The following is a 144,179-nucleotide window of genomic DNA, read 5'->3' on the forward strand; positions in this document are numbered from 1 at the left end:
ATCATGATGTCACAATGTGATCTGATTATAATAGACCGATAACTGTTCATTTGGGTAAGGGGGTGGTCTCTAGACCATCCTATCAGCCAATCAGGGCTGTGTATGTACAGTACCAGTCAAAAGTTTGGACACACCTATTCATTCAAGGGTTTATCTTTATTTTTTACTATTTTCTACATTGTAGAATAATATTGAAGACATCAAAACTATAAAATAACACATATGGAATCATGTAGTAACCAAAAAAGTGATAAACAAATCAAAATATAATTTATATTTGAGATTCTTCAAGAGATTCTTTTGCCTTGATGACAACTTTGCACACTCTTGGCATTCTCTCAACCAGTTTCATGAGGTAGTCACCTTTACATGATTTAAATTAACAGGTGTGTCTTGTCAAAAGAAAATGTTATGTGTTTGAGGCAATAAGTTGTGTTGTGACAAGGTAGGGGTAGTATACAGAAGATAGCCCTATTTGGTAAAAGACCAAGTCCATGTTATGGCAAGAACAGCTCAAATAAGCAAAGAGAAACGACAGTACACCATTACTTTAAGACATGAAGGTCAGTCAATATAGTTTCAAGTGCCCAAAAACCATCAAGCGCTATGATGAAACTGGCTCTCATGAGGACCGCCACAGAAAGGAAGACCCAGAGTTACCTCTGCTGTAGAGGATCATTTCATTACAGTTAACTGCACCTCAGATTGCAGCCCAAATAAATGCTTCACAGAATTCAAGTAACAGACACATGTCAACATCAACTGTTCAAAGGAGACTGCGTGAATCAGGCCTTCATGGTCGAAGTCCTGGGGAAAAAACACTACTAAAGGACACCAATAATAAGAAGAGACTTGCTTGGGCCAAGAAACACGAGCAATGGACATTAGACCGGTGAAAATCTGTCCTTTGGTCTGATGAGTCCGAATTTTAGATTTTTGGTTCCAACCGCTGTGTCTTTGTGAGATGCACAGTAGGTGAACAAATTATCTCTGCATGTGTGGTTCCCACCATGAAGCATGGAGGAGGAGGTGTTATGTGTGAGGGTTCTTTGCTGGTGACACTGTCTGGGATTTATTTAGAATTCAAGGCACACTGAACCAGCATGGCTGCCAGCATTCTGCAGTGATATGCCATCCCATCTGGTTTGCACTTAGTGGGAATATAATTTGTTTTTCAACAGGACAATGACCCAAAACACACCTCCTGGCTGTGTAAGGGCTATTTGACCAATAAGGAGAGTGATGGTGCTGCATCAGATGATCTGGCCTCCACTCTCACCCGATCTCAACCCAATTGAGATGGTTAAGGATGAGTTGGAAGAAAAAGCAGCCAACAAGTGCTCAGCATATGTGGGAACTCCTTCAAGACCGTTGGAAAAGCGTTCCTCATAAAGTTGGTTGAGAGAATGCCAAGATTGTGCAAAGCTGTCGTCAAGGCAAAGAGTGGCCACTTTGAAGAATCTCAAATCTTAAATATATTTGGATTTGTTTAACACTTTTTTGGTTACTACATGATTCCAAATGTGTTATTTCACAGTTTTCATTTCTTCACTATTGTTCTACAGTGTAGAAAATATTAAAAATAAAGAAAAACCCTTTAATGAGTAGGTGTGTCCAAACTTTTGACTGGTACTGCAAATATATTCACATTTGTTTCCTAATGCTCACAAGGTCAGAATGAGCATTTCAAGGGCCAAAGGAGGCTCAGGGATATAAATGATTGTATAGTTATTCTCGTTAAATTAACACACAGTGATTTATTAGACATATAGTGATGATAAAAAAATGAAATTACAAAGACTGCATTAAGGTCAAATTTCACCCTGAAGTCAATGTCAATGATATAGAAAAAGAATGTGAATGAATGATAGTATTGACAGCTAACATGTAATTGACCTCAGACATTTAATCAGTAGGATATCACAAACCAGACTGTTAGCAAGAGGTGGAAGCAAGGTTGTTAGTGAAGGTGTATTGACCGTAATGAAACAGAGATAACTGCAGGAGCCAGAAGGCAATAAGCAATTTGTGTGCAAGTGTATTGTATTGGGGTAGTTACCTGTATTAGGAACGCATAATATCTAAGTGGCCACAAGGGGGCCCCTTCAGGCCATTCTAGAGGTCAAAGAGAATAATACATACCAAAGACACAATACATGAGTGAACCCTTCAGCCTACTTTTCCTCTACCTTTCCTCTGTCTTTCCTTAGCTGACAGTGAAAGAATGTGTCATGTGCCTTCCCATAATGATACAAAATGTAGGATTGTAGAGGTTAAATTCAAGGTTCAAATTCAGAATACATTCTTGAAACCGACCACTCCTCTTCCAGGTTTCTAATAAAACAGTCTTCTCACGATTTGTAGTCAGAATAACCTGCAGGCCTGGGTCTGTAAAAAAAAAAAAAAAAGTGTTATCAAAAAGCCATGCAACAACTGAGACTCAATACCGAGCAGCCCTTGGCCCAGACCGTGCCACAATGGCCTTGCTGTGTCTAATCATTTCTTCCCCGGTTGCCCTAGCTCCGCCGTCTCACAGTGCACCATTCACATCTCTGAAATGAAGTTAAACTGAGCCGGCCTCATGGAGAAAATGAGGGAGGGAGCGATGGAAAGAAGAAGGGCGGGGGGGGGGGGGGGGGGTAGGCTATCTGCCAACAAGGCTGGCTGCTAGGCAGTGAATTCACCAGTGACTATGCGTCTGTGACACGAGAACGCAGTGGCCGAAAGTGATAACATGATACCATTCCCTCTGTGTCACCTGCTTGTAGACTGTGGGGGCATTTAATTAATGACTGTGTTCTTGGTAAGTCCTTCCTCTATTCAAGTGACTGGACAAGCCACATTAACTTGATAGTCCACACAGACAGAGGAAGTGGGGGCAGCAGTCTCTCTCTTCTTCTCCTTCATCCCTCCATCCTCTGACCCCATTCAAACAAAGAGACATGTCTGAAACGAAGAACTGGGCTTATGGCTCTTAATTCTGTAGAATCATCTGTTTCGCATCTCTGTTTCTCCTGGGTTCGGGCTGACTGGGAGTCTTATCCTAATGGCAAATCAACTAACTTACGATTTGTAGCTTTTCTACCTAACTGACTTTGCACTGCTACAGCAGCACAAGCCTGAGGCAATGCCTAGAAGAGCATCAACTAAACATCATATGATCCTATAGCTATGGGGAGATCATATTATTAATATGATTAATTATCATCTTATTTCTAAACTTTCTTGCCTACTTAAAATATTAGAGGGATTCATTCTCAGCTAAGATCCTTATTATCTTTTAAATGTTTTCTAAATGTACAGTATCAGTGTACATTGTATAATAATGATGAAGACATCAAAACTATGAAATAATACATATGGAATCATGTAGTAAAAGTGTTTAAACAAATCAACATATATTTGAGATTTTAAATTGAGATGATTTGGGATGAGTTGGACTGCAGAGTGAAGGAAAAGCAGCCAACAAGTGCTCAGGATATGTGGGAACTTCTTCAAGACTGTTGAAAAAGCATTCCAGGTGAAGCTAGTTGAGAGAATACCAAGAGTGTGGAAAGCTGTCATCAAGGTAAAGGGTGGCTACTTTGAAGAATCTCAAATATAAAATATATTTAGATTTGGTTAACACTATTTTGGTTACTACATTTTATTTATTTATCTGTTATTTTACCAGGTAAATTGACTGAGAATACGTTCTCATTTGCAGCAACGACCTGGGGAATAGTTACAGGGGAGAGGAGGGGGATGAATGAGCCAATTGTAAACTGGGGATTATTAGGTGACTGTGATGGTTTGAGGGCCAGATTGGGAATTTAGCCAGGACACCGGGGTTAATACCCCTACTCTTACGATAAGTGCCATGGGATCTTTAATGAGCTCAGAGAGTCAGGACACCCGATTAACGTCCCAATCTAAAGACGGCACCCCTACACAGGGCAGTGTCCCCAATCACTGCCCTGGGGAATTGGGATATTTGTTTAGACCAGAGGAAAGAGTGCCTGCCATTGGCCCTCCAACACCACTTCCAGCAGCATCTGGTCTCCCATCCAGGAACTGACCCGGACCAACCCTGCATAGCTTCAAAGCAAGCCAGCAGTGGTATGCTGCTGGCAAACATGATTCCATATGTTTTATTTCATAGTTTTGATGTATTCACTATTATTCTACAATGTAGAAACTGGTAAAAAAATAAAGAAAAACCCTTGAATAAGTTGGTGTCCAAACATTTGATTGGTACTGTACATCAGTCGGGTTTTCTACCAGGTCATAGCACTATCTCTGCTGCTAGTTGTAAATTATGTGGTTAACTGTATGGATAAAAGGCAACATTGCGCTGCCTTCTTCATTGACCTGTCAAAGTATTTTGATAGTGTTGATCACTCACTGCTAACTCAATTGGCCTGGACCAGGCTGCATGTAACTACTTTAAAAATTACTTGACAGATAAAACTCAATGTGTATCTACTGGTGGTGTTAAATCAGGTTTCCTGGATATTACCAAATGTGTCCCGCAGGGGTCGATTCGTCCTTTACTTTTTTACATCAACAATATCGACTTGTCTGTGACAAATTGTATCTTGCAGTTGTATGCCGATAATACTGTTGTGTGCTAATGCCTCCAGGGTTGACCAGGCTCTATCTGAACTACAGTCTGCCTTAATTGTATTACAGAAAAACTTTATTGACCTGAAATGAGTATTGAATGCAAGTAAGACTAAGTATATGTTGTGCTCTAGAGCACATAAAAATAACTATTTTGTTACGTTACAGCCATATTCTACAATTTATCAAATAAAATATGTTCGTCATCATGTTCCTCATCTACATGTAATACTGCATAAGGACAAAGCGAAAACACGTTTTTAGAAATGTTTGCAAATGTATTACAAATAAAAAACCTAAATACCTTATTTACAAAAGGAATGGTACCAAAAACATTCTGCAGCATTGACAGTCCCCAAGAACACAGTGGCCTCCAGTTTGGAACCACCAAGACTCTTTCTAGAGCAGGCCACCCAGCCAAACTGAGCAATCGGGGGAGAAGGGCTTTAGTCAGGGAGGTGACCAAGAACCCGATGGTCACTCTGACAGAGCTCCAGAGTTCTTCTGTGGAGATGGGAGAACCTTCCAGAAGGACAACCATCTCTGCAGCACTCCACCAATCAGGCCTTTATGGTAGAGGGGCCAGAAGGAAGCCACTTCTCAGTGAAGGGTACATGACGGCCCACTTGGAGTTTCCCAAAAGGCACCTAAAGGACTCTCAGACAATGAGAAACAAGATTCTCTGGTCTGATGAAAACAAGATTGAACTCTTTGGCCTGAATGCCAAGCGTCACGTTTGGAGGAAACCTGGCACCATCCCTACGGTGAATCATGGTAGTGGCTGCATCATGGTGAGGGTATGTTATTCAGTGGCAGGGACTGGGAGACTGGTCAGGATCAAGGGAAAGATGAACGGGGGAAAGTGCAGAGAGATCTTTGATGAAAACCTGCTCCAGAGTGCTCAGGACCTCAGACTGGGGTGACGGTTCACCTTCCAACAGGACAACGACCCTAAGCACACAGCCAAGACAACGTAGGAGTGGCTTCGGGACAAGTCTCTGAATGTCCTTGGGTGGCCCAGAAAAATTCCGGACTTGAACTCGATCTAACATTTCTGGAGAGACTTGAGAATAGCTGTGCAGCGAGGCTTCCCATCCAACCTGACAGAGCTTCAGAGGATTTGCAGAGAAGAATGGGAGAAACTCCCCAAATACAGGTGTGCCAAGCTTGAAGCATCATACCCATGAAGACTTGAAGCTGTCATCGCTGCCAAAGGTGTTTCAACAAAGTACTGAGTAAAGGGTCTGAATTTCTATGTATTTATGTGATATTTAAGTTTTTTGTTTTTCATAAATTTGCAAACATTTCTAAAAACCTGTTTTTGCTATGTCATTATGGGATATTGTGTGTAGATTGATGAGTGAACCCCCCCCTCTCCATTTTAGAGTATGGCTGCAACGTAAGAAAATGTGGAAAAAGTCAAGAGGTCTGAATACTTTCCAAAAGCACTGTATACTTTGGATGGTGTCCAAATATCTGGACCTCTGGATAGATGAAAAGCTGTCTTTTATAAATCTTAGATGATGGGTTGGTTAAGAAGCTGAGACTAAAAATGGGCTTCTTCTTTAGAAATAGGTCCTGCCACTCGCTAAAAAGTAGATTATTCAGTCGAGGTTCCTATCGGTCCTAGCCTACGGCGACATCATCTATATGAACGGAGCTGCCACTTCATTAAAGCCGTTAAATGCAGTTTATCATAGCGCACTGTGCTTGATTACGGGCGACAATTTTAGTACTCATCACTGCATTCTCTACCAGAAAGTTGGTTGGCCCTCTTTGATGTCATTTAGGTTGATACATTGCTATGTTTTCATTTATAAAGCCCTTTTACAAAAAAAGTCCCACTGGACCTAACATCTTTACTAAACATACGTGTTACCACACCCGGTCTCAGGGATGGCTAACTCTGGAAAATCCTTTGGTCTCTCCTGAGTTAGATAAATCCACTTTTACTTTTCTTGCACCTTATTTGTGGGACAATCTTCAAAATGTTCTTAAGTGTGTTGTTTTGGTGCCTGTAGGGAAATTCAGAAAGCTAATTGACTTTATTACTGATGAGGTGTTTGTTTTTTATGACTGTGTTTTCGCTTTCTGCTTGCATTTCTGTATTTTCTGTAATGTATGTAATTTAGGGCTCATCTATAAAATAGACCTTAGTCTCAGTAGGACAACCTGATAAACTAAAGGTAAAATACAGTGGGGAGAACAAGTATTTCATACACTGCCGATTTTGCAGGTTTTCCTACTTACAAAGCATGTAGAGGTCTGTAATTTTTATCATAGGTACACTTCAACTGTGAGAGACGGAATCTAAAACAAAAATCCAGAATATCACATTGTATGATTTTTAAGTAATTAATTTGCATTTTATTGCATGACATAAGTATTTGATACATCAGAAGAGCAGAACTTAATATTTGGTACAGAAACCTTTGTTTGCAATTACAGAGATGATACGTTTCCTGTAGTTCTTGACCAGGTTAGCACACACTGCAAGCAGGGATTTTGGCCCACTCCTCCATACAGACCTTCTCCAGGTCCTTCAGGTTTCGGGGCTGTTGCTGGGCAATACGGACTTTCAGCTCCCTCCAAAGATGTTCTATTGGGTTCAGGTCTGGAGACTGGCTAGGCCACTCCAGGACCTTGAGATGCTTCTTACGGAGCATCTTTAGTATCTTTACTCTTTAGTTGCCCTGGCTGTGTGTTTCGGGTCGTTGTCATGCTGGAAGACCCAGCCACGACCCATCTTCAATGCTCTTACTGAGGGAAGGAGGTTGTTGGCCAAGATCTCCCGATACATGGCCCCATCCATCCTCCCCTCAATACGGTACAGTCGTCCTGTCCCCTTTGCAGAAAAGCATCCCCAAAGAATGATGTTTCCACCTCCATGCTTCACGGTTGGGATGGTGTTCTTGGGGTTGTACTCATCCGTCTTCTTCCTCCAAACACGGCGAGTGGAGTTTTGACCAAAAAGCTCTATTTTTGTCTCATCAGACCACATGACCTTCTCCCATTCCTCCTCTGGATCATCCAGATGGTCATTGGCAAACTTCAGACAGGCTTGGACATGCGCTGGCTTGAGCAGGGGGACCTTGCATACGCTGCAGGATTTTAATCCATGATGGCGTAGTGTGTTACTAATGGTTTTCTTTATGACTGTGGTCCCAGCTCTATTCAGGTCATTGACCAGGTCCTGCCGTGTAGTTCTGGGCTGATCCCTCACCTTCCTCATGATCATTGAGGCCCCACGTGGTGAGATCTTGCATGGAGCCCCAGACCGAGGGCGATTGACCGTCATCTTGAACTTCTTCCATTTTCTAATAATTGCGCCAACAGTTGTTGCCTTCTCACCAAGCTGCTTGCCTATTGTCCTGTAGCCCATCCCAGCCTTGTGCAGGTCTACAATTTTATCCCTGATGTCCTTATACAGCTCTCTGGTCTTGGCCGTCGTGGAGAGGTTGGAGTCTGTTTGATTGAGAGTGTGTACAGGTATCTTTTATACAGGTAACGAGTTCAAACAGGTGCAGTTAATACAGATAATGAGTGGAGAACAGGAGGGCTTCTTTTATTTTTTTAAATAAATAATTTGACCCCTTTTTCTCCCCAATTTCGTGGTATCCAATTGTTTTAGTAGCTACTATCTTGTCTCATCGCTACAACTCCCGTACGGGCTCGGGAGAGACGAAGGTTGAAAGTCATGCGTCCTCCGATACACAACCCAACCAAGCCGCACTGCTTCTTAACACAGCGCCATCCAACCCGGAAGCCAACCGCACCAATGTGTCGGAGGAAACACCGTGCACCTGGCAACCTTGGTTAGCGCGCACTGCGCCCGGCCAGCCACAGGAGTCGCTGGTGCTCGATGAGACAAGGATTTCCCTACCGGCCAAACCCTCCCTAACCCAGACGACGCTAGGCCAATTGTGCGTCGCCCCACGGACCTCCCGGTCACAGTCGGTTACAGGAGGGCTTCTTAAAGAAAAACTAACAGGTCTGTGAGAGCCGGAATTCTTACTGGTTGGTAGGTGATCAAATACTTATGTCATGCAATAAAATGCAAATAAATTACTTAAAAATCATACAATGTGATTTTCTGGATTTTTGTTTTAGATTCCGTCTCTCACAGTTGAAGTGTACCTATGATAAAAATGACATACCTCTACATGCTTTGTAAGTAGGAAAACCTGCAAAATCGGCAGTGTATCAAATACTTGTTCTCCCCACTGTATATAAAATATCAGTCTCACTCGTTTTATTGACTGAGCAGCTGAAAGCTGAGTTGATATTCAGTTGTATTCAAATGTGCTATAATTATTTGTGTACGCTGTCCTCCCCACTCTTGATCGAGGTTCACTGCAGTTGTTTGTTACTCTCACCAACACATACAGTACATCAGCTTGCTATGACAGATGATGTACAACGAGTTGCCATGGTAACCCCATGTCTGGATGATTGCAGATTTGGCCTTAGCTTGTTTCCTGCTGTGCTTGGCATTACATCAGCAGAAATGTGAAGAAATTGTGTTTTGGCCGAGTGTTTGTTTCCATGCCCTCTCTTGCCACCCACTCAAAGGGTTAATCGGGTTAGTGAACACTGTGATTGGAGGGCTGGGAGTATAGAGTGATGGGTTTCGTATTTCAGCAACTCTTATGCAAAGAGTTATCATGCGTTTATGTGAAATATTATACTGTGCCCGGCAGCAATGTTAAAGGGTAAGTGGAATTGCATGGTGATGTAATACTGAAAAAAACAGTGTCCCTCTCTGTGTGTGTGTGTGTGTGTGTGTGTGTGTGTGTGTGTGTGTGTGTGTGTGTGTGTGTGTGTGTGTGTGTGTGTGTGTGTGTGTGTGTGTGTGTGTGTGTGTGTGTGTACATCAGTATGTGCCAAAGGGTGCCATTCCAATTATGACTCACCAGGACACAGAATGACTCCAGTGTTTGTTTGGTTGGTCAGTGGCTGAGTAAGACATTTAGAGTTGAAAACGTCTTTCATTTCTCTCTACCTCAGCCCCTACGTTAATACTAATTCATGAGACATATGCAAGTCATGAAAATGCACACAATGTCGTATACAAACAGGATGCAGTTATTTTATTTTCCTGCCAATTAATGAAGGAAGTACTACTGTGTTTAAACAACATCTTCTGCCGATGCTTTAGATATTTGGAAATGTCTAATAGGACAACTGTGCCCTCTATTGGGTGAAATACACATTACAAGAGGAATATCCTCAATCAAATTTCATAATGAAATAATTATACTTGCTATGAATATTGCATTGATTAATGTCCTGCATCGATTACTGAATTATATATAAGCACATTTACATGTTTTATTATTCTCACTATGAATGTCCTCAGTCAGTGAAGGCTTTAAAGGCTACTTCAACATGTTTCGTGAATGTGGTACAGAAAAATGTGATGCTGATTGATAAAGGGACACATAAAGTAATATTCATATGATAAAGCATAGGGTGCAAAGAGTATTTAAATTCTTGCTGAGTCATCGCTTCCAAATGTTTCCCTTCATTGCTAGGTTGCTATCTTTCATAGTTTGGTTCGGTTTGTTGCACACACTGGCGCACAGAACTATTTGCACGTTCATGGGTCATCCATTTTTGTCAACCCAATATTACCCTGATACATGACCGACTAGCTGTAGGCCTATTCAGCCTAAAATGACCATTGCTTTTGTCTGCTGGCCAGACTACAGACGGCAAAGTTTGTGAACACAGATCTCAAAACAAGGTGCCGGGAGCTAAATAAAGCTGCTCTGATATGTCAAACAAAATGCCCTTTGAATGCAATGGTTTATGCCGTATTATTTTTGGCGTTCCTCATTCCGGTACATGTGTTTCTTTAAAAAAAATATGCAGCTCGGTTACTCGTGCATTTTTGAGTCAATCATTTTGGCACATGACGTCACGCTATTGAAAATGTCTTTTTTTTTGTCAATAGAATTACTCATTCGAATAATTTAATAGGACCTCTATGGTTTTGTTACTCATAACTCATAACTCAAAACTGCTTGCCTGCCTTACTGGCAACTGTTCAGACTATTTAGCAACAGAAAATAGATTGACATAGTATATTTAAAAAATAATATATATATATATACATTTGTATTAAAGCACATGTGTTTATTTTTTACATTAGAATTTGTAAGTCGCTCTGGATAAGAGCGTCTGCTAAATGACTTAAATGTAAATGTAAATGTTAACATGAGGAATAGATAGATATAGATAGTTAAGTTATAGGGTTCAACAATAGTTACTTGCAAACAAACCATATATATATTTTTTTAAAGCATAAAAGGAGCCAAGGAGGCCGAAATGCTAAAATATGAATGAAACTTTTTTTTGCCAGTATAAAGTGCAAAACAAAACGGGAACACTCATTTCGGTTTAGCACTTTATTTCACTCTTCACTGACACTTTTTGTATTCTTTAAGTATGTAACTGGCTGGTGTAACTGGGTCATGGTTACGGTTAAGGGGAAACTTGGACATAAATAGCTTGCGCTTCATTTTTGATAAATGAACAAGTGAATGAATGAATGAATACTTTATTGTCCCATAGGGAAATGTGTCTGGCAACAACACAGGCATTCACATTTCCCTATGGGACAATGACGTGTTCATTCATTCATTCGTTCATTCATTCGTTCATCCATTCATAATTAAGTGCAAGCTATTTATGTCCAAGCATCTCCTTAACCGTAACTCTTATTTAGTCTGTCAGCCAGTTCCGTACTAAAAAGAATACAAAGCCCTATAACAAATACGGCATCAAACAACTATGCTGCAGTAAAGTTAAGACAGTTTCCCATAAAGCATCAATCAACATAGTACCGTCAATAGATCCTCTTCTCAGGGCAGCATGCCAACTTCGAGATGTAGCCAGTAACAAGGCAGACACATGCAACAGGTTTCACTGACTCAAATAAGTCTTCATGTTGATGGACCAAGCAACGCACACGGGGTGAGAGGATTTACTTCAGAAATAGTCGGCATCCCAAAGAGCTCTGGTCAACAGTAGTGCACTATATGGGGAATATGATGCTATTTGGGATGCGCTCTGTCCGAAGGAGATGCTTAGCAGCTTTCCCAGAACCAGACAGTGAGGGAGTGTACCATTCCAGATGTTATGGCTGTTTTTCTCCCCAGCCGAACATAATTGTTCTGGGGATCCATGCCAATACTCTGTGGCTCATGAGGTAAAGAGTAAAAGCTTATTTGGACCTGGCACTAAATCAAAGAGGTTCCTTTTTTCCCCCTTTGGTAAGATAAACAAATGTTTTTGTCAGTGGGAAAAACATCCTCTTTAGTCTTTTAGTGGCTCAGACTGTATTTTTAAGCTCCAGAGAGGATTGTGTTCACCTGCCTCAGTGCCTCAGCATATTTAGCATAGCAAACATTATTTTGATATTGAAAAATGCATGCTAAACTTACGTTTGGGTTCCATCTGGCCCATTCTTAATGAAAAACAGTTAATCATTTGTCATCTGTGTAATAGCCTCAGGCTTAGTCCAGATTCCAATTTGTAATGTATGTAGTTCAGCCCACACTGTGACAGTGCCAGGGGTGCTATATAACATTCACAGAAACACACCCAATAAACAGAGGGTCTAGGAATAGAAATGTTCTTCTGATACCCTCCAACTGCATTCCCACTGAGCACAAACATCAATTCAACGTCTATTCCACATTGGTTCCATGTTTTGTCATTGAAATTACGTGGATACCACGTTGATTCAACCAGTGTGTGTCCAGTCAGTTCATTTCACAGCTCTATACATTTTCAGTAGGCCTTTTACTCAGCCTGTATGTAAATGTATTTTGGAGGGAGAATTTAGCCTGGCCTCCATTTATATAGCTTAAATATAATAGGACTGCACTTCAAAGCTACGAGTTCTCACTTGCCAATTTCTAATTGATAGCTTGAGAGCAGAGGCTTCTAACCTTGAATTTAGCAAGGCGGCGGCTGCGAACACACCCCGCCCTCCGCCTCTTGGTTGGTGCTATAGCAGATAATTCACGTGCATTCCCCAATTAGAGATGATTTGTAGGGGAATCCGGGCAGTGAGTTCCTTGTTGGCGGTTCTTGTCTTGGCAGGGGAGCTTGTTTTCAACCGCGTTGCTAGGGGACGCGGGGAACAGCAGACATACGTTAGGTTAAACCAGGGCAGTTGCTGCGGAAGCCCAGGCAGAGACATACCTGCACTGTCTGACGGAGTCTATCGGCTGGGAATGGGATGAAAGGTCAAAGGTCTGTCAGCGCTAGGAAGGTTTCAGTGCTCTAAACCTGCTCTAACCTAACAAACCGCTCCCAAACACCAAGGGGTCATGAATAAGGAACTGTCTGTCACACATTCACAGTGTGGTTCTACAGAGGTGCAGACATGCAATTTTATATTCAGTGAAAGGCAATGTAGTTTAAACAGGCAGGGGATAAATCATGAATTGGAGGTCACCTGTTTTTCATGTTTACTGCTGTTGAAATGAGCTTTGGCAATATTCAAGTACCAGCATACAGCCTCCAAAAACATGTCCTGATATGACCTAAAGGTTGAGCCAAATTAAGAGAGCCTTGTGTTACAGTCTGGTAGACCAGTGAAAGCATTGGAAACTCTGACGAGAGGAAATAGAACTCCACTTCAGAGTGGCAGTGAAATGAACTAACATGTTACTGTAATGCGGTTTGACTGAATATCCTGTCCGGCAGTAGTACACACATTGGAGTAGTCCACACACTGTGAGCCTTCAACACTGTGGGTAGAGATCAAGCTGAAGACACGGTATCTCTTTGGCTAAAAGAGAATGGACGTGCCCTGCCTGAGGTTATTCAATCAAACCGCAGACCTAAAGTTAGGTCGAGGTGAATAACAAGACAGCAAGAAAAAGAGAAACATTTAATCCTACGCCAAGAAAATGAAAAGACGCCATCTTTAAAAGAGTAGAATACTGAAAATCTTTAATGAAGGCTTTTAATATTATACATAGACAGGGTTTAGAGATCTTTAATTGAGAAAGGATCAAGTTCCCTTCCTTGTCATTATATTTAAATGTCTTGTATCAGTTACTGCTGGGCAGAAACTCCATGTACAGTACTTCCAGTTCAGTCCTTTTGTTATGATAGCTTGATTCCCTTTATCATTCTCCGTTGATTAAATACACTTTTCTTTTATAGCTCCGGGTTCCTCTGAGTAAAATATCTCCATTCCCCTTTTTCTCATCTAGGGCTTGAATTCAGTCTTTCGTTTACAGTTCATAGTCCTTGGGATATGATATCAGCATTTCCCCCTGGGCTTATTGGCCTGGAATCATTTTCTATTTCATAGCTCGGTCCTCTTTATCATTTCCATGAAATGAAATTTTCACCTTTGTATTTGTTTTATATTGCGCCATCCTCCAGTCCCTTTTGTCATCCAATGCCACCTTTAAAAATGTCAAAAACACCCAGTCCGAAAACTGGCTAAGATGTTATTAGTGTTACCAGTATTGACTGCTCTCTTACTTTTCCACATTGGCAACCCTCTTTCCTATAACTGCACTGTATTGTCATCACGAATATACAGTAACGGAATATACACAGTTTGGTATGCATAGCTATTAATAAAGTGCGAACAGCATTTAGTTACGAAAGCTGTATATTTTCCCCAGTCCAGTCATGGCTTTGATCCGTCTTTGGAGCAGCTGCTGTAAATCTTTAAAAACACGATCACTTCCTTTCTGATTGGTCGGTTCAGTTTTGTTACCTTTTACATGCATGACACACCACATCCATCTGTTTGCTCCTCGGAGTCACAAGCAGGACAAATACACAGAGCACATACACAGACTCTCCACTTGAATCTCTCTCAGCTGCTTGGTTGCTTGTAGTTATCAGCCTCCCCAGCAGGGGGCATTGTAGTTTCTGAGGCATACTTCCTACTTCTCAATCTCTTCAATCTCCGTCACAGAGACATCCTGGGGGATCTTCTCCTCGGAATTGCTGCGTCCAGACAGCTTGTCTGGGTGCTCCATGTCGTTGAAGCGTTCGGCCACACACTGAGCAGTCAGCCTGGCCTCGGGGTCGTGGTCCCAGCACTCGTCTATGGTGCCGCACACCACCTGGATGCCCTGATGGAGGTGCAGTGGAGCACAGAGACACACAGTCAGCAGTAGTAGACAGAAACTGGAGTAGGTAGAGAGAGAGAGATGTTGGCCCTAATCACAGATCTAAGATCAGATTATACTGTGAAAAAAATTGCTGAACCTGTATCCGTGATTGGGGCAACTTCGACTTAATCCTCGTTATTGTTAACAACAAAAAAAAGAAGAAGAAGAATGCGCAAGTAAATTATGCAATAATTATTCTGCGCTTGTGTGCATCATGCACCTGCAGTATGTGCGTGTGTGCGTGTGCGTATTTAGTCCTATGTGTGTGTAAGGGTGCGACAGTGAGTGCATAATGAAAGCAGGCCTTGTTACTTACTGGGTGGTTGATCCAGCTGTTGGGGATCTCTGGCCTCCCTCTGTCCCTGAGAACGCTGTCCTTCATACTCTCCACACACGGGTGCTCCCTCACCTTACCGAAGGGCGGCTCGTAGTCCTTCACCTCTGTGCACAAACACACACAGAGCTGTACATTTAAGGCAGGAGCCAGAGAGATACAGATGTCAAAATATACATATGATACAGGTTAATGGAGGTAGGTTCAGAAACATACACACACACACAGAGCCATGTAGTGTTTTGTTTATATTCAAATGTAGCTCTACCCTCACTATATGATTTTCCATGAACGTCGACAATAAGGTTTGTATACGCAAACAGAAACAGAGAGACGCAGACATCCAAAAGGTACATATGTCGTAGGTTTATAGGATGAGGGGCCAGGGAAAACCTGCCGGAGGAAAAACAGTCAATATTATTGCATTTGGGCTCGTTGAGAGTGTGCTTGAAACAACTCACCAACTCAGCGTTAGCTCAGTGTCAGCTATCTTATAACGCGGCATCCAAGATACTCGTCAAGCCCTATGCCGGAATAAAGCTTCATCGGGCAGAATATTAAAGAGTTGGCTTGGGATGATGCAGAGAACTATTTATCTTTAGATAGATCTGATCTGTCCATTGGGTAGAGCAACAAATCAAACTCAAGAGTACTATGAAGAGTGGAGCTCTTGTATAAAAAAAAAATAGTTTCAGAAAGTCCAAAAGGGGTAATTAAAGTAGCTTGACGGAAACTGTGTGAGAACCTCGAGCGCTGAAACGGAACTAAAAGTCATTTTCCAGGGAGATTTCCGACGATAATAAAAATGGTACCCGAGTAAGTCAATTATCCTCAATAGCGCCATATCGCAAAAACATTCCTGTACAATGACACGGAACAGGCGTGAGACAGAGCCAACTGAAAACAACACGGTTATTCAGGGGCCAATAAGCACTGTGGTATTAATAAATATTTCCACAATGAATACCTGTACTGTAACTATTGTTTCACTTTTGCATTAGTTTAGTAATGCCATCGTGAATAGAATGAAGACATGGAAATACAGTAGTATATGGATCCTAATGAAAACCTTTCCCATCGCTTAACACAATCCCACAATCAATTAAACCAATGATGAGTTGACCTGTTAAGAAACTGAAAGGCCCAGTGCAGACAAAAACGTGATTTTCCTGTGTTTGATATATATTTACACACTATGAGGTTGGAATAATACTGTGAAATTGTGAAAATTATGATAATGCCCTTTTAGTGTAAGAGCTGTTTGGAAAGACCTCCTGAAATGTCTGCCTGTTTTGGTCGGATAGAGCTCAGACCAGCTACTTTTGTTTCTTTTTGACCATTTTAATTGAAAACAATCACAGTAAGGTACTTAATTATTAACCAGAAATGATTTGATATTGAGATAAAAATTGCTGCATTGGCCCTTTAAAGCTGATGAGCTGTTTCCCTGTACAGTTCTGTAATACTGTTCAATTCTGAGTGAATTCTGTCTGACAGCTGAGAAACGGGCGGTCCCTGCCCAGAGGAGAGGCCTCGCAGGAAGTCCAGATGCACACAGACAGGAATTGGACGCTAGGTCACGGCTTGGGCCAACAGCTGACTCCACAGGCATGAGCATCCTGTTTTGACAAGAAGACTTCCCTCGTTTCAGTGTTTAAGAAAAATACACCCATCCATCCACCCGCCCACCCATCTGTCATTATTTAAGCGAGTAAAGGATCTGGGTACTGTAACGAGTGCACGAGTGGGAGCCAATTTCTAAAACAATTGTGCAATTTTGTTTATCGTCTTAATGCTAAAACTGGAGCTCCCAAAATATGCCATATGAATGAAGTCCACACCCTTTATTTATCTGGGTAGCCGGAGAGTAGAGCATTTCAGAAGTCTAATGCTTTTGTCACATCTCGATTAGACTACCGCAATGCTCTATTTTCCGGCTATCCGGATAAAGCAACTAAATACACTTCAGTTAGTGCTAAATACGGCTGCTGGAATCTTGACTAGAACCCAAAAAGTTGATTATATTACTCTCTACACTGGCTTCCTGTTAACGCTAGGGCTGATTTCAAGGTTTTACTGCTAACCTACAAAGCATTGCATGGACTTGCTCCTACCTATCTCTCCGATTTGGTCCTGCCCCTACATACCTACACGTATGCCACGGTCACAAGACGCAGGCCCTAGAATTTCTAAACAAACAGTGGGAGGCAGGGCTTTCTCCTATAGAGCTCAATTTTTATGGAATGGTCTGCCTATCCATGTGAGAGACAAAGACTCGGTCTCGACCTTTAAGTCTTTACTGAAGACATATCTCTTCAGTAGGTCCTATGATTGAGTGTAATCTGGCCCAGGGGTGCGAAGGTGAACGGCAAGGCACTGGAGTGACGACTGTCTCTGCCTGGCCAGCTCCCCTCTCTCCACTGGGATTCTCTGCCTCTGACCCTATTACAGGGGCTGAGTCACTGGCTTACTAGTGCTCTTCCATGCCATCCCTAGAAGGGGTGCGACACGTCGTGCCAGGTTTTTTCCCCTCTATACTCGGCTTGAGTGGGTTGAGTCACTGACGTGATCTTCTTGTTCGGTTTTGCGCACCCTCAGGCTTGTGCGGTGGAGGAGATCTTTGTGGGCTATAATCAGCTTTGACTAAGGGTAGTAAGTTTGTGGTCTGGTGATCTCCCTCGAGTGGTGTGGGGGCTGCTTTGGCAAAGTGGGCGGGGGTATATCCCGCCTGGTTGGTCCCGTCAGACAGGGCCCCCCCTTGTCTCAGCCTCCAGTATCGATGCTGCAATAGTCTATGTGCTGCAGGGCTAGGGTCAGTCTGTCCTATCTGGTGAAATTCTCCTGTCTTATCTGGTGTAATTCTCCTGTCATATCTGGTGCACTGTGTGACCTTAAGTATGCTCCTTCTAATTCTCTAATTCTCCCTATTGACATGAATGTGGTGTCATATAAAAGAAGAGGTTGTGCTCTTTAAAAGTACGTTAACTTGTCATTGTCACGTGTTCTTTGTTTTTGAGCTATGTCTGTTTGTTTGAAATGTGTGAGAAAATGAGTTTTATCTCGAAAATTCTCAGAAACTACAGCAGCATTCTAGAATTCTATTGGGGTCTAACGGGTTAAAGCATATCACTTTCCTATTGACTCACATACCTGTATTAGAACTGTTAATAACACCTTTGATGATAACTGACATATTGTCTGTATCACTCACTGTGAGTTGTCATAGGACGTGAGAAAAGTCTGAAATAGTCTCAACAAGTGAATCAAGAAAATGTCTCAACATTCCCGCTCTGGTGTTTCACACTGACTTCCTCTTGCTGGTTTGTAATGTTAATACAGTACATTTTTGGCAGCTCAGACATGTTTCCATAGGTTTAGACTCATGGCCAGACTGTTGTGTCTTTATTGGATCTCATCACCACACTGCCTCTCTCTCCCTCATGCTATTAACCATCAGGTCTCAGTCTGGTTTCCTGGTTCAGAGCCTGACCTGTTTAAGTTACTGTGCAGCCCCAGTCATATGTTTGTTATTATGGCTCATTCTAGAGACTTCTGTTCAAACTGTACCCTGTGGTTGAGCAAGCATGCCACCACCTGAGTATATCTGAACCGCCTGAGTATATCTGAACCATTTGAGTATATCTGAACCATCTGAGTATATCTAGACCACCTGAGTATATCTGAACCACCTGAGTATATCTGAACCACCTGAGTATATCTGAACCACCTGAGTATATCTGAACCACCTGAGTATATCTGAACCACCTGAGTATATCTGAATAACCTGAGTATATCTGAACCACCTTATTACAATGCCTTGCAAAAGTATTAATCCCCCTTGGTATTAGAACCTGTAACTTAAATATATTTTTATTTGGATTTCATATAATGGACATACAAAAATAGTCCAAATTGGTGAAGTGAAATTTAAAAAATAACTTGTTTCAAAAAATAAAAAATAATAAACGGAAAAGTGGTGCGTGCAAATGTATTCACCCCCTTTGCTATGACGCCCCTAAATAAGATCTGGTGCAACCAATTACCTTAAGAAGTCACATAATTAGTTAAATAAAGTCCACCTGTATGCAATCTAAGTGTCACATGATCTGTCACATGATCTCATTATATATACACCTGTTCTGGAAGGCCCCAGAGTCTGCAACACCACTAAGCAAGAGGCACCACCAAGCACGCGGCACCATGAAGACCAAGGAGCTCTTCAAACAGGTCAGGGACAAAGTTGTGGAGAAGTACAGATCAGGGTTGGGTTATAAAAAAATATATAAAACTTTGAACATCCCACAGAGCACCATTAAATCCATAATTTAAAAATTGAAAGAATATGGCACCACAACAAACATGCCAAAAGAGGGCCGCCCACCAAAACTCAGACTAGGCAAGGAGGGCGTTAAATCAGAGAGGCAAGAAAGACACCAAAGATAACCTTGAAGGAGCTGCAAAGCTCCACCGCGGAGATTGGAGTATCTGTCCATAGGACCACTTTAAGCCGTACACTCCACAGAGCTGGGCTTTATGGAAGAGTGGCCAGAAAAAATACATTGCTTAAGAAAGAAATAACCAAACACATTTGGTGTTCGCCAAAAGGCATGTGGGAGACTCCCCAAACATATGGAAGAAGGTACTCTGGTCAGATGAGACTAAAATTAAGCTTTTTGGCCATCAAGGAAAACGATATGTCTGGCACAAACCCAACACCTCTCATCACCCCGAGAACACCATACAGTGAAGCATGGTGGTGGCAGCATCATGCTGTGGGGATGTTTTTCATCGTCAGGGACTGGGAAACTGGTGGGAATGATGGATAACACTTAAATACAGGGAAATTCTTGAGGGAAACCTGTTTCAGTCTTCAAGAGATTTGAGACTGGGACGGAGGTTCACCTTTCAGCAGGACAATTACCCTAAGCATACTGCTAAAGTAACACTTGAGTGGTTTAAGGGTAAACATTTAAATGTCTTGGAATGACCTAGTAAAAGGCCCAACCTCAATCCAATTGAGAATCTGTAGTATGACTTAAAGATTACTGTACACCAGCGGAACCCATCTGAATTTAAGGAGCTGGAGCAGTTTTGCCTTGATGAATGGGCAAAAATCCCAGTGGCTAGATGAGCCAAGCTTATAGAGACATACCATAAGAGACAGCTTAAATTGCTGCAAAAGGTGGCTCTACAAAGTATTGATTTTGGGGGGGGTGAATAGTTATGTACGCTCAAGTTTTTTGTTTTTTTGGTCTTATTTCTTGTTAGTTTCACAATAAAAAATATTTAGCTTTTTCAAAGTGGTAGGCATGTTGTTTAAATCAAATGATACAACCCCCCCCCCCCCAAAAAAAAATAATATTTTAATTCCAGGTTGTAAGGCAACAAAATCGGAGAAATGCCAAGGGGGTGAATACTTTCACAAGCCACTGTATATCTGAAGCACCGGAGTGTATCTGAACCACCTGAGTGTATCTGAACCAGAACATGCCAGTTCACATCAAAGTTGAAATAAGATAAAGAAAAGGGGAAGAGAGAATGACCAATGTAAACCCACAGACATACAGTACCCCTCAGGCACATAGGAATGTGGTATTCATCATACAGTACTTTGTTGTGGTTAATTTCTTCTGCACTATCTGGTAGATATTAGGATTTCCGTCATCTTAAATAATTCAAGAAAACAGATCCTCATAGGGCTAACAAAAGTCTGCTTCCCAATCTGAAGCCAACACAGCAGCAGGAATCTGTTTGAGATGCTGTAGTCTCAATAAGAGTCACAGTTTGACAATCCAGCTTGACACTCTCTCCCTCCCTCTTGGAGAACGATAATCTATTCTATTATACTCCTCTCTTCTGATGGTTTTGATTAAGATGAAAGCGTGTGGCGATGGCTCTGACACTTGTTTTCTGTTCCTCACAGGTTGTTAAAGCCCTGGGTGACAGACAGACAGAAAACCAGCCAGCAAGCCAGACAGACAGAAAGACATACCCTTACGGGAAGAAAAAAAAAAACATGAATTTCACATGAACACGTGAAGTGTTCCAAAAACACGTTTTCATGTGATCACATGCTCTTACATGTATGTGAAGTTAAGGTGATAACATGTGACAACATTTAAAGTAAGATGTGATAACACAAAACGACACGCGAAAGGTGTTCCAAAAACACGTTTTTACATGAGTTCACAGTTGAAATTTCATGTGAAATCATGTGGTTTTTCTGTAAGGGTAAGGACAGACCGAAAAGACAAACAGACAGTTTGCCAGACAGCTAGCCAGGCAGACAGACAGCGTGGGGCCCATTCAGGCTTGAGGTGAGGCCATGACATCTGGATAGCAGCCGCCCTACTCTACTCTACTCTACTCTACTCTACTCTACTCTACTCTAACCCTGTCTTCTCCCTCAGGGGAGTGAAGGCATTTATCCTATAGTGGGATGGTCAACACCACCGTTCCTCCCTGACCCCGCCTGGGAACACCCTCCTGTCTTTTCTACTCCTAATTCCAGCCCTGCAAATTATATGGGAGAGACATTTCGGGAAAAAAGACGGCCCCGGGACGCTGTCTTTATTACTTTCTTTCAGAGTTTCTCTTTTTACTTGTCCTTACTTTTACTTTAGAGGATAAAGAGTGGATTGTGTTGGCTGCTGCTGCCTCCTCGGAGGCTGCGAATGGCCCTGTTGACAGACAGGCACGTTTGTACCGCGTGACAGACAGCGTGACAGATCCCAGATTATACAAAAGGCCCCGAAACTGTGACAAAGTGGCTGACTGACTGCCTGTGTTATGTGGCAGTCTGCCAGATAAGGCAGTGAGACGACAGGAACTGTTCTGACATCTGTCTGGCGGTGGCGGCTGAGGCAGGGAAGCCAACGCGACAGACAGGGAAGCCAACGCGGCTTCACCTCCCAACTCATTATAATGATGCACTGAGATGTGTCAGTCTGACTGTGTGTGGGGAAGAGGGAAGTGTGTGTGTCTTCTCAGTTGAGAGGAGTTTCATGCCATCGGGTGTGTGTGTGTGTGTGTGTTCTCAGGTGAGCAGAGTTTTATGCCATCAAGATTGACTCACCGAGCTGGGATGATAGCATGGGAAGCTTTTATTGAACGGATGACAAGTGGTCCAAATATGAATGTGCTGTGGTTATGTGAGTGCCACTTTCGCTGACATAGATAGAAGATTTGATAAGATAGTCATTCTAACTCTGCAAACATTTTGCCCCCAAGGGAATATCCAAACAAACGGTCAGTGCGGCACAGTAACGCTTTTACACAAGATAAGGCAGCTTGCTGTATCAAGGTGGGAGACTGGCTAAATGCATGGTGGATGTATGTAATGTAATCATGCGGTGGGGGGGGTGGGGGGGGGGTTATTTATTACTGTAAGAGTATATGCTTCAGCACAAGAGACTGCTGAGAGAGAGAGCGAGAGAGAGAGAGAGAGAGAGAGAGAGAGAGAGAGAGAGGAAGGGAGAGAGACTCTGTGCCCTAGATAAAGGAGGCCTGAGGACATAGTGACCGACCTGGGTCTGTAAAGAATGTCTACTGCCTTGAAGTTGAAACGAGAGAGAAGTTTTTGGACACAATAACGACTGAATATCTGAATGTTTGGAGAGAGATAAGTGAATGAATGAATGAGTTCATGAATGGACGAGCGAGTGAACAAATGAATGAACGAACATAAAAATATAACCACTCATGCGGTTTCTGAGTTGTCCTACTCAGTGGAATGCCTTGCTCTGTAGGACCAATGTAACCATAAGCCACTACGCATTTTTGCCAATCATGGGCCTAGATTCCCTTAAAACTCATCATCATCACCACAAATATGCTTTCTACTCCAGCAAGACACCAGCTAGGCTACAGCACATCCTCATGTAAATAAGACCAATATTGCCCCTCCATGGAACTGAATATAGTACTTTCAATATGTGTGTGTGTGTGCATTGCTCATTCCATGCAAAACAGGAAATTAACTATTTTCATTTCAGAGGTGTACCCACAGGGCACACATATTCTTCACCCCCTGCCAATGGAGGAAAAGGTGAAAGGGTCTAACAGGCCCGACCATTCCGCAATGTTGTCCTTCAGAGGGCTTTGGGGCAGCGCTACTGCTCTGACGGTGTTCAAGGGACCACTAGGGACCAAAGGGAAAACAGGAAATGGCCATGCTGGAAGCAGGCGAGCACCAACACTAACATTTGATCGATCAACGTTCTGACACAATGGTCAAACAGGATCACCGGCAAGAGCAAGTAGACCACAGTGACACAGAGTGGATTGAAAATATGAAATATGGCCATGTGGCTTGCCGTAGGATGCCCATTGGATAGTCACCCAATTATATTAATTTCTCATTTCCTCTCCGTGTTGTTCAGAGAGATGGCAAACAGGAAGAAGGGTCATTAGATAAGGGAAGGCTGTTGTTCATTTATGAACTACCTGAGGATGAATTGTGTTTTTGACACAATTTGTTTTCTCTGAAATGGTTCCCACACCACATTTGTTTTATTATCCTTATTTTACCAGGTAAGTTGACTGAGAACACATTCTCATTTACAGCAATGACCTGGGGAATAGTTACAGGGGAAAGGAGGGGGGATGAATGAGCCAATTGGAAGCTGGGGATGATTAGGTGGCCATGATGGTATGAGGGCCAGGTTACAATAGGTGCAATGGTATTTTTAGTGACCACAGAGAATCAGGACACCCGTTTAACGTCCCATTCGAAAGACAGCACCCTACACAGGGCAATGTTCCCAATAACTGCCCTTGGGGAATTGGGATATTTTTTTGTTCTACGTACTCCCCACCCGTTTTGGTAAAAAGCTAAGAGATGGGACTGGAGAAATGTAACGACTCCTAAATTCGTAGAAAGACCTATGGATGCAAGGACTGACCATTTTCTAGGCTATATAGTGTTTGTTTACATTAACTTGTTTACACACATTGGAGTAAAACAAGCTTATATTTTGGCTTGTTGAACTACGCTCATGACATAAGTTATATTCTTCAAGAATCAATGGGTAAAATGGATGTAGCGATTGCCGATTGCCCCTTTAAGCAGTCATGAGTAGTGCTGTGGACATCATGACATTTTGTCAGCCGGTGATTGTCAAGCAAATAACTGCTGGTCTCAAGGTCATTTACCATTAATTAACATAAACAAATGTAGCATCTCCTGGCTTCCACGCACAGCCTACAAGCCACTGATGCAGACCTTTGGAACATCTACATTTTAAAAGGTCTTAATAAATCAATGAAATATAGCCTACACCATCACAATAAATCCCTTATTTATTTTAGACTAGTCTGAAGAAATATGATATGAAGAAAATGTAGTCTATTACAGAAGAACAGAATAGCATACTCTGAGTTGTCCTTATGTTAGGCCCTGGTCTGGCTATGCCATATGGCTGTGGGCTATACTAGTTCATCATTTAGCAGGAAAGATTTGCTTAGAATTCCATGGCATTGGCCTCACGAGTGGTGCAGCGGTCTAAGGCACTGCTTGAGGCGTCACTACAGACCCGGGTTTGATCCCGGAATGTGTCACAACCGGCCGTGACCGTGAGTCCCATAGGGCGGCTCACAATTGGCCCACAGTCGTCTGTGTTAATGGATGGTTTGGCCGAGGGGGCTTTACTTGGCTCAGTGCGTTCTAGCGACTCCTTGTGGCGGGCTGGGTGCCTGCAGGATGATTACGTCGTCAGTTGAACAGTGCTTCTTCCGACACATTGGTGCGGCTGGCTTCCGGGTTAAGGAGCGCGGTTTGGCGGGTCATGTTTCAGAGGAGACATGACTCAACCTTCACCTCTCCCGAGCCCGTTGGGGAGTTGCAGCAATGAGTCAACATTGAAAAAGGGGTACAATAATATAAATACAAATCTGTGGCATTATTTTATAGTATGAAGAATACAATTTCTCCAAACGATTTGAGGGCGGCTATTCTGTGTTGAGCGGATAACAAAGAAACAGGTATTTCTACATGCTTCATTTAGAGTTATTTATGTCACTTTAGTTGTACACGGCCGTAGGCTATAAGTGCAACTGTTCCATTAGCAGGAAAACTCCATTCTAAAAAGTGAGTGCAAATGCAATTATGCATGTAATGCTTTTATTATAAAGGTGCATATTGATGGTGAATTTTTTCCCCCCAAACATAAAACTGGATGGACTAGGTTACATGAGGTGTGTGACTCTGCTGTTGGATCTGACAATTCATCTTGATGGTTGTACAGTTGTCTCAAATAAAACTTTGAAGGACCTCTGCATTTCTCTGGACCCTGATCTCTCTTTTGACGAACATACCAAGAACATTTTAAGGACAGCTTTTCCATCTTCGTAACATTGCAAAAATCGCAAACTTGTTTTTACAAAAATGATGCAGAAAGCTAATCCATGCTTTTGTCACTTCTAGATTAGATTACTGCAATGCTCTACTCTTCAGGATAAAACACAAAATAAACTTCAGTTAGTGCTGAATACTGCTGCTAGAATCTTGACTAGAACCCACAAAATTTGATTATATTAATCCGGTGCTAGCCGCTCAACCCTGGCTTCCTGTTGAGGCTTGGGCTGATTTCAAGGTAGCATTGCCTTTAAATTGTTTAACTTGGGTCAAACGTTTCAGGAAGCCTTCCACAAGCTTCCCACAATAAGTTGGGGGAATTTTGGCCCATTCCTCCTGACAGAGCTGGTTCATCCTTGGGAGCAATTTCCAAATGCCTGAAGGTACCACATTCATTTGTACAAACAATAGTATGCTCACGCTTTTTCAGTTATGCCCAGAAATTTTCTATGGGATTGAGGTCAGGGTTTTGTGACGGCCATTCCAATACCTTGACTTTGTTGTCCTTAAGCTATTTTGCCCCAACTTTGGAAGTATGCTTGGGGTCATTGTCCATTTGGAAGTCCCATTTGCGACCAAGCTTTAACTTTCTGACTGATGTCTTGAGATGTTGCTTCAATATATCCACATAATTTTCCCACCTCATGATGCCATCTATTTTGTGAAGTGCACCAGTCCCTCCTGCAGCAAAGCACCCCCACATCCCCCTTTTTCCTCCAAACATAACGATGGTCATTATGGCCAAACAGTTCTATTTCTGTTTCATCAGACCATAGGACTTTTCTCCAAAAAGTAAGATCTTTGTCCCCATGTGCAGTTGCAAACCATAGCCTGGCTTTTTTATGGCGGTTTCTGAGCAGTGGCTTCTTCCTTGCTGAGTGGCCTTTCAGATTATGTCAATATAGGACTTGTTTTACTGTGGATATAGATACTGTTTTCCCCTCCAGCATCTTCATAAGGTCCTGTGCTGTTGTTCTGGGATTGATTTGCACTTTTCGCCCCAAAGTACGTTCATCTCTAGGAGACAGAACGCGTCTCCTTCCTGAGCGGTATGACAGCTGCGTGGTCCCATGGTGATTATACTTGTGTACTATTGTTTGTACAGATGAACGTGGTACCTTCAGGCATTTGGAAAGGATGAACCAGGTCTACAGGTCTACAGTTTTTTTTCTGAGGTCTTGGCTGATTTCTTTTGATTGTCCCATGATGTCAAGCAAAGAGGCACTGAGTTTGAAGGTAGGCCTTGAAATACATCCACAGGCACACCTCCAATTGACTCAAATGATATCAATTAGCCTATCAGAAGCTTCTAAAGCCTTGACATAATTTTCTGGAATTTTCCAAGCTGTTTAACTTCTTATGGCTGGGGGCAGTATTGAGTAGCTTGGATGGATAAGGTGCCCAGAGTAAACTGCCTGCTACTCAGGCCCAGTTGCTAATGTATGCAACTTATTAGTATTAGATTTGGATAGGAAACACTCTGAAGTTTCTAAACCTGTTTGAATGATGTCTGTGAGTATAACAGAAATCATATGGCAGGCAAAAACCTGACAAAAAATCCAACCAGGAAGTGGGAAACCTGAGGTTTGTAGTTTTTCAAGTCATTGCCTGTCAAATATAAAGTGTCTATGGGGTCATATTGCACTTCCAAAGGCTTCCACTAGATGTCAACAGTCTTTAGAACGTTGTTTGAGGCTTCTAGTGTGAAGGAGGGGGGAATGAGAGCTGATTGAGTCAGGGATCTGGCAGAGTGCCATGAGCTGATGACGCGCGCTCACGTGAGAGCGACCTGCATTCCATTGCATTTCTACAGACAAAGGAATTCTCCGGTTTGAAACATTATTGAAGATTTATGACAACAACATCCTAAAGATTGATTCTGTACTTGGTTTGACATGTTTCTACGAACTTTAATATGACTTTTCGTCTGAACTTTCGTCTGGACTTGCTCGCTCCTCGTGAGTTTGGATTGTGCACTAAACGCGCAAACAAAAAGGAGGTATTTGGACATAAATGATGGACTTTATTGAACAAATCAAACATTTATTGTGGAACTGGGATTCCTGGGAGTGCATTCTGATGAAGATCATCAAAGGTAAGTGAATATTTATAATGCTATTTCTGACCTCTGTTGACTCCGTAACATGGCGGATATCTGTATGGCTTGTTTTGGTCTCTGAGCGCTATACTCAGATTATTGCATGGTGTGCTTTTTCCGTAAAGCTTTTTTGAAATCTGACACAGCAGTTGCATTAAGGAGAAGTTAATCTAAAGTTCCATGCATAACACTTGTATTTTCATCAACATTTATGATGAGTATTTCTGTAAATTGATGTGGCTCTCTGCAAAATCACCGGATGTTTTGGAAGCAAACATTACTGAACGTAACGCGCCAATGTAAACTGAGATTTTGGGATATAAATATGAACTTTATCGAACAAAGCATACATGTATTGTGTAACATGAAGTCCTATGAGTGTCATCTGATGAAGATCATCAAAGGTTAGCAATTAATTTTATCTCTATTTCTGCTTTTTGTGACTCCTCTCTTTGGCTGGAAAAATGGCTGTGTTTTTCTGTGACTCGGTGCAGACCTAACATAATCGCTTGGTGTGCTTTCGTCGTAAATCCTTTTTGAAATCGGACACTGTGGTGGGATTAACAACCAGTTTATCTTTAAAATGGTGTAAAATACTTGTATGTTTGAGGAATTTTAATTATGAGATTTCTGTTGTTTTGAATTTGGCGCCCTGCACTTTCACTGGCTGTTGTCATAACGATCCCGTTAGCGGGATCTAAGCCATAAGAAGTTTTAAAGGCACAGTCAACTTAGTGTATGTAAACTTCTGACACACTGGAATTGTGATACAGTGAATTGTGAAATAATCTGTCTGTAAACAATTGTTGGAAAACTTACTTGTGTCATGCACAAAGTAGATGTCCTAACCGACAAAACTAGAGTTTGTTAACAAGAAATTTGTGGAGTGGTTGAAAAATGAGTTTTAATGACTGCAAACCTAAGTGTATGTAAACTTCCAACTTCAACTGTATCTCTCCGATTAGTTCCTGCCGTACATACCTACACGTATGCTACGATCACAAGACACAGGCCTCTTTATTTTCCCTATAATTTCTAAGCAAACAGCTGGAGGCAGGGCTTTCTCCTATAGAGCTCCATTTTTATGGAATGGTCTGCCTGTCCATGTGAGAGACGCAGAAGTCTTTACTGAAGACTCATCTCTTCAGTGGGTCATATGATTGAGTGTAGTCTGGTCCAGCGGTACGAAGGTGAACGGAAAGGTCCTGGAGTGACAAACCACCCTTGCGTTCTCTGCCTGGCCAGCTCTCCTCTCTCCACTGGGATACTCTGCCTCTGACCCTATTACAGGGGCTGAGTCACTGGCTTACTAGTACTCTTCCATGCCGTCCCTAGGAGGGGTGTGACACTTGAGTGGGTTGAGTCACTGACGTGATCATCATGTCCGTTTTTGCAACCCCTCGGGCTCATGCCGTGGGGGAGATATTAGTGGGCTATACTCATCCTTGTCTCAGGGTAGTAAGTTGGTGGTCTGTTGATATCCCTCGAGTGGTGTGGGAACTGTGATTTGGCAAAGTGGGTGGGCTTATATCCTGCCGGATTGGCCCGGTCCGGGGGTATCGTTGGACGGGGCCCTATTCTCCCGACCCCCCCCCCCTGTCTCAGCCTCCAGTATCTATGCTGCAATAGTCTATGTGCCGGGGGGCTAGGGTCAGTCTGTTATATATAGTGTAATTCCCCTGTCTTATCTGGTTTCCTGTGTGACCTTAATTATGCTCCCTATAATTCTCTCTCTCTCTCTCCCTCTCTCCCTCCCTCCCAGAGGACCTGAGCCCTAGGATCATGGCTCCTGGGTGTCCCCGGTCCACCTGGCCGTGCTGCTGCTCAAGTTTCAACTGTTCATAATGCGGCTACGGAACCCTGACCTGTTCACAGGATGTGCTACCTTGTCCCGGACCTGTTGTTTTTGGCTCTCTCTCTACCACACCTGCTGTCTTGACCTCTGAATGCTCGGCTATGAAAAGCCAACTGACATTTACTCCTGAGGTGCTGACCTGTTGCACCCTCTACAACCACTATGATTATTATTTAACCCTGCTGGTAATCTATCAACGTTTGAACATCTTGAAGAACAATCTGGAATTAATGGCCATGTAGAGGACTGGCCACCCCTCAGAGCCTAGAGCTTTCTTCCTAGGTTCCTGCCTTTCTAGAGAGTTTTTCCTAGCCAGTGGAAAAACTTCTACATCTGCATTGCTTGCTGTTTGGGGTTTTAGGCTGGGTTTCTGTATATGACTTCTGCTGATTTTGATTTGAAAAAGGCATGCGCTGTTCCTTGCCTTAAGCTGGACATCATTCACAAGGGATAATATAGCATCCACAAGTGACAGGCTAATATTGTGACCCATCAGACTATTCTTGATTTAATCTTGTCTTTACATATACTAAACGATATATGAGTGAAATTGATTTAGAATGGACCATTATCATGTACTTCTCTATCATGCACCTACAGTATATTTAAATATTGAATGGAGGACACTATTCCCACGGTTTATTTTCATGCCAGCCAGGTAGGCTGCACTCCTGTTGTAAAGAGACGCAATGTGCTTCATATTAGGAAAGTTGAGAAAGAAATATAGTACGCCTAGCCTATTGAAAGTTGATGGGATCCTCCTCTTTTTAATGAAGGCCATCCCTCTGTTTCCTCACGCAATTGCATAGCCTATAGAAATGTTGCGCAACATGAGCTCATGGGCCGTCATTAATTGTTTGATTCGATTTTCGATTACATTTTCATTGGTTTCAGAGTGATTAGAGGGACAATAGAGTGCTGGGTACTTGGTAGTTAGCAAGTTTGGTCATTAGTCACCTACCATCGGCAGCATCAGAGCTTGGAGAAGCCTAATTACCGTGACAACATTTACATTTACATTTAAGTCATTTAGCAGACGCTCTTATCCAGAGCGACTTACAAAACGGTCATGTGGAATTTGACTGCTTCCCTGACTTGTGATTGCCGGTGTGGTGATAATACGGTCACCGTAACAGCCCTAGTCATGAATAACTTCAGATAAACAAACCTGTGATTATTTAACAGTGAACACCTGTATTTTTTTTACAGACATTTTGTCAAGGTCCTGAAGGACTTTCAGGAATGTGTGACTACAATTGCGGGCACCTTTTACGGAGAAGTACACCTACTCTATATCACTTACACAAGGTCACGAATTAAAATCAATTGGCTACAGTCTAAAGCAGCTCAGTCACATGATTGGTCAGACGTCATGTGGTGTTACTTTACCTCCAATGGCATTGCACCTGGAGGTGATCTCCCACAGTACCAGGGCCATGGAGTAAACGTCTGTCTGCTTGAACGACTCAATGTTTTCCAGGTTGATTCTGGACTCCAGCACCTCAGGGGCCATGTACCTGGCAGTGCCCACCTGTAGGGTAAGACCAACAAGGACAAGATGTTAGCCTACTCAGTGGATCATTATCAAAACTGTTCTGTTCTATTCTATTATTTTCTATTCTACTCTGTTTTGTTCTGTTCTATTGTATTCTGTTCTGTTATATTCTACTCGATTCTAATGCTATTTACAGTAGAATATGCATGATTGCTTCCAGAGGTAGTACTGTACAGTACCATGTACCACTACAATTCAACTGCAATTTTAACTGACAGCCTGGTCGGATACATGTCTTCCCTGTTTCTTCCCCCCACTGTATTATAAGACACTACGAAGAGACAATGGGTGCATTAGACACCAAAGGGGCACCCTCTAAAGAAGCTCACGATGACTACGTTTCATAACAAAGTCACAATGACCCTGTCCTACTGCTGTACAACAGTCTAATGGTTATATTATAACTCCATCAGGCCTGTTTGCCTAGTTACTGTAATAAAACAAAAAGGCCGAGCAGCACTTGCTCTATGGATATTACTAATCTGTTGTCCAGAAGAGGAGCCCCCATGAGTAAGTAAGCCAGTCTGAAATGGCACCCTATTCCCTATATAGTGCACTAATCATAGGCAATATGGTACCATTTTGGATGCACCGTGAGTTGAAAGGAGAGACAGGAGGGAAGAACCTGTACCTGTCCACTGTTGGCCAGCTCGTCCACGGACAGCGAGTTGTCCAGACGCAGACCCAGTCCGAAGTCACACAGGACACAGGTGAGGTCCCCCTTCACCAGGATGTTGGAGCTCTTGATGTCCCGGTGGACGATGGGTACCTTGTAGCGTCCACACAACGTGTGGTCACTATGTAGGTGGGCCACGCCCCTTGCCAGTGACCCGCCCAGCACCCACAGGTCGTCCCAGCTGATGATGTGGCGCGTCAGGTACTCCTGGAGGTTGCCCCGAGGGTGGTAGGCCGTGATCAGCCAATACTGTTTCTCCACCTTGTGGTCCTCTGCGGTCAGGAAGTGCAGGACGTTCTCGTGGCGCAGGTCGGCGTCCGAGAAGATGTCCTTCTCGTTCTTCCACGAGGCATATTCCTCGTCTGCGAAAATTTTGACGGCGACGGTCTCAAAGTGTTCGCCAGCCCCAGTGGCGCCCTGCTTCAGCTTGGCCTTGTAGACCTCGGCGAAGCGGCCCTTTCCCACCTGGGCGTCCAGCTCGATGGGGAGGAGCTCCGTGTTGTGGTTGAGGTTGTTGGCGTGCGTGGAGCTGCTGTCCGAGCCGTCGTCGTCCATCATGATGGCGTGGGCATCACTGAAGTCGAGCGGCGTCTTCTTGCGCTTGGCACCGGCGCGGCGCTGGTGGTAGATGCGGTACCAATAGAAGGAAGTGATGACCAGCACGGCCAGAACCAGCAGAGGAACCAGGCTGACCAGGATCACCGACACCACCTGGGAGTCTAGGGAGTCTAGGGTGGAGAGGAAAGACGAGAGAAAAAGAGACAACAAGGTAGATGTTATAGATTAGTTATACAATACATTGCCTATTCAGTATAAATATTGTAGAATATACCTATTCTGTAACATACAGTAGGCCCACCCCCTAGTTAGGTATATTCTACAATACTTTTAAAATGATCCACCTCTACAATTATTAGAAGTCTTCAGCCATCATAATCTACTCTGAAACTTGAGCATATTTTCACAATGAAACTTGAGCATACTTTCACTCACTATGAGTAGCTGGACTGGCCATGAAGGTGAAGATCAAAGAATTGTCTGTTTGTTTATTGAACTTAAGAGCCCACTGCATAAAAACCAATGACCACAAAGGACTATATGGGATACATGATGTGTGCAGTAGCCTATACTTTGATGTTTGATATTTCAGTTGCACTTGAACGTCATACTGTACATTACACTCCAACTCCTTCAGCACTAGGAAATCAATAGGAAGTAGCCAAGTAGCTATATCGTCTCAGAGCATCTTGCTACGCGCAACGTAGCCTGCTCCTTTCCAGCAAAGCAGAGGAACCTAACATTTCCATGAGGAATGTCAGTAAGCATCTCGAAGCTACGAAGCTGAAGTTAGCTTGCTGGTCTGTTAAACACACAAATAGGCTGAACCATGCCCCAGTCAACCACATATTGTGTTCCCTTTATAGACCTAGTCTATGTCTGATTCTTATACTTTTAAGGAGTGATGTCGGTGTCTGCTAGACAGAGTAATCTGGTGAACGTTTATGTTTATGCTATGTTTATGATCCTATTTCTGGGGATGGCAGAAGTCTCGTAAAAACATAATAAAACACAACATGTCACGCGCAATTCCAGATCCCAGATCAGTTAGGATTTAAAGGGTCGTAAATGAGTCCTTAACACGTTGTCTGAACAGGCAGACTGTGACAAGTGCTGCTGGGGTTCTATAAATACAGAGATATTAGGAACATGTTTGGCAGTGGAGGATTGTGTGTGTGTGCGCGCGTGTGTGTAGTGCGCATGCATTTGTGTGTGTTTGTATGTCTACGAATCTTTCTGTGCATAGAGAACAGCAAGTACCCGTCAAGCCCTCACTCACTCGCTCCTTTTTTTCAGACAGGAAACCACATGTCTGAAATCTTCCACCGTGGCCTCAGCGGAGTTTGTTTTCTTTTTCGAAGAGCGAGAGAGAAGAGATCCGTCACAACAAACCTGTCCCTGTGCCTCTGCCATCTCTCAGTAGATACGGCCCACAAAGGAAAGCTTCCTAGTTACTAACCCCACTTAGGGCCAGGTTTGAGAATATCAATTGTATTAATACATGCACGAGCTGTTTTTCACCATTCATTGTTATGTGGTGAACATGAAGTTAGACCGTGTGCAGCAGAGCTATCCATCTTCCGCAGTGAGGGGAAATGTATTTCCATGACATCGATGTTCCCGGTGTGCGGGATGCTTTTAACTTTGGGCTCCGGGAAAGTAAAGTCTGGAAAATGTATCTTTGTGTTATTACTGCTTGGATGCTGTAGTCAAAATACATTTGATTCCAAAATTGTAACGAAAGACTACAGCCAAAAGCCCTCGGCGATGCAAAACCTTTTTGCAATCTTGTATTTGGTGGGTGTACAACAGTACACACATGTCAGCATTCATGTGTGACACCTTACATGACAACCTAATAAGGAATTGCATAAGTGTTTATTACAACATATGGTAGAAGAACATGTGTGAGTTACGTCAAAAGTGTTGGTAAACTATATGATCAATTGTAATAGCTAGCCTACATAACACAATCAGCCATGACATAACAGGTGACATAGCATCACATAGGGACTCACAGAAGGTGAAGAAGACACGTTTGTTGCACTCGTTTGACCAATCATAATGCCAACAAAGGGCATGACATAACAGGTGACATAGCACTGCACAACAGGTGACATAACCTACATACTGACTCACAGGGGGTGAAGAAAAGGTGGTCGTTGCACTCGTCCTCGGAGCAGGAGCAGATGAAGAACTGGGAGCCCATGTTATTCCTCTCCCTCATCTCACACTTGCTGTTGTTATAGTCCTCCAGCACCAGACCATGCAGCTTATGGGCTGGGTTGTGGCATATCGTGTCTATGGTGACGTTGTCGTCTTTCTTCCTCCTGGAAACAAGACAACAGGAGCAATTAGTTCCACTCCAATTAATTTTTATTAAACAGAGAGAACATTTAAGCTGGTGATAAATACAGTAATAACTGGGAAAATAACTTTAAAAAACTAACAAAACACAGTCTAAGCATTATGGTAATGATTTGATACAGAGGTCAGGTTAGGTTGTACAGAATGTATCCCCCAGTTACAAAATACCACCGTACACGTGCAGTGAATAATACTGAAGGTGCACAAATGGACCTACAAATGGGATACTCAGGTCTCCTGCTGGGTGGTGTGGAGCGTATGTCGTGAAAGCCTTTTTAAGAGGTGTTGCTGTGAACATGGCATTAGTTCAGCTGACTTCAGCTCTGAATGCTATAAATGTAATGAGATAATGTGGCATTGCCTTCAGCTTCGAACAGGAGGCCAAATCTAGTTCTCCTCTTTTTTTACATTCACAAGGCAAATTTCACAACGATATTTGGTGGGGTTTGTTGGTGGGGCACTTTTGGGTTCAGCTACTTAAATAAACCTTGTTCACAGCCAATTTAGTTTTTAAATGACAAAGAAAAAGTATTAATTTCTGCTCTGTCACACATTAACATGCTCCTAGTATGTCACTGTACCCACTACCCAGCATTCTCTCCTAAGGTCAAGTTTAAAGGTCATTCCAACTCCCAACGAGAGATGATGAGGGGTGCTGTAGTCACTCACCAGATGCTGACACACACGTCCTCTGGATGGGGGCAGATGGATGTGATGCTACAGTCTGTCATACAGTTCCCTGTGCCCGTACAGCTGGTAGACTCAACGTCACAGAACTTACACAGAAGCTTCAGCTTCAGCATAGTCATTGATGAGGCCACTGAGGTGGAGACACAAAGAGATAGGGGGAAAGACATTAGATTGATCGTTTATAAAGGGATATGGTTACGTACAGCAGTCAATAGTTTGTCCATTTAGGTTACTCATGTGTCGTCAATTATGTTCACTCTTCACTGCAGCTCTTTTACTTCCCTATTCCAAAGTAATACAGGTCACTTTGACAAGATAAGACAGTTGACCGGGATTCCATTTGATCGCGCTCAAATACAGCTTTTAAAGGCAATGTTACCGTGTTCGCTGAGATCGCATTCGAGGTAAACGCCGCAGATGTTGGCTCAAATGGAAATGACCTTTAAATGTTTTGGATTGAACCTCGGGCCATTGTTCGCTTTCATATACGGGCCTAAACTGTATTGACCCAACGAAGATGATAACTTTGCTCAACTTAGGACACTGACATTTCCCTCCAATTACACAGACAAACAAAAGGCTGCAAACATCAGAAAGGCGAACTCTCTCATCTAAATGTATTACATATGAATATTTCCTACACTGGAAGAGTATGGCCTGTTGAACATCAGTGAGTACAGTGAAACATTAACCTCACGTCTCAGTCCAGACTACGTGAAGGAATTTATCATTAGTGAGAGACTTGACAATTTCCCTTTGAAAAGAATGTGTGAAACAGACAAAAGGAATGTTCCCTTCGGTACTACGTCTCTACGTATAACTATTCCAAAAGACAGTTTTCAAAGCAAGTGATACATTTGTGTTCATGTGTTCTTCTCCAATTCATTCACTACAGTGTAACATGGTACATCCATTTTTCAACCATATGTAAAACTATTTCCCTCGAGCGCAAATTCTACCGGGTGAACAATCAGCACATTCTGCAGTGCCATCTATCTACTATGGTCGTGTTCAGACTTGACTCAGACTCAGTGGTGTGATGAGTGCCTGTGTGTGCTTGATAGTCATCTCTACTGAGACAACCGCTAGACAGACAAAAAAAACAAGCAAAGGGAACATTGAACATCAGTATGTCTTTCAGTCGAGTAGTCTCTAATTTGCAAATTTGATTAGTTGCCGTCTTGCCAATTCACTTTGTGAACATCAAAAAGCAGGAGATAATGTCAGAGTGTGTGTTTGTGAGTGAGTGAGAGAGAGAGAGAAACAGCGAAAGAGATAACTAATAGAGTGTATAAATATGTGTGTGCGCATGTGTGTGTTTAAAGTCTAGGAGCGCTCCTAGTGGCAGATAACTTTAATGCAGGCAAACTTAAATCAGTTTTACCACATTTTTACCAGCATGTCACGTGCAACCAGACGAAAACTAATCCTAGACCACCTTTACTCCACACACAGAGATGCATACAAAGCTCTCCACTGCCCTCATTTGGCAAATCTGACCATAATTCTGTTCTCCTGATTCCTGTTTACAAGCAAAAACTAAAGCAGGAAGTACCAGTGACTTGCTCAATACGGAAGTGGTCAGATAACGCGGATGCTACACTACAGAATTGTTTTGCTAGCACAGACTGGAATATGTTGAGGAGTACACCTCTTCAGTCATCGGCTTCATCAATAAGTGTATTGACAACGTCGTCCCCGCAGTGACTGTACGTACATATCCCAACCAGAAGACATGGACTATAGGCAACATCCGCATCGAGTTAAAGGCTAGAGCTGCCGCTTTCAAGGAGCGGGACACTAATCCGGATGTTTATAAGAAATCCCGCTATACCCTCAGACGAACCATCAAACAAGCAAAGCGTCAATACAGGATTAAGATTGAAACCTACTACACCGGCTCTTACGCTTGTCGGATGTGGCAGGGCTTGAAAAATATTACGGACTACAAAGGGAAACCCAGATGTGAGCTGTCCAGTGACGAGAGCCTACCAGACGAGCTAAATGTATTTTATGCATGCTTCGAGGCAAGCAACACTGAAGCATGCACGAGAACACCAGCTGTTCTGCATGACTGTGTAATAACGCTCTCGGTAGCCGAAGTGAACAAAACCTTTAAACAGGTCAACATTCACAAAGCAGCTGGGCCAGACGGATTACCAGAACATGTACTCAAAACATGCGCAGACCAACTGTCAAGAGTCTTCACTGACATTTTCAACCTCTCCCTGACCGAGTCTGTAATACCTACATCTTTCAAGCAGACCACCATAGTCCCTGCACTCGAGGAAACAAATGTAACCCGCCTAAATGACTACCGCCCCGTGGCACTCACGTCGGTAGCCATGAAGTCGGTAGCTGCCGCCAGGTGGTAAGAGTAGGCAACAACACGTCTGCCACGCTGATCCTTAACATTGGGGCCCCTCTGGGTTGTGTACTTAGTCCCCTCCTGTATTCCCTGTTCACCCACGACTGCGTGACCAAACACGACTTCAACACCATCATTAAGTTTGCTGACGACACAACAGTGATCACCAACAACGATGAGACGGCCTATAGGGAGGAGGTCAGAGAACTGGCAGTGTGGTGCCATGACAACAACCTCTCCCTCAATGTGAGCAAGACAAAGGAGCTGATCGTGGACTACAGGAAAAGGCGGGCCGAACAGGCCCCTATTAACATCAACGGGGCTGTAGTGGAGCGGGTTGACAGTTTCAAGTTCCTTGGTGTCCACATCACCAACAAACTATCATGGTCCAAACATACCAAGACAGTCGTGAAGAGGGCACGACAAAATTTGGCATGGGTCCCCAGATCCTCAAAAGCTTCTACAGCTGCACCATCGAGAGCACCCTGACCGGTTGCATCACCACCTGGTATGGCAACTGCTCAGCATCTGACCGTAAGATTCTACAGAGGGTAGTGCAAACAGTCCAGTACATCACTGGGGCCAAGCTTTCTGCCATCCAGGACCTATATAATAGGCGGTGTCAGAGGAAAGCCTATAAAATTGTCAGAAACTCCAGTCACCCAAGTCATAGACCCCCCCCCCTCCCTTTTGTAAACGGTTGCTACTCACTGTTTGTTATCTATGCATAGTTACTTCGCCCCCACCAACATGTACAGATTACCTCAATTAGCCTGTATCCCTGCACACTATAAAATTGTCAGAAACTCCAGTCACCCAAGTCATATACCCCCTTCGTAAACTGTTGCTACTCACTGTTTGTTATCTATGCATAGTTACTTCGCCCACACCAACATGTACAGATTACCTCAATTAGCCTGTATCCCTGCACACTGAATCTGTACCCGGTGCCCCCTGTATTAGCCTCATTATTGTTATTCTTATTGTGTTTGTTTTTATTATTACTTTTTATTTTAGTCTACTTGGTAAATATTTTCTCAACTCTTCTTGAACTGCACTGTTGGTTAAGGGCTTGTAAGAAAAGCCTTTCACGGTAAAGTCTACACTTGTTGTATTCGGCGCATGTGACAAATGAAGTTTGATTTGATTTGCGTGTGTGAGTGCGTGCTCATGTTTTACTCCCAAATAAATTATATTGGTTATCTACCTGCCCTTGCACTGCGTGTGCTGCTCCTGATAACCATTAGACTGTATGCTACTGTTTGGCTGATGTAAGAAAATACAAATCTCAGACACATGGCAACAACTGGAATCTAACTCTTCCAATCGCAATGAGTATGAGGGAATTCTGTTTTCACTGCAATCCCCATAGTGAAGTATGTGGGAACAGGGATATTTTGGCTGCGAGATGGGGAGAGGACATCTCTATCTTTAGGGCTCCCGAGTGGTGCAGCGGTCTAAGGCACTGCATCTCAGTGCAAGAGGTGTCATTACAGTCCCTGGTTCAATTCCAGGCTGTATCACATCCGGCTGTGATCGGGAGTCCCGTAGGACGGCGCAAAATTGGTCCGTTTTGGCTGGGGTAGGATGTGATTGTAAATAAGAATGTGTTCTTAACTGATTGTCTAGTTAAATTAAACAAATAAAAAAATCTCTCTTCGACTTTATCTATGTGTGCAAGCATTATTCAGTCCCAACCCCACAGGGGTCGTGTTATCATATGAAGACTTGGTCCAACTTTACACACTATCTGCGTGTGAAATGGCATCCTATTCACTATATAGTACACTACTTTTGACCAGGGCCCATAGGGTTCTGGTCAAAAGTAGTGCACTATAAAGGGTGTACAGGGTGCCATTTTGGACACGCATACGGTCTCTTTAGTGAATAGCCATACTGTGTCGTTGGTGAGAGGAACATGGTCCCTTCCAGCAAAAATGTGTAATTTACTATTGCTGGGTTATGTTTGTCCACCTGTTACAAAAGCTAATCATAATTCAGAGAGATTTGCTTTGGAGGGCGCCAGTGAACAGTTGATTACCTTACATCAATGTTTCTCTGTAGTTACTTAATTGTCGCAATAACATGTGGACAGCACATTTTGAACATAAAATCAACTATAGCCCCAAAACAGTCCACTTTGGTAAGGTAGGAAGGATCCAACAATCTTCAGGACTTTCTCACCGAGGGGTTGGAAAGTGAGAGCAAGAGAGAAAGAAAATGCAAGAGCAAGAGAAAGATGTTGCACCCAACTGCCAGATCACTCCCTTTTTTTCCCTCCATTTGCTCTCCTTCCAGACCTTTATGGAGTGTCTTTAGCATGTATAAACCCAGAAACGGACCAAAATCAGATGCTCCTAATTGTTAAAACAGAGATGAGGTGAAATGAAGTGAAAAGAGACGGAGGGAGAGATCTTACACACTGAATGACGTCACTACCACATAACCAAAAGTATAAGTATGATAGACTGCACAAATAGGAAGAGAAAGCTCAAACTTTTACTTGCATCAGCAGCGTCCTCGTGACACAACCGATAGTGAAAATGCATTATTGACCGTCATCTAGGCCTGTCTGCATGTGCAGCTCGGGGATTTCCTCTTGAAGATTTCCAGTCGCCGAGAGCTAAGTTCAGCCAAGCGAAATGGGTGAGGATTGGGTCTGTGTTCAAAACGACAGCTTATTACCCATATAAAGCACTAATTTTGAGCAGGCAATGGTCAAAATTAGTTTGCTATATAGAGAATAGGGCACCATTTGGGACGTGCTTGGGTCTCCGCTGTGTTTGACCGGCTGGCAGGGGGTGAACCTGATAGAGCCACTTTGTCAGGTCACGTGACCAACCATGTTAAAATAATCAACCTTCTCTCTCTCTCCTCGGTAGAAAACCAGGGTAACTGGAGCAGATCATTCAATGGATAAAGTAATCCTTCTCACCCCCTTAAAAGACTTAGATGCACTATTGTAAAGTGGCTGTTCCACTGGATGTCATAAGGTGAAAGCACCAATTTGTAAGTCGCTCTGGATAAGAGCGTCTGCTAAATGACTTAAATGTAAATGTAGGAGAGAGAGCAAATACGGTTCTCTTCCCTCCAACCTCCTCACAGTGCAGTAGTATACTGTATTACTCTATGCCAGAGAATATCAAGGCTACTGACTTAGGAGAGAATGTTGTACTCCTGTACCAGGACAAAACACCTACTGTAGCTGTTCCCAATCTGCAGGGTGGAGTAGAGCTGCGGCTTAAAGCAACAGAAATACAACCTGCAAGTCTGAAAACCAGGGTAACTGGAGCAGATCATACAACCTGCAAGTCTGAAAACCAGGGTAACTGGAGCAGATCATTCAACCTGCAAGTCTGAAAACCAGGGTAACTGGAGCAGATCATTCAACCTGCAAGTCTGAAAACCAGGGTAACTGGAGCAGATCATTCAACCTGCAAGTCTGAAAACCAGGGTAACTGGAGCAGATCATTCAACAAGCAAGTCTGAAAACCAGAGTAACTGGAGCAGATCATTTAACCTGCAAGTCTGAAAACCAGGGTAACTGGAGCAGATCATTCAACCTGCAAGTCTGAAAACCAGGGTAACTGGAGCAGATCATACAACCTGCAAGTCTGAAAACCAGGGTAACTGGAGCAGATCATACAACCTGCAAGTCTGAAAACCAGGGTAACTGGAGCAGATCATACAACCTGCAAGTCTGAAAACCAGGGTAACTGGAGCAGATCTAGAGAAGCCACATCCACTGCAGCTGGCAGCATTCATAAGGCAGTACAGCCAGTGAAGTAAACATGGTGTCAGGATATTGCAGAGGGATACTAGGCTATATTCTGTTATTGCTATTTCTAGGGTGCAGTGTACATGTCTGACTTGCTTAATCTTAAGCATACAAATAAAGGCATTACAGTTCAGTTCTGCAGAGGAGTACAATTTTGAATTTGGCCTGAAGTGGTTTGTAGTGTGTTATAGAGTTATAACAGAACAGCTAAGAATGAACTTGGGCTGAGAGCTGGTAGTAGAGTGAGAGGTGGTAGAGTTAGGAGTAATTATATCATTAGAAAAACTCCTCTCAAAGTGTATGTTATTTAAGCCCAAGGAGGCGGGCTATGGTGTGGATGAATGCTGGTAATTGTCACCCAGGGCAAAATATAATTGCAGATGTGGGGGAGAGAGGATTATAAGAAACCAACGCTGTTTGGTACCATTGGGACATGTTTGGAGTTGGAGACAGAGGCAAATAGATGGCAATTTCTGATATGTCTACCTTGCAAATGATAGACCAAATATAATTCCAACATCCAGTGTCAACAACGCACATCAGAATGAAAAGTCCCATTGGTCGGACGACCATGCATGTTTTCTCCTGCAACAGGTGGTGTAGCTAAACCTCCTCCCACTGTGTTAAGCAACCCCTTCAACACACAACATATACTGTACCTACTTCCTCTTTACAAAAACATCATTCTACACACTCAAATGCTTTTCTGATGTGAGTTCCTCTTGGAAAATAACAGTGCTCACTTGAATCATTGAACATAGACATTATGTTCATACATTCCAACCCCACTTTAGTACAAAAATGAGGATTTGGGTATAAACGTACCACCGTTCCTGAATTCCTGATATTGAACAACACTGACTGCGTAGTTTGTATACATTACATACTTCTATGCATACAAATTGCAGTAACACCAGCTAATATATTTGCGAGTTTTAGCTCAAATGAGCTGAAAATGTCGCCTTCCACTAAAATGTATAGTTTTATGGCTGGATTATGTTTGACCACCTGCTACAAAAAAACTGAATGACAATTTTGAAGAAACGTGTGTCAACGTTCGTTACAACAACCTCATAAATGTTTCAATAATTACTTGATTACCTCGATAACACTAACCAACCACCAACATTCATAGGTTACTTTTTAAAAATTAACGTAAAACTCACTTTTCTGTTCTAGCAGAATACTACCAAACATTATCGTTCCCCACCAGAAAGCGGAAAAACGAAGTAGCTCCATTTAGAAACGGACTATAAACTCCTCTTCTTTTCATTTACTAAAGCCTTGATAAAAGTAAATATCCAGACTTTAATTCGAGACGTTCTTCGGGGGGGTTTCTTCGGGTCTGCCTGTTGCTCTCATGCGTCTCTCAAGCAGCGTCCGGTTAGAAAAGTAAATAGTGCAGGCAGAACTTGCCGTATATGAGTCAGACAGTATGTGTGCACTTTTCATGAAACAGGAAATCTTCAGAAAGGGCAGGACTGTTTTTTTCTTCTTCTCTGGGCTACTTCTGAACTTCTGGGCTTGTGGCTCACTGGTCTTGAAACATGTTATTATGGCCACAAAACCTATAGCAAGGCAAAACTTGAAATGACACGCTCCAAAATAGATGGCAATGACTTCAAAAGAAGTTAGGATAAGTACACATCCAAACAAAACATAAGAATTTAACACCTCTCTACTTACAATTCTGCAACATTCTTGACGTTTTTACACCCTTCACTGTGCCATTTACCATAACACACAAATGATTGATCAGCCAAAATACAGCTGTGTCTGTCAGCAAATGAATGACAACATTACATAACTTCTTTACTTGCTTTACTAGCACTTTTTCACATGGACCCCTGATACATTGTCCCCCTCCTGCATATCTCTCTTCCTGAGGAAAGCTATTATTCATCAGAGGGGGGACAGTTAGAGGTGGTGAGTGGCTGGGTGAGTGCTCCTTGATGTTCCCCTGTGTTGGTTTGATGGGTGGTACTCAGGGGTTAAGTCCACTGTTAACACCCATAAATTACTGGTTTATTACTGGGCTTCGCCAGCATATGTTTTCGCTTGGAATACTCAAGCCATGATGTCAGGCTTCAGACCTGACCTTATGAACTCTCTACAGATGTCGTCTCTATCTCTCTACACAATAAGGTATGGCTGCCTTTCATTGCAGTGCTATAAAAGTCACATAATATACTCATAATAGTTATTTTTCTGTGTTTATCCCATTGAGGAGATTTCCTGTATAAAATATGATTTGTTTATAGTGTGCAAACCTTTACGTTTTGTGGCAAGTGTCTGTTTTTGTCTGTGTGCGTTTGTGTGTGTGTGAACATGCATTAGTTTTTATTTATTTTCATTTTTAATTGAAACTTTCTTTCACTAGGCAAGTCAGTTAAGAACAAATTCTTATTTACAATGACAGCCTACCCCGGCCAAACCCGGACGACGCTGGGCCAATTGTGCGACGTAAAAAAAATGGTTGCAGGGCCAACAGGGCTGGATATAGTAGGGGCCATAGGGCACCTATGGGCAGGTGCGTCGGCCTCGTCGTTACACGTGCATGCATATGTGTGCATGTGTATGAGCGTGTATACTGTGTTAAAAATATGACATACACACACAGACACACACACACTTACACATACACCACACATGCACGTAGCACTCGCTTCCACAAGGCCGGCTCTAGCCTTTTGGGTGCCCTAAGCAAGATCTGCAAAACATTTCAGTGGCCACCTCTTGACGGACATTTTTTTATGTTAATTTCCTGAAATTCTATACATTTTGCCATGGGGCGTAGAGAAAATGTTGTAGTTTTAAAGCAAGTTTTCTACATTTCTACACATTTTGCCAATGACGGAGAGAAAACTTTGCAATTTCATAACACATTTCCTGCAATTTTACTCATTTTGCAATGGGCATAGAGAAGAAATGTGCAGTTTTACAGCACATTTCTTACAATTATACCCATTATGCCATTGGGTGGAGAGAATTGTTTACAGTTTTAAAGCAAATTTCCAGCAAATGTATACATTTTGTAACGACTTAGGCAATGTTAATATGATATCTTAGTGAGAATAACTAACCTCCTGGAGGTTTGCCCCTTAGACAAACACAGTTAAAATTAAGTGCTTTAAAATACTAAAACTAGTGGCAACTGAGCTGCCACCACCTTAAAGGAGACAGAACCTTAACTTTGCTGGAGTATTGAAACACATGGGTGTGAGGGTATTGGGACAGATTTAAAGGGACATTTCAACATTTTCATAATCTCCAGCACCACCCCAACATCAACATATGTGAAAATGTTTCTGTTTTGTAGTGAAAAATATAGAGGAAGATAAGTGTTTCCAATGACACCATCAACCAATTAATAGACAATGAGGCAATTAGTAGGCAATGCCTACACATATTTGGTTAAAATCACACAATGCATACTGATGATTTCTTGGAAACACTTATCTTCCTCTTTTTTACTACAAAACACACAAACACAATTTTCACACATGTTGATGTTTGGGTGGTGCTGGAGATGATGAATACGACATTGACATTTTGTTACATTTTCTCTTTAAAGGTGTACTGAAACATTCATCCTGAGGTATTCTGAAACATGACGTGGTATGTTGTAACGCCACTTAATCAAGTGTTGTGCAACACCTTGCCAGAGACTTGGAGCACTAACCCAGAAAAGGTTGAAAACACTATTATGGTGTTTTGAGTCCCGTGTAGTGCAGAATTAAATATCTTCTCTTTTAGTGTTGTTTACACTCTCTAAAGCTCCTAAACACGATGATGGTGTTTCGAGTCTTGTCTAGTGCAGAATTAGAACCCTTCTTCTGGAGTTTCCAAATACTGTAATTACTGATTAACTCCTCATTGGTAATTCCAATAGGTCCAATGCTCAGTATAATGCTCAAACAAAGAACAAGAGAAAATATTGTTTTGTGAAAATACTATTTAATTTTTTTTGTCCAGGATAATAATTATTGGGGACAAAATGACTTTTTCAAGACATGATTTGAAGCTTGAAATGCTTTCTCTTTTCTTTGCAACTGGTCAAATGACAACAAAACATTTACAGGTCTTTCGCATTTTCTATATCTACAAAGTAAGACAGTTCCAAGATCTGTGAGGTACAGTATTTATTATATTAGTAGTCTTCCAAATGAATGGAAATATGGCATTATATTTCACATTCATGGAAAAACAATACAGGCCGCGACTGCCAATGTTAGCAGTAGCACATACAAAACGTGTACAAATTTTCACTCCACGGCTCAACACAATCCACCAGTCATCCATCATGCGAATGCATCTGACCTGAGTCTTTATATTCAGATGATGGTACATGGCATGCTAAGTTGTTCAGATGGAATCACAGTACAGTTGATATGATTGACAGTTGAGTTGACATTAGTCTGTGATTCTTGTCTTGATTGGCTTTGGTTAAGGACTGGCCAACCGATGGGTAACATAGTTGGTATATAAAAAAAAATCTGCAGGGAGACAGAGAAATAGTCAATAATAACAATCATGATATTACATGAAAGCATAATTAGGTTACAATATTAATAAATTGCAATATGAATATACAATTATTAAACATCGGCAGCAAGCAAAATGCATATGTGATTAAGCTATGCAAATACAGCAACAGATAACAATATAGGTAACACTTTACTTGACACACAGTGTCATAACACGGTATGACATGGTCAGAACCATGCCAGAATATGTCCTAACAGATGACATAACTTGTCATAACCTGTCATAATATGGTCATTACACTGTCATTACCCATATATTAAGACCTGCTGTGACATATATTGTGTTGTTTTATGGCTGGTTATGACACCTACATTTATTGAAATTAGTTGTTTCACTGCCAGTCATGTTTTTTTAAATCATATTTTAAATACACTTGATGACACTGTCATGAAGCATTATAACCATCCTTTGTCACTTTACTTAGACTAAGAAAATACACTTTAAGACAACGTCCAGAAGCATTATAACCATCCTGTGTTACTTTACTTAGACTAAGAAAATACACTTTATGACACTGTCATGAAGCATTATAACCATCCTTTGTCACTTCACTTAGACTAAGAAAATACACTTTATGACACTGTCATGAAGCATTATAACCATCCTTTGTCACTTCACTTAGACTAAGAAAATACACTTTATGACACTGTCATGAAGCATTATAACCATCCTTTGTCACTTTACTTAGACTAAGAAAATACACTTTAAGACAACGTCCAGAAGCATTATAACCATCCTTTGTCACTTTACTTAGACTAAGAAAATACACTTTATGACACTGTCATGAAGCATTATAACCATCCTTTGTCACTTTACTTAGACTAAGAAAATACACTTTAAGACAACGTCCAGAAGCATTTTGACCATCCTGTGTTACTTTACTTGGAATAAGAAAATACATTTGATTCTAGGACCAAGACTATAACGAAACACTACAGTCAAAATGCCTCTGCGATGTAAAACCTGTTTGCAATCTTGTACCCAAAGGTTGCAAGATCGAATCCCCGAGCTGACAAGGTAAAAATCTGTCGTTCTGCCCCTGAACAAGGCAGTTAACCCACTGTTCCTAGGCCGTCATTGAAAATGACTGACTTGCCTAGTTAACTGACTTGCCTAGTTAAATAAAGGTAAAACATATATATATATATTTGGAGGGTGTACAACAGTAAACAAATGTTAGCATTCATGTGTGACACCTTACTTGACAACCTAATAAGGAATTGCATAAGCGTTTATTACAATATATGGTTGAAGAACGTGTGAGTTACGTCAAAAGTGTTGGTAAACTATATGACCAATTGTCATAGCTAGCCTACATAACACAATCAGCCATGACATAACAGGTGACATAGTATCACAAAAGGTTTTATTTTTTTAACTAGGCAAGTCAGTTAATAACAAATTCTTATTTACAATGACAGCCTAGGAACAGTGGGTTAACTGCCTTGTTCAGGGGCAGAACGACAGATTTTTACCTTGTCAGCTTGGGGATACGATCTAGAAACCTTTCGGTTACTGGTCCAACATTCTAACCACGAGGCTACCTGCCGCCCTATAAAGGTGAAGAAGACACGGTTGTTGCACTCGCATGACCAATCATAATGCCTACAAAAGGCAACCTTGAGGATGACATAACAGGTGACATTGCACTACATAGCAGGTGACATAGCACTACAGAGGGACTCACAGGGGGGGAAGAAAAGGTGGTCGTTGCACTCGTCCTCGGAGCAGGAGCAGATGAAGAACTAGGAGCCTATGTCATTCCTCTCCCTCATCTCACACTTGCTGTTGTTATAGTCCTCCAGCACCAGACCATGCAGCTTATGGGCTGGGTTGTGGCATATCGTGTCTATGGTGACATTGTTGTCTTTCTTCCTCCTGGAAACAAGACAACAGGAGCATTAGTTCCACTCCAATTCATTTTTGACAAACAGAGAGAAAATTTAAGCTAGTGATAAATACAGTAATAAAAGGGAAAGTAACTTTTTGAAAACTAACAAAACACAGTCTAAGCATTATGGTAATGATTTGATACAGAGGTCAGGTTAGGTTGTACAGAATGTATCCCCCAGTTACAAAATACCGCCGTACACGTGCAGTGAATAATACTGAAGGTGCACAAATGGACCTACAAATGGGATACTCAGGTCTCCTGCTGGGTGGTGTGGAGTGTATGTCGTGAAAGCCTTTTTAAGAGGTGTTCCTGTGAACATGGCATTAGGAGTTCAGCTGACTTCAGCTCTGAATGCTATAAATATAATGAGATAATGTGGCATTGCCTTCAGCTTCGAACAGGAGGCCAAATCTAGTTCTCCCCTTTCTTTAGTGGGATTAGTGGATGGGGCACTTTTGGGTTCAGCTACTTAAATAAACCTTGTTCACAGCAAAAGTCGTATTTAAATTACAAATCACCAAACAAGATGATTAATTTCTGCTCTGTCACACATTAACATGCTCCTAGTGTGTCACTGTACCCACTACCCAGCATTCTCTCCTAAGGTCAAGTTTAAAGGTCATTCCAACTCCCAACGAGAGATGATGAGGGGTGCTGTAGTCACTCACCAGATGCTGACACACACGTCCTCTGGATGGGGGCAGATGGATGTGATGCTACAGTCTGTCATACAGTTCCCTGTGCCCGTACAGCTGGTAGACTCAACGTCACAGAACTTACACAGAAGCTTCAGCTTCAGCATAGTCATTGATGAGGCCACTGAGGTGGAGACACAAAGAGATAGGGGGAAAGACATTAGATTGATCGTTTATAAAGGGATATGGTTACGTACAGCAGTCAATAGTTTGTCCATTTAGGTTACTCATGTGTCGTCAAATATGTTCACTCTTCACTGCAGCTCTTCACTTCCCTATTCCAAAGTAATACAGGTCACATTGACAAGATAAGACAGTTGACCGGGATTCCATTTGATCGCGCTCAAATACAGCTTTTAAAGGCAATGTTACCGTGTTCGCTGAGATCGCATTCGAGGTAAACGCCGCAGATGTTGGCTCAAATGGAAATGACCTTTAAATGTTTTGGCTTGAACCCCAGTCATTATTTGCTTTCTTAAATGGGCCTAAACTGTATTGACCCAGAGAAGATGATAACTTTGCTTGACTTAGGAAACTGCCAGTTCCCTCCAAATACACAGACAAACAAAAGGCCAACAAACATCAGAAAGGCGAACTTTCTCATCTAATATATTACATATTAATATGAACATTTCCTACACTGGAAGAGTATGGCCTGTTGAACAAATCTAATCTAATCAAATTTTATTTGTCACATACACATGGTTAGCAGATGTTAATGCGAGTGTAGCGAAATGCTTGTGCTTCTAGTTCCGACAATGCAGTAATAACCAACAAGTAATCTAACTAACAATTCCAAAACTACTGTCTTATACACACAAGTGTAAGGGGATAAAGAATATGTACATAAAGATATATGAATGAGTGATGGTACAGAGCGGCATAGGCAAGATACAGTAGATGGTATCGAGTACAGTATATACATATGAGATGAGTATGTAAACAAAGTGGCATAGTTAAAGTGGCTAGTGATACATGTATTACATAAAGATGCAGTAGATGATATAGAGTACAGTATATACGTATACATATGAGATGAATAATGTAGGGTATGTAAACATTATATTAGGTAGCATTGTTTAAAGTGGCTAGTGATATATTTGACATAATTTCCCATAAATTCCCATGATTAAAGTGGCTGGAGTTGAGTCAGTGTGTTGGCAGCAGCCACTCAATGTTAGTGGTGGCTGTTTAACAGTCTGATGGCCTTGAGATAGAAGCTGTTTTTCAGTCTCTCGGTCCCAGCTTTGATGCACCTGTACTGACCTCGCCTTCTGGATGATAGCGGGGTGAACAGGCAGTGGCTCGGGTGGTTGTTGTCCTTGATGATCTTTATGGCCTTCCTGTAACATTGGGTGGTGTAGGTGTCCTGGAGGGCAGGTAGTTTGCCCCCGGTGATGCGTTGTGCAGACCTCACTACCCTCTGGAGAGCCTTACTGTTGTGGGCGGAGCAGTTGCCGTACCAGGCGGTGATACAGCCCGCCAAGATGCTCTCGATTGTGCATCTGTAGAAGTTTGTGAGTGCTTTTGGTGACAAGCCAAATTTCTTCAGCCTCCTGAGGTTGAAGAGGCGCTGCTGCGCCTTCTTCACGATGCTGTCTGTGTGGGTGGACCAATTCAGTTTGTCTGTGATGTGTATGCCGAGGAACTTAAAACTTGCTACCCTCTCCACTACTGTTCCATCGATGTGGATAGGGGGGTGTTCCCTCTGCTGTTTCCTGAAGTCCACAATCATCTCCTTAGTTTTGTTGACGTTGAGTGTGAGGTTATTTTCCTGACACCACACTCCGAGGGCCCTCACCTCCTCCCTGTAGGCCGTCTCGTCGTTGTTGGTAATCAAGCCTACCACTGTTGTGTCGTCCGCAAACTTGATGATTGAGTTAGAGGCGTGCGTGGCCACGCAGTCGGGGTGAACAGGGAGTACAGAAGAGGGCTCAGAACGCACCAGTGAACATCAGTGAGTACAGTGAAACATTAACCTCACCTCTCAGTCCAGACTACGTGAAGGAATGTATCATTATTGTGAGACTTGACAATTTCACTTTGTAAAGGATATGTGAAACAGACAAAAGGAATGTTCCCTTTGGTTGGGCTTTATTTTGTCGTGAAAAATTACATAATAGTCATGCTATCCCGTGTTTTACTGTTTAAAGAATTGTCTCTTGTTATATGCTAGTGTTTTTTTTAACCTGATACAAACTGGCCTCGTGCTATCTTAAATCTGCACAGACAACGAATTGCCTTTTATATACTGTCTGCTGACTGCCATGTATAAAACATGATGTATTTTTCTATAACATCAGAGACCTGAATATGTTTGTGAAGGTTTCAACTCTGAAACATTCTTGGTGAAGGTTGGTTGCTTCATTTTCAAAAATGTTTTACAATTTTGGTTTGAAAGAATCTGCAGTCTCTCTCTTCCTATAGAATTGCTACCACAATTTGGTGACGAGGATGGGATTTGCTCCCGAGGAGACTGATGTTAAACTGTGTGCGCAGGAGCTGCATTAGGCGTGGTTTAGTGAGTGGATACGCAATTCTGAACAGACAATAAATTACGGTGTAACGGCCGTTGGTGGAAGAAGGTGAGGACCAAGGTGCAGCGTGGTAAGTGTTCATCTTGTTTATTTAACTGAACATTGAATAACCAAAAGAACAAAGAGAACAACCGAAACAGTTCTGTCAGGTGAAACAAACACTAAACAGAAAATAACTACCCACACCACACAGGTGGGAAAAGGCTACCTAAGTATGATTGTCAATCAGAGACAACGATAGACAGCTGCCTCTGATTGAGAACCACACCTGGTGTAACGCCCGGGGTGTAGTGGAGAAAGAAGTCAGGCACAGGAAGCAGAGTTCAGGGTAGCGCTACTTTTAATACACCACAACGGTGAAACGACGCCAACCCAAACAAACGCCCCAAACACGGGGAACTGAACAGTTCAGCAAAATACACACACACGGACAACCGTGACCTACAGTCGTGTACAACCGTACACTGAAAATAAACCCGCACAACCAGCAGGTGGGCCGGCTGGTAAATAAAGCCCAACCAATTATCCTAAACTAAACACAGGTGCAACTAATAAACAGAAAAAGGGGAAGAAAAGGGATCAGTGGTAGCTAGTAGGCCGGTGACGACGACCGCCGAGCGCCACCCGAACAGGAAGGGGAGCCACCTTCGGTAGGAGTCGTGACACCCGGCCAAACACAGAAATCCAAAACATTGAAAATGAACATAGAATGCCCACCCTAGTCACACCCTGGCCTAACCAAAATAGAGAATACAAATCTCTCTATGGCCAGGGCATGACATACGGATGAAACTGATTTTCTTTTAAACATTATAGAAAATCCTGTTCTAAGAACAGGTTGTGCACATTATGTATTTTTTTGTAGCAAAAACACCCCCATTTAGAAATGTTATTGTTGTAGAGTTATTTCTGAATAGGGGATGTCCTAGAAGTAATTATAGGGCAAACATCCTTTTGAAGCAGCGTGACTCTGTAGGAGCAGGGGACATTTCTGATTGGGATCTTTCGAGAAGTATTCTGGTTAGAGACAGGGGTTGTGATACTTTGTTGAAGCAGAGAAGCGGCCATGGGATGATATGATACAACTACGAGTCATGTGATTCCAGGGCACAATCCTGAGATAGACAAACATAAATATTCCTGCAGATTTGATATATATATATGTGAAATTTAAAAAAACATTCTACAAGAAAATGTATTGTACTGCTAAACAGTTGGTTATGATTGGGAAACTAGATATAAATGTAAACCCTACACGGAAACGTGCATTGGAGGAACTACCATATGGGTACAACATTTAAAATAACATAGATTAATTCAAAAGTATTCTGATGGAGAAGAATTTACTCTTTTCAAATTATAAGAAATGAATGACGTTCCTAACCAAATACTATTCATTTTGTGTGTTTGTTTTTGTTTCCTGAGTGTGTGTATTGATGAGAGATTTATATTATGGACGGACGAAGGACCCTATCAGCTCGACTGGCTGCACTGTGTGATTGAATAAAGGAACACATATTCTCCAGTAGTAAATTGGCAGACATTCCAGGATTGGTTATAATACAAGGTATCAAAACCTTTACCAATTAAAAGGCTCAAATACCACAACTACTCTCTGGGGAAGTGGGTATCACAACCATGGAAAATTGTTAAATTGGCATATATTAGAGCCGTGAGTGAGTAAATCTAAACACTCTGACCACGGTCAGGAAGAGGTCAACTGTAGCAAAGCCATAGATGTACTAAAAGAAGCGCAAAAGTATTCTATCAATTCGGCTCAAATATGAAAAAATCCAATCATGGATAAATTTGGCAGCATTTCCCCGCTGACTGGAAATATGCGAGAGCCGATACAAATTCATTGTTTCAACTAATTATGACAATTTGTTAGTTACACTAACTTTATGAACCGCATAGCATATCATTATAGCAGTATTATATGTTAGCTAGCTACATAACATTAGTTGGCTACTAATACATCAAACTTGCCTGTATATTTACTCTATGCAATCTAACTACCCAACGTTTATTGACTTGATTATTCACGTCATTCTCAGATCAACCCTGCTCCTCGGCCAGAGTGGCCAGTGTACACTCTGAACCGTCTGAATTTTCAAACACCCGAAGTTGTAGTAATTTGTTAACAAGCTAGCAAGAGGCTGCATATAGCAGCAGCATCAACTTCCGGGTAGACATGCAAAGCTCAGCTGAAAGGTTACCGTTTCTTTACAGTATACTAAAATGAACTAATAGTATATATTATGAAGTATATACTCATTGAGTATCTGTTATATAGTATATTAGTTTGGGTATTTGTACACAGCTTGGGTATGTGAGGATATTGATCAAATGTGTACGTATGTTTTGATTGCAGGTTTTAAACCTGCTATCAAAATGGATATTGAGGGGGTAGCGGAAAAATACGGAAAAGTGAGTGTAGGGGCAATATTGGCAAAATGTATAACAGGAAAGTATTATATTTATTGGGGACACAGGAAGAATCGAAAGCGATATGACTACTACCCATGTTACTGATTATTAGCATGAAAAGATAAAGAAACTCATATGCCACATTAGTAAACTATTTGGTAGAGCAGGGTCACAAGGCAGCATAGAACAAGAGATAACATATTTGGGGGTTTGGATTTCTGAAGGCCCGAATCACATTACACGTGATCGAGTAGGAACAATACGTTCTTTGGCAAAACCAAACAGTCCTTGTAGACTTGAGAAAACCCTAGGGGTTTTAATCTTGTGAGACACTTTATTCCGTCTTCTTCTAAAATAGATTTATACAATTGACGAAAGGGACGAGGGGTCACGACTAATTAAAGTGGTCTCCCTGTGGACAGAAGTTATCATGTTTGTTTGACTGTAATTTAAAACTTTTTGTTCATCTGGTAAAGTAAACGTTGGTCGGAAAGACAGAGGTGTTGGAGGGCTGAGGTCAGTCTGTTATATCTGGAGTATTTCTCCTGTCTTGTCCGATGTCCAGTGTGAATTTAAGTACTCTCTCTCTCTCTCTCTCTCTCTCTCTCTCTCTCTCTCTCTCTCTCTCTCTGTGAGGACTTGAGCCCTAGGACCATACGTCAGGGCTAGCGATCAAACGATTAATCAGCCTTTTTGGAAGCCGATTACAATGCAATCCACGTGGAAACTGCGTGGCAGGCTGACCACCTGTTGTGCGGGTGCAGTGTCAAAAGGATCTTGTGGCTGCAAGGAGCCAAGGTAAGTTGCTAGCTAGCATTAAACTTATCTTTTAAAAAACAACCAATCTTCACATAATCACTAGTTAATTACACATGGTTGATGATATTACTAAGTTAACTGGCTTGTCCTACATTACATATAGTCAATGCGGTGCCTGTTAATTTATCATCAAATCACAGCCTACTTCAACTTTGCCAAACAGGTGATGATTTAACAAAAGTGCATTTGCAAAAAATGTATCTAACCATAAACATCAATGCCTTTCTTAAAATTATTTTGTGAAAAGAAATTAATGTTAGTAGGCAATATTAACTAGGGGATATTGTCACTTCTCTTGCGTTCAGTGCAAGCAGAGTCAGGGTATATGCAACAGTTTGGGCCACCTGGCTCATTGCGAACTGTGAACTAATTTGCCAGAATTTTATATAATTATGACATAACATTGAAGGTTGTGCAATGTAAGAGCAATATTTAGACTTAGGGTTGCCACCCGTTCAATAAATTACAGAACGGTTCCATATTTCACTGAAAGAATAAACTTTTTGTTATCGAAATGATGGTTTCCGGATTTGACCATATTAATTAATGACCAAAGGCTCGTATTTCTGTGTTTATTATATTAGAATTAAGTCAATGATTTGATATTTGATAGAGCAGTCTGACTGAGCGGAGGTAGGCAGCAGCAGACTCGTAAGCATTCATTCAAACAGCTCTTTACTGCATTTTGTCACGTTCTGACCTTTATTTCATTTGTTTCGTCTTTATTTAGTATGGTCAGGGCGTGAGTTGGGGTGGGCAGTCTATGTTTGTTTTTCTATGTTTGGTTTCTATTTCGGCCTAGTATGGTTCTCAATCAGAGGCAGGTGTCGTTAGTTGTCTCTGATTGAGAATCATACTTAGGTAGCCTGGGTTTGACTTTTGAGTTGTGGGTGTTTGTTTTCCGTGTGAGTGTTTGGTCCACACGGTACTGTTTCGGTTTTCGTTCGTTCACTTTATTGGTTTGTATTTCAGTGTTCAGTTAGTTTCATTAAATATTACATCATGAACACTTACCACGCTACGCTTTGGTCCTCCGATCCTTCTCGCTTCTCAGAAGAGGAGGAGGAATGCCGTTACACGTTTTGCCAGCAGCTCTTAGCAACGCTTGAAGCACATCGCTGTTTATGACTTCAAGCCTATCAACTCCCGGGATTAGACTGGCAAAACAAAAGTGCCTATAAGAACATCCAATAGTCAAAGGTACAGTTGAAGTCAGAAGTTTACATACACCTTTGCCAAATATATTTAAACTCAGTTTTTCACAATTCCTGACATTTAATCCTAGTAAAAATTCCCTGTCTTAGGTCAGTTAGGATCACCACTTTATTTTAAGAATGTGAAATGTCAGAATAATAGTAGAGAGAATGATTTATTTATTTCATCACATTCCCAGTGGGTCAGAAGTTTACATACACTCAATTAGTATTTGGTGGCATTGCCTTTAAATTGTTTAACTTGGGTCAAACGTTTCGGGTAGCCTTCCACAAGATTCCCACAATAAGTTGGATGAATTTTGGCCCATTCCTCCTGACAGAGCTGGTGTAACTGAGTCAGGTTTGTAGGCCTCCTTGATCGCACATGCTTTTTCAGTTATGCCCACAAATTGTCTATGGGATTGAGGTCAGGGCTTTGTGATGGCCAATCCAATACCTTGACTGTGTTGTCCTGAAGCCATTTTGCCACAACTTTGGAAGTATGCTTGGGGTCATTGTCCATTTGGAAGACCCATTTGTAACCAAGCATTAACTTTATGACTGAAGGCTTCGAGATGTTGCTTCAATATATCCCTCATGATGCCATCTATTTTGTGAAGCTCACCTGTCCCTCCTGCAGCAAAGCACCCCCACAACATGATGCTGCCACCCCCATGCTTCACGGTTGGGATGGTGTTCTTCGACTTGCAAGCATCCCCCTTTTTCCTAAAAACATAATGATGGTCATTATGGCCAAACAGTTATATTTTTGTTTCGTCAGACCAGAGGACATTTCTCCAAAAATGTAAATCTTTGTCCCCACGTGCAGATGCAAACCATAGTCTGGCTTTTTTTTATGGCGGTTTTGGAGCAATGGCTTCTTCCTTGCTGACCGGTCGATATAGGACTCGTTTTACTGTGGATATATATACTTTTGTACCTGTTTCCTCCAGCATCTTCACAAGGTCCTTTGCTGTTGTTCTGGGATTGATTTGCACCTTTCACACCAAAGTATGTTCATCTCTAGGAGACAGAGCACATGTCCTTCCTGAGCGGAATGACAGCTGCATGGTTCCTTGGTGTTTATACTTGCGTACTATTGTTTATACAGATGAATGTGGTACCTTCAGGTGTTTGGAAATTGCTCCCAAAGATGAAGCAGACTTGTGGAGGTCTACAATTTGTTTTCTGAGGGCTTGGCTGATTTCTTTTTTCGTCAGGGTGTGCTACGGGTGGGTTGGAGCGAGCGGTCGCATCTGCACTCGGTCCGCAGGTAGTATTACATTTCATTACATTTCATTATAGTACAACGGTTTGATTTGTCTAATCTTAGCAATTTCTTCTTAGCTAGCTACATAGCCGTCTTTGTATCATAGATAATTGCGTAATTATCGTATTTCGTCGTCCTAACGCAGTCTACACTGCCCTGCAGCTAGCCAGCTAGCTAACGTCCACCGTTAGCTAGTCCACCGTCTACCGATTAGCAGCACAACTATTACACTCAACTGAACGACTTGATTAGTGTAGTGTTAGCTAGCTACATAGTTGTCTTTGCTGTCTTCGTATCCAAGATAATTGTGTAGTTTTAGAGTGATTATCTTAATTTACCGAGGTTAGCTAGCCAGCTATTTGTCGTCCTTAACGTAGGAGACTCTGCTAGCTAGCCAACAGCTAGCCAACGTCTACCGAACAGAACTTCTGCACTCAACAATCCGGTCGCATTTCGCTTCGCTCCACAGGTAGTATCACATTTTTCATTTAATTTCATTACAGTACAACGGCTTGATTTGTTTGATCGTAGCTAGCTACATAGCTAGCTACATAGCCGTCTTTGTATCAAAGATAATTGTGTAGTCTAGAGCGATTTCCTAGGTTAGCTAGCCAGCTATTGTCGTTCTTTTAACGCAACGTAACGTAATCAACACTGCTAGCTAGCCAGCTAGCCCCGAATAGCAGCTCAGTAGAAACTATTACACTCAACGGAACGACTTGATTAGTGTAGTGTCAACAACGCAGCCAATGCCAGCTAGCCTACATAGTCAACAACGCAGCCTCTGCCAGCTAGCCTACTTCAGCAGTACTGTATCATTTTAATCATTTTAGTCAATAAGATTCTTGCTACGTAAGCTTAACTTTCTGAACACTCGAGACGTGTAGTCCACTTGTCATTCCAATCTCCTTTGCATTAGCGTAGCCTCTTGTGTAGCCTGTCAACTATGTGTCTGTCTATCCCTGTTCTCTCCTCTCTGCACAGACCATACAAACGCTCCACACCGCGTGGCCGCGGCCACCCTAATCTGGTGGTCCCAGCGCGCACGACCCACGTGGAGTTCCAGGTCTCCGGTAGCCTCTGGAACTGCCGATCTGCGGCCAACAAGGCAGAGTTCATCTCAGCCTATGCCTCCCTCCAGTCCCTCGACTTCTTGGCACTGACGGAAACATGGATCACCACAGACAACACTGCTACTCCTACTGCTCTCTCTTCGTCTGCCCACGTGTTCTCGCACACCCCGAGAGCTTCTGGTCAGCGGGGTGGTGGCACCGGGATCCTCATCTCTCCCAAGTGGTCATTCTCTCTTTCTCCCCTTACCCATCTGTCTATCGCCTCCTTTGAATTCCATGCTGTCACAGTTACCAGCCCTTTCAAGCTTAACATCCTTATCATTTATCGCCCTCCAGGTTCCCTCGGAGAGTTCATCAATGAGCTTGATGCCTTGATAAGCTCCTTTCCTGAGGACGGCTCACCTCTCACAGTTCTGGGCGACTTTAACCTCCCCACGTCTACCTTTGACTCATTCCTCTCTGCCTCCTTCTTTCCACTCCTCTCCTCTTTTGACCTCACCCTCTCACCTTCCCCCTACTCACAAGGCAGGAAATACGCTCGACCTCATCTTTACTAGATGCTGTTCTTCCACTAACCTCATTGCAACTCCCTCCAAGTCTCCGACCACTACCTTGTATCCTTTTCCCTCTCGCTCTCATCCAACACTTCCCACACTGCCCCTACTCGGATGGTATCGCGCCGTCCCAACCTTCGCTCTCTCTCCCCGCTACTCTCTCCTCTTCCATCCTATCATCTCTTCCCTCTGCTCAAACCTTATCCAACCTATCTCCTGATTCTGCCTCCTCAACCCTCCTCTCCTCCCTTTCTGCATCCTTTGACTCTCTATGTCCCCTATCCTCCAGGCAGGCTCGGTCCTCCCCTCCCGCTCCGTGGCTCGACGACTCATTGCGAGCTCACAGAACAGGGCTCCGGGCAGCCGAGCGGAAATGGAGGAAAACTCGCCTCCCTGCGGACCTGACATCCTTTCACTCCCTCCTCTCTACATTTTCCTCTTCTCTCTCTGCTGCTAAAGCCACTTTCTACCACTCTAAATTCCAAGCATCTGCCTCTAACCCTAGGAAGCTCTTTGCAACCTTCTCCTCCCTCCTGAATCCTCCTCCCCCTCCCCCCTCCCCCTCCCTCTCTGCAGATGACTTCGTCAACCATTTTGAAAAGAAGGTCGACGACATCCGAGCCTCGTTTGCTAAGTCAAACGACACCGCTGGTTCTGCTCACACTGCCCTACCCTGTGCTCTGACCTCTTTCTCCCCTCTCTCTCCAGATGAAATCTCGCGTCTTGTGACGGCCGGCCGCCCAACAACCTGCCCGCTTGACCCTATCCCCTCCTCTCTTCTCCAGACCATTTCCGGAGACCTTCTCCCTTACCTCACCTCGCTCATCAACTCATCCCTGACCGCTGGCTACGTCCCTTCCGTCTTCAAGAGAGCGAGAGTTGCACCCCTTCTGAAAAAACCTACACTCGATCCCTCCGATGTCAACAACTACAGACCAGTATCCCTTCTTTCTTTTCTCTCCAAAACTCTTGAACGTGCCGTCCTTGGCCAGCTCTCCCGCTATCTCTCTCAGAATGACCTTCTTGATCCATATCAGTCAGGTTTCAAGACTAGTCATTCAACTGAGACTGCTCTTCTCTGTATCACGGAGACGCTCCGCACTGCTAAAGCTAACTCTCTCTCCTCTGCTCTCATCCTTCTAGACCTATCGGCTGCCTTCGATACTGTGAACCATCAGATCCTCCTCTCCACCCTCTCCGAGTTGGGCATCTCCGGCGCGGCCCACGCTTGGATTGCGTCCTACCTGACAGGTCGCTCCTACCAGGTGGCGTGGCGAGAATCCGTCTCCACACCACGTGCTCTCACCACTGGTGTCCCCCAAGGCTCTGTTCTAGGCCCTCTCCTATTCTCGCTATACACCAAGTCACTTGGCTCTGTCATAACCTCACATGGTCTCTCCTATCATTGCTATGCAGACGACACACAATTAATCTTCTCCTTTCCCCCTTCTGATGACCAGGTGGCGAATCGCATCTCTGCATGTCTGGCAGACATATCAGTGTGGATGACGGATCACCACCTCAAGCTGAACCTCGGCAAGACGGAGCTGCTCTTCCTCCCGGGGAAGGACTGCCCGTTCCATGATCTCGCCATCACGGTTGACAACTCCATTGTGTCCTCCTCCCAGAGCGCTAAGAACCTTGGCGTGATCCTGGACAACACCCTGTCGTTCTCAACTAACATCAAGGCGGTGGCCCGTTCCTGTAGGTTCATGCTCTACAACATCCGCAGAGTACGACCCTGCCTCACACAGGAAGCGGCGCAGGTCCTAATCCAGGCACTTGTCATCTCCCGTCTGGATTACTGCAACTCGCTGTTGGCTGGGCTCCCTGCCTGTGCCATTAAACCCCTACAACTCATCCAGAACGCCGCAGCCCGTCTGGTGTTCAACCTTCCCAAGTTCTCTCACGTCACCCCGCTCCTCCGCTCTCTCCACTGGCTTCCAGTTGAAGCTCGCATCCGCTACAAGACCATGGTGCTTGCCTACGGAGCTGTGAGGGAACGGCACCTCAGTACCTCCAGGCTCTGATCAGGCCCTACACCCAAACAAGGGCACTGCGTTCATCCACCTCTGGCCTGCTCGCCTCCCTACCACTGAGGAAGTACAGTTCCCGCTCAGCCCAGTCAAAACTGTTCGCTGCTCTGGCCCCCCAATGGTGGAACAAACTCCCTCACGACGCCAGGACAGCGGAGTCAATCACCACCTTCCGGAGACACCTGAAACCCCACCTCTTTAAGGAATACCTAGGATAGGATAAAGTAATCCCTCTCACCCCCCTTAAAAGATTTAGATGCACTACTGTTCCACTGGATGTCATAAGGTGAATGCACCAATTTGTAAGTCGCTCTGGATAAGAGCGTCTGCTAAATGACTTAAATGTAAATGTAAATGTCCCATGATGTCAAGCAAAGAGGCACTGAGCTTGAAGGTATGCCTTGAAATACATCCACAGGTACACCTCCAATTGACTCAAATCATGTTAATTAACCTATCAGAAGCTTCTAAAGCCATGACAGCGTTTTCAGGAATGTTCCAAGCTGTTTAAAGGCACAGTCAACTTAGTGGATGTAAACTTCTGACCCACTGGAACTGTGATATAGTGAATAATAAGTTAAATAATCTGTCTGTAAACAATTGTTGGAAAAATGACTTGTGTCATGTGTAACAGTATAACTTTAGACCGTCCCCTCGCCCATACCCGGGCGCGAACCAGGGACCCTCTGCACACATCAACAACAGTCACCCACGAAGCATCGTTACTCATCGCTCCACAAAAGGCGCGGCCCTTGCAGAGCAAGGGGAACCACTACTTCAAGGTCTCAGAGCAAGTGACACCACCGATTGAAACGCTATTTAGCGCGCACCACCGCTAACTAGCTAGCTATTTCACATCCGTTACACATGCACAAAGTAGATGTTCTAACCAACTTGCCATAACTATAGTTTGTTAACAATTTGTGGAGTGGTTGAAAAACTAGTTTTAATGACTCCAACCTAAGTGTATTTAAACTTCCGACTTCAACTGTATATGAAATTCAAATGGTATAGAGAGAAATAGTCGACACGTCATAATTCCTAAAACTTCTTAACTGGAAATATTGAAGAACTGGGAATATTGAACCACCAGCTTTCATATGTTATCATGTTCTGACCAAGGAACATAAATGTTAGCTTTTTTACATGGCACATATTGCACTTTTACTTTCTTCTCCAGCACTGTGTTTTTGCATTATTTAAACCAAATTGAACATGTTTCATTATTATTTATTTGAGACTAAATAGATTTGATTTATGTGTTATATTAAGTTAAAATAAAAATGTTCATTCAGTATTGTTGTAATTGTCATTATTACAAATATATATATGTATATATATGTATAAAAATCGGCAGATTAATCGGTATCGGGGTTTTTTGGTCCTCCAATAATCGGTATTGATATCGGCGTTGAAAAATGATAATCGGTCAACCTCTACTCAGGACTACCTGGCCTGAAAAAAAAGAGAAATAGTAGAGAAGTTTAAAAATAAATAGTAAAATAATAACACAAGGAATAAATACACAATGGGTAACAATAATTTGGCCATATACACAGGATACCAGTACTGAGGAAATGTGCAGGGGCACGAGGCAATTGAGGTAAATTGAGGTACATATAGGTATGGATAAAGTGACAGATAATTAACAGTAATAGCAGCGTATGTGGGCTAGCACTAAATAAACTTTAGTTTGTGCTAAACATGGCTGCTAGAATCTTGACTAGAACCAAAACAAATCCCGTGGGACCTGAGCCCTAGAATCATGCTTCAGGACTACCTGGCCAGATGACTCCGGGCTGTCCCCAGTCCATCTGGTCGTGCTGCTGCTCCAGTTTCAACTGTTCTGCCTGCCCTGACCTGTTCACTGGACGTGCTTCCTTGTGCCAGACCTGTTGTTTTCAACTCTCTGGAAACAGCCGGTGGGGTAGAGATGGGGTAGAGATACTCTGAATGATCTATGAAAATCCAACTGACATTTACTCCTGAGGTGCTGACCTGTTGCACCCTCTACAACCACTGTGATTATTAATATCTGACCCTGCTGGTCATCTATGAACATTTGAGCATCTTGGCCATGTTCTGTTGTAATCTCCACCCGGCACAGCCAGAAGAGGTTTGCTTCCCCCATAGCCTGGTTCCTCTCTAGGTTTCGGCCTTTCTAGGGAGTTTTTCCTAGCCACCGTGCTTCTACACCTGCATTGCTTGCTGTTTGGGGTTTTAGGCTGGGTTTCCGTACAGCACTTTGTGACATCATCTGATGTAAGAAGGGCTTTATAAATACATTTGATTGATTGAAGGAAACAAAGGAAATGGCAAGTTAATTGGAAAGTAAGAATTTCTCATTTGAATTGTTTGGTACTGATTAAGATTTAGCAAAGTGAAAACTAAGGAAATGTTTAAATGTTATAAAAATATTAGATACGGCCGTAGAGGTAGCTCCCAAATAAGTATGGCCTGGCTATTGGTTTGTTTGTTTTGCCCTACATATTACCAACACGCACACATGCACACACGCGCACGCACGCACGCACGCACGCACGCACGCACGCGCACACACACACACACACACACACACACACCGAGTTTGATGTATTGTGTGGGGTCTTTTTTAATTTGGTTGTAAACCAGGTAAGCGGAATGATGGCAGTATTTGAAATGTTTTAATTTGTTTTTTTAAGACCAGGGAAAGAAAAGAGAAATAAAATAAGGCTGACTGACCTATAACCTCTGTTCTGGCTTCCTGATGAGGCCTGATCACATTGGGTGAGATTTAAATGGGTTATGTAAACACTAATAATTAGTAAGAAATTTATATTTTCGCAATAGTCCTATGTGTGACCATGAGAAGGAGAGCGAGAGAGCACTGTCCCTGAATGAGGGACACCTGTCTCTAGTCTATTTACCATTACCTTATGGGATACAATTATTTCTTTATGGAGTTATGCAGAGTTGTAATTCTGATTTGATTTGTTTTTTTAGTTTTTTTTTAGTGTTTTTTTTTAGATGTTGGTTTTTAATTACCGGTCCCCTGGGGCCTTTGGTAAATATGCTAATGTCTTTCTTCACATGTCTGGCTATAAAAGGAAGAAGTGCATTGATGTTGTTTGTTTGTTGTTGTCTTGCTTCCATAACAAATCTCATCAGATTGGGTGTGCTGTAGGGTCGGGATGTCTCCCTAAGGATTGGCCTCCCTGACCCTGTAACTTTGTAGTGAGATCGCCAAGATGATAGGGCCAATTTCGGGTGGAAATGGTTTAAACTGCATCTGCATTCTTATTCTCTTTGAGATTTGTTTTAGAAATCTGACAATAGCCTTCAGTACGGTCCTGCACCACTCCTACCGTCTTTGTTTTATTTATTATTTTGGTTAGGTCAGGGTGTGACAAGGGTGATTTATGCGTTTTTGTCTTGTCTAGGGGTTTGGTAGTGTTTAATAGTCTAGGTGTTATGTACAGTGTTATGTACATTTCAACTGTGAGAGACGATGATTTTTAAGTCATTCATTTGCATTTTATTGCATGACATAAGTATTTGAATACCTACCAACCAGTAAGAATTCTGTCTCTAACAGACCTGTCAGTTTTCCTGAAATTCTTGAAATGTACCTATGATAAAAAATTACAGACCTCTACATGCTTTGTAAGTAGGAAAACCTGCAAAATCGGCAGTGTATCAAATACTTGTTCTCCCCACTGTACATAACACCCCCATAAACATGCCAAATCCCTAGACAAGACAAAAACACATAAATCACCCTTGTCACACCCTAACCTAAACAAAATAATAAAGAAAACAACGAATACTAAGGTCAGGGCGTGACACTCATGTTGTTTGAAGAAACATGTGTCAATGTTCATTACAACAACCTCATAAATGTTTCAATAATTACTTGATCAGCTCGATAACACTAACCATCCACCAACATTCATAGGTTACTTTAAATAAACGTATAACTCACTTTTCTGTTATAACAGAATACTACCAAACATTATCGTTCACCACCAGAAAGTGGAAAAACGAAGTAGCTCCATTTAGAAACGGACTATAAACTCCTCTTCTTTTCATTTACTAAAGCCTTGATAACAGTAAATATCCAGACTTTAATTTGAGACGTTCTTCAGATTTTCTCCGGTCTACTTGTTGTTCTCACGTGTCTCAAGCAGCGTCCGGTTAGAAAAGTAAATAGTGCAGGCAGAACTTGCCGTATATGAGTCAGACAGTATGTATGCACTTTTCATGAAACAGGAAATCTTCAGAAAGGGCAGGACTGTTTTTTTCTTCTTCTCTGGGCTACTTCTGAACTTCTGGGCTTGTGGCTCACTGGTCTTGAAACATGTTATTATGGCCACAAAACCTATAGCAAGGCAAAACTTGAAATGACACGCTCCAAAATAGATGGCAATGACTTCAAAAGAAGTTAGGATAAGTACACATCCAAACAAAACATAAGAATTTAACACCTCTCTACTTACAATTCTGCAACATTCTTGACGTTTTTACACCCTTCACTGTGCCATTTACCATAACACACAAATGATTGATCAGCCAAAATACAGCTGTGTCTGTCAGCAAATGAATGACAACATTACATAACTTCTTTACTTGCTTTACTAGCACTTTTTCACATGGACCCCTGATACATTGTCCCCCTCCTGCATATCTTTCTTCCTGAGGAAAGCTATTATTCATCAGAGGGAGGGACAGTAGAGGTGGTGAGTGGTCTGGGTGAGTGCTCCTTGATGTTCCCCTGTGTTGGTTTGATGGGTGGTACTCAGGGGTTAAGTCCACTATTAACACCATAAATTACTGGTTTATTACTGGGCTTCGCCAGCATATGTTTTCGCTTGGAATACTCAAGCCATGATGTCATGCTTCAGACCTGACCTTATGAACTCTCTACAGATGTCGTCTCTACCTCTCTACACAATAAGGTATGGGTGCCTTTCATTGCAGTGCAATAAAAATTACATAATATACTCATAATAGTTATTTTTCTGTGTTTATCCCATTCAGAAGATTTCCTGTATAAAATAAGAATTGTTTATAGTGTGCAAACCTTTATGTTTTATGGTGGGTGTGTGTTTTTGCCTGTGTGCGTGTCCGCACATGCGTTATACATATATGTGTGCCTGTGTGTCACGCCCTGGCCTTAGTTATTTTTGTTTTCTTTATTATTTTGGTTAGGCCAGGGTGTGACATGGGTGTTTTATGTGTTTTGTCTTGTCTAGGGTTTTTTGTAGATTTATGGGGTTGTGTTCTTTTAGGTGTCTAGGTAAGTCTATGGTTACCTGGATTGGTTCTCAATCAGAGACAGGTGTTTATCGTTGTCTCTGATTGGGAGCCATATTTAGGCAGCCATATTCTTTGGGTATTTTGTGGGTGATTGTTTCCTATCTTTGTGTTTTATCCAAAACTTCAAACATCAAATGATTGGATATTGGAACATTAGTTTTCAAATCCAAACATCTGTAATGGTTGGTGGGGATCCAAACAATAAATCCTGTCAAAAGTTTATTGTTTTGTGATCTCATTAACCTCTTGGATTTAGGGGGCGCTATTTTAATTTTTGGATGAAAAACGTTCCCGTTTTAAACAAGATATTTTGTCACGAAAAGATGCTCGACTATGCATATAATTGACAGCTTTGGTAAGAAGACACTCTGACGTTTCCAAAACTGCAAAGATATTGTCTGTGAGTGCCACAGAACTGATGTTACAGGCGAAACCCAGATAAAAATCCAAACAGGAATGCCGCATTTTTTAAAAACCGCCTCATGCCAATGACTCCTTATATGGCTGTCAATGAGCTACGAATGAGCTTACGTTTTCCACGTTTTCCCCAAGGTGTCTACAGCATTGTGACATCTTTTTAGGGATTTCCCTTGAAGAATGGCTGTAAGGGACCATATATGGCATGTGGTCACATGGTGTCTCCCGCAGAAAACCTTGCGTATTGTTATAGTTGAAGTATTTTTCGGTCGATTTCTCAGCCAAGCATGGTGAAGAAACGAACATTTGCTATCTAACTGGGAGTCTCCTGAGTGAAAGCATCCGAAGTTCTTCAAAGGTAAATGATTTGATTTGGTTGCTTTTCTTATTTTCGTGAAAATGTTGCCTGCTGCCAGCAGAGCCTAGCATAGCATTATGCCATGATAAACTTACACAAATGCTTGTCTAGCGTTGGCTGTAACGCATATTTTGAAAATCTGAGATGACAGTGTTGTTAACAAAAGGCTAAGCTTGTGTTTGAATATATTTATTTCATTTCATTTGCGATTTTCATTAATAGGAAAAGTTGCGTTATGCTAATGCGATTGAGGCTATAATTACTGTCACGCCCTGGTCTAAGTATTTTGTGTTTTTCTTCATGTATTGGGTCAGGCCAGGGTGTGGCATGGAGTTTTTGTATTGTGGTGTGTTTTGTCTTGGGGTTTTGGTGTGTATGTATTTGGGATTGTAGCTAGTGGGGTTATCTAGCAAAGTCTATGGCTGTCTGGAGTGGTTCTCAATCAGAGGCAGGTGCTTATCGTTGTCTCTGATTGGGAACCATATTTAGGCAGCCATATTCTTTGAGTTTGTCGTGGGTGATTGTCCTTAGTGTTGTTGTTCCTATTTCTTTATTTATTTACACAAGTATAGGCTGTTTCGGTTTTCGTTACGTTCTTTGTTTTGTAGTGTATTCTATTGATTCGTGTTACGTTTGTTTGATTAAACATGGATCGCAATCTACACGCTGCGTTTTGGTCCGACTCTCCTTCACCACACCTAGAAAACCGTTACAATTATGCTCCCGGATACGGGTTTACTCGTCGCAAGAGGTATAACTAAATAACTGTAACTCTACAAATGTATACATCCCATTTATCAGATTTACATCTAAATGTTGTAAAACTTATATGATTAAATATGAAACTATTTGTGAGAAGATGAAATGTGATTTTAGCCTTCTAAATTAGATAATTGTTGTTGTATAAAATTTACCCAGTCAGTAACCACGCCCCCGTGAGCACATGCATTATGCCATTAGGATGGAATGCCCCTTTTTCCAGAGAGCATAAAAGGACTGCTAACGAAATTTACATTAGATCAGAACGTGGCTACACGTTGAAATTGTTTAAAATTCAAGACCAGTATACGTGTGGCGTGAGCTGAATACTTTGAAATGGGTGCAATTTAAATTGAGACCAGAAAATGGTAAGACCCTCAAACTCATGACGAGTGAAGGTGAAGACTAGACAGTCACAGTCTGCAGCTATATATGTAAAATAGTCTAGGAAACTCGACTGAAGACAAAATAAGAAGATTTCGCTATCATCACCACTGTGGTACATTTCTGATGTATCCATTCTAACGAACACTTCCAGAACAAAGAAAGCCTACAGCTAAAAAGGACATTGTGACCTCTGGTGGACAACCAAAGACTTTCTGTCAAACTATTCATCACAGACAGAGCAAGTGGTTTCAACAGAGAGACAACAGACAAAAACAACTAAGCGTAAAAATATGTTGCATTTCAAAATCCGAATGAGCGGTTGTTAGGGTGCTAAATATCCATATTTATGCTGAGTGTATTATTCAACTGTTTGTACAATAGTTGAATTCCTTTGTCTCTCCCGCTCTTTCTTTCTCCACCCCTTTTCATTGTGTAACAAGCCGTCATATCGGATTAGTCCACTAGGGACTTTTCATTGCATTATGTTAGTAATCAATAATCTATATTGTGTGTGTGTTTATGTAATTCTGTTAGTTAGTTAGTTAGTTAGTTAGAAAATAAATAACTAAGCCAATTTGTGTATCGCTGAATCATCATTAGACTAGGGTTTCGTGCAGATATCCAAGAATTTTGCGATGTTCAGAATGAGATTGATGAGGTAACAATAATTAATGACTGGTATGATAACGATATATTCTGATATATTGTTAAGTTAATTCGGGAAGTGGTAACTCATTAAACAAACTTTTCCCCTGCTGCCCCAAGTTACTAATAAGTTAATAACTTCTTTGGGATAGGGGGCAGCATTTTCACTTTTGGATGAAAAGCATGCCCAGAGTAAACTGCCTCCTACTCAGTCCCAGATGCTAATATACGCATATTATTATTAATATTAGATAGAAAACAAAGTTTCTAAAACTGTTTGAATGATGGCTGTGAGTATAACAGAACTCATATGGCAGGCAAAAACCTGAGAAAAAATCCAAACAGTAAGTGGGAAATCTGAGGTTTGTCGTTTTTGAACTCAGCCCCTATCGAATACACAGTGGGATATGGGTAATTCTGCACTTCCTAAGGCTTACACTAGATGTCAACCATGTTTAGAACGTTGTTTCAGGCTTCTACTGTGAAGGGGGCCGAATGAGAGCTGATTGAGTCAGAGGTCTGGCAGCAGCCTCGATCTCAGTCACGCGCATTCACATGAGAGTTAGTTCTCGTTCCATTGCTTTTCTACAGACAATGGAATTCTCCGGTTGGAAACTTCTTGAACATTTATGATAAAAACATCCTAAAGATTGATTCTATACTTAGTTTGACAAGTTTCTACGACCTGTAACATAACTTTTTGAACTTTTCGTCAGACGTTCGGCTGGACCTGAATGCGCGTTTGGATTTGTTTACCAAACGCCCTAACAAAAGAAGCTATTTGGACATAAATGATTAACTTTATCGAACAAATCAAACATTTATTGTGGAACTGGGATTCCTGGGAGTGCATTCTGATGAAGATCAACAAAGTTAAGTGAATATTTATAATGCTATTGGCGGATATTTATTTTGGCTGTTTTGGGCTCTAAAGTTTTTTTGAAAACTGACACAGCAGTTGCATTAAGGAGAAGTTTATCTATATTTCCTTGTACCACATATGTATTTTCATCAACATTTATAATGAATATTTCTGTAAATTGATGGCTGGCTCTCTGAAAAATCACTGCATGTTTTGGAACTACTGAACATAACACGCCAATGTAAAATTAGATTTTTGGATATAAATATGAACTTTACCGAACAAAACATACATGTATTGTGTAACATGAAGTCCTATGAGTGTCATCTGATGAAGATCAAAGGTTAGTGATTAATTTTATCTCTATTTGTGCTTTTTGTGACTCCTCTCTTTGGCTGGACAAATGGCTGGGTTTTTCTGTGACTTGGTGGTGACCTAACATAATCGTTTGTGGAGCTTTCGCTGTAGAACATTTTTTAAATCAGACACTGTGGTGGGATTAATGAGAATTTTATCTTTATAGTGATGCCTAATACTTTTATGTTTGAGAAATTTGATTTATGAGATTTCTGTTGATTTGTATTTGGCTCCCTGCAATTTCATTGGCTGTTGGCGAGGGGTTCCACTAGTAGAACCCCGTTCCCAGAAAGGTTCATTGTTACACGATTAATTTAATTGCGTAATAATTAAACATAGTTAATTGATTTGATAAAATCGTCATCATCACATGGAGAATGGAGAAGAAAGTGAAAGTGCAATATGTGCCATGTAAAAAAGCTAACGTTTAAGTTCCTTGCTCAGAACATGAGAACATATGAAAGTTGGTGGTTCCTTTTAACATGAGACTTCAATATTCCAAAGTAAGAGGTTTTAGGTTGTAGTTATTATAGGAATTATAGGACTATTTCTCTCTATACCATTTGTATTTCATATACCTTTGACTATTGGATGTTCTTATAGGCACTTTAGTATTGCCAGTGTAACAGTATAGCTTCCGTCCCTCTCCTCGCTCCTCCCTGGGCTCGAACCAGGAACACAACGACAACAGCCACCCTCGAAGCAGTGTTACCCATGCAGAGCAAGGGAAACAACCACCCCAAGGCTCAGAGCGAGTGAAGTTTGAAACGCTATTAGTGCGCGCTAACTAGCAAGCCATTTCACTTCGGTTACACCAGCCTCATCTCGGGAGTGTATTCATAAAGTATTCAGAACCCTTCACTTTTTCCACATTTTGTTACATTACAGCCTTATTCTAAAATTGATTAAATTGCTTTTTCCCCACATCAATCTACACACAATACCCCATAATGACGAAGCAAAAACTGGTTTTTAGAAATGTTTGAAAATGTGTTAAAAACACAAAACTGAAAGGTCACATTTACATAAGTATTCAGGCCCTTTACTCAGTACTTTGTTGAAGCACCTTTGACTTCGATTACAGAAGGGGGGGTTTCTTGGGTACGACGCTGGAAGCTTGGTACACCTGTATTTCTCTGCATATCCTCTCAAGTTCTGTCATGTTGGATGGGGATCCTGACTAGTCTCCCAGACTTTGCTGATGAAAAACATCCCCACAGCATGATGCTGCCACCACCATGCTTCACCGTAGGGATGGCGCCAGGTTTCCTCCAGACGTGATGCTTGGTATTCAGGCCAAAGAGTTCAATCCTGGTTTCATCAGACCAGAGAATCTTGTTTCTCATGGTCTGAGAGTCCTTTAGGTGCCTTTTGGCAAAGTCCAAGAGGGCCGTCATATGCCTTTTACTGAGAATTGGCTTCCATCTGGCCACTCTACCAAGAAGGCCTGATTGGTGGAGTGCTGCAGTGATGGTTGTCCTTCTGGAAGGTTCTCCCATCTCCACAGAGGAACTCCATAGCTCTATCAGAGAGACCATCGGGTTCTTGGTCACCTTCCTGACCAAGGCCCTTCTCGACTTGATTGCTAAGTTTGGCTGGGCGGCCAGGTCTAGGAAGAGTCTTGGTGGTTCTATACTTCTTCCATTTAAGAATTATGAGGCTACTGTGTTCTTGAGGAATTTCAATGCTGCAGACATTTTTTGGTACGCTTGCCTCGACACAATCCTGTCTCTGAGCTCTATGGACAATTGGATTTTGGTCTGACATGCACTGTCATCTGTGCTATATAGACAGGTGTGTGCCTTTACACATCATTTCCAATCAATTGAATTTACCACAGGTGGACTCCAACCAAGTTGTAGAACCAATGGATGATCAATGGAAACAGGATCCACCTGAGCTCAAATTTGAGTCCCATAGCAAAGGGTCTGAATATGAATGTAATGGTGCCGACAGAGAGGGCTGCCTCGCTTCTAGTCCTTAAAAAACAAAATACTGCAAAGTTTCCTAAGTATTATTTCTTATATTGTTAGCCCATAAAATCTTAAGTGTTATTACATACAGCCGGGAAGAACTATTGGATATCAGAGCGACGTCAACTTACCATCACTATGACCAGGAATACGATGTCCCTGAAGCGGATCCTTTTTCCAAACCACCCAGGGGATTTGAACTGATTTCAGAGGCTGACCCAGAACAACGCCGCCGTAGAAGAGGCAGACGGAGCTGTCTTCTTGTCAGACTTCAGCGGCGCGTACACAGCCCACAGCTTCCGAGTATATTACTCACTAATGTCCAGTCTCCGCATAACACGCCCTGACCTTAGTTATCTTTGTTTTCTTTATTATTTTGGTTAGGTCAGGGTGTGACAAGGGTGGTTAGTTTAGTTTTTGTCCTGTCAAGGGTTTTTGTATATCTATGGGGTTGGTTCCCAATCAGAGACAGCTGTTTATCGTTGGCGATACTACTGGAGAAATACAGGAGAATAGAGGAACAGCGAAGATATGAAGGTACACGGCTAGTACTGAAGCCCGAGAGGCAGCCCCAAGATTTTTTGGGGGGCACACGAGGAGATTGGCTGAGTCAGGTAGGAGACCTGAGCCAACTCCTCGTGCTTACAGCGGGGAGCGAGTAACTGGTCAGGCACCGTGTTATGCGCACGGTGTCTCCAGTGCACTATTCTAGCCCGCTGCGCTCTTTTCCAGCTCCTCGCATTTGCTGGGCTAGAATGGGCATTCAGCCAGGACGTATTGAGCCAGCTCTATGTACTGGATCTCCAATGCGTCTCCACAGTATCCTGTGCCTCCTCCCCGCACTCGCCCTGAGGTGCGTGTCACCAGCCCAGTATCACCAGTGCCGGCACCAAGCACCAGGCCTCCAGTGCGCCTCCAGGGTCTAGTACGACCTGTTCCTGCTCCTCGCACTCGCCCTGAGGTGCGTGTCCCCAGCCCGGTACAACAAGTGCCGGCACCACACACCAGGCCTACAGTGCGCCTCGGCAGTCCAGAACATCCGACGACAGTACCCAGTCCAGAGCGTCCGGCGACAGTACCCAGTCCAGAGCGTCAGGCGACAGTACCCAGTCCAGAGCGTCAGGCGACAGTACCCAGTCCAGAGCCTCCGGCGACAGTACCCAGTCCGGAACCTCCAACGACGGGCCACAATCCGGAACCTCCAACGACGGGCCACAGTCCGGAACCTCCAACGACAGGCCACAGTCAAGAACCTCCAACGACGGGCCACAGTCCAGAACCTCCAACGACGGGCCACAGAGCCTCCAACGACGGGCCACGACGGTCCCCAGTCCGGGGCCTCCAACAACGGGCCACAGTCCGGGGCCTCCAACGACGGTCCCCAGCCCGGGGTCTCCAGCGACGGACCCCAGTCCGGGGTCTCCAGCGACGGTCCCCAGTCCGGGGTCTCCAGCGACGGTCCCCAGTCCGGGGTCTCCAGCGACGGTCTCCAGTCTCCAGCGACGGTCCCCAGTCCAGAACATCCGGCGATGATCCACACAATGAGGGTCCCCAGCCCGGGACCTACAGCGATGATCCGCAGTCCAGAGCCTCCGACGATGACCCAAGACCAGAGCCTCCCCCTTCTTTACACTGAGCCTGCTCTTGTATCACTGACCCTTGAGAACCAGAGAACCCAGGTTAGATGCCCACCCAGACCCTCCCATATAGGTTTAGGTTTGCGGCAGGGAGTCCGCACCTTTTTGGGGAGGGGGGGTACTGTCACACGCTGACCTTAGTTATCTTTGTTTTCTTTATTATTTTGGTTAGGTCAGGGTGTGACAAGGGTGATTGGTTTAGTGTTTGTATTGTCTAGGATTTTTCGCCTGCCTAGGGTTTTTGTATACAGTAGGGCAAAAAAGTATTTAGTCAGCCACCAATTGTGCAAGTTCTCCCACTTAAAAAGATGAGAGAGGCCTGTAATTTTCATCATAGGTACAGTTACACTTAAACTATGATGGAAAAAATGAGAAAAAACAATCCAGAAAATCACATTGTAGGATTTTTAATGAATTTATTTGCAAATTATGGTGGAAAATAAGTATTTGGTCAATAACAATACTTTGCTACATACCCTTTGTTGGCAATGACAGAGGTCAAACGTTTTCTGTAAGGCTTCACAAGGTTTTCACACACTGTTTTTTGGCCCATTCCTCCATGCAGATCTCCTCTAGAGCAGTGATGTTTTGGAGCTGTTGCTGGGCAACACGGACTTTCAACTCCCTCCAAAGATTTTCTATGGGGTTGAGATCTGGAAACTGGCTAGGCCACTCCAGGACCTTGAAATGCTTCTTACGAAGCCACTCCTTCGTTGCCCGGGCGGTGTGTTTGGGATCATTGTCATGCTGAAAGACCCAGCCACGTTTCATCTTCAAATGCCCTTGCTGATGGAAGGAGGTTTTCACTCAAAATCTCACGATACATGGCCCCATTCATTCTTTCCTTTACACGGATCAGTCGTCCTGGTCCCTTTGCAGAAAAACAGCCCCAAAGCATCATGTTTCCACCCCCATGCTTCACAGTAGGTATGGTGTTCTTTGGATGCAACTCAGCATTCTTTGTCCTCCAAACACGACGAGTTGAGTTTTTACCAAAAAGTTATATTTTGGTTTCATCTGACCATATGACATTCTCCCAATCTCCTTCTGGATCATCCAAATGCTCTCTAGCAAACTTCACACGGGTCTGGACATGTACTGGCTTAAGCAGGGGGACACGTCTGGCACTGCAGGATTTGAGTCACTGGCGGTCGTAGTGTGTTACTGATGGTAGGCTTTGTTACTTTGGTCCCAGCTCTCAGCAGGTCATTCAATTGGTCCCCCCGTGTGGTTCTGGGACTCACCGTTCTTGTGATAATTTTGACCCCACGGGGTGAGATCTTGCGTGGAGCCCCAGATCGAGGGAGATTATCAGTGGTTGATTTCTTCACCTTCACCTTCACCTTCTGTAAATGTGCTACATTTTCTAAAAACACGTTTTCACTTGGTCATTATGGAGTATTGTGTGTAGATGGGTGAGAGAGAAAAAAATGATTTAATCCATTTTGAATTCTGGCTGTATCACAACAAAATATGAAATAAGTCGAGGGATATAAATACTTTCTGAAGGCACTGTATGTTCCCTCGACCGCATGGCATTCACTGGAATTATGCCATATAGATTACAGGAACATTAAGGAACTCTTTAGACAACCAACCTCTCAGGCCAAGGGTTGCTGGTAGGGGAGCTGACATACTGATATGGTGTTATGTAGTTGTTGGAAAGTTTCCAATTAGTTAGTGTAACATGCATTTCTGCTCCTCCTACCGTCAAGATGAATCAACAGTATGAACCTCTCTTGGGTAGGGGCCAGTATTTTGAAGTTTGGATGACAAACATGCCCAAAATAAACTGCCTGTTACTCAGGCCCAGAAGCTAGGACATGCATGGTAGTATTGGATAGAAAACACTCTGAAGTTTCTAAAACTGTTAAGATAATGTCTGTGAGTATAGCAGAACTGATATGTCAGGCAAAAACCCAAGGAAAATCCATTCTGGAAGTGGGATTTTTTTTATGTGAGTTGTTTTCCATTGAATGCCTGTTGACTATGTTATGGGTTAGGGCCCAGATTGCAGTTCCTATGGCTTCCACTAGATGTCAACAGTCTTTAGACATGCTTTCAGGCTTGTATTTTGAAAAACGACGAGTAAAAATACATTTTGGTCAGTGGACAAGTATGCAGTGCTGGATTGGGCGCATGACCGTGAACACGCCGTTGGTTGTTTTTCCTTTCTATTGAAAACGCTACTGTCAGATTGAAATATTATTGATTATTTAGACAATAGACAACCTGAGGATTAATTATACACATTGTTTGACATATTTTGACAAACTTTACCGGTACTATTAGGATTTATTCGTCTGCATGTTTCGCCCTGGAGCCAGTGGATTACTGAACAAAACGTGCCAACAAAACTGAGTTTTTGGGACATAAAGAGGGACTTTATCGAACAAAACAAACATGTATTGTGTAACAGGGATTCTTGATAGTGCAACCATATGAAGATCATCAAACGTAAGTGATTCATTTTATCGCTATTTCTGACTTTTGTGACTCCTTTACTTGGCTGCAAAATGTTTGTATGTTTTTGTAAGCTGGGCGCTGTCCTCAGATAATTCGCCGTAAAGCCTTTTTGAAATCTGACACAGCGACTGGATCAACTAGAAGTTCGTCTTTAAGCCAATGTATAACACTTGTATATTTTATGAATGTTTATTATGAGTATTTCTGTATTTTGAATTTGGCGCTCTGCAATTTCACCGGATGTTGGCCAGGTGGGACACTACTGTCCCACCTGCCCATAAGAAGCTTTAATCGATATTTAAAGCACATGACAACTCTGGAGAAAAGTACATTACAAACGTGGGACAGTAAAAGTTTGGAAAATGCCCTGAACTCCCTTATTTTGTCTCACTGTTTGTAGTAGATAATTATTATGAATGCCAGAAGAGGACGTAACAAGGTAATAACACTCACATAACCTCTTAGGTCTTAAATCTGCTCTAGGGACTGCACCCACACCCTTACATTAACTCCCTTAGGACTTCATCTTGCCCAAACAGCAACACTGTAACCATAAGATGGTAATAACACTCCTGTAACAACTCCAAGGAAAAGTGATTCACCAAAACACTACCATCCATTGGGCGGCTCCCAGTCTAAGGCACTGCATCTCAGTACTAGAGGTGTCACTACAGACCCTGGTTCGATTCCAGGCTGTGATTGGGAGTCCTATAGTGTGGCGCGTCATTGGCCCAGCGTCGTCCGGGTTAGGGTTTGGCAGGGGTAGGCCGTCATTGTAAATAATCATTTGTTCTTAACTGACTTGCCTGGTTACATATATATGTCACACCAATGAACACTGCTTTCAGTGACAGAAAACTCTGCAGAGTACAACCAGTCAAACAGTTGACTGAAATGTGACAGGGTATTGGTTCATTATACAATCCCCTATTGCTATACAGTATGTTCTTCACGCCACTCGTGAAGAGGGCACGACAAAGCCTATTCCCTCTCAGGAGACTGAAAAGATTTGGCGTGGGTTCTCAGATCCTCAAAAGGTTCTACAGCTGTACCATCGAGAACATCCTGACTGGTTGCATCACTGCCTGGTATGGCAACTGCTCGGCCTCCGACCGCAAGGCACTACAGAGGGTAGTGTGTATGGCTCAGTACATCACTGGGGCCAAGCTTCCTGTTATCTAGGACCTCTATACCAGGCGGTGTCAGAGGAAGGCTCTAAAAATGGTCATGTACTCCAGCCACCCTAGTCATAGACTGTTCTCTCTGCTACCGCACGGCAAGCGGTACCGGAGCACCAAGTTGAGGTCCAAAAGGCTTCTTAACAGCTTCTAACCCCAAGCCATAAGACCCCTGAACAGCAAATGGCTACCCAGGCCCCTCTTTTACGCTGCTGCTACTCTCTGTTATTAATCTATGCATAGTCACTTTAACTCTACCTACATAGTACCTTGACTAACCGGTGCCCCTGCACATTGACTCTGTACCGGTACCCCCTGTATATAGCCTCCACATTGACTCTGTACCAGTACCCCCTGTATATAGCCTTGCTTGTTATTTTACTGCTGCTGTTGAATTATTTGTTACTTTTATTTTCTATTTTCCAATTTTTTATGTATCCATTTTTTACTTAACACTTATTTAAAAAAAATTGTTTTCTTAACTTCTTAAAGCATTGTTGGTTAAGGGCTTGTACTGTAAGTAAGTATTTCACTGTATTGCGCATGTGACAAATGCATTTGGATTTGATCACGCCTGGTCCAAGACACTGACCAGACAAGCACACCTTTAATTAGCAAACCATAACACAAGTGTGATCTAGACAGAAACCAGCTTTTTCTATCTCCACTGCCCCGTTTTGGATATGACGTAGCAGCCGCAAGAAAACTTATACCAAGCTCAATTTACCTATCAAGATATCACACACACACACACACGATGTACAATATCCTGGCTGCATTATACATCACTGAGAACCGTTTTTGTGTGCCACACTGACATTGAAACAGTAAATGTATTCTCACGTATTGCACCATGGGTTTGCTGTGGAAGGGAAGTCCCGTAGAGTGAACGCTAACAACACACTCACTATCTTCTGTTACTGTCCCGAAATGCTTTGTCTCGACATCAATCACACCGAAGGAAGGGCCCGTTTATCAGGACCACTCCAAAACGCTGCCACCGTATCACAACATTCTTTAGGCCATTGTTCTTCAGGGGAAAACTGGGAGATGTCCAAAATAGCCCTAGCTTTTGACTGGAAATGTATTAGTGGAGAGAACGCTGAGCCCGGCAGCAGGCTCCTGTCGCTGGAAATATGACTCCCCCAAAAATATTTGCCTCCGTTTTTATGGTTAGTGATCCAAACACCATGAATGCGGTCAAGGGTGATGTTAAAAAGCAACCCAGGTCAATGTTTGAAAACGGTTGAAAACTGTAGCTAAATCACAATGCCATGTTGCCATTGATAAGAGCAATAGTAATTTTAAAAAACAGAACACAAAAATGAAAGAATTTGAAGTATGTATATTCCCTTCTACTCAGGAAAGCATTTTATTTGAATATTTTGTTTCTACACTCTAAAAAAGAAAAGATCCCTGGAATATCCTTTAGGGGTTCTTCAAATTGAAACTGTGGGGGAACCCCTATAAATTATTTGAAGAACCCCTTTTAGTGGATCCTCAAAGAACCCTTTGAAAAACCTTTCGGGGTTCATTTTTGAACTACCCCCTCTCCCCTATTAGTATGAATTAATAATAATCATTTGCATAACAATAACAACACTAACACCATATTTTAGTTGCCAGTGTTTATTATGATTTTAGTGGCAAAGCAGAATTACAACATCCAAATATGAGGTAAACTCCCAGCAGAGCCCCAAGTCCAATGAGTATGTCCTCTGGCGTGTTGACGTTAATGTGTTGATGTACTCCGTATCCATAGCCAGAATGATTTAGCAGTGCGTGGTAATTGAACAGGTTTCCTGTTATATTCATCAGAGGTGTAGAGAGAGTGAAGTCTGTGAATCCAAAATATTTTAATTATACAGATGATTAAAAATATTCATACCTTGGTTCTTGTGGTAAATGTGAATGGGGGGAAAAAACGGTTGATAAGAGGTAAGGTAGCAGAATGGGGAATGTGATGTGCATAACACACCATTACCAATTGACGTACCTTTGTGTGCCTCCTCGTCTGTATGCCTGCAGACACAGACACAAAAGTGAGCAGTTCAGTCATCTGCACCCAATACAGCTAGCCTTCAGCGTATTCTTAGAATTTTGTAAATGTTCTGTTTTAGAAAGATTTGCACAAACTTGAAAAGATAGATGGTGTCGTCATACAACAAAATCCATTTAGATCATACAAGGGACAAACCTTAATTGAGACCTTTATATTTTTTAGTTAAGTTCCTGCACCTGCTGTCCTTTCAAATTAATATGCAAATATTTCAATTGGGCATTTAGATTCCTGCAAGAACCCCCACCAACTGAGGAGGTTCCTCAATGAACCCACGTCCTATAGGTTCTTGGAAGAACCGTTTGGGAGAAATGTTCAGTGCCAAGAACTTTAAGGTTCTTCGTAGAATTTTGAGGATCTTAGAAAAAAACCTTGTTGTGAACTCATCATTTTTAGAGTGTAGTTTCAAAATTTGAACAACAATTTGATCATTTCACAAGAACCCACATCATCATTCATCTTCCAGCATCCCAGAGACCCACAAAGGCCCATAACCACCTCTTCTTATATCCTCAAGCAAACGACAATCAGTGGGGTGGTTTACGAGAAATGTGGATTATAGAAGAATTATCTGGTCAGGCCTAATTGCTTCAAGAGGATTATCTCTGTGTGCATGTAAAGTTTGGTTGGACCCAGTCCTGTTATTTCTGCCCAGCCTGTCATTATTTGATGTATGTGGGGAGAGGAGAGTGGAGGGTGGTCATGCCACTCTCCAAGCCCAGTTTATCTGGAACTGTCACAGCCAGAGGGGTGGAGAGAGCCCTCTCTTTTTCTCTGGATGAAAACAATTCAATATGCATAACACTACCACATTCAAAAATACTATAGTATTCATTTGAGTGTTTTTGCTGACAATACTGTAGTATTTACAGTTAACTGTAGTATATATATTGTAGTATCCTGTATTATTTACTGTTGTGCTTTTGCAGTCTGTAGTATACTGTAGTATTTACTGTAGTGTTCTTCGCAAATTGTAGTATACTGTAGTATTTACTGTGGTGTTTTTGCAGATTGTAATATACTGTACTATTTACTGTAGTGTTTTTGCGGACATTACTGTAGTATTTACTGTTTTTTGTTTTATTGTCTTTGACACAGAAGTGGATGCTTTCTCCTTGAGGAAACCTACTGGAGAATTAATAAAAATAACATTTGCCAAAACCTGTAGGACTGGGGTCTGAACGGATAGTTCAGCGCTGCTGCCCTTTTCTCTAACCTGTGTGGAGCACAATAGGGTATATACTTGGCATGTAGGTTTCTCACTAATGGGTGGTACAAACTGGGATATGGGGGATGGGAATCTGCAGGGTATACTCAAATGAAATACTGTAATATTTACTATTGTTAAAAAAGCGTAGTGTTTTTACGGACTGTAGTGTTTTTGCGGACATTACTGTAGTATTTACTACAGTGTTTATTTGTGGATAATACTGTAGTATATACTATAGTATTCTACAGTATACTATAACATTCTATAGTAAGTACTACACAAGATCGATGGGTTACTACAGTGTGTAATATAATATAAACAGTATACTACACTTTACTGCAGAATTCTATAGTAAGTACTGTAGTATTCTATAGTAAACTGTAATAAAAATAATTTAAAAATCAATGTGGGATATGACCGTGGAATTTTAATAGAATGAAGATCATTTGCTTTAAGACAAATAATGATCAGATCTTCATTCAAGCTGGTTGTCATCATTTGATGCTTGTTTGATGAGAACATACGTTTCTTCCGTCGCAGTGAGAGTAAAGGAAGGATTGCAAGCAGCACAAGTAACCGCACTGTAACAGAGTGGTAGTACTTATATGAATGTTGCATTTAAGAAGTAACCAGGAATCTGGATTTAATAGTACAAAAAAAGGACCCCTTCCTCTATCAGGTCCATAGAAAACACTTAGGCCCCGATTCCGACCCGAGTTAAGCGTGCGTAAATGGAACGTTATGCCCCTTTAATGGCACATCTCTCTATGCGTATTCTGACCTTGAACTTAAGCATGAGAATAGCATGCTATTCACCTGCTATTCGTTTGGGGTGGAGATCAAAGAAAGGAAGGTGAGACGGAGGTGTGATACGCCGTATTCTGACCTTGACTTAATTCATTATTAATTCCACCACCCTTATGTGAGAGGAAACTATGAATACGGTTGAGCAAACCTGCCAGTTCCCGAATGGAAACAGCATCTACTTTCTTTTTTCAGGTAGAAATAACAGCATTGTAAATGCGGAGGGGATTGTAAATATAAATGACACTTGTTTTAGATCTATTTTTAGATCTGTTTTACCTTATAATTGAGACAAATGTGAAACCAGTCATATGGCAGCAAACTGAAGCATTTCAACAAATGAACTTTCCCACAATAAAGTTTATGTAATGCTGTGACATTAAGCTAAATTTATACTGAACAAAATATAAACGCAACATGTAAAGTGTTGGTTCAATGTTTCATGAGCTGAAATAACAGATCCCAGACATTTTCCACATGCACAAAAAACATATTTCTCTCCAATTTTTGGCACAAATTGGTTTACATCCCTGTTAGTGAGCATTTCTTCTTGGCCAAGATAATCCATCCACCTGACAGGTGTGGCATATCGAGAAACTGATTAAACAGCATGATCATTACACAGATTCACCTTGTGTTGGGGACAATAAAAGGCCACTCTAAAATGTGCAGTTTTTCCACACAACACAATGCCAACACAATGGCATGCTCATTGCAGGAATGTCCACCAGAGCTGTTGACATAATTATTCTCCTACCATAATTTCTCTACTATGTCGTTTTAGAGAATTTGGCAGTACGTCTAACCGGCCCCACAACTGCAGACCACAAGTAACCCTGCCAGCCTAAAAAACTAAAAACTAATTCTGATTGGCTGAGCCTGGCTCCCCAGTAGGTTGGCCTGGCTCCCAAATGGGTGGGCATATGCCCTCCCAGGCCCACCAATGACTGCGCCCCTGCCCAGTCATGTGAAATCCATAGATTAGGACAAAATGTATTTATCTCAATTGACTGATTTCCTTATATGAACTATAACTCCGTAAAATCATTGAAATTGTTGCCTGTTCCGTTTATATTTTTTAGTTCAGTATAAATTGTACTGCCTTTGAACTTGCAGGGATGGGAACTATCAATTGTTTTAATTATAGGCTACCCTGACTTTCTCTGTTTCCTATTTCTTTCATGTTAAATATCAGTCACTATCAGCATCAACAGTCGATAGGCCTAATAACAACACATATCCAACTGCCAATTTACTGTTAGTTCCATTCAGTTGGTATAGTCTACATTATCATTCCATTTAATTCCATTGCTTTCGTTTACCTTCATTAGCTTCCTCTATAAACGCCGTCACGGCCATGTGGTTGTTGCTGAGAACCATTAGTAACAGTTGATCATTAAAAAAAGACATGTAGGCATTTTCAATCATGTGGAGTGGAGCGCAGGCCGAGCCGTAACAGTTTGAGCCTGAAGCACGGCACAATAATTTGCTGTGTCATCGCGCAGATCCATGGTTAGTGCAGGCAATATAATTATATGTACAGGAATATTCCAACATGACCATGGGTTAAACAACTACACTACCGGTCAACGGTTTTTGAACACCTACTGATTCAAGGGTTTTTCTTTATTTTCGGTGAAGACATCAAAACTATGAAACAACACATATGGGATCATGCCAACTGTGAAATAACACATATGGAATCATGCCAAGAGTGAAATAACACATATGGAATCATGCCAAGAGTGAAATAACACATATAGAATCATGCCAACTGTGAAATAACACATATGGAATCATGCCAAGAGTGAAATAACACATATGGAATCATGCCAAGAGTGAAATAACACATATGGAATCATGCCAAGAGTGAAATAACACATATGGAATCATACCAAGAGTGTGCAAAGCTGTCATCAAGGCAAAGGGTGGCTATATGAAGAATCTCAAATATAAAATATATTTTGATTTGGTTACTACATGATTCCATATGTGTTATTTCATAGTTTTGATGTCTTCACTATTATTCTACAATTCCTGCAGTCAATGACCAAAAGTGCCCTCTTTGGCCTCCTGAGTGTCATTAATATTTTTCCTAATTAATAAATATTATTTAAAAAACCTGCCTAAAATCCAGTTTTTGTATGTCAAACGGTTTTGTTATATTTCAGTCTTCTGTGATGTGTATAAAGTGAAATATTGGAATGCAAACTCAACTACATTTCATCTCTATATCTGACATGGTACAGGTGTCTTCTTTTTAAAAGCACATAACCACGAGTGTGAGGTGTATACTTTTGTTTCAAAACAGATTTGTTTAAGACTATCAAGAAACACTCTGTGTGACCCTGATTTAGCCCACTGCAGTAAAAGGTTCATGCCTATCGATTTCCACAGAGGACGAGTTGTAAGAGCAAGAGGTGATGATGTGGTGGGTATGTGGGTGTGTACTCTGAAAGTAAATCTGTCATGACATCCAAGATGCCACGTTCCACATATATTCAGGCCAGCCCTGTGATCACAGTCTACCCGAAGAACCCACTTCTAATAAACACTCAACATCAGTTGTGTCTGAAAGCCTCCGTGGTCCCCTCAAGAGCCACTGGCGTATTTACACACATCCGCAGATTCCCTCTGATGAGACCAAAGATTCCTTGCTGCAATTCCCATGGGAAAGAACTCAAGGCACAATGGATGAAATGAGATTTTGACCAAATAAGGCTCCTCGCCAGAATAAAAATGGGACATACAGTCGGGTCCAAAATGATTGACAACCTTGATAAAAATGAGCTGTATCATAATTTCCAACATGTGCAATATATTTTCCTTTATTAAAAATAAAACCTTAAAAACATTTTTTTTTAAAGTCTCATAATTATTGACTGTTTTCAATACTTTGTACACCCTCCCCTTGCGAGGATAACACCACTGAGCCTTTTTCTATAATGCTGTATGAGATTGGAAAACACATTGAGAGGTATCTTCAACCATTCCTCTGTGCAGAATCTTTCCAGATCCTTGATATCCTTCGCTCTGCGCTTATGGACAGACCTCTTCAATTCAGACCACATGTTTTCAATTGGGTTCAAGTCCAGAGACTAAAATGGCCATTCCAAAATGTTGATTTTGTGTTCAATTAACAATTTCTTTGTGCACTTTGATATCATTGCCTGGCTGGAATATCAACTTGCTGCTAAGTTTCAGCCTCCTGGCAGACGCAAACAGGTTTTTGGCTAAAATGTCCCATACTTGGTAGAGTTCACGATGCCGTTGACCTTAATAAAGGCCCCAGGACCAGTGGAAGCAAAATAGCCCCATAATATCATAGATTCACCACCATATTTCACAGTAGGTATGAGGTTATTTTCTGCATATGCTTTTTTCTTTCGACGCCAAACACACAGAGCTACATTTTTGTCTCATTTGACTATTGTACCTGGTTCCAATCCAAGTGACAATGCTGTTTAGCAAACTCCACTCACAATCGAGAGAACCCTGTCGGGCTGCATCACCGCCTGGTACTGCAACTGCACTGCCCGCAACCGTAAGGCTCTCCAGAGGATGGTGCGGTCTTCCCAACGCATCACAGGGGGCACACTGCCTGCCCTCCATGACACCTACAACACCTGATGTCACAGGAAGGCCAAATAGATCATCAAGGTCATCAACCACCTGAGCCACAGCCTGTTCACCTCGCTATCATCCAGAAGGTCAAGCTACATCAAACTTGGGACCGAGAGACTGAAAAACAGCTTATATCTCAAGGCCATCAGATTGTTAAATAGCCATCACTAGCCAGCTTCCACCTGGTTACTCAACCCTGCACCTTAGAGGCTGCTGCCTTATGTACATAGACATAATAATGTTTACATACTGTTTTACTCATTTCATATGTATATACTGTATTCTACTGTATTTTGGTCAATACCACTCTGACATTGCTCATCCTAATATTTATTCTTTTACTTTTAGATTTGTGTGTATTGTTGTGAACTGTTACATTCTACTGCACTGTTGGAGCTACAGTAGGAACACAAGCATTTCGCTACACCCGCAATAACTTCTGCTAAATATGTGTACGTGACCAATACCATTTGATTTTATTTGAAAAACGACCATCTTCCTCACTGTGTGTGGGGACAAGATACACTTGCATCTACTGGCAGGCAATTTTACCAGTTTCAGTGGTTTATACTTTTAAAAAAATGTATTCCCCTAATAGTGCTAATTGGTACATTCTGTTTTTTTTGCCATTTGTTTATATCCACTTACTGATTAATGAAGTTTAACAACCAGTTGTCTCTACTCTTTTGTGAGTTCTTTGCCATCCCCTATGTTGATGGATGACAAATGGAATGGATGTGTATAGCCCAATGAAACAGCAAGTCATGATAAGCCAGAATACAGTTCCTTAAACTGAGATTAATAAAATAAATTATGCAGATTTAATTGTTTGATTTTTATTAATAATATTTTTTTGGGGGGTGTCAATCATTTTAACCCTTTTTGAGGGTTATACAAAATATATTTCTCTGAGCAATTGTACTAGAATAAAATGATAGAATTATATTGAACATACAACATAGCTCAGTATTTGAATGATTAATTTTATGTTCTATTTTATATGCTATTTTTTGCTCATCATTTTCAAGGGTGTCGTTCATTTCGAACCGGAGTGTACATTAAATCACTGTAGACTGAAGAGATATTTTCTTTAAGATCAAAGCAGTCTTTTTGTGAGGTTGGGACACAAATTATGAAAAGAAAACTTCAAAATGGCCCCCTCCTTCTTCACTGCTGCACATGTGGTTTTTGAAAGGAACACAGAAATGAGCCTCTCACACTCTGAGATTGAGTCTACTTCCTGCTATGTTGGGACTTGGGAGGAGGTTAACCAAAGCAAAGATAAAAGTGCAGCCCAAAATGTACATTCTATGTATACTGAACAAAAAATATAAACATGCAACCATTTCTAAGATTTTACTGAGTTACAGTTCATATACTGTAAGGCAATTGAAATAAATTCATTAGGCCCTAATCTATGGATTTCACATGGCTGGGAATACAGATATGCATCTGTCCGTTGCATAACATTGATCGGGCTGTGGATTTGTGGCCTGTGGAATGTGGTCCCACTTCTCTTCAATGGCTGTGAAAAGTTGCTGGATAATGGCGGGAACTGGAATAAGTTGTTGTACACGTCGATCCAGAACATCTCAAACGTGCTCACTGGGTGACATGTCTGGTGAGTATGCAGGCCATGGAAGAACTTATCATGCTGAAACATGAGGTGATGATAGCGGATGACTGGGCCTCAGGACCTCTTCACTGTATCTCCGTGCATTCAAATTGCCATCGATAAAATGCAACTGTGTTCGTTGTTTGTAGCTTATGCCTGCCCGTACCATAACCCCACCGCCACCATGGGGCATTCTGTTCACAACGTTGACGTCAGCAAACCGTTTGCCCACATGACGGTTGGTGCAGAAATTCTGTGCTTGTGCAAACCCACAATTTCATCTGCTGTCCGGGTGGCTGGACTCAAACGATCCAGCAGGTGAAAAAGCCGGAGGTGGAGGTCCTGGGCTGGCGTGGATACACGTGGCCTGCGGTTGGACGTACTGCCAAATTCTCTAAAACTACGTAAAAAAATATCTGGCAACAGCTCTGTTGGACATTCCTGCAGTCTGCATGCCAATTGCACGCTTTTCTCAAAACTTGAGACATCTGTGGCATTGTGGCATTTTAGAGTGGCCTTTTATTGTCCTCTGCACAAGGTGCACCTGTGTAATGATTGTGCTGTTTTATCAGCTTCTTGATATGCCACACCTGTCAGGTGGATGGATTAGCTTGGCCAAGGAGAAATTCTAACTAACAGGGATGTAAACAAATTTTTGCACAAGTTCCCTTTAGTCTCGTCTCGTCTCCTCCAGTCTCCCCTTCCCTTCCCTTCCCTTCCCTTCCCTTCCCTTCCCTTCCCTTCCCCCTTCCCTTCCCTTCCCTTCCCTTCCCTTCCCTTCCCAAGCCACCATTGGATCTATTGCTGAAAAAAAACAGTGTGCGACGTCTAAATGTGTCCTCTACCTCCAGTGGAGCGTGGTCTGTGTGGATGTGTGGATGCACCAGGGTGTGAGAGAGAGGCTGGGTACAGCAAAAAGAGGCTGGGTGGTGGTGCTATGTTTTGGGTGTTCCAGCCGAGGCAGGAAGCAGCACTCATCCTGTGCCACCTTCTGCTTTTGGTGCGGGCAGGAAATACCACGGCAACCCACCGCTGATAAGACCAAGGAGCTGAGGGACAGCCACGTGGTAAACAATACCAAACAAAGGAGAGGAACCACACACCGTGTGTTTTTGTGTGTGTGCATGCATGTGTGTGACACACACAGAGGGAGAGAAATAAAAGAGAGAGTAATGTGTGAACAGTATCTATTGAGTAGGAACACAATGCACGTTTGTGTGAGCAGGAAATAAGAATACCGTTTCTGTTTGAGCAGGAATACAGGGTGCGTTTGAGTTCCTGTGGTCCTTTTGTGTGTGTCTGCGCGCGTTCGGTCGTGCATGCATGTGTATATGTGTGCCACTATCTGCAGAGTGTGTGGAAGCATGCTTTTATCAATGTGTGTTTGTACAAGAATGGACCACATGTTATTGGGTGTGAGTGTATACAAGTCTTGATCAATGTCAGTAAAACTACCTATAAGGTCAGCCAGCAAATCTGACATTTTCTCTTGACTTAGTGGAAACTATGTCAAGAGCAGATGTCAAGAGCAGATGTCAAGAGCAGATGTCAAGAGCAGATGTCAAGAGCAGATGTCAAGAGCAGATGTCAAGTGCAGATGTGGTTAAAAAGGCCAATATCTGTGACATCAATGGGTTTTCCTCAAGGGGAGGAGTGATTTCCCCTCGCTGCTTGGCAAATTTACAGTGAACGTGAACATGCGTGTCCACTCTTTCAGCTGAAGTCCGTGCATTACTTTGATCATGAAGGGAAAACCAGGACAGGTTCTCTTTCATTTCCCCTTATGCAAGAGAGGGACTCTAAATTAGCCTCGTAATTACCAGACTGATTACCGCCATCGAACATTGAAAGGTGAATTTGTTAATACAATAATTGAAACCTGAAAAAGGTATCTTAGTAGAAAACAGCATGTAAAAGTCTAAAGGGTTTAATGCCTCAAATTATGAAAACTCACGGCCAAATGTTTTAACATGCCCTCCGCTCGCGAACCACACGACTTCCTGAAATAATGTTTTCAGTTGGACAAGGTCATACATTTTACATTAATCATCAATTCTAATGAAGGCTGAATTCAATATGCCTCAGGAGTCGGTGCTCTTCAGAGATTTCGACGGCCTTATCCAAACAGATGGCCTGCCAACTTTCTCGCTGTGAGGTATTTCCTGACACAGAATACTCCCACCTCCTCCCTCTTTCCCTAGACAGGGAGATGATTTAGATGTATTAGGAAATCAGACTTAGGCAGCACGGTCCAGCTCAGCTCGATTGCCATGGAGACTGTAAGGTGCAGCACCGGTTTTGTTTTAGTTATATCTCAAGTTCATAATCTGAATTATGGTTTGTCTCAAGTGAGCTATAATAATTTTCGTTGAACGCTTGGACAAATGAACCGTTTGCTGTGTGTTTTCCCACCTTAGTCAGATTTCAACAAAACAACACAAAGAATTGACTGGACCCACATAGTACTGGTATTTCCCATTTTTTACAACAAGTATAAGAATCAGATTTACAGTAAACTGAAACAGATAGATAGCCAAGCAGACATAGCCAGGCTGGAATGAAACAGAGAAACTTACCTGTCAGGTAACTACCAGTACCATTTGAAACTCCATTTCCTCTCAATGTGTCCAAGTCCTTCTGAATGTGATTGCACTCGCCCTTATATGGACGAAGGACAAGATATGAGGGATAAGGAATGAGGGATGGGAGGGAGAAACACTGTTCATCACCTGCTAACAAACGGGCCTCATATGTTGTCAACTGCTGGGGGAGCAATGGTAATATTGTGAGTGATGTGTCGCCTTTTTCCTTTTATTGGAATAAAAACAGACTTCGGCCTCAAATAAAATGTAGAATTTACCTGGGAATGCTTGCTTAGTTAACTAATAATAATAGTAAAAAGAAAAATAGTGACACAAATATACAAAAATAGAGGTCATTGGTTCATTGTGCCCAGTGGCCGAATCACATGGCTCGAATCAGTTCAGTAGGAAAATCTCAGCAGGATAAGCCTAGATGAGCCAACACTTACTCACACTCGAATCCATCTTATCAGATATAAGACGTTCACCCTGTTCAACCTCAAACAAGACTCCTGCACGGAGGTCACTCACTGCTGCCCTGGAGGAGAGGAAATTCATCTGATCCACCAGATGCACTAAAAACAAAGGGCCTGGGCTGCAACTGGGGCTGGTGGAGAGCCGGAGATTGAGCCATAATGGAAATGGGCTTTAAGGAGACTGGACCATAGGGCTATGCCAGAGCTCCTGGAAATAGATGCATTGTTGTCCATTTCCTGTGGTGATGTTCAGGACATGGCCTCTCTTGGGCGGTGGACATAAAAATGGACTGCTGTGTTAAAAAATAGCTTTTTTAGTGGAACACACAATGGGTCAGCCAGAATAAACATGCTGAATAGATATATTAACAGTGGTCTGTGCTACAAGCCCATCTAAAAGTTACATTTTGGTTCAACAAAAGTACATTTTTAGGAAAGCAGTCTAATGCCGTTTGACTTTATGAAAGATGGATGGAGTACAAAGAAAGTTTTAAGCAAATAAGGGGTGAAATTATTGCAAAGGAAAGTAGGCCTAAAGTAAACGAATAGAGCAAACCAAAATGGATTAACAATAACATATAGATAAGTACACACTATTTTTGCTACTGGATAACAGAAAGAGACTGTTGAAACAGTAGTTTATTGTTCTATCATCGTTAGAGAGAGCAGAGCTACTCTGTTCTTTATTTTGCTCTTCTTGTCGATCCGGATGCCTGGTCACTTTACCCTGCCTTTATGTACACATCTACCTCAAATATCTCGTACCCCTGCACATTGAGCTGGTACTGCAATGATAGAACAATGATAATGGTTGCTGCGCGCTTGTGGATTGTTTCATTGTATTCACAGGAAGAAGGCAGCAGCTCTCCAAAGGAAAGTGAGTGCATGGTCAACCCAAAATGAGATGCACCATTACAGGGCGTGCATTTCCCACATGATGGTATTGTACTGGTCCAATGGCACTTTGTAGGGGAGGGGAAGGACAACTAAAACTTAAAGACCAACCTACGCACGCAGAGCTAAGAACGCGGAAATATCTCACCTATTTCAAAGAATGTCCGATTAGAATAGGAACTGGAAAAAAAGGTCACTTTAAGAGATTTGACAGATTGATAATGCTGTACATGTATATTCCAATGGGTTCCTGTACTTACTGTAGAGAAAGGGTAGCCTACAGCTTTATATGAGAATCCCATTCCAGTATATACGACAGCCATTAAAAAGGACAAATAACTTGGGTCCTTTCCCCAAACCGCTAAATATCCTATTCTAGACCAAAGTACCACTGCCTAAGGACACACATATCACAAATACAAATTAGAGTTTAATTTGAAATAGGAACAACCCCAATCCAGTCCACAGTGCAGTCACAGCTGCAGTATCCCCACTATCTACAGTATATTCAGCCTCCTCTCCCAGTCATTCCTCCACGGCTGGATTGAATGGATGTGCGGAATGTCCTGGCGAAGCAGGACAGCGCCTTTTGCCACCGCAGCTCCCTTCACTCCCGCCGCGTTGGCCCTCACCTGCTGTACGTCTTAATCTTTACCACTGTGTACACTTGTTGTCGAACGAGGCGCCATGGCAACCGGGCCCCAATTCGCAGGCCTCTGGTATCTGGAGACAGTCAGACAGGGGGAAAAGCAATGAGTGTTAAAACGCCAGGCCAGGAAGCCAATCGAAAGTAGTCCAGGGAAGTGAAATACTGGAGCCAACGTTGATGGATAGTGGGCAAGCCGTTACGATAACGTGCTGTTGATCTTGGCTTGTTCATCTCCTGCTGTGCCGGAGTTAAGGCAAAGCCTCGTAGCCCATCATTGGGCTCTTTACTTTGAGCCACAACGGAAAGTTGATGGAAGGCAGAATTAGCTCAATCTGACATAGACTTTATTTATTAATGAAATACAGTACATTTCATTGCGCAATGAAAAACACAGCTCATTAGTCACAGCAACGCATAGCTGTTTTAAATAGTGCTGAAGAGATGTGTCTGGCTCGGTCTCTGTCCCTGGGATGGGCGGCAGAGGGAATGCGTCAAGGCTGGGTTTAGATGGCTCTCCCTTAGCTTGTCCTAAGGCTAAATGTGTCACCAGGCCCTCACCAATACAACATAGCATAACCCACACATCCCTGTGGTAGGTATGTGCCCCTTTGCATCACCATGTGGAAAGCACAAAAAACAGGCCTGGATTGTGAGTCTGTGAATGTAGTGTACTCCAGATCCCAGGTCAGTTTGTGAGAGGGTCCTGTGACGTGTTGCAGCATCTCCAGGCTTATCTCCTCCTGATGGTCGTTTCGCGGTGTTGTGTTGTCGCCCGTAGCCACGCAGAGCCGCTGTTTCCCTGGCACTACCTCCACATGTGGGACCGACTCCAGCTCCCCTCCAGCAGGCAGACCCAGGCCCCAATCACCTATGTCTGCCGGATTCCTTTGTAGTTCAACCGCGGGTTAGCTTACCGTAGCCATAACATGTGCAATGTACCGTGACACTGGGGAGAAAGTCAAAAGAGAGGAAAATGCTGCTTGACTGAATTCAAGGAGGCAAAATATCAAAACGGTCCAGACTATAATATGCGTTTGTGTACATCTCAGTCTTCTCCGGCAGTGGCCACCGTTGACCCAGGATAAGCAAGTCATTATCCTCTGCCCTCTGGCCCACAGAGTCAGTTCCCCCCTGGGGACTCTTAATTGATAGGGCCAGGGATCTCACTCAGCCACTGCAGACCTTTCAAAGGCACTACCAGAGCGGTTCCACAGTATTTTTTTCTGCATGGCATTTCCCCACGTGCCCAGTCCCCATCCACCGTCCAATGTTACTGTTATTGGAGAGGGCAGGACACTTACCGTATGTGCAGCACTCTTTCAGTACGTTCCCATAACACAAGTCTTTCTGAGGGCACACGTGGTTTAGAACTGGGAGAAGATGAGCTGGAAAACAGATGCTATGATTCCTGCGATTTAGAACTTGGTGCTACGAAATAGGAGGCGAAGCCAGTGCAGGTGTTGTAGCTACAGTGTAACACAAAGTGACCCTCAACAACTCAACACCTCTCCGGAGTTGATTTGTTTTGTCGTCTCTCAGAGCATTCTTCGATGGCATCAACAATATTTGACTTAACCGGGAAAAGACCGATTGCAGACTATACCTAATTGAATTTTTTCAAAATTGAAAATGTTTTATATGCCTCTGAGACATACAATATGTGCAAAGTTGTGCAAAGTTCATTATTCTGCTCTCCCTTCGCTCAAACTGTAGGAAACCATCAAGGCAGCTTGGCGCGAAGAGCCTCACCTGAAGTCTTCAGGGAGCTGTGTGTTATGGCCACATGCCGCTTACACACGCTCAAATAACAATCCCACAAATCTTCAGGGGCCACACGTTGACAACCCCAGCCTGTGTGGTCCTCTGTCCGTTCTCAGATCTGGGTTTAACCTAGCTATATCGCTGTGATCTGTGTAGCTCATGTCTACATCTGGAGTCCTAATGTTTCAAAAAAGACGGAGGGTGAAATCCTAAATCTCTCGCTCTCTCTTGGCTTGGCCTAAACTGTATCTTTCTGGGTAAACTTCTTGTTTGGCCATAAACGCTGTCCTCCCCCTCTTCTTCTCCACCCTTTCTTCTCCCTTTCTCTCTTTATCGCGGGGGCTCGCGTGGGATGAGGATGGTTTACATGCTGCTAGGAAGAGAGTGGATAAGAGGATCTAAGGGTTGTTATACCGCAAAAAATAAATAAATAGATGTGTTTGTTCCTGCTGCCAACTAAAGGAACCTGGTGCGTATATATTCTCGGAGACGGGTGATTCTGCCAGCTAAATTACTGGTTTCAGTGGGTCATTTTCCAATTTCATGCTGTCAGTATACTGGTAGTATAGTCGATTTGATATGACAGTCACAACAAATACAAGGTTTCGATGTAGATGTTAGAGCCCATCGAGGCTAATCTTCCCGGGTTCTAACACAATACAAAGACGTCGAACATGGTTTCAGACTTACATATAGAACCTATGAATTATAGGCTCACTGTGCCTGCAATATATTACATCATTGAGGGCTACTGTAACTAATCTCACCCAACGGGAGCAATTGAGCCTGGGAACAAGGTTATATTGTAGCCTAAGTGTACAAAAAAAGATGGACAATTACTTCAAGTTGAGTCAGTCAAGTGTGAGAAGAGCTGTTGGATGTCCATTGGGTGACTAGTTGGTGCCAGCCAGCCAGCCAGCCAGCCTGCCTGCCTGCCTGCCTGCCTGCCTGCCTGCATGTGTGTGAGAAGAGCTGTTGGATGTCCATTGGGTGACTAGTTGGTGCCAGCCAGCCAGCCAGCCAGCCAGCCTGCCTGCCTGCCTGCCTGCCTGCCAGTTGATGTTGGCAGTCAGAACTCCTCTGCTCTGGGACTGGGAGTGATGAGGAAGCCCAAAGCTCCACAACTGAGACCAGAACATCTGAGCGTAACGGAGCAGATAACTGAGCTCTTAACAAGGGCTATGGCTTGGAAGAATACGGAAGAGGTCAATGGCCAATAAGAACTGTAGACTGGCGAGCTCATCACTACTGTGGTTCACTTTAAGACCTCCCTTCAGACATAAAGGTGAACTATAGTAATTCCTGCCTCATATCTCTGCACCAGCGGAGGCAACTAGTCTTTGCTAAGGACAACACCATAGGGGGACATTAATGTAAAAACCATAGACGGCATTGGCAATGCTTTTATTACCATCCTCAATAATCACCCATTGTCATCTGTGTTGATAGCAGCTAAGAGCCCTTGGCACACAGTACCACCTTGGGACTAGAAAGGCATGTGTTCGGCGTGACTCCCACAAGATTCAATTGTTCCTCTAATGTCATTGTGAACTTCAATGTGGCTGGCTATGCTCCCAATTCCTGCGATACAATGGTCACAACTCTTCGTGGGAATATTGAAACGGAGCGATCTGTCTGCTTTAAGGCCACGGGGCAGTATGAGTTATTTGGAACTGTCAAAGGGGGGGCTCATATTTTCATTGTCGACGTGGGTATGACAGCGTGTTATTTGTCCTCCTGTCTCAGATGCAGCGTTAGTTTTCGCACCTGGTTGATCAATTAGAGCCTTTGATAAGGCTCATTCTGTGGGCAGGACAATGGGTGGTCAAGTCGAGCACTACTGTCTAAAGCATTCATAATTCAGTGTTTCCGTGTTAGCTCGCGGCGCGTCTGGACTAGGTTAGTTACGCAATACTGTGTGAGTTTCATTACCCTGTTTGGATAACATGAAATAATGAAAAATCCATTGAATTGAAATTAGCATAGTGCTGTGCATGCAAGCTTGGTTGGCTACGTTTCACCCACTCCTAGACACACAAAAAAATGGCTGCTAACATAATGAGCACCAAACCCCATGTCAGCTTGTGTCTTTTGGGATAGTCTGTTCGTTTTGGTTGTAGCTCAGCGTTAGATTCCCTCCGAAGTGGCTTTCTTACTGGGATGCCAGTTTATTTGGGAGCACCAGGTGCAAATCAGTTGCGTGCTGAGTATTACAGATTATTGATTGGATTTCCACTGATGTGCACCTGGAAGACTAGGGTCATTAGATTCCCGTCTGGTCCAACCCAATTGTCCAGCTTCCCTTATTCCATTAAGCTGTGTGTAAATCAATTGTGCTCAACTAGCCTCAACACAAAACAGCAAAGCAAGACTCCCCTATTCCCCTTACCTAGGCCCATTCCCCATTGAACAGAAGACCATAGGCAAGGCACAGACAGATTGCCAAGCTTGCTAGAATAAAGGGCTGGGAGGCTATTGATGGTGGGCTCACTATTTGGGCTGAGAAGCCCAGTTTAAAGTGCAGTAGTTACTACGTTGTACAGCAGAAAGCCCTGTTCTGCACGCCCACTTCTATATTCATTATGGTCCTACAAAACACAGCTGATACGTAAACAGTATCAGCCAGGAGTGCTTGTTGCGTTTCTTTTCGATTTGCCTCATAAACCGTGGCACGCTTGTCACACATCAAGGCAGTCCAAAAAAAACCATGTCCAAGGTAATCTAACAGTTTCACAGTATGATAGATCCTCTCTCTCCTTGATCCAACCCGAATGTATTTACACGTACCTCTATACATTCAGAAGATTACCATAACAGTAAGCTGCATGATTCTCTCAGTGGCGATGTCCTTTCAATTTGATTCCAGGGAGTCCCTCCCCTGATGTATCCTCCTCGGTGAGATAACATCTGTGTTCGTCTGCTGCACCCTTGTGGTGCTCGGCTGGAAGGAACGTCCCTTCATTACACCAGATAAGAGTGGACTGTGGAGCCGAGTTTAAACAGGCAGCCCAATTCGGATCTTTTTACAGCGATTGGTCTTACCACCAAATCAGATCTGATCTGTTGCCAAGATCAGGATTGGGCTGCCTGTGTAAACACAGCCGTTATCTAACAACTGCAGAATAATACAGAGATTAAAATGGACAGGCAACAGTTAGCCTCTCGCCTTACACATTGAGTGTACACATAAACAAAGCAGATCAGAACCTATGTGAATGCAGGCCCAAAGGAGGGCGGCACACTCCCATTCTCTTTCACTGTTCTCTAACACACACACACCAGCCAATTATTCTCTATGAAGACATCCTTTGTCTTGAGGGGCCTTGAGCTACTAGATGTCTTGGCTCAAAACTCAATAAAAAAAAAGGAAACCAGGCTACAACGCTCTTCTATCATTGGCAGTGAATGTCCCTAGGAGTTGACAAGGAGAGCCATCGATTGGCCTAAATGAGAGTGAAGAGCCTGATTGACGCACATTGATTCCTTTCCCTGAAGCCGGCTTCTCTGCCTTTGATTATGACCACTTTACGCCCAATCAGGCAGCTGCTCTTTTTTATGGGGAATCCCATTAATGGGTGTTAACTCCATTTCTGAGACCTATAATGGGAGGATGTATTGGCTGGAGGTCACTTCAATGGCAGGTGGCAGATTAGATGGAAGTAATTTAGAGGTAAGTATTTCATATTTCAATTGGACCCCACCGCATTGCACCCAATTACATACAGTGCATTCGGAAAGTATTCAGACCCCTTGACTTTGTCCACATTTAGATACGTTACAGTCTTATTCTAAAACTGACTACATTGTTTTCTACACACAAAACCCCATAATGGCAAAGTGAAAACAGGTTTTCAGTAATGTTCGCAAATGTATACAAAAAAATGAAATATCACATTTGCATAAGTATTTCGAACCCTTTACTCAGTACTTTGTTGAAGCACCTTTGGCAGCGATTACAGCCTCAAGTCTTCTTGGGTATGACGCTACAAGCTTTGCACACCTGTATTTGCGGAGTTTCCTCCATTCTTTTCTGCAGATCCTCTCAAGCTCTGTCAGGTTGGATCTCTGCACATATATTTTAAGGGTCTCTCAACAGATGTTCGATTGAGTTCAAGTCCGGGCTCTGACTGGGCCACTCAAGGACATTCAGAGACTTGTCCCGAAGCCATTCCTGGGTTGTCTTGGCTGTGTGCTTAGGGTCGTTGTCCTGTTGGAAGGTGAACCTTCACCCCTGTCAGAGGTTCTGAGCACTCTGGAGCAGGTTTTCATCAAGGATCATTCTGTACTTTGCTCCGTTCATCTTTCCCTCTATCCTGACTAGTCTCCCAGTCCCTGCTGCTGAAAAACATACCCACAGCATGATGCTGCCACCACCATGCTTCACCATAGGGATGGTGCCTGGTTTCCTCCAGACGTGACGCTTGGCATTCAGGACAAAGAGTTCAATCTTGGTTTAATCAGACCAGAGAATCTTGTTTCTCATGGTCTGAGATTCCTTTAGGTGCCTTTTGGCAAACTCCAAGTGTGCTGTCATGTGCTTTTACTGAGGAGTGACCTCCTTCTGGCCACTCTACCATAACGGCCTGATTGGTGGAGTGCTGCAGAGATGGTTGTCCTTCTGGAAGGTTCTCCCATCTCAGCAGAGGAACTCTAGAACTCTGTCAGGGTGACCATTGGGTTCATGGTCACCTTCCTGACCAAGGCCCTTCTCCCCCGATTACTCAGTTTGGCCAGGCAGACAGCTCTAGAAGAGTCTTGGTGGTTCCAAACTTTTTCCATGAAAGAATGATGGAGGCAAATGTGTTCTTGGGGACCTTCAATGCTGCAGAAATGTTTTGGTACCTTTGCCCAGCTCTGTGCCTCGACACAATCCTGTCTCGGGACTCAATGGACAATTCCTTCAACCTCATGGCTTGGTTTTTGCTCTGACATGCACTGTCAGCTGTGGGACCTTATATAGGCAAGTGTCAAATTAATTGAATTTACCACAGGTGGACTCCAAGTTGTAGAAACATCTCAAGGATGATCAATGGAAGAAGGATGCACCTGAGCCTAATTTAGAGTCTCATAGCAAAAGGTCTGAATACTTATGTAAATAATGTCTAAAAACCTGTTTTCACTTTGTCATTATGGGGTATTCTGTGTAAATTGATGATATTTTATTTGATCCATCTTAGAATAAGGCTATAACGTAACAAAATTAGCTAAAAGTCAAGGGTCAGAATAAAAATGAAATATCACATTTACATAAGTATTCAGACCCTTTACTCAGTACTTTGTTGAAGCACCTTTGGCAGCGATTAGAGCCTCGAGTCTTCTTGGGGATGACGCTACAAGCTTGGCACACCTGTATTTGGAGACGTTCTCCCATTCTATCTGCCAATCCTCTCAAGCTCTGTCGGGTTGGATGGGGAGTGTCGCTGCACAGCTATTTTCAGGTCTCTCCAAAGATGTTTGATCAGGTTCAAGTCCAGGCTCTGGCTGGGAGACTCAAGGACATTCAAAGACTTGTCCCGAAGCCACTCCTGCATTGGCTTGGCTGTTTGCTTAGGGTCGTTGTCCTGTTGGAAGGTGAACCTTCGACCCAGTCTGAGGTCCTGAGCGCTCTGGAGCAGGTTTTTATCAAGGATCATTCTGTACTTTGCACCGTTCATCTTTGCCTCGATCCAGACTAGTCTCCCAGTCCCAGAGAATTTTGTCTCTCATGGTCTGAGAGTCCATTAGGTGCCTTTTGGCAAACTTTTTACTGAGGAGTGGCTTCCGTCTACCATAAAGGCCTGATTGATGGAGTGCTGCAGAAATGGTTTTCCTTCTGGAATGTTCTATCTCCACAGAGGAACTCTGTAGCTCTGTCAGAGTGACCATCGGGTTCTTGGTCACCTCCCTGACCAAGACCCTCCTAGGAAGGGCCGGCCAGCTCTAGGAAGAATCTTGGTGGTTCCAAACTTCTTCCATTTAGGAATGATGGAGGCCACTGTGTTCTTCAGGACCTTCAATGTTGCAGAATTTTGCCTTGACACAATCCTGTCTGGGAGCTCTATGGACAATTTCTTATACCTCACGGCATAGTTTTTGCTTTGACTTGCACTATCGAATGTGGGACCTTATATAGACAGGTGTGTGCCTTTCCAAATCATGTCCAATCAATTGAATTTACCACAACGTGACTCCAATCAAGTTGTAGAAACATCTCAAGGATGATTGGATGCACCTGAGCTCAATTTTGAGTCTCATAAGGGGTCTCAATACTGGTGTAAATAATGGTATTTCAGTTTTTTATTTGTAATACATTTGCAAAAAAACTCTAAAAACTGTTTTCACTGTGTCATTATGGGGTATTGTGTGTGGATTGATAAGGCTGTGACGTAACAAAATGTGGAAAAAGTCAAGAGGTCTGAATACTTTCCGAACGCACTGTACGGAATACTGTATAGAGGCCAGGAGTCTGGTGTATGAGTATGGGAGGGGTGGTGTTTTGATAAAGTTAGTAGTTGCCAAGATGGTGTCTACCAAAAGCACTAAAAAGAGTACATAAAAAAAAGCATGTTTGGCAGTTACAGGGATTGAGACAGTGTAAAATAATAAGGCAAATGATTTTTTTTACACATTTTTTTATTGAAAGCTTCATCAGAGAAAAAAAACCAACTCATTAAAATTGAAATGTAATCTTAACATCCACAGATGTACAGATATTTCTCAAGGATCACACACACACTGAGTGGCGTGAGTGAGGCATGACCACGTCCTCCTTTGCGTTTACCCCCCTCCCAAATAGAAAACAAAAACAAAAAAACAGAACTAAACAAAAACATCAAAGAACCGCTCTACTGTCCTAATAAATATTATTTTTTTATTTGATCTTTAATAATACTGCTGACGCCTAATGCAAATTCTGTAGGTTTCTCTAGAAAATTTGGTTGGCTATTTCTAATGATTGTTACTCAATAGTGTTTGATGTCTCTGGGAGCCATTTCATTCCGGGAAAGGTGTGTGTTCGGTTAGCTGAGCTCCTGGGGATGTGTGGCCAATCGATGGCTCCCGTCAAAGGTGAACCGGAGCATCAATTTTAAAAAAAGCGTGGGCCACATTTTTTTGTGTGCGTGGGCGTTTGAGCAATTTCCCCACTGAATTACGTGGTGGTAAGAGCTGAAAGAGCGTTGAGTGATATCGAGCCCGGAGCGCTCCTGTCACACTTCACTGTGGGAGACGTTATGTCGAGGTGAGGCCTAACTCTGAGACACTGTTTGTCTTAACACAGTGCAGTAGTGCACTGTATGGGGAATAGGGTGCCGAAATAGGACACAATATCCCCTATATAAGAATAGGGAGCCATTTCGGACACAGACCCGTCTTTTCTAAACCACTGTCTAGTCACAACGGGGGGAATTCACAAGAAGCCCATGACAATGGGGTATGACATTGAACCACTTGGAACGCCATTGTGGTGAATATGTTCCTAGTACTAGAAATATGGGAGATAGATATGACCGACTGGCTTGATATCTGGACGGAGGCAGTGAGACCGACGTGGGACGGATTGGAGAAGTGGATGGCGTTAAAAACAGGCAGTGAACTGAAGCACCTCTGTAGCCCAACTTGGATGGATACAGTAGACTGAAACGGAACACTACTGTTCTGTTACCGAAGACATCGGGGTGAATCCCGACTTCCACTAAGAGTCAGTGTTTTAGTTAGTGATGCATTGATGTCAACGGGAGACTAAGTGAACATTTTACTTATGTGGAAGTTAGGATTGACCCCTTAGAGCCTACCTAGATTAAGTGAGACTCTATGATAGTAAGCAATGGAGAACAGAGGTTTCGTCTCTCAGTGATAACCTTACTCTGATGAACAGATGATGAGAAGACTAGCACACTCTGTGTGTGTGTGTGTCTGTCTGTCTGCGGTTGTGGTAGAGCATGCTTCCAATCAGTAACTTTCTCCCCTCAGTGCGAGCGTGAGGTCCAGCTGGTTACAGACCTGCAATGAATGGACAGACGGACTGAACTGAGTCTCTCTCACAGTGCTGCATGAGGTGGAGCTGCTCAACACTCTGCGCTTTGACAACTTCTGCCTGGCAACAGGAGCTAATGACCCTATCTGGCTGTGGCTTGTGCTGAGACATAGGCTAGCTAGCTATCGGAGCTATCCTTCACCAAAATAGATTCCTTAACTGTAGCCCGCCAAAACGTAGTGGCATTTTACCAGGCCAAGTTTGCCATTGTGCTACAACTAGTGTAGAATGAGACAGAAGTCGAGTCAGCCAAGATAATGCCATTTCAATTATGCAATGGCCTCATTGATGGGCGATGAAAGATTCACAAGGAGATTTCTCTTACCCAATCGAGGCAAACCTCTAGTCACTTCAACGTTTTGTCTTTCTTGAATCTCAAGCAGCAATTCGGAGCCCACGCGGTTCGGTCGTGCGATTCTTTGTGAGCTCTATTTGTAAACCTATTTCCTTTTCAGTCCTTTACTATTGAATCGTAGAAGGTAACAATATTTGTAGAGCACTGAGCTTTGTAATCAAAGGTGATTGCGGTCCGATTCCTACAGTTAATCAAAAGGTTTCCTCTTTTATTCTGTCTCTTAAAGTAGCAGCTGTAAGAGTGGTTTATGATGCAGAGAACCTGGCTGCGGTTACAGTTTGAACACCATAGAGGTTGAGGAGCAAACAGCAACCTCGACCGAAGGTCTAGCTTAAGTTCTGGACACCTCAATACTGTAGCAGCTAGCCTGCTCACGCGTGGCAGGAGAGGGGGAAAATAACACAGCGAAAACAATGTTATTACCCAGAGCAATGTGCAAGAAATGTGGACGGTTGTTGTCAGTGGTGTGAAAAGGTCGAGCCGTTTTGGATTTGTTGGTCTGTCTCAAATAAAAAAAGTGGGCGATTTTGGCGCGTATATAGCCTACACTCCAGAGTTAACGATTATCTTGTAATCAAAAGTTCTCTGTAATCGGAAAGCAGAGGATGAGGGGAGGTGACAGGATGAGTGTAAAGAGGAAAAGGAGAGATGTGTGGGACAGTGAGCAGCTGAGTAGCTCCGGTGTTGGTAGATTGGCACAGTAACATTTGATCACTGACCGGTCATTGGATGGAAGATGGGACAACAAAAGGTTGAATGGTCATATTTTCTCTGGTTTTATTGCCTGTGTTTCTGACAAGAACAATATGGCGGCCGTGATGCCAGCTCACTATGTGGACGATGTAGTTCACTATGTGCCTGTTTTCACTTGGTTTTAAAAAGCACAACCCAATAAGGGAAGAGCAATTGTAGTAAACTCATGATGATCAAGAATGGCCAGTGCATCACAGTCCAATGGACACAAAGTAGGCAACATGCCCAAGACAGCTTCCACTGCAGCACCTTAGATTAGGTTGTACATTTCTAGTATTTTCATTAGCACAACCCGTAAAAAAAATCAACGGTTCCCTCATATAAGATAGCTTTTCCATGTGCTTTTTGTCTATCCTGTAGATATTGGAATCATTTGGAAGCTTCGTTAAAAGGCACTCGATGAACAATGACATTGTTACAGACATTGCTATGTGTGATGTCATAGCCGACCTATGACGTCACTGCCATCTTTCCCAGAATGCAATGCACAGCCTGCCTTTGAGTCACACGAACTGCTGGATCTCAATATTCGCAATTGTGAACGAAAAATAACACAACCCCCCCCCCCTTCTTTTCTCGAAAGGGGCTTTCAGAGACACTGGAGTGGATCCCAATGCCCTATGGGGAGACAAATTGGACCCCGTCAAGACTCATTGAGAATGTGACTAAAATTGGTTTGTGGTTGAGGTCCTGCGCTGTCCAATAAAGAGGGAAAACCTCACAGGGAGAGAGAGGAGAGGAGAGAGTGAAGCCTGGTCACATTAGTGGTGCCAGCGGTACACAAAGAGCACTGAAAAACAGGAGGCTTTTCAGGGCTCTAACACCACAGCGGGCAGGCATACAGAGACACAGAGGCTTGCGTCAGGAATGGCAGCCTATTCCTTATATGGTGCACTACTTTTGACCAGAGCCCTTTGTGACCTGGTCAAATGTAGTGCACTATATATGGAATAGGATGCCATTTCAGACACAGCCAGACACTCAGCCACTCTAACAGGGTACCGTAATGGGGACAGAGACACACAGTGCTCCAGAACAGGGCACTTTAATGGAAATAGCGCGCCTGCCATCCCACAGACACAAGCCCATTTATTATGGGACAATCTTCGGAGATGAAGTCATCGAAAAAAAATCTCTAATGGCAATGGATATGGTATTGATGGGAGGCTGAAAGAGGTGAGGCGGAGACGTTTACAGGCTAAAGAGGCTAATTGGGGACAAAAGGCTGACAACAGAGGCCTTTTAGGCTTGGTTGAAAGGTTACCGTCAACATGTTGTAGTGTACTATTCTGGCTAGAAAAGAACCCATTAGGTCAGAGTACAGTAGTGTTTATCCAGCCCGTAAAAATGGAATCTAATAGGGTTCATTATCAGATGGATCTTGAAGAGAGATAACGTTTGCTAAAGCCGATAACACTACGGTATGCTTCCATATGTCGGTTCGGTATGTTCAACGTTCAGATGTTAAACAAAGAAGCACACCAGATGCTAACGTGTCAACGCTAGTCGTGAATTTAGTTCCTGTCCTAATAGTGCTGAGCGATTAGTGCTTTTTGAGATTGGTTTGGTTTTGGGTCAATTATAAAAAGGACTAAAATCACAGTGTACAATTTCTCTCTATTTTTTTTTAGATTAAATGCACTCTGAATTATGTGGGTTGAATGCTGTAACAACACAGAATAATACAATTATTAAAAGTCCAATTATGATAATGACTGCCCATTACTGCTTATCACTTATTATAAACTGGGTGGTTCAACCCCTGAATGCTGATTGGCTGACAGCTGTGGTATATCAGACCGTAAATCACGTGTATGACAAAACATTTATTTTTACTGTTCTAATTATGTTGGTTACCAGTTTATAATGGCAATAAGGCACCTCGGGTTTGTTTTGGAAAATGGCCAATGTACAGTGCATTCAGGAAGTATTCAGACCCCTTGACCTTTTCCACATTTTGTTACGTTACAGCCTTATTCTAAAATGGATTAAATCGTTTTCCCCCCTCATCAATATTCACACATTACCCCATAATGACAAAGCAAAAACAAGTTTTTAGAAATGTTAGCAAATGAATAAAAATACAACAAACTGAAATATCACATTTACATAAGTATACAGACCCTTTACTCAGTACTTTGTTAAAGCACCTTTGGCAGCGATTACAGCCTTGAGTCTTCTTGGGTATGACGCTACAAGCTTGACACACCTGTGGGGAGTTTCTTCCATTCTTTTCTGCAGATCCTTTCAAGCTCTGTCAGGTTGGATGGGGAGCATCTCTGCACATATATTTTAAGGGTCTCTCAACAGACGTTCGATTGAGTTCAAGTCCGGGCTCTGACTGGGCCACTCAAGGACATTCAGAGACTTGTCCCGAAGCCATTCCTGGGTTGTCTTGGCTGTGTGCTTAGGGTCGTTGTCCTGTTGGAAGGTGAACCTTCGCCCCTGTCAGAGGTTCTGAGCGCTCTGGAGCAGGTTTTCATCAAGGATCTCTCTGTACTTTGCTCCGTTCATCTTTCCCTCTATCCTGACCAGTCCCTGCTGCTGTAAAACATGCACAGATGCTGCCACCACCATGCTTCACCATAGGGATGGTACCTGGTTCCAAACTTTTTCCATGAAAGAATGACGGAGGCAAATGTGATCTTGGGGACCTTCAATGCTGCAGAAATGTTTTGGTACCTTTGCCCAGATCTGTGCCTCGACACAATCCTGTCTCGGGACTCAACGGACAATTCCTTCAACCTCATGGCTTGGTTTTTGCTCTGACATGCACTGTCAGCTGTGGGACCTTATATAGGCAAGTGTGTGCCTTTCCAAATCATGTCAAATCAATTGAATTTACCACAGGTGGACTCCAAGTTGTAGAAACATCTCAAGGATGATCAATGGAAGAAGGATGCACCTGAGCCTAATTTCGAGTCTCATAGCAAAAGGTCTGAATACTTATGTAAATAAAGCTATCGCTGTTTTTTAATTTTTAATACATTTGCAAAAATGTCTAAAAACCTGTTTTCAATTTGTCATTATGGGGTATTGTGTGTAGATTGATGATATTTTATTTTATTTTATCCATTTTAGAACAAGGCAAAACGTAACAAAATTTGCTAAAAGTCAAGGGGTCTGAATATTTTCCCGAACGCACTGTACCACAGCTAAGGGCTGTATCCAGGCACTCCGCGTTGCATCGTGATTAACAACAGCTCTTAGTCATGGTATATTGGCCATATACCACACCTCCTCGTGTCTTATTGCTTAATTAACGTGTGACCTACTTGTGTGTATGTACTGACATGTAAATTGGAAAGTCTTTTTTTTTGTCTGTAATGTCTTTGTCATTATGTGCCGGGACCTCACTAAGACTAGCTGTCGCCATTTGCGTCAGCTAATGGGGATCCTAATGAATCAAACCATCATTTATTCACATTACTTTAGTATAATAAAATATTTCAGTTGTGTATATTACATTTGTTTTATTTGATGACTTTATTGTTTCATTTCAAGTCATCATCTCGTCTCTATAGAGCTGCTGCCTATGCTGTTTGACAAAAAACACTATTTTGTAGTTCCTCAATCACTTAGATCATGTATTCTCAGGTAGAGATACCTCACGAAGCAACAGCTGCTCTCTATATCACCTCATGATTGCACATTCATCTCTCTTCCCTAGCAGGCGTAAAAGAAACAGACTGGAGTAGTAGATGTACGTACAAGGGATTATGGTCATTGTAGTTAACTACCACATTTTATGCGCTTAACTATGTAGAATATTGGTCTGTTGGAAATTCCAATCCCTATTTCATCGCACAGTTCAGGCTAGATCCGATTTATCTCCAGATAAATGTGCGCATTGAGCTCACGGGGGGGGGAGGAAACGAACAAAATGGAATTCAAAACATTTCACCAATTAGTTGTTTAAAAAACGAAAAATTCATCTACATTTCAGTTAATTGCTCAGCACTACTAAGGACATAGCGCCTAGGGGAGGAGGACATGTTTTACGTCAACACATACAGTTTTGGTGTTTGTTGTTTGTATAACAGGAGAGGGGGGGGGGTGTAGGGCAACATTGATGAGACTCCCTGGGAGGGAATACATTTTTTAAAATCAGTTTCATTCCGTTATCATTGATTCAATGAGATAAAGAGACAGAGCAGAGGCAGAAATCAGTGAGCCAAAAAAAGCCAGAGGCGACGCATCAATGACCAAGTAGGAGCAGGCTGCAACATTCCACAATTCTTCCTATAGTGTTTTGTCTATTGTTGACGAGTGGAATGCCCGCATGGCTGGCGAAAGTTGTGGAGCACGACAGTTGAGCACGACAGTTGAGAGACGGAATGACAATTGAAGTGGTGGAGATGGACATTAGGTCGGACTGCCACTAGTTGCATCACACGCCCAAATACTGTTTGACGTCAGCGTGATAGTTTCGACAACCGTGGAAGTTAGCTTAAACCAAAAAACGGAGGGAAAAGTAAAGACTGGTCCGGCCATCAAGGTCAAATTAAAAACAACCATGACAACAACAACATCAACAATAACAAACATCAACAACAAAATCAAACTGAAAAACTAAAAAACTCTGGATCAGAGTGTCTCTTCATCTTTGGTATAAAAATGGCCATCCTTGGGCTGCATTTGATCCACAACTAGGAAAGACTACAGAAATTGTCAACAATTTCTTCTATTGCTTTTGCTCTGATTGGTTTAAACCGTAAGCTCCTGCTGTAGGCTATCTACGAAGTATAATCACTGCAAGCATTTTTCCCACATTTTTGTGTGTGTTTGTTTTAGACTTTTTTTCTTCATAATTATTTTTTGTTGTTGCAGTGTGACAAGCAAAGCGGGCTAAAAACATCTGAAAGCTCATAAAAAAAGGTCAAAGGTTGCAGATAAAAAGCGCTAACGTCATCAACGGCAATCTTGCCATAAAATTATATAATTATGATCATAAAAAAACAAGTTCAGCATTTGCAACAGACTGCCTTTTCTACAATGCAGTGTCTTTTTCCCCCTCCTAATTCTGAATAATCTCTTCAAAGCTTTATCTCCTCCCCCTCTTTTCCTCTGCAGACATTTTAGTTTTTTCTCTAACACTCAGTTACCTCTGACATAATTATTTATCAAAGTTTTCTTCTAATGAAGAAAAGAAAAAAACTCTTCTCTATTAAATCTGTACAGTTTATGTGATAGATCTTCTTTTTGTTTTATGTCTCTAGCTCAACTCCGGCAGTATCTTGTACCATCACAGTGGTCTAAGAGACTGATTTAGTTCGCTTTTTATTTTCAACGAGACGCCAGACTTAACTCTCTGTAAAAAGTCCTCTGACACCCTTAAAATTAAGGCCATGAAGATTCAAGAAAGAAAAACAGTTGTTTTGAATATATCTAGAAAACTAAAATTTTACACGAGAAATCCAAAAAAAAAGAGTGAAAAGAAATCGTAGCTTAATATCTGAGGAAGACAATCTCTGTGTATCTCAAACTTTGACTCCCCTTTTTCTAATTACAAAATAAACCTCATCACCTACCTGCGCGTTCAACATTTCAATTCGTTTTTGTATTTTTTTGTACTTTTTTTTTCAGTTGAGAAATTTCTTGAAGAAACAACTCAAGCTCAAGCCCAGTCCACCAGGCATGTTCTCAGACTAAACATTTTCACCACTTTGCACTGTGCCCAGCGACTCCACCCCCACCCCCTACCCCTCCTCTCTTCCAGGTATGAAATGGAAAAAAGTGTCTATTTTTTGGTGCCTGGGCAATCTGGAAGCAATCCCTCTTCTCTCCACATTCTCAGTGCAGCCAACCCCTCTGTTGCAAGGCAACGCTGTCACAGGAATATTCTCCGCGCCGGTCGCTATCTAATGAGGAAGAGAAGAACCATAATGAGAGAGAATAAAGGGACAATTCACCCAAATTGAATTATTAATTCAAAATTACATATTGAATTACCTTGTAGAATAAACAGTCTATGGACACGGTATGACAGCATTTAAACCAGTGTCCAGGTAAACAAAACCAAAACCAAAGCACGGATTTTACCCTGTCCATAGACTGCTTAGACTAGAGAGTAAGGAAACTAATATATAATTTGTAATTTGGGAAAACGATCCCTTTTAAAGGAGTCAACAGCTATAAAAACTCAATGTAAAAGAACAAAGCAGCAATTAGTCAGCTATAATATGGCAAAATAGCAGACAATGACAGCATAATACATGACAGCTATTAGTCATGATGTCAGCAGTACTCACTTGGACTGGTATGAGTAAGCAGTAACAAGGTCACTGGAGCCATCCACCTGGATCTGCTGCTGCTGCCCACTCACATCCTGCGATGAGGGGGCCACCGACTGAGGAGAAGCATCCGTGACCACTCCCTATGGGGACAAGAAGTGGGTGTGAGACAACAGGAAGTGACATCTTCCATGTAACTCAATGTAACCTTTTTTTTGTAATATATTTTGTATGACATCACATTTTACATACGCTAGCGTTCAAAAGTTTGGGGTCACTGAGAAATTAAAATGACATCAAATTGATCAGAAATGCAGTGTAGACATTGTTAATGTTGTAAACGACTATTGTAGTTGGAAACGGCTGATTTTTAATGGAATATCTACATAGGCGTACAGAGGCCCATTATCAGCAATGTTCCAATGGCACGTTGTGTTAGCTTATCAAGTTATAGAACCCACAAATGCTGACGCTCCAGATACTCAACTAGTCTAAAGGCCAGTTTTATTGATTCTTTAAATCAGGACAACAGTTTTCAGCTGTGCTAACATAATTGCAAAAGGGTTTTCTAATGATCAATTAGCCTTTGAAAATGATAAACTTGGATTAGCTAACAGAACGTGCCATTGGAACACAGGAGTGATGGCTGCTGATAATGGGTCTCTATACGCCTATGTAGAAATTCCATAAAAAATCTGCCGTTTCCAGCTACAACATTAATGTCTACACTGTATTTCTGATCAATTTGATGTTATTTTAATGGACAAAAAAAAAATAGCTTTAAACTTTTGAACGGTAGTGTATGTCTCTGCGTAATTATGTCCCAAGCTGTTTAAATAAACCTAAACCTAATGGATCTTCCTCAACGATTTCCTCAGTAATACTACACTAACCTTGAGAGAGAGAAAAAAAGAAAAACTCTTTTAAAGTCACAAGACTACATGTGAAAGGATATGGGCTTCAATTCCGTATGCACTTTAACCTCACTGATCGTCGGCCATCACGGTCTCATCTCCATCACGTTAACAAGACTCCAAGGATGCTCTCAACACCATGTTAATACATCACCCTCCGAGATACTCCTTGTCTGCAGCTCATCTCAACAGTACAGATATATGATGGCGGCATTGAGGATGGAATAGGTCGAGAGGCAGCAAGAGAACCCCTGGGCTAACTCTCTCTCTCTCTCTCTCTCTGTCTCTCTCTCTCTCTGTCTCTCTCCCTCTCTGTCTCTCTCTGTCTCTCTCTCTCTCTCTGTCTCTCTCTCTCTCTCTCTCTCTGTCTCTCTCTGTCTCTCTCTCTGTCTCTCTCTGTCTCTCTCTCTCTGTCTCTGTCTTTCTCTCTCTGTCTCTCTCTCTCTGTCTGTCTCTGTCTCTCTGTCTCTGTCTCTCTCTCTGTCTCTCTCTGTCTCTCTCTCTCTGTCTCTCTCTCTCTGTCTCTCTCTCTCTCTCTGTCTCTCTCTCTCTCTGTCTCTCTCTCTCTCTCTCTCTCTGTCTCTCTCTCTGTCCTCTCTCTCTCTCTCTGTCTCTCTCTCTCTCTCTCTCTGTCTCTCTCTCTGTCCTCTCTCTCTCTCTGTCCTCTCTGTCTCTCTCTCTCTCTCTCTCTCTCTCTGTCCTCTCTCTCTCTCTCTCTGTCTCTCTCTCTCTCTCTGTCTCTCTCTCTCTCTCTCTGTCTCTCTCTCTGTCCTCTCTCTCTCTCTCTCTCTGTCTCTCTCTCTGTCTCTCTCTCTGTCTCTCTGTCTGTCTCTCTCTCTCTGTCTCTGTCTCTCTCTCTCGCTCTGTCTCTCTCTCTGTCCTCTCTCTCTCTCTCTCTCTCTCGTGACTTTATGAAGGGCAGCTATCTCCTGATTATCTTCTCCTGTCTGGAGCTGGGGGAGATGGATGGTGGTGTCAGGGCGTTGTCGGCTGGGCAGCCACTCGCTAACCAGAGGCCTGGGGCTGAGGAATGTGTGTGATGAGCACACGGGCCATCCGGGAGAGGGACAGCACCGCCGGCAGTGTGTCTCACTTCAGCGCCTGCCATCTGACACACGACTGATACTCCATTTGAATGGGCCGGAGCCGTCAGCCCTCCACACTCGTCATTTCTCAACGTGTGCCCGACCGCTCTGAACTGCACGCTCGGCACACTCAACAGTAGCCGTGGCAACGTGTGCGTGGCAGTTTTTAAATCGAGCGGATGTTGCCGTGTCAGTGTGTGTGTTTGTGCCTGTCCATCTGCGTGTGTGTGAGAGTGTGTATGCATTCCTGCCCTTAGGAGTGTATGTGTGTGTGCATCCAGTGTGAGTATGTACATGCAATCTATGTGTAGATCTGTGTATATGTGTGTGTATCCATGTATCTCTGCGTCTGTGTTTTTTTTTTGTTGGTTTCATTATCCTTGTGGGTACCAGAAGTCTTCACAAGGATAGTAAAACAAGGGAAAAATCGGACAAGTGGGGACATTTCGCCGGTCCCCACAAGGATAAAAAGGCCATTTTAGGCTTAGGGGTTAGGTTTAATGTTAGGGAAAATAGCATCTCGAATGGGAATCAATTGTTTGGTCCCCACGAGGATGTTAAAACAGACTGTGGCTCACTTACTTCAACGGGGACGGCTGTCTGAGGCACAGGAGTGTACTGAGGAATGTAGGTCCCTTGCATAGGCGCCCCGGCAGCCGCAGCAGTCATGTACTGGAACACACACACACATCAACAACCTGTCATGTACTGGAACACACACACATCAACAACCTGTCATGTACTGGAACACACACACATCAACAACCTGTCATGTACTGGAACACACACACATCAACAACCTGTCATGTACTGGAACACACACACACATCAACAACCTGTCATGTACTGGAACACACACACATCAACAACCTGTCATGTCTTGTCCTTGTCCTAACTTCAGCAACAATCAATTGATCACGGGAAACAGAAACAATCATCGATGCCGGTTCGGTTTATTAACAATCATGCCAGACTGTCGCGATCCAAGTGACTGAACGTTATGGATGACACGTTATGGGTTAAAGAATCATTTTGAAGCCTTGAGACAATTGAGAAATGGATTGTGTGCCACTCAGAGGGTGAATGGGCAAGACAAAAGATTTAAGTGGCTTTGAATGGGGTATGGTATTCATTTATTGTATTTATATTTTATTTAACTGGGCAAGTCAGTTAAGAACAAATTCTTATTTACAATGACGGCCTACCCCGCGCAAACTCTAACCCAGACGACGCTGAGCCAATTGTGCGTCGCCTTATGGGACTCCCAATCACGGCCGGTGGTGAGACAGCCTTGAAGTAGGTGCCAGGCACACCGGATTGTGTCAAGAACTGCAACGCTGCTGGGTTTTTCCACACTCAACCGTTTCCAGAATGTATCAAGAATGGTCCACCATCCAAAGAAACCATCCAACCAACTTGACACAACTGTGGGAAGCATTGGAGTCAAAATGGGCCAGCCTCCCTGTGGAATGCTTTCGACACCTTGTCCATGCCCTGATGAATTGAGGCTGTTCTGAGGGCAAAGGGGGGTTGCAACTCAATATTAGGAAGGTGATCCTAATGTTTGGTAAACTCAGTGTATATATATATATGTCCTTGTAATTCCCTTTCCATCCTTAGGAGGGCGCTGTGAGACATACATATGTGTTTTTACCAGAGCTGTCTGACTATGGGAGGCTAGTGAGAAAGGAACCGAGAGGAGAAAGCAGACACCCTGCTGATCCTGGACTTCACAGGCAGGCAAATGCCCCCTCCTAAGTGGGAGAGAGAGCAGAAACCAGAGGAGAGCAAAACAGAGCACTCAGATGACCCTGAGTGCCTGCTACACGTGTGTTTTGGTGTGCGTGCGCGTGAACTGTGTATGTGTGCATGTGTGTGTGTGTGCACCCCATGGCCTATATTCCATACCAGGCCTTTTAACAGAGCTGCAGGATGGCCATTTTACAGACGTCCTACATGCTGGGTTGGATGACAGCCACATGGCTTTCTCATGCAAAATAAATGGAGGCTAGTGGGCCTTTGTGTGTGTGTGTGTGTGTGTGTTTGATTTGACAGTCTATGCTTTTTAATCATCACATGCTTGTGTGTAGGATGTCTACACAATATGCAGATCAATCTAAGCTCTCCCCTCCCCAGTGTACAGTACATGTGTGTTCGTGTGAGAGAGAGAGAGGCTTTTAGCAATAACGCCTGAAAATCCCTCATAATAAAAACCCAGCCGGGTTGCCTCGCCTCTTCCTGTTTCTGTTTTTCACAGGAAAAGGAAGGACAATTCCTTTCTCTTTCTCCCTCTTTTCCCTCGTTTCTTTGCCTCCCTCCCAGTGATGAAACGCGTGGCCGTGGCCCCCTCTCTTGGCCCGGCGCCGGTGGAGTGTCATTACCGGCAGCGACGCTAATGGATCGGGTACGGCTCCGCTGCGCAGCGCTAATGAGAGGAGTTAAAGGCCACGGACACGGGTGATTAACTTACCCCTCTCCTCTCCCTGCTGCACAGGGCCACCGACACCCTGGGAGGACGGGTGCGGAGGGAGAGGAAGATGGTAAGGGGAGGAAGGGGGAGGGATGGGGAAGGTGAGGGGGAGATGATAGGGGAAGGGAGGGGAAGATGGTAGGGGAGGGAGGTGGAAGGTGAGGAGGTGGAAGGTGAGGGAGAGATGGTAGTGGGAGGGAGGGGGAGATGGTAGGGGGAGGGAGGGGAAGATGGTAGGGGGAGGGAGGTGAATGGGGTGAGGTGGCACGTCTGACTTCCTGACTCTGTAAGACTCTCTCTTGGTTGTCCCCTCTCTCTCTCCCTCCCTCCCTCATTCTCTCTGTCCTTCTCTTTCAGTCCAGAATCCACTAGAAGAGGGCTATCACATTCCCTGTGTGACCTTCTCTGCTCTGGCGAACGGCGCCCCGTTGCATACCAATTCCTCAGGGCCTTTTGTCCCTCCCCGTAATCCATTAGTTATTCCACTAACTCACCTGTGAAGACTGGCATGAAAGCAAATGGAGGGGAGCGGAACTTAATTAGCGATATCAAAACCGATGTGTCACGCAGAGACAGGCTTTTGAAATGGTATATCTCTCTGTAGCTTGATAAGGGGGCTTAACAAAGGAACGTCTTCAGCCTGCCTGACCTTTCCGCTAACCCATTTACATGACCCTGACTGTACAGTCCCCAGCGCCCTGACATGTCAGGGGTTGACAGGGAGAGCTGACAGCGCGTGTAAAGTTGGTGGAATAATTGGCTGAAACGAGCAAGATCATTTTGGCCAGTTCATTTTGGCATTACCGCTCGCGGGGGTCATGTCTAGGCCAAATGAGGGTCCTCTAATTGTAGTATAGATAGTAGTATAGATAGTAGATAGTACACACACGGGATAACGAGTGTGCGCACACACACACACACACAAAAAGCCTCGAGCAGATGGCGTGTTTGATGAGCGTGAGGCGGCCTCGGCCTGTGTTCTTAACGAGGGTGGCGTGAGTGGACTCCGTAAGGATCCCTCTCACTGCACTATCCACACAACCAAGAGCCCCAGTGGGGTGCAGGCAAGACAACTCCCTCTCTATCTGTCCGTCTACAGTACATACCGGGTTCCGGCAGCAACTCGCTGTAGGCAATTAATGGTGGCACAGCATCAGAATGGATACTGATGAGTTCCACTTTAGAGATATTCATAAGATTTGCATCTTCCCTGCGGGGCATTACTAGCCTGATGGAACCAGCCGGCTTGCGGCATTCACCATTCTATTTCACTTCACGTATACGCCTGGGCCTAATACAACAGATACTCTCTCTGCATTTGTATGCAGAGAGAGTGACACTTGTGGTCATCCATACAGAGATGGATGTTAAACTGAAGAATAAAGGAGGACATATGCTATCGGAATGTCTTGCTGGGCCCTGACGCAGTACTCCCGTCACACCATGCAAGGCCCTTTGAGACCAGGCGGGAACAAAATATACAAACCCAATCCATTACTATTAGTTACACTGTACAACAGGATGCCCACTCATATCCATGCTCATACAACGTCTATGAGGGATGAGGGCTCAGACTAGTCTTGCTTCATCCCTGTTATCCACCTTAAGGTAGCTAGGTGAAACAACCGCATCCTCAGTCCTATTAGAAAAGTCAGTGCTCGTAAGAAAAGCTGTGTGGAGGATGGGTTCTAGCAGCAGCCTGTCTGGTTCTCCAGTCTGGTCCAGTGTTAACCTGTAGGAGGGTGAGCCTAAGAACCCGTCGCCTGGAGGGACATCGCTGCTCCTCCCAGGGAGGATAAAAAGGGACAGCATGGTGCGCTAATCCCTCTTACTGGGGACGAGTCCACTCAGTTTGACCAACAACCTGTCTGTCAGCCACTGTCGCCATGACGACCAGAGCTGGATGTGAAGGATAGCTTAGGGGGAAGGAAGGTCACCTCTTGTCATGTCCCAACTGTGTCACTGTGTTGAAGGCACTGTCGGATTTAAATACGAAGGGCAGAATCTAACAAACGGGTGAGGGCCATTGTCAGAATAATATACATGAAAAGTAGCAATATCAAGCACTTGAAAAAATATCTAGGAATTCCAACTGAAAACAAGAACAGGACAATAACGTTGTCAAAGTGAGTTGAGGTTTCCGCCACATTTTGATAGCGGAGTAAAACTGTGTTGACCTTCAAAGCCGTTTCGTAATGAGGAACTTTCCTCACCACCGTTTAGCGGGTGCCGATATTCCTATACTCATTCTTCACCGTAAAAACACGTCTGTATTCTCGGAAACCTACGGTCACCGCTCCTGGGGCAGAATGGGAACACTTAGTTATTTCCTTTGGGAGAAAAGAAAAAAGCCACAGCCATGTCACCACAGGGACTTTGAGAACAGCCAAAAGTATTCTGAGGTGTGGCGGCCATTTTGGTTGTTGACTGTGAGGACAGACAGGTGCTGACTGAGGCTTTCATAGGACAGAGTAGCATGAATGACATGCCATAAAACAGCTCACCACATGTAAACACTCCATGTTAAAATCATACGAATATACCTAGTCATAACCTGTTTCCACAGGTTCTTCCTATGAGGCAACCATAAAGGGGCTTTCCCATCTGGCTCCAAACCACGTGATAAGAAAACACATGGCTTCTTCCCAATAGATTATCAGGGCATCGCATGCTATATGCAGCACACATAATAGTCTACATACAGTGTAGTGCCTCGGGGCTGTAGTCGGGTAGAAAGGAGCTTTTCATTTATATTCATCACACATCAAAACCCATCAACGTAGATTCACTCGCTCCAATCCTGCCTGTTAGCACAGCTGGGAGAGATTAGGGTCATTCTTTCATCCCAGAGCCAACATGGCGTCGCAGTTGCTGACAACTCACCTGGAAACACATGGCGCCGGCGGTAACTGTACAATGCAGCACTGTTTCAATCACGCGATTACACTCAAGACCCAGTGCTGGAGTAAACTAAGCCCCCTCTGCCCCTGGAGACATAGGGTTAGAGCAGGAAGTGGAAGACTGGATAGTGTGTGACACCTCTAAATCTCCTGACACAAGGGGGGGGGGGGGGGAGTTCTCTAAAAGGGGAAAACAGGAAGCTGGTTGGAGTGATATGGTTGATGTGTGATTTAGCGGGTTAGAGGAGTCATCATATCGCCTGGCGTTCACAGTGAGGCTCGTTGTTCTAGTCAATGGCAAATCTGTTCAACTTTGAGATATTAAAGGAGATACGCTTGTCAAACATCTTGTTGTTCACACACACCAAGTGACGGATTTTCCATGTTGGACATGGAGACACTTTCAGAGATATATAGACATAGATATTGCTGCTGTAGATACGGCATTGACCGTAGAATCCTGTACTATTAGGTAAGGATATGAACACTACGGTGAAGCTACGGTGGAACCAAATCTGCCGCCGATACTGTTCAAGTGCAGAGTTGAGAGTGAGACTACCGTATGTGGCTTGAGTCGTAATAAAGATATAAGCTATGCCCCTGATTACAGTCCGTGAAAGATAGTGTTTTCCTTGAGTAAAGAGATGCAGGCTTTCAGAGAAATATGATTTCAGGCAGAATGTACCGCACACCCAGAGCTGATTGGTGAAGGTGCTGGAGGCAGAAGGCAAAACTGGAGAAACAAGAAAAATGCCAGTCAGATGCAAATATCTTTCCCACGCCTGTTTGTGGAGATACGATCTGAGCAAGGTCGACTGACCGAAACCTCATCCACAATTAAAGAGACCTTTTCCTGTTTCTCCAGAGAATACTAGTAGATACGGTCCTATGTGACTCGGTCGGTAGAGCATGACTCTTACAACACCAAAGGGTCGCGGGTTCGACTTCTGTTGGGGCCACCCATACGAAAACAATCTGTGCACGCGTGACCGTAAGGACGCTTTGGATGAAAGCATCTGCTATTTATATATTAGATACAGGAGGCATGGTAGTAAAGATAGCTGCCGCCTCGGAGTGATATTATTGGAGGTGAATAGGATATACAACGGTGCATTCTCAAAGTGATATGATTTAGCTCAAGTAGACCCCGTATGGAGGGGTCCATGGATGGTACAGTACTCACACTTCCTGTAGTGCCCAGGGACAGATGGTTCATCTGCTGGGAGAGCGGGCCCATCATGTTGGCAGGCTGCATGGACATGGTGTGGTCCATGGCTGGGGTGATCACTGCACCCTGCGGGAGGGAGAGGGGGAAAGGGGGGGGGTAGAGGGCATGTTAAGGCAATAGTTCCAATCGGTGGGCGGAGAACAAAGTGGCATTTTATACACCAATGGGTTGTTGAGCGTCGGCGCAGCAGAGCATCAGAGAGTCAATACCCGCCGTTGATGTTGCCGACGTGCTGTACGCGACTGGTTCATTGATTGTCTGTGGTCGACACACATCTCTTCCCCTCATGCTATTGCGACACGTGTAGCCCTAACAGGCGGATCAGTAGCGGTAACGTGTTCTTTTTCATAAGGCGCTCTGGATGGAACAAGAGGGAATGTGAAGAATTCATGGCTGCTCTTTCATCGCCTCGTCACGAAGCGAGTTGCTTCTCGCTTCTCTCTACCAGCCAAACCTCTGGAGTGATTCAGAAACAAAGCCTTTTTCCTGGGCTCCCGACTCTTTCCTCTTTTACTCGCTTTTCCCTCGCTAATTTGTCTACTGTGTCTGTCTTCCTGTGTGTGTGTGTGTGTGTGCACACCCTGCTGGTGACTGTGTGGGACGATTGGAGAACAAACTGAGCAGACATGGCCTGTCAGAATCGCTGAGGCTGTCTCCTCCCTGGCGTTCAGAACACTGCTGCTGTGTGGCAGGCCGCTCTCTTTCTCCCCCTCTCTCTCTTTCTCGCTTCCTCTCTCCCATCACTCTCTCTCTCTCTTCCCTCGCTTTCATTTTCTCTCTCTTTTGTTTTCCCTTTCTCTTTTGTTTTCTCTTTACCTCTCTCCTATTTTTCTCTCTCTCGCCTGTCTTTCTCTCTCTTGCCCATCTCTCCACCCCCCCTCTGCACGCATGCAAGGCCCAATCCCTCCCGGAGTTTCATCTCAGCAAAAAAGAAGGGAAGGCGGGCTGGAGAGAGGAGGGTGGAAGAGGGTAATGGAAAAGCGGGTGACAGGAGAGAGAGAGATTGGGAGATAAGGGAGAGGGATAAACAGAGAGAGAGAGATTGGGAGATAAGGGAGAGAGATAAACAGAGAGAGAGAGATGGGGGATAGAGGAGTGGGGGAGTTAGATGGATATTGGGAGACAGAAAAAGGTGAAGAAGATGGATTGAGGGAGAGACAGGACAGAGCTAAGGATACCTGTAACCGATTCAGCGGCTGACAATACTTTTATAATGGGAAACGGAGAGTAACGGAAGGGCTTAATTCACAGACGTGTCGGGGAGAGTTAAGCCGATTTATGATTTCGATTTTCTGTGTTTGCGAGAGTGTGTGTGTGTGTGAGTCTGTCTGTCTGTGTGTGTGTGTGTGTGTTTGTCTTTGTGAGTCCAAGGAGATCCAGCAAAAGAGATGAGAATGATTTGTCTAGTTTGTGTGTGTGTGTTTGTGTGTGTGTTTAAGAATGATATACTAGATAATATATATTCATGAGAATCTGATATGTATGAGGACGTGTTTTTGAGTCTATATTCAATTACTGTTTGTGTCTGTGTGTGTGTATGTCATACTGACGGTGTATGACATACACACACACACACTAGGTATGACATACACACACACTCAGTATGATACACACACACACTCAGTATGACATACACACACACTCAGTATGATACACACACACACTCAGTATGACATACACACACTCAGTATAATACACACACACTCAGTATGATACACACACACACTCAGTATGACATACACACACACTCAGTATGATACACACACACACACTCGGTATGACATACACACACACACACTCAGTATGACATACACACACACACACACACACACTCAGTATGACATACACATACACACTCAGTATGACGGTGAGATGTCAGACATCAAGGCTGTTAGATGGGCTGTAATGCCCTCGGTCTGTTGTGAATCGGGCTTTACAGACAAACCCCTGATTGAGCTGGCTAACTGTAGAGGCACTGGGCCCCTAATACCAGGATTGCCCACCTTCATAATGTATGTATTGTGCACCACCACCAAAGCACCCGTAGAGGGAAAAAAAGAGGTTAGGCTACTAGTGTTTGGGAAATTGCATAAGTCATTCAGTGATAGTGTGTGTATGTTTATGGTGAGCAGCATGCTATTTCAGATAGTCTTTGTGTGCTGCCTTCCATGGCTGCACCAGGTTCCAAGGCCTCGGGCACCTTTCCAGGCTTGTAAGCCCTAAGACGGGAGGCTGGATTGTGGAGTCTATTTCTCTAATCCACAACATGAATCCCACCTAGGGCTAACAGACAGACAGACAGACAGACAGACAGACAGACAGACAGACAGACGTCTGCCCTTGCTTTGCAGCAGCCTGCCTACAAGACCCCACGTGGTGAAGGCTAAGACACAAGTCTGAGGTACAACAATGACCCACTGTGACAGGATGTGTTGGAATTTTTTTCTTTTGACTACGCCTAGAGATCCCCCCTATCTCGTCCTTAACGAACAAAAACCCAGAGAGGGACCCAAGTGAAACAAAAAAAGACGACGAGACAAACTGAGACACTCTGAGACAAATACAGAGACTATAAGCATTTCTAAAAGATCTTCACACGATACACTACAGCAGTGGGGCTGTATCACACTGAATGATGTGTTAGCGGACACGTCGATGACCCCACAAGTGAACAACAGCCCACACTGTGGCTGTGATATGCTCTGCTGAGACTACCTCACCTCCCCAGATGTCAGCCGCCCTGACCGTCACAGCACTTTTACGACATGTCTCTGACTGTCTCACTGTCCCATGTGAGTGCCTGGAAACTCTGGCGTGGTGATTTACAACGTCGGGGGGGGGGGGGGGTGGCAGCGGTCGCCATGGTAATGGGTACCAAAAAAACAAAACGCTGGCCCGGCGTTCCCTGAAGCAGCCTCCAGAATCTGTGAGGGACAGGGATTGTGTGGGATTTGATTTGAATCTATGTCAGAGCAGTTGATGTTTTATTGAGGTGAGGAAATGGCATGGGGAATGAACACATTTCTCCAAATTCATCTTGTAGAATCAAAATGAAATGTACTGTAAGCGACTCTGACAAAACATGCTGCATTCCACACTACAAGCCAGTAAAACATCAATATCACTAATAATATCAATACTAATCTGATCCCAGATCTGTTTGTGCTTTTGCCTATACACCATTGTCATTATCAAACCAAATGTTCAGCATGACAATTCCATTGGGAGTTGGCAAGAGAGCAAAAACAGATTGGCACCCAGGCTATATCTGTACATCTTCTATACGCCAAACCAACCGTCTACAACTCACATCAACCTTCGTAACCATACTGGCTGGCAGTGACACAGTAGCTGAAGGGAAAACCAGCAGAGCCATTTTACAGAATGGGCGCGCACACAATGAGAGCAGCTCGAGGACAACCGGAGACCAAGCCGAGGCCCAGGCTCAAATTCTGCCAAACGAATCAAATTCATAACATAACGTTCTCCCCCTGAACCAAAGTGTATCATACAGTGGGATGATTCCGTGCTTCCCATGAAGGGAGATAGTTGAGGTTTAAAGTCGCTGCAAGAAAGACCAACTATGGTACCATGCAGAGGGATTCAGTGAATATGGTGTAACTTCTACTGAACAAACATGAAAGACATACTAAAACAGCACACTGGAGTGAGCACATATATCAAGGGTGCATACTGCACATCAGTCACTTGGGAAAAACAACAATGTTGCACTTGGCTAGTTTCTCTGCTGCAGTAGTTTGGCAGAGTGGAGTGTGTGTGTTTGCCTGTGTGCATCTTAATGTGTGTTTGCTGGAGCAGGGGCCATGTGAAGCTGGCTAGGGTTCTAAAGTGTATAAAAATACAAATAAATCCTAAATAAATATATCCTACCGTTAGTGTCAGTTAGTCAAATTTCTGCCCTGCTAGAGCTAGAGCTGCCCCGGTCAACTGTAAGTGCTGTTATTTTGAAGTAGAAACGTCTAGGAGCGACAGCGGCTCAGCCACTAATTGGTAGGCCACACAAGCTCACAGAACGGGACTGCCGAGTGCTGAAGCGCGTAGGGAGTTAAAATCGTCTATCCTTGGATGCAATACTCACTACCAAGTTCCAAACTGCCTCTGAAAGCAATTTCAGCACAAGAACTGTTCGTCGGGAGCTTCAAGAAATGGGATTCCATGGCTGAGCAGCCGCACACAAGCCTAAGATCCCCATGTGCAATGTCAAGCGTCGGCTGGAGTGGTGTAAAGCTCGCTGCCATTGGACTCTGGAGCAGTGGAAACGCGTTCTTTGGAGTGATGAATCACGCTTCACCGTCTGGCAGTACGACGGACGAATCTGGGTTTGGCGGATGCCAAGAGAACACTACTTGCCCCAATGCATAGTGCTAACTGTAAAGTTTGGTGGATGAGGAATAATGCTCTGGGGCTATTTTTCATGGTTTCTGGCTAGGCCCCTTAGTTCCAGTGAAGGGAAATATTAACGCTACAGCATACAATGACATTCTAGACGATTCTGTGATTCCAACTTTGTGGCAACAGTTTGGGGAAGGCCCTTTCCTGTTTCAGCATGACAATGTGCCCGTGCACAAAGTGAGGCCCATACATAAATGGTTTGTCTAGATTGGAGTGGAAGAACTTGACTGGCTTGCACAGAACCCTAACCTCAACCCCATCAAAATCCTTTGGGAATAATTGGAATGCCGACTGCGAGTCAGGCCTAATCGCCCAACATCAGTGCCCGACCTCACTGATGCTCTTGTGGCTGAATGGAAGCAAGTAACCGCAGAAATGTCCCAACATCTAGTGGAAAACCTTCCCAGAAGAGTGGCTATTATAGATGCAAGGGGGGGGGGACCAACTCCATATTAATGGTCATGATGTTTGACGAGCAGGTGTCCACATACTTTTGGTCATGTAGTGTATCTCATTGCACTGGCAGACAATTTTGATTATTTAAACAAAACCAAAAAGTCTTGATAGGGTAAGAAAAATTCTTATTTCATGTTATTTGATCTTAATAAGACATCTTACCAAGACAAATGATCTTAGTGCTCTGGCAGATCATTTTGCTTACTTAAAAAAAGGCTTGAAATAGGCTTGAAGTCAGAATATCTTAGAACAATACAAATTATCTTGATGTATTTTCCGGGTAAGCTATGTCAACTAAAAACTAGTAAATGCGTTTTCTTGGTGAGTGCGATGAACTCAACTCAAGATATTTTTAACTTCATTATCTCAATACAATAATATCTAGGTAACACTAACATTGTTTGCAGTGTAGTCTACTCAACTATCCCAGGTCTGCTGCTGACTGATCTACTGCAGGCATTACTTCACAGCCCAAGTACTGCTGGCAACACCACCCTCCCAGCTGGCATGTACACCACAGCTTCAAAGAACCTCAGTACTGGAAGGGACAGGTGAGAGAGAGAGAGAAACAGAGAGAGAGAGAGAGAGATGAAGAAAGAAAGAGAGAGATGAAGAAAGAAAGAAAGAAAGAGATGAAGAAAGAAAGAAAGAGAGAGAGAAAGAGAGAGAGAGAGAGAGAAAGAGAGAGAGCGAGAGAAAGAGCGAGAGAGAGAAAGAGAGAGAGTGAGACAGGAGAACGAGAAGAGAGAGAGGAGGAGACTGTGAGAGAGAATGATACAGGGAAAGATAAACAGAGAGAGAGAGAGAAAAAGTGAAGGACTGGGAGAGAAAGAAGCGAGTTGAAGCCATTTTTTTTAACGGCAATTGAAAACAAGCTGTCATTTTTCTTTTGAAGTTTTCGCTCTAAGCACTTCTCGTCCAAGGATACACACATTTCTGCAAACTGTTTGTCTTTTCATTTTTCTCTCTCTCCCCATCTCCTAACAAAGCGCAACGCTGACGGATAGAGCACTCAGGCTACGGTTGTCAAACTCAATCTAGTGAGATAAACAAGATACACTGCTGTTTCTACCATGTAACAGCAGCCTGCAAACTCTTGCTCAAAGAACACTTTCAATTCTCACTTATCATGTTAACTCCTTCAAAATTCAAACTGCCACCGACAAGCAGCACACTAGCATACCCGGGTTCACATAGTATTCAAAATCATTTAGTCTAATGTCGTCTGGCACAGGGGTGCAAAAACTGAAGTGATGAACCACCCTTGCTGTCTCTGCCTGCCTAGCCGGCTCCCCTCTCTCCACTGGGATACTCTGCCTCTGGCCCTATTACGGGGGCTGAGTCACTGGCTTACTAGTGCTCTTCCATGCCGATCCTAGGAGGGGTGCATCACACCGTGCCAGATCTTTTGCGCTATACTCGACTTGAGTGGGTTGAATCTGTGACGTGATCTTCTTGAGTAGTTTCGCGCCCCCTTGAGCTCGTGCGGTGGAGGAGAGCTTCGTGGGCTTTACTCAGCCTTGTCTCAGGGTAGTACGTTGGTGGTCTGTTGATATCCTTGTAGTGGTGTGGGGGCGGTGCTTTGGCAAAGTGGGTGGGGTTATATCCTGCCTGGTTTGCCCTGTCTGGGGGTATCGTTGGACGGGGCCACAGTGTCCGCTGACCCCCAACGTCTCAGCCTCCATTATCTATGCTGCAATAGTCTCTGTGCCAGGAAGCTGGGGTCAGCCATGCTCGGTTATGAAAAGCCAACTGACAATTTACTCCTGAGCTACTGACCTGTTGCAACAACTGTGATTATTATTTGACCCTGCTGGTCATCTATGAACGTTTTGACATCTTGAAGAACGATCTGGCCTTAATGGCCGTGTACTCTTGTAATGTCCACCCCGGCACAGCCAGAATAGGAACCCAGGTCTGCGCTCTAGCGTAGTCATTCTGATTGGCTGTGGCAATGTCCTCTCCCTTTACCATGCTCCACCGCCTCCATATTGCGCCAGACACCAGGCGAACACTCCCCCCAGAATGGCCCATTGGTAAAACATGCTGTGCACGCCAACAACTCCAAATTGCAGCACAATCAATCGTTTTAATACTTGGAAGTAGCCCCTGAACGCTAGGCTAGCACGCGCCACTAGTTTAATGTGTTTCATAGGATCGGCGGCACGGGGGGGGACGACCACAATGTGGCCATTGTACAGGAAGAACATAAGTGCAGACATAAGGAGACAGGTTGGGTGGTGGTCGAGTGGAGGGAGGTTGAAGGGGGGGGGGGGGGGCAGCTGAGGTTAGGGCATAGGGGGCGGTCTGGTGGATTGTGGATGCAGCGCCATTGGAACAAGGCCATACGGACAGAGAGAGAGAGAAAGACACACTGGTCTATAGGGAGGGAGCAGAAGGGACGCTACTGTATTTAAACTGTTTTCTTTTTTATTTAACCTTTATATATACAGGTTTTTCTCATTGAGATAACATCTCTTTTCCAAGAGACACCGGGTCAAATAGCAGCACCTACATCTATTATAGGCCATGCCAATAGTCACAATAGAAGACTATAGATTAAGGGACTTACCGATTCCTCATATGGTTTATGTAAGAGCAACACTGACAGCCCACTCAGCATACCCAGCATACTCATCAATCCGTAAAACACGTTCACATGTAAAAACATGTACACACTGTATTTCACGAGCAATCTCTCACACACCTACTATATTAATAAACACACCCATACGGTGCAGTAAACAGCATAAACCACCGACACTAATATTGCACACCTAACCAATCCAATACAGGCAGGCAGGCACACACACACACGCTTTGATCCTCTCCTCTCTGCAGCATCTGTAGCACCAGGGACTCCCGTCCCGTCATGGCGGTTGACTGGCTCGGAGAGGGAAGGAGAGGAGCTGGCTGGGAGGCTGGTGGAGTGGTGCCCCGCTGGGGCCAGATTACATGTTGCTTGTCTCCCAGCGTGGGGGTAACTGAGACGGGGAGGCTAGGTGGTAACGGTCGCAGCAGGGAGCAGCAGTAGGGTAGTAGGTGGTAGGAGGGCTTCTCTATGTATAGTGGTGTTGGTGTTGGTGGTGATGGTAGATCAGGAACTATAGTGTTGAATTGTTCCGGCTTGGCCGGCATCACATATGTACAGTAGTCGTCTTTGATACTGCCTGTGTGTAAATTCTCACTCACTTGGACCCCTAAATGCTCTAAGTCTAAGACATGGCTCTGGAGGACCCACACAGTGCCTTAGGTATGATGTAGTGTATGAAGACCAGTGGGATGGTAGTCCTGTGTAGTTCAGTTGGTAGAGCACGGCGCTTGCAACGCCGGGGTTGTGGGTTTGATTCCCACGGGGAACAAGTATGAAAAAATAATGAAAATGTATGCACTCACAACCCTGGTAAGTTGCTCTGGATAGGAGTGTCTACTAAATGACCGTAATGTAAATGGATGGCTTGGGGATAGATCTTTCTTCAGATCCTCCAGCCTTCAGCTGTCCAAGATGGCACCGGAGGGTAGGGCTGCCATCTTATCGGCTCTTAACCTACCATGCTATTTTGTTTGTTTTTCCCGCGTTGTTCGTAACCTGTTTTGGACATAATGTTGCTGCTACCTTCTCTTATGAATGAAAAGAGCTTCTGGACATCCGAATTGGGAATACTCAACTAAAAATGGATGAGGAGTTCTTCTTCAATGAGTGGGACGCGAGGGATATACTACGGACACTCAACCAGGCCCAGATCCCCGGAATTCACTGGAAAAGGAAACGTAGGCTTTCGCGGAAAGAGACCAGGATGCCTTGTGAGGATCAGGTGAAGAGTGGCTAATCTGCCCCTTGCCTTCCGTTCTGCTAGCTAACGTTCAATCGCTGGGAAATAAATGGGACGAACTGAAAGCACGTATATCCTACCAACGGGACATTAAAAACTGTAATAATCTTATGTTTCACCGAGTTGTGGCTGAATAACGACATTAAGAACATACAGCTGGCGGGTTATACACAGCATCATCTGGTAAGGAACATTTGTAAACAATAGCTGGTGCACAATATCTAAGGAAGTCTCAGGATTTTGCTCGCCTGAGGTAGAGTCTCTCATGATAAGCTGTAGACCACACTATCTACCTAGAGTTTATCATCTGTATTTTTCGTAGCCGTCTACATACCACCACAGATCGAGGCTGGTACTAAAACCGCACTCAATGAGCTGTATTCCGCCATAAGCAAACAGGAAAACGCTCATCCAGAGGCAGTGCTCCTAGTGGCCAGGGACTTTAATGCAGGGAAACTTAAATCAGTTTTACCTAATTCTATCAGCATGTTAAATGTGCAACCAGAGGGGAAAAAAATTCTAGACCACCTTTATTCCACACACAGAGACACGTACAAAGCTCTCCCTCGCCCTCCATTTGGCAAATCTGACCATAGCTCCATAACTCTATCCGACTGATTCCTACTAACAAACAAAAATTAAAGCAGGAAGCACCAGTGACTCGGTCTATAAAAAAGTGTTCAGATGAAGCAGATGCTAAACTACAGGACTGTTTTACTAGTACAGACGGGAATATGTTCCGGGATTCTTCCGATGGCATTGAGGAGTACACCACATCAGTCACTGGCTTTATCAATAAGTGCATCGAGGACGTCGTCCCCACAGTGACCGTACCGACATACCCCAACCAGAAGCTATGGATTACAGGCAACATTCGCACTGAGCTAAAGGCTAGAGCTGCCGCTTTCAAGGAGCGGGACTCTAACCTGGAAGCTTATAAGAAATCCCGCTATGCCCTCCGATGAACCATCAAACAGGCAAAGCGTCAATACAGGACTAAGATCGAATCGTACTACACCGGCTCCAACGCTCGTTGGATCTGGCAGGGCTTGCAAACTATTACATACTACAAAGGGAAGTACAGCCGAGAGCTGCCCAGTGACACAAGCCTACCAGACAAGCTAAATAACTTCTTCTAAGTAGCACTGAAACATGCATGAGAGCATCAGCTGTTCCGGACGACTGTGTGATCATGCTCTCCGCAGCCAATGTGAGTAAGACCTTTAAACAGGTCAACATTCACAAGGCCGCTGAGCCAAACGGATTACCAAGACGTGTTCTCCGAGCATGCGCTGACCAACTAGAAAGTGTCTTCACTGACATTTTCAAACTCTCCCTGTCTGAGTCTGTAATACCTACATGTTTCAAGCAGACCACCATTGCCCCTGTTCCAAAGAACACTAAGGTAACCTGCCTAAATGACTACTGACCCGTAGGACTCACATCTGTAGCCATGAAATACTTTGAAATGCTGGTCATGGCTCACATCAACACCATTATTCCAGAAACCCTAGACACACTCCAATTTGCATACCGCACCAACAGATCCACAGATGATGCAATCTCTATTGCACTCCACACTGCTCTGTCCCACCTGGACAAAAGGAACACCTATGTGAGAATACTATTCATTGACTACAGCTCAGTGTTCAAAACCGTAGGGCCCTCAAAGCTCATCACTAAGCTAAGGACCCTGGGACTAAACACCTCCCTATGCAACTGGATCCTGGACTTCCCGACGGGCCACCCCCAAGTGGTAAGGGTAGGTAACAACACATCCTCCACACTGATCCCCCACACAGGGGCCCTTCAGGGGTGTGTGCTCAGTCCCCTCCTGTACTCCCTGTTCACTCATGACTGCATGGCCAGGCACAACTCCAACACCATCATTAAGTTTGCTGATGACACAACAGTGGTAGGCCTGATCACCGACAACAATGAGATGGCTTAAAGGGAGGAGGTCAGACAACCTCTCACTCAACATGATTAAGATGATGGAGATGATTGTGGACTACAGGAAAAGGAGGACCGAGCACGCCCCCATTCTCATCGAAGGGGCTGTAGTGGAGTAGGTTTATGGTCCTTGGCATCCACATCACCAACAAATTAACATGGTCCAAGCACACCAAGACAGCCGTGAAGAGGGCACGACAAAACCTATTCCCTCTCAGGAGACTGAAAAGATTTGGCATGGGTTCTCAGATCCTCAAAAGGTTATACAGCTGCACCATCGAGAGCATCCTGACGGGTTGCATCACTGCCTGGTATGGCAACTACATAATTACCTCAATTACATCAACACCGGTGCCCCCCGCACATTGACACATTGACTCTGTACCAATACCCCCTGTATACAGCCCCGCTATTGTTATTTACTGCTGCTCTTTAATTATTTGTATTCTTATCTCTTACTTTTTTAGGAATTTTCTTAAAACTGCATTGTTTTTTAAGGGCTTGTAAGTGAGCATTTCACTGTAAGGTCTACTACATCTGTTGAATTCAGCGCATGTGACCTTTAAAATTTGATTTGACTTGAATATCCCTAGTCTGTCACACCCTGATCTGTTTCACCTGTCTTTGTGCTTGTCTCCACCCGGCCTCCAGGTGTCGCCCATCTTCCCCATTATCCCCTGTGTATTTATACCTGTGTTCTCTGTTTGTCTGTTGCCAGTTCGTTTTGTTTATGAAACCTACCAGTGTTTGTTCCCCTGCTCCTGTCTGCTCCTGTCTGTTTCTTGCTCCTGTTTCCTAGTCCTTCTTGGTTTTGACTCTTCTGCCTGCCCTGACCCTGCCTGCCATTCTGGACCCTATGCACCCTACCTGCTCTGGATTACTGACCCCTGCCTGCCTTTAACCTGTCGTTTGCCTGCCCCTGTATTAGAAATAAACTTTTATTTCCCCGACACTGTCTGCATCTGGGTCATACCCGAAACCTGATATACTCTCTGCAAAACACGAGGCTGCATTTTCAGTCCCTCACATTAGTGCAATATTGATAACATGGCAATAGCCTAACACATCACAATGACACGAGTATAAAAAGCTACATACTGCAGTAAAGCTCAGGGCCAGGATGGGAGATTGGATGCAACAGCAGCAGAACCATTAGGAGCTCTGAAAGCATCAGCTCTCATGAACAACTCATACAGGCTGCTCTAATGCACGAGACCAACTAATTGCCTCTTGCCTAAACAAGAGACTAAGTTGTCCTAAGTGGGAATCAGTCGGTTGCATTAAAGTATGTGCTATTATAATGTTATTAATAGCTACTCTGTGTGAAAAATGCATGAAACCAAATGAATGAAACAAAAACAACTATATACACTACTAGTTAGGTATAATTGAGGTTGTATTCTAGCTAAAATGGTTGAGTTTGAGATCTGCTGAACTTGTGGATGATAAACATTTCCGGGTTAATATGACATGAAATGCCGGTCCTGTGTAGCTCAGTTGGTAGAACATGGCATTTGCAACGGCAGAATAGTTGGCTTGATTCCCAGGACCACCCACATGTAAAATGTATGCACACATGACTGTAAGTCACGTTGGATAAAAGGGTCTGCTAAATGGCATATATTATTATTATTATTATAGCATTTTTTTCAGAATTTAGCAGATGCTCTTAACCAGAGCGACTTACAGTAGTGAGTACATACATTTCTGTACTAGCCCCTCGTGGGAATCGAAACCCACAACCCTGGCATTGCAACGCCAGAGCCACATGGGACCTATTAGTAATGTAGGATTAATATAACATGAAACGCTGACTGATATAAGTAGTATTGCAGTACTATTGGAGAATTGAGTGGCCTGGTGGTGGGCCTGGTGTGTTGCAGAGATAGATTGAGCAGAGATAGATTGAGCAGGCTAGCTGGTGTTCTGCTTTGCTAGTTAAATTCTGCTGAGTCACACTACAGTCCACCAAGACCCATAAACTCTGTGTGTTCCCAACCAGAACCACATGTCTGAACACCTAAGAAAGAGCGAATGGACATCCAAGTGGTTATCATGATGGAACGACCAACTTTCATACATCGTTTCCGGTGATTCAAGACAGTAGCGGAGGAATCATTTAGCTATCAGCGATACAATTCGGTTCGGTGCTCGAGTCTGTGGGTGAGTTCCGGCGGTGGTCTGAAAGTGGACTTGCCACAGGAGGAGTTTGAAGACGGAGCATCTACTTTACCAATTCCAATGCTGCCTGATATTAGCTCTAAACACATAGAAAGTGCCTTGGAGGTTGCAACATTCTGAAAGAGTCATAACATTCTGTCCAAAGCGCTCGTAACTCTTCTGGTGAGTTAACCGAATGGCACTGTGAATTTACCGCAAGTGAAAGTAGACATCAGGCATCTTCGACTTCTGTCGACCTCTAACCCAAAAGGTCAAAGGTCCACGTGGGACTGCTAGAGCACACACAGTAAATCACATGACAGAGAGAATGGAAATGCACTTACTGTAGGTTGCATAACGTATTGTTGATGAGGCATCCATGACGTACTCTGGACCTATGAGGGAGACATCAAATGAAACGTCATTATTGACTTAAGGTTAACCATGCCACCTCTTTTCCCTTACAATCAACAGTGTGCAATAACTGGTTTTCTATTGTCACACTATTTCTCTGCATGCTTGTGCCCTGTCCTTTCCCACTGTTACTTCCGTGCCTGGGAAGTGTGGGCGTGTCGAGGTAAGACGAAGCTAACGAGCCTCGGGCCAGTTGAAAACACACAGGCCTTGAATTTGCAGAATTAGGCACAGCGTGTCACGCCACAGGACAAGATGGCTCAACCCAGCTTGGGTCGACAGTGGCAATCCGAATATCGAGGGACAAGGACCCACAAACTAACCCTGAAACAGAAAAAGACCTACTGCTCTATTGGACTGAGTGGGCCATTCAGTTCAACAGAATTCCTGCTGTCGACCGTGAGAGAAGCCACAGTTGAAGAAATGGACCATTTAGATTTGCTGTTGAGGAGTATTAGACAGCTAGTCAGACACACACACACACACACACACACACACACACACACACACACACACACACACACACACACACACACACACACACACACACACACACACACGTCTGCCCATTGATCCTTGGGGAAATGATTGGACTCAACAAAGACAAACAGATGCTAATCTTCCATAAGAACGCCAATCCTCTGAGCTCGTTAAAGCCCATGATTTGGGGCTTGCCTAAACAAGTGAGGGGTTTTTATTGTATAGCACAGAGCCATGATTGTTTGTTTCCTCCTCACGATGTTTGTTCTCGAGACAACAGGAAGAAAAAAAGAGAGATGAGACCAAAGCTTTGTTCCCTAATCGTCCATCTTTAGAATATTTCCACGTGACATCAACAAGATTAAACCTGCGTGTGCTTTTAAATGTTTTGACTTGAGATTGATTGTTTATTTTTATTTTTTTAAACAAATTATTATTATGGATGCATTAGTAGCAGCAGTGATGACTTAATAAGAAGCAGGTACATTGTGTGACTGACTATGTTGTCCAGTGGTCTAGTCTGAGGATGTCTGTCTACCTCTGGCTGACGCTGCCCTGAGCTTGTGTTTGATATTAAGGCAGCCAGAACACAGCAGGGCAGACCGCATGGCTAGACCAGGAAGCGGATGGATTGTCCACTGTCACGTGACAAAGTAATCAGGATGTTTTCCCAGCGTACACAGTCCAAAGACAAACAGCCCAAAGAAAAACAGTCCAAAGAAAAACTGACATTTGGCGAATTAGCCATCGTTTTAATTTGTTTGTTATTTCCAGTAGATAAATACAATTGTAAAACACACAATTCAATAATCAATCAATTATCTGCATCTGAGCAGATTATATGTAATAGTAGCCAATAAAAAAAGTGCAAAAGGCTTCATATTTTCTATCACAAAGAACTGAAATCATATAATTTTGGCCACAAGTGATTCCTTTGTCTCATACCGTATGCTTTGCTTCCTGCCTGCTCTACTCTTTGTACTTGAGCAGAAGATGGAGGACTCACCTTGCCTGTAGCTGCCTGGCTGAAGGGCAATATTATCAGGAAGTGGTCGTGGCCAATATTGAAACTGTGAGGATTAATATTCCTCAAAAGCCAGGCCATTGTTTTTGATAAATCAATTTGGGAAGCCTTCGGAACGCGGATTAGCACAGCGCTCCAGCCCACTTCTCACCCCAGCACTGGACCTGAGTTTTAATCAGACATTTCTGAAAGGCGGACAAGCCAACCTTCACCAACTAACCCCCTTCCCTCTCTCTTTCCTTCTCCATCTTTATCTCTCTCTCTCTCTCTCTCTCTCCCTATCGCTCTCTCTCCAGTGCTCTCTCTTTCTTGCTCTCTCACTCTCTCATTCAATCTCTCTCACTCTCTCGTTCCATCTCTCTCTCTCCCTGTCGCTCTCCCTCTTTCTGCATTCTAATCAGCCTCAATGATAAACAGCGATTGCTCTCGGGGGAAAGTGGAGGTGAACTGAACAGTGTCTCTTCCCTTCTGCTTGTTGCAGTCAAACATCTGGAGGTGCTTGAAATTGTGCCTGTTTAGAAATGGAAACGCTCTGTTTCACATGGTTCCAGGGATCAACTGGGATGCAAAGTGTGGAATTCAGTTAGCAGGAAAAAGGGATGTAAAATTACTATGACAGCTTGAAAAAGCTTGAAAAGCACAACAGGGTCAGGACAGCGAGGGAGAAACTGTTTGTTTTTTCCCAACACTCTAATTCCTAACGGGCGTTGCTTTTCTCTTTCCCCCCCCCCCTCAGTCTATTTCCTGCTCATTTTTCGGTCGAGACTTTCCGTCTATTGTGTTTTCATCCCAGCGTCGTTGGCAAACCAATGAGGAAAGCTTCAAAGTTACGAATCTCCGAGAGCCTCTTGCTGTTTTCCAGCCCCACAGCTTGCCCATCTCCCAGCCAGTCCCCAGCCACCCCACGGTTATCTCCCTCTGGGTACACTACAGTACACCACTCACCTGATATGTGGAGACGGGGGAAGCAGCGATGAAGGGCGTGATGGACGTCTGTGCGATCATGCGGTTGGTGGCGATACTGTAAGGCGAGGTGTAGAACCTGAGGACGAGAGAGGAAACAGAGCAGGTGAAAGGGAGGTCAGACCCTGGGTACTGGGTACTGGATGACACTATAGATCTCCATGCATTACAACTGTTTGCATTGAAATATCAGGATGATCATGGTTATTAAGTGCCTATTAAGGTTTAATTAAAATGATAGGTTAGGGAACTACTGTTTCCAAAAGCTGATTGGGAATTAACATTCATTTATAGACACCAGTATGTGAGGACATTTTTGTGTGTTTCCGCCTTTTTATGTACTAACCTCTAATTGAACCATATGAAATCTTTTCCACACATATTCCTCGAGCCAGTCCATCTCCACATAAGGACTGGAATGAACCCATACAACAGATAACAATCTCTCTACTAAAATACCTTTTATGTCCATTGATCCATGCACACCAATAAACACACCCACATAGTCGTCTATGGTCAGTCTTTGAGGGCCGCACAGACATGTGGGTAGCTCTTCATTGTCTTGTTTCATCCTTTTGCCTGCTCAAATCAAACACCACGCAATATATTGTGTTTCGTGGGGGCGCATAAAAGTTTCACGAAGCGTCTTATGGCTTCTCGATTGAAAAGTCTGGTTTTATCAGGTCAACAAATGGAGCTTTGTCGTCGCATAAAAAATGTGTGTCTGTGTTTTCGCCCCGAGCAATAAGGCTATACCATGTTGGCTGGCTTAGGCTGATGGCTGACTTCAATCCACAGTGTTTGGGAAAACTCAATGCATTTAAAGAAGGCTATTCCAAAGTGTTGAGTTTGGCTCTTGGGGAAAGAGCTGGCGGGCTACTTTAACATCCCTGGGTGTCATTTTTATCCCCTCGCTGGTTAAGTGCAATGTTATACCACTGCTCTGTTGGTAGAGCCTGGTGCTTACAACGCCAGAATATGGGGTTCAAGTACCCTTATGTAAAATGTAAGTCACTTTGGATAAAGGCGTTTGCTAAATGGCATGTATTATAATTATATATTATGATACAACTATCATGTGTGGGCTTTGTACAAAGGATACATATACAGTAACAGTCAAAAGTTTGGACACACAGTTGATGATTCAAGGGTTTTTCTTTAGTTTTACTATTCTCTACATTGTAGAATAATAGTGAAGACATCAAAACTATGAAAAAACACATATGGAATCAGGTAATAACCAAAAATAATACAAATAAATATATATATTTCAGATTCTAGTAGCAACCCTTTGCCTTGATGACAGCTTTGCCCACTCTTGGCATTCTCTCAACCAGCTTCATGAGGAATGCTTTTCCAAGAGACTTGAATGAATTCCCACATATGCTAAGCACTGGTTGGCTGCTTTTCCTTCACTCTGCAGTCCAACTAATCCCAAACCATCTCAATTGGGTTGAGGTCGGGTGATTGTGGAGGCCAGGTCATCTGATGCAGCACCATCACTCTCCTACTTGGTCAAATAGCTCTTACACAGCCTGGAGGTGTGCTTTGGGTCATTGTTGGGTTGAAAAATAAATGATAGTCCCACTAAGCGCAAACCAGTAGGGATGGCATATTGCTGCAGAATGCTGTGGTAGCCATGCTCGTTAAGTGTGCCTTGAATTCTAAAATAAATCACAGACAGTGTCACCAGCAAAGCACCCCCACATCATCACACCTCCTCCATGCTTCACGGTGGGAACTGCACATATGGAGATCATCCGTTCACCTATTCTGCATCTCACAAAGACACAGCAGTCGGAACCAAAAAAGGACAGATTTCCACCGGTCTAATGTCCATTGCACATGTTTCTTGGCCCAAGCAAGTCTCTTCTTCTTAATGGTGTACTTTAGTAGTGGTTTCTTTGCGGCAATTCAACTATGAAGGCCTAATTCACACAATCCTATCTGAACAGTTGATGTTGAGAAGTGTCTGTTACTTGAACTCCGTGAAGCATTTATTTGGGCTGCAATATAAGGTGTAATTAACTCTAATGAACTTATCGTCTGCCACAGAGGTAACTCTGGGCCCTTCCTTTCCTGTGGCGGTCCTCATGAGAGCCAGTTTTATCATAGCGCATGATGGTTTTTGCGACTGCACTTGAAGAAACTTTCAAAGTTCTTGAAATGTTCCGGATTGACTGACCATGTCTTAAAGTAATGATGGACTATTGCTTCTCTTTGCTTATTTGAGCTGTTCTTGCCATAATTTTTATTTGACCAAATAGGGCTAACTTCTGTAAACCACCCCTACCTTGTCACAACACAACTGATTGGTTCAAACACATTAAGAAAGAAAGAAATTCCACAAATTAACTTTTAACAAGGCACACCTGTTAATTGAAATGCATTCCAGGTGACTGCCTCATGAAGCTGGTTGAGAGAATGCCAATAGTATGCAAAGCTGTCATCAAGGCAAAGGGTGGCTAATTTGAAGAATCTCAAATATAATATATATTGTGATTTGTTGAATACTTTTTTGGTTACTACATGATTCCATATATATTATTTCAGAATTTTGATGTCTTCATTATTATTTTACAATGTAGAAAATAATTTAAAAAATAAATAAAAACCCTGGAATTAGTAGCTGTGTCCAAACTTTTGACTGGTACTGTAATTATAAAATTGAAAAGCCTTACTTACAGTAGATTCTGTATTTCTATCTTCAACACTATTCCTGAATTAATTTTATGCGTTGAAATCTTGGATTAAAATGACTAACAATGACTTGAACTAGAGGTGGAATAAAAAAAAACATGACCTGAAAATGCCAAGGAAATACAGGCTTTAAAGGCCCAGTGCAGACAAACACTTTTCCTGTGCTTCAGCCACACCCTTTGCTGACAGATGTATAAAATTGAGCACACCGCCATTCATAGACAAACATTATATAGGTGGCACCGTCATAGGATTCCACCTATCCAACAAGTCAGTTCGTCAAATTTCTTCCCTGCTAGTGCTGCCCCGGTCAACTATAAGTGCTGCTATTGTGAAGTGGAACGGTCTAGGAGCAACAACTGCTCTGCGAAGTGGTAGGCCACAAAAGCTCACAGAACGGAACTGCCGAGTGCTGAAGCATGTAGCGCGTAAAAATAATCTGTCCTCGGTTGCAACACCCACTACTAAGTTCCAAACTGCCTCTGGAAGCAACGTCAGCACAATAACTGTTTGTCTGGAGCTTCATGAAATGGGTTTCCATGGCCGAGCTCGCCGCCATTGGACTCTGGAGCAGTGGAAAAGCGGTCTCTGGAGTGATGAATCACGTTTCACCGTCTGGCAGTCCGACAGACGAATCTGGGTTTGGCGGATGCCAAGAGAACGCTACCTGCTCCAATGCATAGTGCCAACTGTAAAGTTTGGTGGAGGAGGAATAATGGTCTGGGGTTGTTTTTCATGGTTCGGGCTAGGCCCCTTAGTTTCGGTGAAGGGAAATCTTAACGCTACAGCATACAATGACATTCTAGACGATTGTGTGCATCCAACTTTTTGGCCAACAGTTTGGGGAAGGCCCTTTCCTGTTTCAGCATGACAATGCCCATATACGCAAAGCAAGGTCCATACAGAATTGTTTTGTCAAGATCAGTGTGGAAGAACTTGACTGGCATGCACAGAGCCCTAACCACAACCCCATCAAACACCTTTGGGATGAATTGGAACGCCGACTGCGAGCCAGGCCTAATCGCTTAACATCAGTGCCCGACCTCACTAATGCTCTTGGCTGAATGGAAGCATGTCCCCGCAGCAATGTTCCAACATCTAGTGGAAAGCCTTCACAGATGTGGCTGTTATAGCAGAAAAGGGGGACCAACTACATATTAATGAACCATGATTTTGGAATGTGATGTTCGACGAGCGGGTGTTCACATACTTTTGGTTATTATTAGCGGCTTGTGTCTTTTTTAATATCAAGGAGTATTTTCACTTTCTCTGGTGATAGGCATAACAACATGAATTGGTGCATGAGGCAGAAATAACACAATAAGTGTGAGTTTCGCCATCAGCTGGAAGACTGTGTCCCCATTTCTCAGCGGAGGGAGGGAGAGCAGAGGGAGGGTGAGTCGGGTGAGAAGCAGCCTCACCGCTGATCCCTCCCTCCCTCAGACTGACCATCAGATGCAGGCCACCAGCCCAGTAAGAAAAAATAAGCAAATGATTGTGCTCACTCAGCTGTGCCTCACAAGTAACACAACAAATGATCTATTACTAGTGTGATCATATACCAACATTGGCAGGGCAAGATGCAGTGATAATGTATTGGGCCTATAGCCTACTGCACACACCTCATTGCTTCAGAACAGTTTTTAATTGGTTAATGTGGCATAGACTTATGTTATTTAAGTCATGTCACAAAAAAAACTGAGCGGTAGATCCCGGCTTGCATTATGACTCGGGAAAGTGATCTCGACTCAGACAAGGTTGGTGACCACTGACATAGAGCTATTGTCACTGACTAGTCTTGAAGTCTTGAAGTAATCTCAACATACTGCAATCATACAGTATATTCTCCATTTAATGTATCTACACACCACTCTTGCAAATCTACTAAATGGTCACTGTGCTATTCTCCATGTTTCCTCTAACTTAAACGTTGATGTCGGGCCTCATAATTACAGCGTACCGTTACGGTCCTAAAATGGCCAGTGCTGTATCTAATGAGATGCTATTCATTCACCCAGTCTTATTCCAGGGTCATTGAGATAAGTGCTTCAGGAAGCAGGGAGTGAGGGAGAAGCTTCCTGTCACAGACTGAGGCCACATTGAGATAGGACGGAACTCAAGGCTCTCCTCCCCTTCCTGTTACAGCACACAGCGAAAAATAGAACACTTTGTTAGGCCATTCATTTCCATGGCACCCCTTAGTACACCGACACGGAAGGCACGCATACACACACACAATCAGAGTCACAGACAAAGGGACAGGAACACATGCAGGCAACCAGGCATGACAGCATGCAGGCACGCACGGACAAACACCCGAGACCATTCACCACTGCATCTCTTAAAGATTCTTTAAATAGATTGACTCTTACCCATTCTGCATAGCAGCAGGATCATATGTTAACTGCATACCAGTCTGCAACACAAGAGAGACGAGACATATCACAGGTTAATCATTGAATTTCAAATTCAAGTCAGCATAATGAACAGGTTTTGAGAGATAGGAAACAGAAAGGGATTTCGATACACTTTATGCATGTGGGACAATGATTGACGCAAGCCTTTTAGAGACAGAGAGGTGGAGACAGAGAGAAAGAAGAGAGGAATGACGGTGAGTGTATGCATGAAAGTGTGTGAGGTCCTCTTTCTCACCCTCTCTCGTTTCGTTCCCATCTCTCTCTTTTCTCTCCCTCTCTCCCTGCAACCTGTCATCTGCATTCCTGAAGTCTCTCTCCCAGAGGAGGCCTAATCCCATTTATTTTAACTGGAACCTGCTGACGACAGCAGATTTCATCAGCACGCTTTCCAGCTTTCTCCCTGTCCCCATCTCTCTCATTCTCCCCCCCCCCTCTCTTCCCCTCTCTGTCTTTCTCTCCCCTACCTCTTTCTCTCCATACCTCTTACTCCCTCATTCCTTCAGGAGGGTTGTGTGAGCTAAAAGGCAGGAATGACCCTCAGGAAGTAGGGGGGATCAGTGTACATGGACATCACCCACGTGAGTGAGGGAGAAACAGAGATCCAATGAACACAACACCGGATGCATAAGCCCTTAGTGACACGGTCACTGCGGATGTGTGCGGTATTAGCATAATATACAGTAGGCCTGTGTGTGGTCATTCATGTGAGTGTGTTTGAGTGTGAGTATGAGTGTTTGCATTTGAGAGATGTTTGAGTGTTGGGGGGGGGGGGGGGGGGTCTGCATTTGATAGTATGCATGTGCACATATATACAGTTAACGTCTGAAGTTTACATACACCTTAGCCAAATACACTTAAACTCAGTTTTCCACAATTCCTGACATTTAGTAAAAATTCCCTGTCATAGGTCAGTTAGGACTTCATTTTAAGAACATGAAATGTCAGAATAGTAGTAGAGATAATGATTTATTTCAGCTTTTATTTCTTTCATCACATTCCCAGTGGGTCAGAAGTTTACATACACTCAATTAGTTTTACATTACATTTACATTTAAGTCATTTAGCAGACGCTCTTATCCAGAGCGACTTACAAATTGGTGCTTTCACCTTATGACATCCAGTGGAACAGCCACTTTACAATAGTGCATCTAGGTCGCTAGTTATGGGTAGCATTGCCTTTAAATTGTTTCTCATGGTCTGAGAGTCTTTAGGTGCTTTTTGGCAAACTTCTAGTGGGCTGTCATGTGCCTTTTTACTGACGAGCATCTTCTGTCTGGCCACTCTACCATAAAGGCCAGAGATGGTTGTCCTTCTGGAAGGTTCTTTCATCTTCACAGAGGAACTCTGGAGCTCTGTCAGAGTGACCATCGGGTTCTTGGTCACCTCCCTGACCAAGGCCCTTCTCGACCTCATGGCTTAGTTTCAGTGGGACATTATATAAACAGGTGTGTGCCTGTTTATACAATGATGTCCAACCCATTGAATTTACCACAGGTAGACTCCAATCAAGTTGTAGAAACAACTCAAGGATGATAAATGGAAACAGGATGCATTTCGAGTCTCATAGCAAAAGGTCTGAATACTTATGTAAATTAGATATGTTTTTATTTTTAATACATTTGCTAAAATGTCTAAAAACCTGTTTTTGCTTTGTCATTATGGGATATTGTGTGTAGATTAATGAGGAAATACAATTATTTGATCCATTTAAGAATAAGGCTGTAATGTATCAAAATGTGGAAAAGGTAAAGGGGTTTGAATACTTTACAAATGCACTGTGTATACAGTATACATACGCTGGACAAAAATGTAAACGCAACATGCAACAAATTCAACGATTTTACTGAGTTAAAGTTCATATAAGAAAATCATTCAATTTAAATAAATTCATTAAGCCCTAATCTATGGATTTCGCATGATTGGTCAAAGGCGCAGTCATGGGTGGGCTTGGGAGTGCATAAAGCCCACCTACTGGGGAGCCAGGCCCAGCCAATCAGAATGAGTATTTCCCCACAAAAGGGCTTTATTACAGAAAGAAATACTCCTGCTATCCGTGTGACTGGTCTCAGATGATCCCACAGGTAAAGAAGCCAAATATTGAGGTGATGGACTGCTGTGGTTACACATGGTCTACGGTTGTGAGGCCAGTCGGATGTACTGCCAAATTCTCTATAACAATGTTGGAGGCGGCTTATGGTAGAGAAATTAACATAAAATTATCTGGCAACAGCTCGGTTGGACATTCCTGCAGTTAGCATGCCAATTGCACGCTCCCCCAAAACTTGAGACATCTGTGGCATTGTGACAGAACTGCACATTTTAGAGTGGCCTTTTATTGTCCCCAGCACAATGTGCACCTGTGTAATGATCATGCTGTTTAATGAGCTTCTTGATATGCCACACATGACAAGTGGATAGATTATATTGGCAAATTTGAGAGAATTAAGCTTTAATTTCAGCTCATGAAACATGGGACCAACACTTTACATGTTGTGTTTATATTTTTGTTCAGTATATGTGCCTGTATGTTCCACTGACAGGGAGTCTGTGTACTGGTATGTGTCTGAGTTAGGGTTGAATATTTTCCCAGTATTTTACAAATGTTCCATCCTGAGAATAAATCATTTTTCTCCCGGGTAACCCGGTATTTCCCGCCAAAAGTGTCATTCAAAGCATTATAAAGCGTATAAATAGACTTATGTCTGGATTAGAGGTTGACCGATTATGATTTTTCAACGCCGATACCGATTATTGGAGGACCAAAAAAAGGCGATAGCGATTAATCGGCCGATTTTTTAAAATATATTTGTAATAATGACAATTACAACAATACTGAATGAACACTTTTAACTTAATATAATACATCAATAAAAATCAATTTAGTGCAATATGTGCCATGTAAAAAAGCTAACGTTTGAGTTCCTTGCTTAGAACATGAACATGAGAACATATGAAAGTTGGTGGTTCCTTTTAACATGAGACTCAATATTCCGAGGTTTTAGGTTGTAGTTATTATAGGAATTATAGGACTAATTCTCTCTATACCATTTGTATTTCATATACCTTTGACTATTGGATGTTCTTATAGGAACTTTAGTATTGCCAGTGTAACAGTATAGCTTCCGTCCCTCTCCTCGCCCCTACCTGGGCTCGAACCAGGAACACATCGACAACAACCACACTTGAAGCAGCGTTACTCATCGCTCCACAAAAGCCGCGGCCCTTGCAGAGCAAGGGGAACATCTACTCCAAGTCTCAGAGCGAGAGACGTTTGAAACGCTTTTAGCGCGCACCCCGCTAACTAGCTAGCCATTTCACATCGGTTACACCAGCCATTAGGCTGATAGGCTTGCGAAGAGCTGCTGGCACGAAGAGCTGCTGGCACGAGCCTGCTGCTGCCTGCACCGCTCAGTCAGACTGCTCTATCCCAGAAATATGAGCCTTTGGTCATTAATATGGTAAAATCTGGAAACTATCATTTCGAAAATAAAACGTTTATTATTTCAGTGAAATACGGGTGGCATCTAAATATTCTTGTTACATTGCACAACTTTCAATGTTATGTCATAATTACGTAAAATTCTGGCAAATTAGTTCGCAATGAGCCAGGCAGGTGGTTAGAGCGTTGGACTAGTTAACTGTAAGGTTGCAAGCTGACAAGGTGAAAGTACATGAGGTGTCTTTCTGCCCCTGAACAAGGCAGTTAACCCACTGTTCTTAACTGACTTGCCTAGTTAAATAAAAAGGTATACAAATATATATATATATTTTAAATCGGCAAAATCGGCGCCCAAAAATACCGATTTCCGATTGTTATGAAAACTTGAAATCGGCCCTAATTAATCGGCCATTCGACCTCTAGTCTGGATTTGATTAAAGCTTTGATAAAAAATGTAAGCCTGATGCTACTGGAGCCTGATGAGCCATACATTAAATACATTTTATGAGCTCTACATTTAAGACATTTAACGTGCGCAAGCCCAAAAAAGACCAAATGATTGTGCCATTATCCAATACATACAGTATATGATAGGCTCCTACTGCACATTAAACATGACAGCAAAACACAAGATAGATGTAGCTAGTTCTATGCTCTATTGGGTAAATGAACGAAACTAGCACTCGTAGGCTAATCTATTTGAGTGTAAACTGTATTACCGTACGGTATTGTATTATACTGTACTATATGGACTGGAAGTACACACATTGTTCAAACCATGATAAAGCAGGGAGAGAACATGCGATTCCATACTGAGACGGCTGTCTTGTCCCCACCCTGAGCGTTGATAATTCATCACGCAGAGAAGCCAGATTTAGACATTGCATATCATTTAACAGTTCCATTTCACACCATGCTGTTCATATATATAATTTATTGTAATTTAAGGGTTTCTGGCAGTTTTTCATCCCGGGAAAAGAGAGTGGTTTTGGGTGGTAAATCCCAATAAATCTTGGTTCCCGCCATTCAACCCTAGTCTGAGTGTATGCATCTGCATGTGCATCACGGTATGTAATGCACTGCATGGTTCACTGTGTGCGTGAGTCTATATGTTCATGTCTGTGTGTGTATGCGTCTGCCTCTGTCTGCATGCCCAAGTCTATGTGTCTGCATCTGTCTGCATGCCCAGGTCTATGTGTCTGAATGTCTGCATGCCCAGGTCTATGTGTCTGCATCTGTCTGCATGCCCAGGTCTATGTGTCTGCATCTGTCTGCATGCCCAGGTCTATGTGTCTGCATCTGTCTGCATGCCCAGGTCTATGTGTCTGCATCTGTCTGCATGCACAGGTCTATGTGTCTGCATCTGTCTGCATGCCCAGGTCTATGTGTCTGCATCTGTCTGCATGCCCAGGTCTATGTGTCTGCATATGTCTGCATGCCCAGGTCTATGTGTCTGCATCTGTCTGCATGCCCCGGCCTATGTGTCTGCATCTGTCTGCATGCCCAGGTCTATGTGTCTGAATCTGTCTGCATGCCCAGGTCTATGTGTATGCATCTGTCTGCATGCCCAGGTCTATGTGTCTGTATCTGTCTGCATGCCCAGGTCTATGTGTCTGCATCTGTCTGCATGCCCAGGTCTATGTGTCTGCATCTATCTGCATGCCCAGGTCTATGTGTCTGTATCTGTCTGCATGCCCAGGTCTATGTGTCTGTATCTGTCTGCATGCCCAGGTCTATGTGTCTGTATCTGTCTGCATGCCCAGGTCTATGTGTCTGTATCTGTCTGCATGCCCAGGTCTATGTGTCTGTATCTGTCTGCATGCCCTGGTCTATGTGTCTGCATCTGTCTGCATGCCCAGGTCTATGTGTCTGCATCTGTCTGCATGCCCAGGTCTATGTGTCTGCATGCCCAGGTCTATGTGTCTGCATGCCCAGGTCTATGTGTCTGCATCTGTCTGCAAGCCCAGGTCTATGTGTCTGCATGCCCAGGTCTATGTGTCTGCATCTGTCTGCATGCCCAGGTCTATGTGTCTGCATGCCCAGGTCTATGTGTCTGCATCTGTCTGCATGCCCAGGTCTATGTGTCTGCATCTGTCTGCATGCCCAGGTCTATGTGTCTGCATCTGTCTGCATGCCCAGGTCTATGTGTCTGCATCTGTCTGCATGTGCTTCAGTGTGTGTATGTGTTTATATTTGTGTGCCAACACAAAGTATTCACACCCCTTGACTTTTTCCACATTTTGTTGTGTTACAGACTGAATTTAAAAACAGAGATGTGTGTAGGTGTCACGCCCTGGTCTAAGTATTTTGTGTTTTTCTTCATGTATTGGGTCAGGCCAGGGTGTGGCATGGGGTTTTTGTATTGTGGTGTGTTTTGTCTTGGGGTTTTGGTGTGTATGTATTGGGATTGTAGCTAGTGGGGTTATCTAGCAAAGTCTATGGCTGTCTGGAGTGGTTCTCAATCAGAGGCAGGTGTTTATCATTGTCTCTGATTGGGAACCATATTTAGGCAGCCATATTCTTTGAGTTGGTCGTGGGTGATTGTCCTTAGTGTCTTTGTTCCTGTCGCTGTGTTAGTTGACAAGTATAGGCTGTTTCGGTTTTCGTTACGTTTATTGTTTTGTAGTGTTTGTGTTATTTCGTGTTTACGTTTGTATGGATCGCAATCTACACGCTGCGTTTTGGTCCGACTCTCCTTCACCACACCTAGAAAACCGTTACAGTAGGCCAGTGATACAACAACACCCCATAATGTCAAATTGGAATTCTGTTTTTAGAAATAAGTATTCTACTCTTTTGTTATGGCAAGCCTGAAAAAAGCTTCAGGAGAAGTCACATAACACGTTGCATGGACTCACTCTGTGTGCAATAATAGTGTGTAACATGATTTTTTTGAATGACTACCTCATCTCTGTACCCCACACATGAAATAATCTGTAAGGTCCCTCAGTAGAGCAGTGAATTTCAAACACAGATTCAACCACAACAACCAGGAAGGGCACCTATTGGTAGATGGGTAAAAAGAAGAAGAAATTAAATGTATGTCCTGAATACAAAGCGTTATTGCTTGGAGCAAATCCAACACATCACTGACTACAGCTCTTCATATTTTCAAGCATAGTTGTGGATGTTATGGATATGCTTGTGAAGGGCAAGGACTAGGATAAAAATAAACGGAACAGAGCTAAGAAGAGGCAAAATCCTAGAGGAAAACCTGGCTCAGGCTGCTTTTCCAACAGACACTGGGAGACAAATTCACCTTTCAGCAGGACAAGAACCTAAAAGACAAGGCCAAATATACACTGGAGCTGCTTACCAAGACGACATTGAATGTTCCTGAGTGGCCTAGTTACAGTTTAGACTTAAATCCGCTTGAAAATCAATGGCCAGACTTGAAAATGGCTGTCAAGCAATGATCAACAGCCAACTTGACAGAGCTTGAAGAATTGTATAAAGAATAATGCGCAAATATTGTACAATCCAGGTGTGCAAAGCTCTTCGAGACTTACCCAGAAAGACCCACAGC

General features: G+C 43.3%; 3 protein-coding genes across 3 annotated transcripts in view; all 3 read right to left on the minus strand.

The window, feature by feature from the left end:
• Positions 1 to 13,545: 13,545 nt before the first annotated feature.
• Positions 13,546 to 42,844, minus strand: LOC115131753 (TGF-beta receptor type-2-like). The gene is made up of 7 exons (XM_029663708.2): positions 42,559 to 42,844; positions 35,226 to 35,376; positions 34,329 to 34,519; positions 31,587 to 32,359; positions 30,790 to 30,931; positions 15,076 to 15,200; positions 13,546 to 14,720 (listed from the first exon to the last, which is right to left on the minus strand). Exons 1-7 carry the CDS (start codon positions 42,629 to 42,631, stop codon positions 14,529 to 14,531), a joined length of 1,647 nt encoding a protein of 548 aa, XP_029519568.1. The 5' UTR covers positions 42,632 to 42,844; the 3' UTR covers positions 13,546 to 14,528.
• A 2,675-nt stretch (positions 42,845 to 45,519) lies between these two features.
• On the minus strand, positions 45,520 to 77,893 carry LOC115131755 (TGF-beta receptor type-2-like). Its single transcript, XM_065020537.1, has 4 exons — positions 77,619 to 77,893; positions 48,503 to 48,653; positions 47,628 to 47,818; positions 45,520 to 45,888 (listed from the first exon to the last, which is right to left on the minus strand). Exons 2-3 carry the CDS (start codon positions 48,640 to 48,642, stop codon positions 47,686 to 47,688), a joined length of 273 nt encoding a protein of 90 aa, XP_064876609.1. The 5' UTR covers positions 48,643 to 48,653; positions 77,619 to 77,893; the 3' UTR covers positions 45,520 to 45,888; positions 47,628 to 47,685.
• Positions 77,894 to 99,524: 21,631 nt separating this feature from the next.
• Positions 99,525 to 144,179, minus strand: part of LOC115131756 (RNA-binding motif, single-stranded-interacting protein 3-like) — a 225,349-nt gene continuing 180,694 nt past the window's right edge. The window contains exons 8-14 of the mRNA XM_029663709.2: positions 137,170 to 137,213; positions 132,080 to 132,176; positions 129,561 to 129,611; positions 116,357 to 116,467; positions 110,386 to 110,475; positions 107,823 to 107,947; positions 99,525 to 107,432 (exon numbers count right to left, since the gene is read on the minus strand). Of these exons, the coding sequence (XP_029519569.1) occupies positions 107,429 to 107,432; positions 107,823 to 107,947; positions 110,386 to 110,475; positions 116,357 to 116,467; positions 129,561 to 129,611; positions 132,080 to 132,176; positions 137,170 to 137,213 (522 nt within the window). The 3' untranslated portion in view covers positions 99,525 to 107,428. The remainder of the gene's footprint in view (positions 107,433 to 107,822; positions 107,948 to 110,385; positions 110,476 to 116,356; positions 116,468 to 129,560; positions 129,612 to 132,079; positions 132,177 to 137,169; positions 137,214 to 144,179) is intronic.

Source organism: Oncorhynchus nerka, linkage group LG7 (assembly GCF_034236695.1).
Source record: "Oncorhynchus nerka isolate Pitt River linkage group LG7, Oner_Uvic_2.0, whole genome shotgun sequence".
NCBI classification, from domain to species: Eukaryota; Metazoa; Chordata; class Actinopteri; order Salmoniformes; family Salmonidae; genus Oncorhynchus; species Oncorhynchus nerka.

What these genes read in the sequence shown, in the direction of transcription:
- LOC115131753 (XM_029663708.2), bottom strand. Translation starts at nt 42,631, where the DNA reads ATGGAGCTACTTCGTTTTTCCGCTTTCTGGTGGGGAACGATAATGTTT. An exon ending in CCACCTTTTCTTCACCCCCT is followed by an intron (nt 32,360 to 34,328) that starts GTGAGTCAGTAT and finishes TCTCCACCCTAG; the next exon opens with ACTCCCTAGACTCCCAGGTG. An exon ending in CAGGTGCAATGCCATTGGAG is followed by an intron (nt 15,201 to 30,789) that starts GTAAAGTAACAC and finishes GTTTGTGCACAG; the next exon opens with AGGTGAAGGACTACGAGCCG.
- LOC115131755 (XM_065020537.1), bottom strand. Translation starts at nt 48,642, where the DNA reads ATGACTATGCTGAAGCTGAAGCTTCTGTGTAAGTTCTGTGACGTTGAG. An exon ending in GACGTGTGTGTCAGCATCTG is followed by an intron (nt 47,819 to 48,502) that starts GTGAGTGACTAC and finishes TCTTGTTTCCAG; the next exon opens with GAGGAAGAAAGACAACAATG.